Source organism: Doryrhamphus excisus, linkage group LG14, assembly GCF_037039965.1.
Source record: "Doryrhamphus excisus strain RoL-2023G ecotype Guam linkage group LG14, RoL_Dexc_Guam_v1.1, whole genome shotgun sequence".
NCBI lineage: Eukaryota > Metazoa > Chordata > Actinopteri > Syngnathiformes > Syngnathidae > Doryrhamphus > Doryrhamphus excisus.
In genome coordinates this window covers 9,995,356-10,139,534 of record NC_136370.1, presented here as the reverse complement: position 1 = coordinate 10,139,534, position 144,179 = coordinate 9,995,356, and the positions used below count along the sequence as shown (strand labels likewise).

The 144,179-nt window shown below is 40.9% G+C and overlaps 8 protein-coding genes across 21 annotated transcripts in view; 2 read left to right on the top strand and 6 right to left on the bottom strand.

Annotated features, from left to right (window-relative positions):
* Nucleotides 1-15,965, bottom strand: part of evla (Enah/Vasp-like a) — a 34,142-nt gene extending 18,177 nt beyond the window's left edge. The window contains exon 1 of one of the 4 annotated variants that reach the window (XM_058090383.2): nt 15,524-15,965. In XM_058090383.2, the coding sequence (XP_057946366.2) occupies nt 15,524-15,528 (5 nt within the window). In that variant the 5' untranslated portion in view covers nt 15,529-15,965. Of the gene's footprint in view, nt 1-5,134; nt 5,453-9,760; nt 10,045-15,523 lie in introns of those variants that run through there. The other 3 variants (XM_058090382.2, XM_058090381.2, XM_058090384.2) reach the window with 3 other exon arrangements.
* Nucleotides 15,966-17,535: 1,570 nt separating this feature from the next.
* Nucleotides 17,536-51,854, bottom strand: eml1 (EMAP like 1). 8 transcript variants are annotated; one of them, XM_058090194.2, is made up of 25 exons: nt 51,723-51,854; nt 33,127-33,309; nt 32,944-32,997; nt 31,376-31,514; nt 30,348-30,395; nt 29,109-29,237; nt 28,952-28,980; nt 27,616-27,642; nt 25,096-25,225; nt 24,333-24,482; nt 23,742-23,811; nt 23,547-23,654; nt 23,370-23,465; nt 22,668-22,802; nt 22,497-22,596; nt 21,531-21,682; nt 20,691-20,816; nt 20,477-20,608; nt 20,222-20,289; nt 20,035-20,123; nt 19,765-19,862; nt 19,567-19,654; nt 19,176-19,271; nt 18,970-19,100; nt 17,536-18,877 (listed from the first exon to the last, which is right to left on the bottom strand). In XM_058090194.2, the coding sequence occupies exons 1-25, from the start codon at nt 51,748-51,750 to the stop codon at nt 18,752-18,754; spliced, it is 2,532 nt and encodes an 843-aa protein (XP_057946177.2). In that variant the 5' UTR covers nt 51,751-51,854; the 3' UTR covers nt 17,536-18,751. The 8 variants fall into 8 exon arrangements, with proteins under 8 accessions (XP_057946177.2, XP_057946180.2, XP_057946175.2 ...); XM_058090197.2 differs by lacking the exon at nt 51,723-51,854 and adding an exon at nt 50,440-50,559; XM_058090192.2 differs by lacking the exon at nt 51,723-51,854 and adding an exon at nt 44,945-45,902.
* Nucleotides 51,855-62,795: 10,941 nt separating this feature from the next.
* pkdccb (protein kinase domain containing, cytoplasmic b) lies at nt 62,796-75,920 on the bottom strand. Its single transcript, XM_058090318.2, has 7 exons — nt 75,304-75,920; nt 73,335-73,448; nt 70,431-70,702; nt 70,084-70,163; nt 68,765-68,872; nt 66,045-66,221; nt 62,796-65,694 (listed from the first exon to the last, which is right to left on the bottom strand). The coding sequence occupies exons 1-7, from the start codon at nt 75,862-75,864 to the stop codon at nt 65,588-65,590; spliced, it is 1,419 nt and encodes a 472-aa protein (XP_057946301.2). The 5' UTR covers nt 75,865-75,920; the 3' UTR covers nt 62,796-65,587.
* A 3,026-nt stretch (nt 75,921-78,946) lies between these two features.
* disp2 (dispatched RND transporter family member 2) lies at nt 78,947-94,944 on the top strand. 2 transcript variants are annotated; one of them, XM_058090315.2, is made up of 10 exons: nt 78,947-79,219; nt 81,775-81,925; nt 82,550-82,806; nt 82,880-82,909; nt 83,007-83,130; nt 84,649-84,764; nt 87,345-87,445; nt 89,315-89,412; nt 89,574-89,732; nt 89,861-94,944. In XM_058090315.2, exons 1-10 carry the CDS (start codon nt 79,125-79,127, stop codon nt 93,113-93,115), a joined length of 4,386 nt encoding a protein of 1,461 aa, XP_057946298.2. In that variant the 5' UTR covers nt 78,947-79,124; the 3' UTR covers nt 93,116-94,944. The 2 variants fall into 2 exon arrangements, with proteins under 2 accessions (XP_057946298.2, XP_057946297.2); XM_058090314.2 differs by having other exon boundaries at nt 87,342-87,445.
* Nucleotides 94,270-98,100, bottom strand: rpusd2 (RNA pseudouridine synthase domain containing 2). The gene is made up of 3 exons (XM_078796405.1): nt 97,355-98,100; nt 96,643-96,939; nt 94,270-96,531 (listed from the first exon to the last, which is right to left on the bottom strand). Exons 1-3 carry the CDS (start codon nt 98,075-98,077, stop codon nt 95,764-95,766), a joined length of 1,788 nt encoding a protein of 595 aa, XP_078652531.1. The 5' UTR covers nt 98,078-98,100; the 3' UTR covers nt 94,270-95,763.
* Nucleotides 98,101-98,426: 326 nt separating this feature from the next.
* Nucleotides 98,427-101,036, bottom strand: pcmtl (l-isoaspartyl protein carboxyl methyltransferase, like). 2 transcript variants are annotated; one of them, XM_058090239.2, is made up of 9 exons: nt 100,975-101,036; nt 100,652-100,806; nt 100,453-100,557; nt 100,347-100,378; nt 100,168-100,272; nt 99,981-100,101; nt 99,803-99,888; nt 99,211-99,380; nt 98,427-99,109 (listed from the first exon to the last, which is right to left on the bottom strand). In XM_058090239.2, the coding sequence occupies exons 2-9, from the start codon at nt 100,767-100,769 to the stop codon at nt 99,097-99,099; spliced, it is 750 nt and encodes a 249-aa protein (XP_057946222.2). In that variant the 5' UTR covers nt 100,770-100,806; nt 100,975-101,036; the 3' UTR covers nt 98,427-99,096. The 2 variants fall into 2 exon arrangements, with proteins under 2 accessions (XP_057946222.2, XP_057946221.2); XM_058090238.2 differs by lacking the exon at nt 100,975-101,036 and having other exon boundaries at nt 100,652-100,901.
* A 91-nt stretch (nt 101,037-101,127) lies between these two features.
* ccdc32 (coiled-coil domain containing 32) lies at nt 101,128-102,724 on the top strand. Its single transcript, XM_058090241.2, has 4 exons — nt 101,128-101,253; nt 101,442-101,702; nt 101,784-101,937; nt 102,152-102,724. Exons 2-4 carry the CDS (start codon nt 101,453-101,455, stop codon nt 102,342-102,344), a joined length of 597 nt encoding a protein of 198 aa, XP_057946224.2. The 5' UTR covers nt 101,128-101,253; nt 101,442-101,452; the 3' UTR covers nt 102,345-102,724.
* An 829-nt stretch (nt 102,725-103,553) lies between these two features.
* Nucleotides 103,554-143,792, bottom strand: bahd1 (bromo adjacent homology domain containing 1). 2 transcript variants are annotated; one of them, XM_058090235.2, is made up of 7 exons: nt 143,440-143,792; nt 113,734-115,421; nt 110,308-110,726; nt 109,909-110,068; nt 108,612-108,691; nt 108,387-108,478; nt 103,554-107,489 (listed from the first exon to the last, which is right to left on the bottom strand). In XM_058090235.2, exons 2-7 carry the CDS (start codon nt 115,316-115,318, stop codon nt 107,297-107,299), a joined length of 2,529 nt encoding a protein of 842 aa, XP_057946218.2. In that variant the 5' UTR covers nt 115,319-115,421; nt 143,440-143,792; the 3' UTR covers nt 103,554-107,296. The 2 variants fall into 2 exon arrangements, with proteins under 2 accessions (XP_057946218.2, XP_057946219.2); XM_058090236.2 differs by lacking the exon at nt 143,440-143,792 and adding an exon at nt 124,907-125,405.
* Between the last annotated feature and the right edge of the window lie 387 nt (nt 143,793-144,179).

The window sequence follows — 144,179 nt, the reverse complement described above, 5'->3', positions numbered from 1 at the left end:
TACAAAAAGCATTCATCTGTTTTGAGGGTTTTTTTTGCTGATATTTTGGGTGGTTGTGGGCCGTGAGGTGTCGGAGCGTACACGTGCAACCATCATGGATGACAGTGCGTCACATCAAAAAGGTCATCTGTTGCTGAAATCCCAGTCAGTGACATTAAAATAATATGATGAATCAACAGACGGGTCACAACATTAAGTACACTTACTCCATCTAATGAAATGTCATACAAGAGCTGCATCAAACTATACACTACCGAAACGCATTTTCTCTGATAGTGACTTCAGATTCAATAGACGCTGTGCCTGAATTAACGGTTGCACGCGTTAAAATTTCCTTTCAATACGTAACCTCCTTGACACAACACAAGGAGATGCGTTTTTACGTGTATTTCAATTGGACAGATGCACGCCGAGATTTTATAAAATGCACTTCTGCCACCTTGAGGTCCTTTTTTTGGCCTAAAACTGCATCAAACATCCATCCATTTTCTATGCCGCTTATCCAGTTAGGCTCACAAGGTTATGCTGGAGCCAATCCCAGCTGACTTTGCGCGAGAGGCGGGGGTACTTGTTAATTTGATTCATGGGGAAAATGTATTCGGTTAGAGTACGTTTTGGTTTGAGCCGAACCTTCTGGACGCTAACCAGATTCTACTATATTATTCTCGCAACTTTATGTGTGTATGTTTTGTAGGCCATGGTTACGTTCAATCTAGAATCACCGGAGAAATACAAAACGATATTTATTGCACCACATTGTAAATGTGATGAGCAAAACAATGTCTTCTTTCTCTTGTTGAGATAAATAGATTACATGAGTGAGGTTGAAGACGTGAGGAGCGACGTGAACATGAAAAAGACATGAGAAAGACATGAGAAAGACTGAGATCAAAAGTGAAAGAAATGTCAGGGAGGAGGGAGAAAGAACAAACAAAGCACCAACACGATGCCTTCTGCCACACTGAGTGCTTCCTTGTGTCAAATAGGCCTCGGGTGGGGAAAAGGAGGCCACATTTATATGCAGGCTTTTGAATAAAGCAAAGAACTTCCCGCACACATGGTTAGGCATATGTCAGCGCTCCACGCTAACTTAAAAAACTTAAAAAAAAACGCCCCTAACTTAGAAATTTGGGAGTGCAAGTAGAAAATTTAAGGGCGCCCACCGAAATGGACTTGCAAAGTAAACATTCACATTTCCTCTCATTTTCAGTGTATTACTGATAAAAAACAATTAAGTGCCATACAGCACTCAGTCCACCTTCTTTGGGTTTTGTGTCCTTTCTTCCTCCTCAGGAGTTAATGTACGTCGGCAAACTACCTCATTTGCACATTTCTGTCAACTACTGGGCTGAAGTGTGGAGTACAAGTTCATCATTTCATCATATTCAATAATAATAATAAAAATAAAATGGGCAAATTAACTGGTAGGATTCCCATCTTGGCCCCTGCTTCTTGGCCGAAGTCAGCTGGGATAGGCTCCGGCATATCCCCATGACCCTGGTGAGGATAAGCGGCGTAAAAAAATGAAGAAGGAATATATATATATATATATATTTAGTGTATTGAATACAGTAAGTGAACAAATTCCTTTGTTATATGAAAAGGGGTTAGCATTGAATAAGCTCAGCTTCCTCCTACTCTTCTTCCTTTGTTGAATTGTGGAACTGTGAATATACTCCAATGTAACCTTGTATGCATGTTTGAAATAAACCAGACTAACTGACAGGGAACTAATATTGAATTAATCCCGTGAATCACTTAATTCTTCATTCAAATTAACCATCCTCAATAAATCATAACCTCTTGTACAATAGTCAGCCAGCTGGGTGCAATGACAGCACCCGGGGAGACTTCCTGAGTGGCGTGGGAGGTAATTACAGTTTAATACATCCCCGGTTACTCCTGAAGCTAATAGAGACGTACAGTCAGCGTTAGTGAGATGTAAACAATGTCGCTGTCAATGTAAAAAATATATACACCAAACAATACGTTATATTATATATAATAATATATGAATAATAATATTATATATTTTAAAAAGTCATTTAAGTGTCACCATGGGAATTATAGCCTCCAGGGTTCACTGGGCATTTTGGGGGCCACCGCCTATGTGTGGCATGGGTGGGGGAGTGTACAGTTACAGTATGGACGACCATATTTCTGAGTGTGTGTATGTGTGTGTGTGTATAGAGGGTGGGGTGGAGTAGGGGTCTATCTAACAGAAGGGAGGAGGTCTGTCTGACAGGCGGGATTAGAGACAGAGCCCGGCAGGCCGATCATTACCTCACTGCAGTCTTAAATCTAAATTAACCAGCACTTAACTCTCATACAAGACCTCTAATCTGCTCAATAGGGAAAGTAGTGCTTCAGGACGCCTGTGGGAGCTAAAAACAGCACAAGCCAACATTATTTCTCAGAAATCAGCCTAAAGCCTTTGTAAGACAACAAAGTGTTTGCTTGTCTGAAAGAAACAGCGAGTAATGTGGTGGTGTTGGCACATTTTAGGCTGTTGTAGCGATGATGATGTGTGATGGGAGGCAGAACCCTTTTTAAAAGTAACCGATGGTCATCAAGTATATATAAATTCAAGGAATATAAGGAACTCATTGATGCCTTTTCTTTTTCTGTGGCCAGACAATAGCCATAGACCTTTGCTGGTCAAATAGTGTGGTGGACCCTAGTGGGGGGTTGACGGGGAACGTGACAGACATGGAGGACTTTCAATATTATCGCAGACCTGCCAACATGTGTGAATTTGTCATTCCCAGCATGTAATTTTGACTCTTGGATACTCTTGTATGCTTCACTGCTCTACAGATAAAGTACAGATAAATACTATATAGATTTCATTCATTCATGTTCTACCGCTTATCATCACGAGAGTCGCGGGGGTGCTGGAGCCTATCCCAGCTGTCTTCAGGTGAGAGGGAGGATACACCCTGGACAGCCAATCACAGGGCACATATAGACAAACAACCATTCACACTCACATTCATACCTATGGATAATTAGGAGTCGCCAATTAACCTAGCATGTTTTTGGAATGTGGGAGGAAGGCGGAGTCCCCCGGAGATAACCCACGCATGCACGGGAAGAACAAGCAAACTCCACACAGAGATGTTCCACGAGGTTTGGAATTGAACTTGGGTCTCCTACCTGTGTTCCCTGCCACGCTAACCACTCAAGTGCCGTGCAGCCCTAAATAGATACCAGTTTCTTAATAATATTTAAAATCAGGGGGATGCGAAAACATTTCTCTCTCACGGGGGGGACAAGACAGAAAATAACTGTCCAGTTAACAGTCCATGCGCACGTCAAAATGTGTACTCAGACCGTCTTATATTAAATATCTGCTGTAGGAATAAACACTCTGAGGCTATGTCCACACAAAAAACGATTTTTAAAAGCAGGGGTATTTTTCCATTAGTTTGGCCTGTCTACACGCAAATGTAGATTTCTGTCCTTAAAAATGAGCTTTTTGAAAACTCCGGCCAAGGTGAAGATTTTGGAAAACTCCTGCTTCAGCGTGTGCGTGGTGATGGTGAAGACAGAACTTCTGGCTTCTACTTTTGATTCTACTAATGCAGTGGTTCCCAAACTTTTTTTTGTAGTGGGCCCCTTTTGGAGATGAAATGATCAATATCCCACTGTAAATGATGATGCCCATGTTTGCGTGAGAGATGAGGAAGATTGTGACAAGTGGATCAGACATCTTGAATCGAATCATCCTTGTATGGTGGAGGCAGGGTTCTGACAATTTCCAAGCCTGGTGACATCATAATGCAAATTAGATGAGTAAAGTCATTAGTCCCATCACAAACTTTGGGTCATACTGAGGATTTTTCTCATTTACAGTATACATCTATCTGTAACCATTTTCAAGCTACAACCATTTGAAATAGTAATATCAAAAGTGAATATTTCATGAACAAAAACTCTGGCGCCTAAGAGGTTAATAATGAAACACGTTCACGGGAACCCCTGTCATAAAGTCGCCTTCCTCCAGGGGGCGCTTCCCCCAGTTTGAAAACCACTGTACTAATGCTTCCTCTAAAAGTACATTACATCCACTGATACAGAGGAGTTTAGCATCCCATAATCTACATATACTGTTGCCAAAGCCTCTGTGTCCCCCACGATGACCAGATTGTGACCACTGAGCTACACTGTTGTGTGTTTATCTAACGGCTGATACATTAAGTGCAGTGTAACCCTGCGGAATGGGCTAAGCAGTGTGTGTGTGTGTGTGTGTGTGTGTGTGTGTGTGTGTGTGTGTGTGTGTGTGTGTGTATAAAGTACAGAGCGAGGCCTTAATGGCATTAATGCCAACATTAATGTGCTTATGTTCTTAGCTAAATGTCCTGTTGTGTCGTTTGTGTGTAAAAAAGCTCAGCCATGATGCATCGGTTTGCAACGCTTCCACATTTGCACAGTTATAAAAACGCAGTTACAATATGTGACCTACATACTGTTTTCCCTGCCGACGTGATTTGCATATATTACAACTCTTGATGTTGGCTCTGCATATTGTGGTGAAGAAGAAGATGAAGGTAAAACACAGACATGACTTCCTCTTCCCAAAAGCTCTGCAAAGACGTACTTGGCCCAAAATGTAGCCAAACTAGCCGGAAAAGCCATGCAGTATTTGATTTGTGTGGTTAAAACACGTATGAAGTCACATATGAAGTCTTCCCGCTATTAAGAGATGCTCTTGTGTTCTCCAATCTCGTTGTACATCTTGTATAATGACAATAAAGGCCATTACATTCCATAAATAAGATGCTTCCTGGTGTGGCTCCATTACTGGGATAGCATCTTACAGAAAGGATGCAACTGGACAGTAACAACAAAAATACAAGTTTGCAAGAAAAATATCTGCAGACACAATAGCTAATCCGAAATAACCTCAATTCTTTGGCAGATTAGGACTATAGATTAGTATTTCAGATCTGATTAAATTCAACAGGGAAAGATTTACTGTGCAATACTTGCCTTTGCACACAATCGTAGTCTACAACATTTCTGGCTCAAAACCACCGTACATAATCTGACTGGTACCAAAGCGTCCAAACATGTCCCTTTGACTTGGACATCAATCATTAGTCGCAAACACGCAAACAAAGTTGGCACCAACCTGCCGGAGATGTGGTTGTAAAACAGCCCTGAGTCACTGACGCTCTGAGGGAGGCCGTAACGCAGCACTCGCACTCGCTGGATGTCCATTTTGGTCAACGTGTCAACAGCGAAACCTGACACAAAAGCTTGTCTTCTACTTCATTAAAAAACTCATTAAAGTCATGTTAATCCTCCGGTGGAAAAAGCCTCTGATGGAAATAATCCAGTTGCAAACACAAAGAAAATGTTTCAGTGAGGTAGCCACAACAAGAGTGACGAACGTCCATCCAGCAACAAAGAGATGGCACAGATGAAGTCATTGACCAGCCTGATGCCGCGCAAGAACAGATGACTGTGTGTGTGTGTGTGTGTGTGTGTTTCACTTTTCAAATTGTTAACCCAAGGGAGATTACCTCATATCCATCTCAATCAGCTTTTAACCCACCATGCTCACTAAGGATTGGATTACATCTGCTTTATTGGCTATGGGGAAAATTCACAACTGACAATTGACGATATTTACGCAACATTGGAGGATCATGTTATTTTCGCAACTACATGCACATTCAGCTGTGAAAATACTTTCCTGTCCAACAAAAAGCAGATTGTCCAGTTAAAGTTTTTTCCACTTTTCTGACCTATAAATGTAGTTAGAATGTTCTATTCTCGTATAATGAGGTTTACCCATTTGCAAGTGAGCCCTGAGAGACTTTTTGGATGGTTCTGCACCTTTGTTTTTTTTCTAACACAGAGTTCTCTTGAACTCAATGCAATCTGAAGTCCTCGGGAGCGCTTGGGAGTGTAACCAATCACAGCGGTGTGGGCGTACCTACAGGAGGGCCGTGGGTGGAGTATATTAAACAAATAATTTGGGTCGGAAGCAAGAAGTCCATGGAAACTTCTTGAAAGAGGTGCAGATTCTGGAAGATCTGGAAAGCTTTCTGTGCAGGTTATCGTGTGTACTGGAATCCACAGCTCAATACAATGACTAATATAAAATAACTCATACTTTGTTCCTCTTGGAACAGTCCATGGAAACACTGCAGAAAGAGGTGCAGATTCTGGAAGATCTGGAAAGCTTTCTGTGCAGGTTATAGTGTGTATTGGAATCCACAGCTCAATACAATGACTAATATAAAATAACTCATAACATGTTCCTCTTCCTCTGAAAAAAAAATCGAATCTTAACATTCTGGTCAAAGAACAACAACTGTATTGTCGTAACGTTATTACGATGTCAGTGCAAAAATCAGTTAAAGCAGAATCAACAGTGCCTCTACTAGTCGCAAACAATTTGTGAACTCCTTTTGAATTCTTCACAGGTATTGGTTACACCCATCCACTATCACGTATTCAGTCATGTCCTAAAAGTGAGAGCCAAATCCTCCACTTGACTTGAGCCAGTGTTGCCAAAGCCACCCTCTATTACCCACATTCCAAATGAGCTGCTATTGAATGTGATGCCCTAGACCTCTGAGGACAAAGAGGGTGCGTACTAACTGTCCATTAACATGCAGTGATAATTGATTACCTCTCAGGGTCAATTAGAGTTTCTTACACTTGGGAAATTTTAGGGCAGACTCATGATTGGCTGATTAAAACACAGAAGCAGGACATGTTTAACATGTTTTTTTTAGGTCACGGTTCAGACAGCGTCAAGCTACCATTGGGCTCATCAGGCACCCGAAGAGGTTCCAACTAGCCTGGGGAACTTTTTGTGTGACAGGTGCGGTAAATGTTTACAAGCTCTGTCCATGGCTGACGAGGCTGAGCCACGAGGAAAGACACAGGCACAGAGTGCTAACTAACATTTAAAGAATAATCACAGCTAAACTGCTTCAGGGAGCGTTGAGTCACACTGACTGTTAAATATGGGATGACATATTGTTGTTTTAATTATATACAGTATGCTAGAGAAATACTGCATGGGCATACAGTATATAGCCCATGTTTAGTCCAATTTCCGTACTTCACAATTCAATAATGAAGGGACGAATAGATATGACAATATTCCCGATACATGTAATTGATCTTGGCCACACCTTAAATTTTTTTTGGTTTTTAACGCAAAAACAATGTTAAGTAATATATTGTATGAATAGGTACTGTCACTAGCACATCAGCTGCAAAGTAAGAAGCTAGTCTCCAGTTATGAGTGTCCAAATTTCTCCACATACAGTAAATAACTTGAAATATATATATTGATATCTGAAAAAAATAATGTGTCCAAATCATCATGACTGTTATATTTCAGTGAGTGCAAGTTTTATTTACCCCTATATTTCATGAACTTAACATTGTATATATATCTTTTTATATGATTTTTATAATGTAGTGGAGTTTTGAGTGACAGTTTCGAGTGAACCTGAGCTTTAGTTTTTTCTCTGCAGGTACAAGGAAAGTGTCACATACATTGATGATGTACTGTAAATAATATTCCAATCTATTGGAATTTGTGTTTCAGCCTTCAAGAAACAAAAAAAAAAATGCCAAGATGCCCAGTGTAAGATATTTATGAACTAGCGTCCTCACACTCGTGGATTTTGTGCCCCAATTAACTGCCGGCTGCTCTGTCAAAAAAACGCCATACCTCAAATAGACTGCTCTTTTCCCCCAAGGAACAAAATAACAGGTGGCTGTAACTACATTTAATGTGACAGATGACTACCACTATGTGTCAAGCTACAGCTGACATGGCATCTGTAAAGCTGATGTTTTTGACCGTATGAAAGCATGCCACAAGGGAAGGGAGAAAGAATGTTATGGAGGAGTTGGAAAGCTTTTACCGTGGGTTTAGTCCATGTGGGATTAACACAAGGAGTGTCCTGAAAAATGATATTCCTCCCCCTGCAACTCGGATAAATGAATGGATGGATAAAAGAGTATTTGTAGAAACTGAGACGTCGACCCCTAATAAATGCCGATGGTCTTAGTGTTTGTACAAGCAGCCAACCCAGCTGTGAACGCTAACACATGGCAACCATAGAAATACTGACCAAAATATCAAAAAAAATCTGAAAAAGACTGGTCGTCTTCAAATCTACAGATTTATACATGCAAAACAACAGGTAGTGCCATACGACTTTAACGCCAAGCATGTTAGAGCTTTTCTTCCTGTCACACTCGTGACCTGGAGAGATGCAGCCAAAGACAAAGAGAACCACTGGGAAGAAAGTGTCTCAAAGGTTGTTAGCAAACAGAGGAGTTCCAGAGGATGGACATTCCATTCTTTTTTTACTGTATGATTAAGGATGTTGGGTGTGAACATTTTTCTCACATACTTTTTATGTTATCTACCATTGTTATTCTTGTTCTGTACTTATCATTGACTAACAAAATACACACATAATTTTTTGACTATTCAAATGGGACTACAAAACTGAAGTTTACTGATTGGTACAACTCTAAATAGAACATTGTGACACTTAGGACAGGTAGGTTTTTATTATATCCATAATGCTTTGTTGATGTTGAATTTCCACAAAGTAGGATTCCTTATTTATAAATCAAATATTTCCATAGAGCATAGAAAACCAGTTTTCGACCTTCCAAATTCATTATTACAGCCCTCTAGACATGAATTCAAACCACAAAGTGGCGAGGGACGACTGTACCTAAAAATATTGGCTTATGTCATCTTCCATATGTTTAATTTGTCTTCTAGTGAACGTAAACAGTCCCCATCCCTCTAGCTTCATCTTCTTCGCTTGTGAATTTAATGTTAAAAGCGGCGCAGAGACTGGCGCATGCGTAGAAGGCTGATGATCAATCAAAATCAGATTTCTAAAAAGTCAACCACAATCATATTAAGGTTAAGCCAAATCATGCAATATATTTTTTAAAATGCATATAAACGCACTGACTGATGCCTATTGGCTCAATGTTATGGACACATACTATAGAGACACTAGCATCCCTCCCCCTCCTCCTCCAATGGCACACTAATCCTGATCCTTAAAGGGATATGCCGGCAATAAAAGCCTTCCCGGGTAATGTCCTTTTGAAATGTTAATGAAGTAACAGTTTACATTTCACAATTACAAAAGTATATGACCTGTTGTTTAAAATAAGATATTGCTGATGACACCATCATCTGTGTGTGTGTGTGTGTGTGTGTGTGCACTGTTAGGTTTGACAGTGGATTACTAGAGTGCACGCAGCCAAGCACAAAGTCAGGATGTCATCACTTCTTACACATGTGTGTTTCAGCACCAATCCAATCAGCCCGCCCCGCCGCAATCTGCCAATGTCCCGCTATCATTCTGTCATCTGGCTCCTGATAGTCCCACTCATTCCGCCACCGGGCGATTAGCGTGCTCTATTCCGTATTTCCTGTTGGACTTTCTCACACTCACATGCAAACTCAGATGGGAGCAATCCACTGAGGCTCTTTCAGAACAGCTGACGGAGGTAACTCATTCCTTCTACTCAGGAAAAGACTGAAGCAATAAAAAAATAAAAAAAAACGTTGGCTGGAGAAAAAAAACACATTCGAGCAAGCTTGGAAGAAAAGGGAGGAAAAACAAGACGGATTTTCCAGTTGCATCCAAGGGACATTTTGTGGTCATGCAGCTTAAATAAAGAGAAGCCAACATAAGCATTCCAAAGCCATCTTCTATCACACTCACAAAAAAGAAAGACCTACCCGAAATCATCCAAAGAATACATCGCTGACCGCCCAGTCCTTCAAGCAACGTATCAACTGAGGTGTGAAGGAGGAGATTATGGAGCAGAGGCTGAGACGCTAATCTGAGAGAAGAGAGCAACACGCATTGCTGATCAACACGGCTGCTATCAACTCAAACCTTCCTTTTCTTCACATCTTCCAAAAAAGCAGAGCCCGAGACGCTGCAAGCAAGCAAGACGGGGAGGAGGATGAGGGCGCTTGCAACAAGAGTAACGGAACGCCAGCCACAGTAACAGAGAGAGGGGGTAGAGATAGAGAGAACATGTGACCGGCATAGACCAGTCACCTCACTCTGTTTCTTTGAGAGGAGTACCGTCTTCCAGCCTCCAGGGAATCATTTCCACCGGATACACATAACCTCTACAGAGCTTGTATGCATCTCACACACACACACACACACTTTTCTATAGCATATAAATAGGTTAACCAGATTCTACACTCGTCACATGCAGCACAGCTTCCTTTGACAGCAGACTATCACTGTGGGATGTTTATGCTGGTGTCGTCAATTTTTCCACTCACTGAATAATCTATAAACATAGAGATATAAAGATTAACGGCAATCATATGGCAGCTGTGCTCCATAGATTTTCCCCTGCATATTATATTATTATTTCTGCCTGTTTTTCACAAAAAAGTAACGAAGGAAACTGCTTGTATTTACTCAGCATGTAAGCAAATTAGAGGAATTTTATCCAAGAGGAGACACAAGAGGTGGCGGCATGGCGGGCGAGTGGTTAGCGCGCAGACCTCCCAGCTAGGAGACCAGGGTTCAATTCCACCCTCGGCCATCTCTGTGTGGAGTTTGCATGTTCTCCCCGTGCACGCGTGGGTTTTCTCCGGGTACTCCGGTTTCCTCCCACATTCCAAAAACATGCTAGGTTAATTGGTGACTCCAAATTGTCCATAGGTATGAATGTGAGTGTGAATGGTTGTTTGTTTATATGTGCCCTGTAATTGGCTGGCGACCAGTCCAGGGTGTACCCTGCCTCTCGCCCGAAGACAGCTGGGATAGGCTCCAGCACCCCCGCGACCCTTCTGAGGAAAAGCGGTAGAAAATGAATGAATGAATGAATGAGACACAAGAGGGCAGCAAGAAAAAGGCCCACTGTGGAAATGTGGACTGTGGAGTTCAATACTGAAGCATCCAGAGATAAGGCACAGCATGAAGGTAAGCTGTGTGTTTAGTTTTTGTCATTTCTAGCTATGCATTCTCAAAGAATAATACGTTTATCCAAGAGGAGACAATTAAAACGGACCGCTGCAGCAAAAGTGGAGGCTGTGGAGTATAATACTGAAGCATTCAGAGGTAAGGCACAACAACAGGGTTAGCTTGTCATTTCTAGCAGTCATATCGCTCATTTGGTATCCGCTTGTATCAGGTAATAGAAAAAGTACCTCATATTGCCTGGTTTTGCAAAAACGACTGTCAAGAAGCGCTGTGGTGAAACGAGTGGGTACAGTGCCACAAGTTGCTGTAATGCAACATTTAGAGTTTAGTAGCTTTATCAGGTGTCAGCAGGGGTCCATCTGTCTGAGGCGAACTTAAACAACTAAGCTTCTTTGCTGGTGAGCTGAAGAGTGTATACAAACAATGGAGTTCACTACGGGATTATGAGAATTTAGATCATTGAACATATTTTGGAAATCTTTACACAAGTGGAGTTGGTGACAATGCATTTCATATTTAACAGAGCAGTTCTGAAATTAATGTGTATGCATAACCTGCTGTTTTTGGAGCGAGCCTAATTTACTTGGCGTACTGTATGTCTGCTCATGAGCCCCTACTTTGGCATTAAATCAGCTGGGTGAGCAACACTGACATGCCAAATTCTGCATCGTCCACACCAACATGTGTGTGCCCTATAACTCATTTGCTACCAATGACGTATTTATACGTTTTTTTTTTTTCAACCCGGCCGCTCGCCAAACATATATTTGTACATTTTTGACATTTTTTTGCACAATAGACACAATGAGGTGGTGATGCAACTCCACAATAAAAGAGAGCATGTTTGGTGCTGTTTTAAGCTGAAAATAATGCAAATAAAAATGCTGATTACTAAAAAACAAAAAAAGGTAGGGACACATGAAAGATGAGAATCTAATCTTTCTTTTGGTATCTACCATGTCTATATAGTCCAACAACATAATATTTTTTGTGTCTTGAAAAAACTGTCAAAATCATCACAACTGGAAGGTACCAAGAGGGAAGGCTTTAGAAAAATGGCTGGGATTGAATGAGTCAACACTTCTGCACACACACCGAGAAATGACCACATGACCATGGCCTCCACATCTTTACGGACAGCGACCTAAACCTGTCTCCCCGTCTCGTGCAGCTGGGGTGGGACCAGATCAAAAGAATTTGTGTTAATCGCATCTGCTACAGAGCGAAATGTCCATTTTAGACAATACTGTACACATAAATGCATTGACAATCATTTTGAAATTCATATTACTTGCAATGGAATGACAATGTTCTGAACTCCTGTTTCCACACTAGAGTCACATTGACTAATGTTGCATGGATTTCGTGGAGGTATGTCTTGATTAGAGCCAAACAACTTCCCATAGCTGACATCATGTGAGCCTTCTTTTAAGCAGAAACTGAATCAACAGTACCTCTTCTGGTTGTAGCTAGGTAACATTACTTCTTAGTTGAAGTTACTTCAAGTTACTTCTACATGCAAATAATCATCAATTCAACCATATCCATCAATTCTTTGTCATTTCATAGTTAAATGGGCTTAAATGAATTAGAACACTTTCTATTTCAGAATTACTTAAGTCACATTCACGTTTAAAATGCATTCCTTTCCTTTTGAAATTCAGAACGACTAATGAATCTGTCAATGAAAGTGTGGTGGGTGGGGTGGTTGTGTTTATGTACAGCATCCTGCAGTGAGGTGCACGAGTCAGCATTTTACCTCCCACTGGCTTCATTGGCTGCTCCTACCTTTCCTACTGTGAGTCACCGCAGCGGTCATCCTGCATTAATAGAACAGGACGGACGCCTCGCTTTTGTAGCCTTCTTGCACCGTTTTACTCACACACACACACACACACACACACACACACACTCACTCACACTCATGTACGTATCCAAGCGAATGAAAGCGGCCAGTCTGACAAGAACAGAGAATCACCACAGCACAATAAAAGCACTCTCATCAGCAGACTAAAAATAACACTTGCACCGATGCTACAAAGGAGGCGGTCATGTCGAACAAATGATCTCACTGACTCAAATTGTTCGTGTGGAGACTCACTTACTCTACCTTTACTTTTTTCGAGGCAAAGGTGAAAGCAAATAGGAATATGAATGTTTTGGGGGCCTTTTCAACTCGAGAGCTACTGGTTGTGACATGAAGGAGGTTGTAGGATGAGCGTGTGTCATCTAGGTCAGAATATGTAATACAGCGACAACCTCAGAGGTCAGTCTGGGACGCTATTCAATTAGTTTAGGTTTAAAAATTGCTCCCTCACTTTGTCACATTTTTTTCGAATTAAGTAATTAATGTTGGCTGTTTCTTGGTTGACTATGGCCTATTATTAGCAATAATAATTAGCAATAATAATAATGGCCTATTATTAGCAAACAATATTGAAAGACAAGTCATATATGGTATTATGGTCACCAAATGTCTGTAATGTTACATTGATTAAAAAAAATAATGTCACATTGATGAGACAAAGATTACATCACCTTAACGCTCTGCATGGAGTCAGCAATGAGCCCCATTCAGTGTGGAAGTGGTACTTTTTTGACTTCTTAACTTGTCCTTCTTCCCCACATTGTTTGAAACACTTTCTTACATTTAGAACAAATAAATTAACTACTTAACTTGGTACCGTGCTATATGCTATGCTATGAGCAGAAGCCGTTCTTCTGTCCTTGGAGTGATCCCGTAGCCTGCACGAGTGTTGCACAATACATGTGTACACAAAGAATAGAAGTCTAAAGCCGACTATAGGGGTGTTATTTCAAATTTACAGCGCTCTAGTAGTGGTAAAAACTGTATTTAGACAGGCAGAAACTGGTTTTCTATTATATATCTAAGAAACTATTCTGTTTATTAATTTATTAGAATTTTATTCTACTTTTTTTAATTTTTGAATTCTACTTTGCGGAAATTCACTTAGCAAATTTGTCTTAGTGCCAACTTTGCTGGGAGTGCCAATTACAAGAAGTTACTAATGTCTGAAGTTACGAGCAGAAAGGCAAGTCAGGCATGTTGTTTTCTCCGGGTACTCCGGTTTCCTCCCACATGCTAGGTTAATTGGCGACTCCAAATTGTCCATAGGTATGAATGTGAGTGTGAATGGTTGTTTGTCTATATGTGCCCTGTGATTGGCTGGCGACCAGTCCAGGGTATACACCGCGTCTTGCCCCATCTCAGCTGGGATAGGCTCCAGCATACGACTGCGACCCTCATGAGGATAAGCGGCATATATTTTATTGTTTGCTTTCCTTATACTGGGTTAAGATAATTAGAGATTTTGAGTGACTGGGTGTCTTGAGTGACTAATTTGCACAAGAGAGCAAGCTAACTTCACATTCTTGAACAAAAACCTGTAAGGCAAATGGCTAAGGTAAAAACAACCACAATGGGGTCTGATTACTGTACATCAAAAACTGAAAATAGCCTTATTATCATTACTAAGTGGTACTAAGCAGTCAGGAAAGATAGTTTATTGCCATTTTACCACTACACCGTCACAATAAATTCTATTTCCTGTTCTATGGTCATCATCACATTGGTACCATTCTGTGGTGTCATCCCAAAAACAAGCAAATATATGGCAAACCACAGTTTTACTTCAAGTTATTTTGCAAACATTTTGGTCAGCTTCCAAATTGGATGACCTTTGGTGTTCACCGTCCACACTTCAGTATCCCCTTGAAGCGTCACCAATACAAACCCAGACACACACACACACACACACACTGCAATCTACAATAAAAGCACTACATCTAAGCTGTCAGAACGAATCTGAAGCCATATAAGCGTGAAGTACAAGCTGCATGTACGGCGACACAGAGGGGTCAAACTGCTAGGCGGGAGGGAAATATAAATAGACGCACTGGAGCTTTGGGGGGCGGCTTCACTGCCATACCAACATAAGCAAGAAGAGCTCATATGCACAAATATAGAATGCGGATTTATGGGGGGCAGACATATTGTGTCAACTAGAAGATGAGCTTAGGTATGAGAGTGTGTCATAGGAAAGGAAAAGCAAAGTGGGGGGGCTACCTAACCTGCCTGGCAACCACCAGAATAAACACACTCCTCCTTCTCTGCTTGCATTGCATGCCTCTCCTGTTTCTTCTCCCTCCACTTCCTGCCGCCACCACCACCGTACCACCTGGTGCATCGTCAGTGCAGAAAGAAATGATGCTGTCGTTTCCATGACAACCCGAGTCTGGCTATAAACCTGCATCAGCCACAATGGGCGGGGTCCGGCTTTAGAACACAATAGAACGCTGCTTTAAAAAAAAGAATAATCTGTACATCCATAGACGTTATTAGACGTATTGGTGTCGTACGGATAGGCCTCCTGGGTAGGTGCACCCCAACCCCAAAACCCGGTGGACACCCTACAGATGTTGATACTTAAATTTATTGTTATTGTGATACATGCATCAGGATACAGCTGATGTAAATGAAGATATACGATATCATGACGCGTCAAATAGGGCGCCTGGGATTAGCTTACCTCATGTTGCCGTCTTTTCTTCACACGACGACGCTGCTAAGGAGGCTAATCGACGTGACTCCGCTGTTTATTCTGAAAAAAATGTAAATTCAAAAAGTCAAACAGGCGGGATCCGGCTAGCCTTGTGGATGTATGAGACGTCTTTTTTCACAAGGATTGTCTATCAGGCTGGAAGATGATGAGGCGTGCGGCAAGCTAGGCTTTCTCTCCCATCCGCTTTGTGCTCCGGCGTCTCGGCTCTAAACGTGCGCCGCTGCGTGTCCTAACATCCATGTTTTTATCTTGCTTTTCACACAGGATAGAAGAAGGGGAACGAAGGGGAACGGTGGTAGTCAGCGGCCGCCTCCTTCACGCCATATTTTTCTTCCCATTCCGAGTGTTGTTGGTGGAGCGAGGCGGAGAGATTGGACAACGTTCTATTGCGGCGCGCGGAGGAGGTGGCTCGATGCTGCCAACCTGTGGCGAAAAGCCGTACCTTCACAACCTACAGTGTTGCCTGTGTTCTTTTAATGACAAATACACCACACGGTGGCGCCGTCAATAAACCCCATGAGTAAAATTGACTTGAATCTTTTCATACAGTCCCACAAAAAGACCCATTGTAACTTTAAGGTGTTTAGCTAAATCAGCATGAAATTTGGCACACACCTTTAAAGCACTTGGGTATAAAATGTGAGCAGGCGTGTTTGGAAAATATGGCCTAATTCAAGCAAAATGTCTGTTCATAGACATGGACAGGACTTAGCAAATTGGCAATGGTGGGGACTCGAGTGACAATTTTGATGACTTAAGCGTTGATTGGACAATATTAAATACTTGGCTTGAACTTTGACATTAATGACTAGGGACTTGACTCAGACTTTTGTCTGATGACTTGAAAATACTTGAGATTTACATTGAACGTGTTAAGTATAATGTGGTCAACTAACATGATTGTTATATCATTGGCAGCAAGGCAACATATTTTCCCGATTAACATCCATGTGTGGAATGTGTGGATTACATAAATCCTGAGTGCCCTGTTCACTCTTGTTCTGTCACACTAGTCTTATTTTACTTTAAAAAAAAAACACTTCAAATGCATTCATTTGTCAAATTCAATAGATTGTTAAATTGTTAAAATACATTTTATTTGGGAGACACTAAACACTGCATATGACTTTTAAGGATTTTGGATTTGATCTGTCTGGGCATGAGACTTTACTGCAGATTTGAGATTAAATACTAGAGACTTGCAAAACACCATCACCCACCTCTGCTAATTGGTTATAAACCATTGACCATTCGTCTGATGATTCATTTTTAGATGAAATATTATTTGCAGTGCCATATTTTTTTCACTGAGTTGCAAATGGTCAAATGTGTGGAGATACACCAATCAATTTATCAAAACACAACTTCTGGAATTGCTTTGAATCTCAGATTACGGTGGTATATACCAAGTGTATATACAGTTAAGCCCAACATTATTCACACCCTAACCATAATTTAGTTAATCGTGCTTTTTTTAAATGGCTGACTTGATATAATTATTCAGCATCTTCATACATGACAGATTTTGGAGATGACTTTCTCAAATCCGCTATCAATCTAAATGTATGATTTTGGTCACTTTAGCATTATCTCAACTTGTGGTTTTGAAAGTATGAGGTGAAGAGAACTTGTGCTTGTGAGAAATAAAGAAAAACCCGTCGAAGCGAACTTCAGTCATGTCATAATCAACTGAATATTACCTTGTATGATGGGAGAGAAAACAAGTTCTGGGGTAACTGTATTCGATTCTCTACAAGAAGGTTTAGTAACTCCTGATCAAGATTATTCTATAGACAACTTAAACATTTGATATGTTCACCAAATAAGAAAAACACTTATGACGACTGTTGTGTTTAACTGTACATGTGCAAATTTATATATTACACAAATAAATGAGAGTGAATGTCAAACCATCCCGATAGTGTTCATCCTATTTCAGTACCGAGTAAGATCTCAACAAAACATGAGCCAAAAGAGGGTTGACAATTTTGACGCAGAATCTTAGGAGTTTTATTTGGTTTTACTGCCAGACAAATGTTAAATGTTCATTGGTAATTGTAAGCAAAGACAAATTCCAGTTCACAGCATTAGCCTCACAATCTTTACTCCAATCAGACAAACTCATGTGTGAAATGTTACCTTGCAGTAGATGATTAGCAGATCGGAGGGTTGAATGGAAACATTAGCGATTCGCGAAAAGCTCAATGGAGTACCGCCCTTCCTAAATAGATCCAATGTGTACTTATCATGACAGTTATTTGTATTGTTAAATAATAAAAAAAAAAAAGTCAAAGATGAATTAAATCTCTTGCCTTGACTGATGGTGCACATCAGACATTACAGTGATACGGTCTCATCCTTGAACTTTATGGCTGCAATAGAAAGATAATATTCATTGAGGAACTCAACAAAACAAGCCCAATATGACAAAAACCTCTCAAACCAAACAGTGGGAATAATTTAACAATGTTTCCCTTGAATTAGTTTAAAGCCTCTCTACCACTCTCTGCATTTTGTTTAACAATAAAGGGTTTTATTCATGACATAAAGTGTTTTTTTTGTATTTTTTTTTAAGAAACGCAACCAACCATGCAATTAATTCATCATAATTGCCTGTTGTACAAGGTTGGGTTGTAATTGCCAATATATTATGTGCATTTCAGTAAGAGGTTTTATGGGAATGTGTCATATTTGTGTCATGATTTCATGGTAAAGGGGGAATCGTACTATTCCAGAGGTTTCCTGAGTGTTTAGTAACTATTACTTCACATTCCAATACAGTACCGCTCTTCTGGCTTGATTATCATCAGTCCAAGAAACCTTCAATCCCTAAGCTGTGTCACAAAGAACTGTACAATTTCTGCCAAAAGAGTAAGCCTTTGGCTCTTTTTTGTTACATTTGTTCCACTTATAGTGTGAATGGGCTACAGTGTAGGTCAGGGTTTGTTTTGGTGTTTTTTTATCTGTAGTGTGATTGAATGAAGAAAAAAAGGAGAAACACTAAAACACTTCACCAGTTCACCTCATCAAGGGACCTGAAAGCAGACCTGCTAAAGAAAACATCTTTAAATTCACCTCAGTCCAGAGCCATATTTTAGGCATTTCATTTGAAGTTTGGTTCAGTCCTCTTGTAGTGCAGCTTCAGCTGAAAGTCAGCGTCAGAGGGAAGTTTTTCCAACCTTCGCGTCTTGTCACTCAGACTATCCTCCATTGCATCACACTCATGTCCTTCCCTCCCGTTGACACCAGGCAGCTGTCGTTACACAGGAAGGTCACATTGGTCACGTGACTGCTATGGCATCCGTAAACATGGCTGGGAGCCTGAAACGAACAAATAAATGTATTATTTACATAAGCCACCTTTGAAATTAACTGGTACTGACACTGTAACACAGAAGAGGACAGAGCATTACCTTGAACTGAGAACAAGGATATGAGAAGAGATGGACCTTCCCAAAGTCATCCCCCGTAGCGAGAAGGCTCTTATTATTGGACCTGCTGGCAGCATTGATGTCAGTGCCGTCCGAACCATCAGACCACATACCTGAAGGAAGAGCATTTGTGTGGGCTCGTGACTGACAGGAAAAAATAAAAAAAAGGACTGCAAGAAGCCACGTACCGAAAACCTGAAAACCAAGAGTGCAGGTGTGTGTGGCCCATTCAATATCTCTGATGGTCTCCATGCTGACCACCTGTTTACACACGGATGGGATCCCTGGGAAAACACACAACATCCATATTTGACTCGAACTGCAGCTCCCCAGTGCCGACAGCACTTATGTAGACCCATAACATGACGCTACTATTACCATGGTTTACTGCAGCACAAGGTGTGTCCACATATTTAATCATATACTTTAGGATCAAAATTAAACAGTATAATATTCAATAATCATCTTAAAAAAAGGAGTAACTGTTTTGTTCGTGTTAGCCCCCTTCATTGCATGTGCATGATTCGTTTTGAGTGAACACTAGCATGTTTATGGTCAACTGTATGATAATGCACTTACAGTACAGTATCTCATAGTCTCCTGAGTTTGACACCAGGTACTGGGAGTCCACTGACCAGTCTAGGTGGGTGATGAAACTTGAGTGACCCTGAAACAAGATTTTACAAAAAAAAAACAATATGAACTTGATATTTGATATGATATCGTAATACAAAGTAGAAACATGGAATAACTAATTGTATAGTAAACACCACTGACCGAGCACTTCCCCACTCTGCTGTACTTCCTGCCATTTTCTGCCACAGCATAGATGTAAATGTAGTTGTCATGAGAGCCGATGGCTAGGAAGTTACCATCTAAAACATGAAGAAATATCAGCAATAAATACCAAGTATAGCTGTCGGAAATGTAAAACTTTAAAAACTGGACTAGTTTCCCAGGGAGCTAAAGCCTAGTATTTGTCGCATTCTTGAGACAGTACATGCATCACATTTAATTTTCTATTACAACATGGCAAAAAGTGCAAACCTGGCCCAAAGCTCATAACAGAAATTTGTTCATTCCCATCTGTGTGCACAGTGACTAAATCCTTTGAGTCAGTGTCCAGTACCAGCCACCTAAAGGGTCAACCATACAAAAAAATCCTCATCAATTCATTTAAGGGTGACACATATTAAACATGGTGTCTCTTTCAAGTAGGGCTTCCCCTACCTACCTGCCAGTCTGGGTTCCTACGGCAACCACAGCTCCAGATGGATGGAAGTCTGCTGACTGGGCAGAGTCCTGTTACAGTTAGGAAACACGTTAAAACAATTAAACAACAGAAACAACAATGTAATCATACAGACTTTACACACACATGCTGTACATTTCAAATACATTAGAAAAGGTCCAACTAGAAGATGAAGTAGCCTTAATTAAGATGTGATTCTTGCAAAGATCGCCAGGGGGCAGTGTCGACTCTACTTACTTCCATGTTTTTACTCCAGATGAGCTGATGTGAACTGGAGTCCCACAGACAAACTTGCCTGTCATACCCACAGGTGATAAAGTGAGGCTTGCAGGGGTGAACGGCCAAACCCCACAATTCATCAGTATGACCCTAAAAAGGAAAAGGCAGGAAGAAACAAGATAATTAAAACAGTTTTACAGAAAGGTTAAATGAGTTAGTTACCCTGCATTACCTGTGTAATAGGCAGAAACTCTCCATCTAGGGTGCCTTGTAACACAAAATTCTTTGTGGTTCCGAGGAGAACAGTCTCTCCTCTGCCCTCTGCTACAGTCCGGATGGGACCAAAAAATTCAGGCACCTGCAGCCACAAGTAAAATATGAATGAATTTAAACTTTAGTGATTTAATGCACAGCTTCCTTTACAAAGCAGGGCTGTCAAACAGCCATCCATTTTCTTATCCCAACTATCCTAACTATAAAAGAGCATCAGATTCAGTGTGAATGTGTGTAAACTATGCTTCCATCTGCTGTCATAACAGAGAGGTGGGGCTTGACATGGTGCACATGCATTTATTATGCGATTATGGCAATGACGGGTGAGTTACACCATCATATGTTAATGTATTGTGGATGCTTGGGTATCTGGTTTAACTATTGTTCGAGCTTTGGCGAAGTGACAACGAGACTGACTCCGACAATGACAAGAGGGAACCCGGAGTTTGATTGACAACTGTTCAATTCGGATATAGAAGATGAGGACTTTGATTGATTGCCTTTTTTTTGTAGAACACATGTTTTAGCATGCGCCTTATGTATGTGTTAAGTACAGAAGTAGACCCCGTAATTGGGACTGCGTCTTATGGTGCGGAAAACACAGTACATATATACAGACTGCAAACTCTGCTGCAGGCAGAAGGGTAGCTTCTTGCTACACAACAAAGTGTAAATGTTGGTAATCAAAGCATGCTGATTGGGCCAAGAATATGATGAGCTGCTCAGAAGTCATTTGCACACACTCATACAGTAAATGCTTATATGTAGACACTGAATGATCAAGCAGTTGATATCGCACCTCCAATGTTTGGATCTGCTGGTAGCTGCTGTCCCAAGAGATGAGCCGGCAGTCTTTACCTCCGGACACCAGCATCCCGTTCCTCAGCATGCACAGGGCAAAGATGCTGCCCTCGTGAGCCCCTTGGATGACATGACTGATGCGATTAGTGCCTGCGTGACAGAGATGAGATAAGACGCAATGAGACGTTTTCAGCCCAGAGAAAGTCTGACTGCTGGAGGCTGGGTGGGATAATGGCCGAAAGACAGGCAGGTGGATCAATAAGACTGGATCAGTGAGAGATTATGTTGGAAGGAGAGGGACGCAGAGAAGTGTGTCTTTTCCTCTAAATGTACTCAGGATGACTCTGTTCTGTTAGCTGTGGAGCTAATAATGAGTTCGTAGCAGGGGTGTCACCAGATCTTGTCTCACAAGATCTCGCAAGATTAAAATGTGACAAGATTTCTCTCATAAAAATAATGAATTAATTATTCACACAATAAATGAAAATGAACTTGATAATTTTGCCAGTCTCCATATATTGCCATGTGATTGCATGTCTCTCGCCTCCAAACAGGCAGGAAGGGCATTCACTCTATGCATTGGTTGGCATTCCTAGATGCTTGCTTCATAGAACAACAGAGTGAGACCTCTTGTCAGTCATACAGTTGCTTCATATATGGGGGGGGGGGGGGTACGCTAGCATACACACACACAAAGAGTGCAGCACAGGAGCAATACAAGGTAACTAAGAGGGAAAAAAATGATTGCAAAGCCAAATGTCACAGCCCATGGATGAGAATATTAACAATGAGTATCAACAGGAACGAGCCAGTATGCTGAATGTGTTCAAATTAAGGTTAAAATCTTGTCTCGTCCTTGTGGAACAAGCTTGTGAATTGTCTCGTGAGTTGCGTCATCAGTTGCGACACTTCTAGTTGATAGGCACATTGATCATCTACCTGAAAGTCTGAAACTGTTATTTACCTTTACCCCACACCAAGATGTTACCACTAGAGTCTCCTGTGATGGTGTCTCCATTTTCTGCAAATGTCACACATAAAACAAACTTGGGCTTCTCCTGTTTCTGTAAAACACAGACAAGCACACGCCGGTTGAAAGTGAAGTATGACACAGCTATAAGACGGGATGTTTTACCTCAAAAAGTCCTTGTTTTTTGACCAGGATGCCTTTCTCCAAACTCCAAAAATGGAGATGGGACTTGCCGCAGGTCACCAGGATGTTGCTGTCAGTCGGGTGAAAATCCGCAGCAAAGACTGTCTCGTTGGAACTCTGAACACACGAGACAATTTTAGTTTTAATGGACTGCTGAAAAAATACATGATATAGTAACATTATGTGTGGTGTAGTGGTTAGTGTTCTGGACTATGGAGTGGACCCCCTAAAGCCAAATCACAATGCGGATCAACAAAGATCGGCTATGGCGACTCCGTAATCAGGAAACAATGTGTTTGTTTTATTGGAAATTATACATCCGTTGCAACATTTTGAAGAGGATGAACGATTGTGGGTTGTAGTTAGATACATACAGGAAAGTGCAGGCTGGAGTTGCAAGAAATAAATGTAACAGAAATAAATGTAAATGACAATGTAAGTGACATAAAGCATGGCATGCTTTAAACATCACTAAAGTTAGCAGATTTGGGGGAAAATGGTTCTTTTGTATTTTTCTCAACCGACTGGGCATCCCAGCAAAGAAGTAAGGCTTCCTCCATTCCAGTTTTTCAGCAAATTATGACACATTTTAGATCAAAATCAAGAAAACAATACTAATACTAATTTCAAAATAAAGGTAAACCTGACGACAGAGAGAGAGAGTAGCAAACACAGCAAACTCACCTTAACCTCAGCCAGTCTGTCTTCTCGCTGCCAGTCCCAAACAGATAACACGTGGTCACTCGAGTCATCTACAACGCACAGCGTGTTTCCTCCATTCTAGAATGTAAACGATACACAGTATAAGCCGACTTTTAGACAAGAATATCAAATGCTGCCATGTTTGTAAGGTTTCCTCACCGACTTGGAAAAAGCCAGGCAAACAAGGGCTCGCTCAAAGTAAGCTGCCCCCAGAACATGGAGGGTGTTGAGGCTGACAGAGTCCCATACACGAATATGTGGAGCCAACTGACGGGGGAGGAAAAAAAATCATCTATCATGACAAAGTAAAACATATGCAAACATAAAACATTACAAAAGCGAGACTCAACTTACTTTACCCTCTGAGGAGGTGCCAGCCACCTGTCCGGTTGCTATGGTGATTTTATCTGGGTGGACTGCCAAACTGATGAAGGTGTGAAAACAGATATGAAAACAGTGAGGAAGCTTGTCTGCATCAATTCATCAACAGAAATGCTTGTAAAAAAATGAAAAAAACAAAAGATGAAAGCGGCATGAATAAGTGTGTGGACAAAATGTAACATGATTAATTCAGTTTGGGGGGGGGGTGATTGGAGCAACTTCAAAGACTGCTCCTCTTCATTGAACTCTAGTTACCCCTGGAGTGTAATGATAACAAAATCATGGTTGAGCGTTCATTATACAATGTGAATTAGGCCAAAGACAGCTTGATTCAGTCATTCTGCATGAGGAAATAGGGATAAGAAAGGGCTATCAAGCTACTTTCTGTGATTAGAATACTTTAGGGTATAGAATTCTCACTAAGAACCTGTAAATTGGGGACAAAAGTCACATGTCTTGGCTGGATATCTCAGAAATGACTGTGAGAAAGGGTAATGCCACCATAATGTGTGTACGTTTAAGCCACCAAGTACTTTACAATGAGGTACTGTGTATTGTGTGCACCATTTGATGTCGTCTGTGTGTCCAGTGTAGTGTCTCTGCAGCCGCTCATCCACATTGAACAAGACCACCACTGAGGCTATGAAATACACAGTTTCGCCAGTCGGCAACAAGTAAAGATTTGAGCGGCAGTCTCGACCGCGATAACCGTATCTGGATAAGGGTCAAGGGGAAAAAAACAACAATATTGTCTATAAAATAATATCCACAAGCAGTGTGCGGCATGTCCATCCATCCATTTTCTATGCCACTTATCCTCACTAGGGTATGCTGCAGCATATCACACTCACATTCATATCTATGGACAATTTAGAGTCTCCAACTAATGTAACATGCATGTTTTTGGAAAGTGGGAGGAAACTGGACTACCCAGAAAAAAAACTACACACACACATGGGGAGAACATGCAAACTCCACACAGAAATTGTAGTGTGGGGTAAAGATTAATTTTAATCACATTACACACAACTCACAAAAAGCTAGAAATATTAAGCTTTCAGGTAAAATTTCAGGGTGAACCTAAAAGATGAATAAAATGCATTTTTATAAACCCTTCAAGCAATTGTCGTCCCATTAACTATTTGTTGACTTTACCCGCCCCTTGGGATTTTCCCCAGTTGAACAACACACAGCTTTATCTCTTTATCATAAATAACACAAAATGACAATCACCAGCTGTGTCCCTTTAGATGACAACATTGGGTGCAACCACATAATTTTCTTTTCCCTCTTGCTTACAGAGAAAAAAGCTGTTAAAAAAGGATACACCCAGTCCAGTTTAAGCTTGTTGAGTGGAAGGTCAGCTCTCGCCTCCAGACAGTAGCCTTCCACTTGGTCCTTGGGCATGAACATGGTGATGGGGCGGCCCTTTAAATACATTTTCACATAACCTTCCTCTGGAAAAAGAAACAAGAGAGGATCAGTTAGATGAAAAAAACAACATCAGGTGGTACAGTATTATTTTAATGATTGATGGTTTGGTTATTGTCATGTAGTATGAAAATGAGTGATGGTGATGAATTATGAGGAAAGGGTTTTCCTAACTATTGTTATATGTCTTTATCTAAGGGAATGACTGACAAATGATCTTTTAAAATGACTTTATTAGTCACTTCAAACACTCTTGGAACAACAAAAAACACACATTTGGCTCACAGCACAGGTTAAACAACATAAAATGCAAAAAATAAAATAAAACTGAAAAAAGCAACGCATGCATTACACAGCAGAGCAAAACTGTAAACAACAAGGACAAACTATTATAAAACTATTGGCCATCTTCTTTAAGAGCAGTTGGTAATTGGTATATTATGTACATACATATCTGCTATAATTGTGTGTATCACAACTGTATTTCAGAGCTATTTCAGTAACATATCTGGAAGTACTGGCTGGAAGACTTTAAGGGCCTGCGGTAACTTGGTGTATTGAGGGCCGAGTGCATTGACTGACTTTCAGTGTTTCTCAACTGGAACCTAACACTTGGAGTCTTTCTGACTGATGACACCTTGGCAGCACTTCTCTTTCTGGCCACACTGGCCTTGGTGCTGTCTGGGGTTTGGCGTGGGGTTGTTCCTGCACGTGTCATTATGGCAGAATCTGCAGGACCGCCACTCCTGGTCCTCGGAATGGCAGAGCGGCTGAGGTATATCTGTACTGTGACTAGTGGATGGTGGAGGAGATCATGGAGAGGGGTGTGTGAAGGTTGCCATGGGCCAAACAGGGACCAAGAGGGGTTGGAGGAAGTCAGTAAAATAAGTTAGAAACTTTCTGTCATCGTGGGGCTAAATAAAGCATTGTGAAACGTCTAAATACAATAGGAAAGTTGAGGAAGGAGCTACAATAAACACATACACTTTTAATCGCCACTATCCAATAATGGGGCACAGATAGAGAAAGACACTCTCAGAAACTGAACAATAACAGCTTGTACAGTTGTATAAATTTACTAATAATTGAAAATAACTCAGCACGCCCATTATTGTCCAAATAGTTGGCAACACAAATGAGTACCAAGACAATTGTGGCTTGCCTACGGTCAAGCATGATGAGGGTTTTAGGGTTGCATGAGTGCTGCAGGCCCTGGGCAGCTGTAGTTCCTCTGTGGTTCTAGTGAATATACAATCAATGTCTGACTTTTTTTTTTTAATTGATGTTTTTGGAATGTGGGAGGAAACGTTAGTACCCGGAGAAAACCCGCAGGTACAACATGAAGAAAACTCCACACAGCAGTCCAAGTGGAGATTCCCCAGGTTTCCCCATGTGTTGACAATATGCTAACCACTTGGATGTGGCGATGTGGATAACACTGCGACCCGTGTTATATGGCACAATAAATTATATTTAATTTTAATTTATATCACGTTGCCCCTCCTTTCCTTAATAAAGTCCCTTAATACAGTCCTCTAACATGCATATTGGACATTTAAATATGAGTATTAATATGTACAAATATGGCATAAGCAAAAAACATAATGCTTGGTGGGTTCCAATGAATGACCACTGGAAAATGTGGGCCCCGGGTTGAGAGTATTTGAGAATCTACAGTATACTGCTATATAGATTGTACACCGACTACTCTAAGGTAAAATCAAGTTTCATTTGCTGTCCCTTGTAAAGATACAAGATTAAGATCTCACAAAGATGTGAGAGGTGCAATCACTTGTGTGAGTTACTGTATCTGTAATGAAATGCATTTGGTTTTAGAATGCATTTAAAATAACACATTCATCATTGTGAGTACTTAACTGCAGGGACCTTCAAATAAAAATACTTCAAAAAACACAAGCCAAAAAATGAGCTTGTTTGCAATGCAAATAACTAGGGCAGTGGGAGATCTAAAATCTTCAAACTGCAGCGTGATCACAAAGCTCAAAACCACAGCGAGGGAGCGCGTGCGTGTGGAATATTTGTGTCATTACTATGGCAACGAAGGGATGGCAAGGAAGGCAGACACTCTGACGGAATATCGTCTGAAGTGGAGCTGAAGTGAGGCTCACGTGTGAAGTATAGTCACAGTGGGAGTGTCGGTGAGCTAGCTTGTCTGCATGTGGATAAGTGTCTGTTAATATACTCCCAAAACAATAAAGCAAACACACTGACAGCTTAGTAAGCCACTCCTGCTCCTGTCTTCACAGTTCTCTGATCATTAAAGGACATGATTTTGGATGCAGTGGAGCATCTATCCTGATTGAAATAAAATGATCAGCCGTGTCCAAAGAGCTATGAAGCCTGGGAGATGGAGTGATGGGAAGGCAAAAGGGGGTGTAATCGGGCAGGGGCATACCTTTGCAGTGGGTCACACGTCGCATCCCTTTGTACAGAGAGAGACACAAGCACCAGGTGAGGGGTCTGAAGGTTCCCTCACTTCCTGACTTGTCACATGTGAGTGCATGTTCTGACTCCATGTGGTAATCAAAACATGTTTCCTTAATGTTACTAACGTCATGTGTATGGATCACTTCTCATTTTATGGCGCATGAACATAGTCTATGCTGTGTCAAAGCCAATACAATTCATGATACCAATACATACATGAACTCACTGCAAACTATATAAGTCAGTGTGCATAACGGCACAGCAGGCACACACTTAGTACATGTTCATCAGCAAGACAGGGTATAAATAAAAACCAAACAACACTAAATTGGTAAAATTGTTAATAATTGCAATTTTGCCTGTGATAACCCAAAGACAAATGTAATCAACCTAAAGTAGAACTTTGCTACAAATCTGCTGGAGCATTATCAACTTCCCACCCATCAGCTACAGACATGGGAGCTGTCAGTTTGATCTTTTTTTTTTTTTTTAGCCACTGGGCTAATCGAGTATTATGATGTTCAAATGCGATTGCAATAAGCACTGCAGCTCACATTGCTAAACACTATGTAATGAGATTCAACACTGTATCATACATGATAACAGAATTGGATGTGTTGGTATGCCTAATGCTGTGGCCAAGTACCCTTGTCCCTTCTGGAAATATAACTAATATACAATAACACTAGAGTCCTCCTTGAAGCTACACAAATAATGTCATTTAAAAATATTGTGCAATTCGATTATCTATTTTAATGATAGTATAGCATTGCAATTTTGGAGTCGATGGATGCATTGCAAAAAGGTACCGCCTCATCTGGAGCTATGTTCACCAAAATTAAATTAGCAGTTCAATTTACACAAAAATCAATAGCACACTGGCATTGGAAGTGCAATCAATGCTCTTCTTATTTGGTATTCAGGACCATTTGTCTGGTTTTCCGGTATTGTTTAAAGGTTATTACAGCATATGAGATTTTGCTGTTATTCTCATAATGAGAATAGCTACTATGAGAGGCCAAACCTGCACAACATCAAGTCTTTGAAAACAAAAAAACATTTTTTTCCACATCAGAATGTTTAATTAAACAATGTAAAAAATAAATGTGTCCAAAATACAACATGAATGAAAATGATGAAAGTGATGAATGAAGTTAACTTAAAAGAGAATGAATGACGGAAGAAGAAATTCCACAATCATAAGATTTTTCATTTAAAACTACACTGACATGCGACTAACAGGCCTACATTAAATTTGATTGTGGTGCTATAAAATAGCACAGCCACGAGGCTTCAGCTCTTACCTGTATTGAACACTGGGTCCCTCTGCTTGCTGTAAAGTAAATGAGCAAACCGTCAATCAGCACATCCCCCATGCACATCTCCAGCATAGACATTTTTGTTCGATTTGGTGGGCATTCATTAAAAAGAGCTTGCTCATCTGTCACAGACATTTGTTACCTGTCACTTCTTTTGCCACTGGAATTGCTTCCAGTGGATCCAGCGCGAGTTCTGTTGCCCTTGGAGTCGCCAGAATCTTTCCGTGTGAGGGAACCCACATGTTCATTGGAGTTGGCTCTCCTCACGGTGCTGAGGGGAGACAGCAGATAGACAGTGAATGGTTGGATACTGGAGATCAGGTTTGATGGCGAAATTGACACAATGACAGTGGTGCTACTACATCACAAGGACAGACTCCGGCAATGATGAGAGAGAACCGGCTTGTTGGATGGCGAATCTGACGTGAACATGGCGGAAAGCATGGGAGCTAGAGCTGAGGTACAGTACCTGCTTTAATTGTATTGTATTGTTATATAGTAGAACAAAGTTCAACTAAACTCACAAAAACTCATGGTTTTGCTTCAGTTGCCTTTTTTTGTAGAGCGTGTAGTGCTATTCAAGTTGAGGGTGTTGGCACCCGAACAATTCAGGCAGTGGGCAGAACCATTTTGTTGTGGCTTTTGGCCTCTCCTTTTGCTGCAGTTAAGAGTGTGAGTTCATGTTGAACAAGAAAATAAAGTTTGTTTGCTGCATTCTTCACTCCACCTCAGTCATTCTTCGGCACTTCAACCGTATGTATGTTTTAGCATGCGTCTTATAACACGGTGCACCTTATGTATGTGTTAAGTAAAGAAATAGACCCCGTAATTGAGACTATAGGCCTTATAACGCAAAAATACGGTACACTGTTTTGAATACTACATAGTAAAATATTGCTCTAAAGCCAGAATATAATAAGGTTAATTATGTTTTCCCCTCTTTATGCACCTGTAAACCTGATCAAGTTTGCATGTTGGGCTACTTGACAGCCGTCCTATTTATCACAATGAAAGGTCTCCATCAGCAATCCACTTGCCTGTCGACTCATTCAGTCACATAATCCCCTCTGTGAAAGAGAGAACTATTCATATTCTAAAATGGTTAGTTGGCTGCAGTCCCTTCAGGAGTTGCTTGCTACCAAACAGAACTAAAAATAGATGGAAAGAAACTGTTGTTTACCGAGTTAGTCCTGGAGGTATGATACAAACTAGACTGCAAGCATAGTGATGAGTATGCATTTTAAGTACAATCTTGACACTGATGAAACAGTGAGTGAAAAGCAACGTATTAAAAGCCTGTAATTATCATGACTGATGACCGTATTAGGTTACAGCAGCTAGTAATGTTAGATTAGGACATGGAACATTGTGACATTCTCACCTGAGCAGTGGAGAAAGAATTCTGGTTGGTAGAGACAAAGGAGACAAACTGCACATCTCATTATAAGCTGACAAGATGTACAAGGGCTTTATCAGATGTATGGGAAAAGATTGGAATAAAGGGAATGTACAGCTAATAATAAATACTAATATTTCATACATCTGTTAATACAAAATTAAGCTCCTGTCTTGTAAGTCCGATTCCCTCAAGAGAAACAAACTTCCTCCAAAGCACATTTTAGACATTCCCAAAGCCTACATAGGTTTTATACACAGAAATATAAATAATTACATTTTTTTAAATCCCAGAGGGGTTTGCATTGACGAAAGCTCCCAGTGAAGTAGTTTTCGCATAATCCTGCAAACTTGTAAACAACGAAACAGTTTTTTGGGTGGAAATGAAAAGCAATTCAGTGCCAATTAACCTAATATGCATGTTTTTTGGAATGTGGGAGGACCAGCGGCCAACAGGCTAACATTTTATTTTATTTTCTTGCAAATACAGTTTTTATTCATTTCCTGTAATTTTTTAGACCTTGAAGTAAGTTCAGCACAACTCAGTTATCCCCTACTTAACTCAGCCACAGAAATGATAGGTCCACAGATAAAAACAATAGGAAAGCATTTTAGGCCTGGTAGGGATGAGTCATTGCATTGCGCTGGGATTCATCTCATTATGGAAATGTCATCCAGGGACAGGAGGTGGTTATTGTTCCCCTGATAACATTTGCACCCCAGTTATGCATGAACAGAAAAGCAGGTTGTTTATGAGTCTGGATACAGGTCAGTGGCTACTGGTGACAAAGCAATAGATGTGAAGATTTATGGTAGAAATTATCAGACATCACGGTGGTGTGACAAGACCTATAAATGTCTGGAGACAAATAAAATGTCTGGAGGGTGTAAAAATACTGTACATGACCTTATGTCCTGGCAAAGGGGCATGTGTAAGTGGCCGATAAAATTCAGCATTACAATTCCCTGGTGAATTTGATTAATTTCCTGAATGGTTTCGTTTAATCTGCTTACCTTCTGCTGGATGCGGTGCTGGTGTCCTTTCTGGATCCAGATCCAGATGGGGAGGGCAGAGTGCCGCCGCCTTTCTTTGGTAGAATGGTGCCGTTGTTCACTGAGGGTCGTAACGGCAACGTGGCAATCATTGGCCGGGCTGGCAAAAATATGACAATAAAAAGGAACATTAGAACATATTTCTAGTTTTTACTCAAGTACTGATATCTTACTCCAATAAGACAGAAAAAGGCGTTAAATGCTTCCTTTGTTTGTTATCGAATAAGATCATAAAACAGACAGATCCTTCATCATTTCTTAACAGTGTTCAGTTTTAATCAATTGCAATATATGATCCATGCAAGAAGCATGGGTCATTAACACTAACAGAGCATGCACACACAAATACATGTGCCAGAAGCCAAGGCAAGCATATAAAACACAAAGATGCAGGTTCTTTCTGTGGTGATAAATATTTAATAGACAGTTTCATTGGGCAGACAGGCACCACTCACAACACTGTTGTCTTTCATGTAATAATTACGCAGCAGAGGGTAAACGGGTTGTAATTGTGCAGTCTGTTAAAGTAACTGTGTCTTTGTCTTTTAGGAGGATTCCGGGCTGTGTTCCGGGCAGCCTGCTGTCTTGCTGCACCAGTCATAGTAAAAAAAAAAAAAAAAATCCAGAGTCATCCAACAGCTCTCAACACAAATGTCGGAGGGCAAAATCTAACTCTTAATCGCAGTGCTATTTTTTTTTTGTAACAAAGACTGCCGGACTGCTTCTTTCACAAGTTGACATAATAATATAACTCAGCAACAATCAATGCTCTGGAGCTTGTTCCTATTTAGCTCTGAGCCTCACCTTTTTTTCCTATAGTGTGAGCTTGGGAGGTAATGTTTTATTGTTCAACTGTTAGAATTCCAGTATTGACCAGGATATAAACGGCACTTTACTATATATTGTAGGTTGTAGACATGTTTACATGCAAACCAATAAGTGGTGATGAGCACCTTAGTGATTGACAGTTTTTCTTCCTGTTTTGTGACTTGGGAGAGATGACCGGCTTGGAGAAAGTCACTCAAAAATTGCACAATAGAGATGTTCCAAATTTTTTGGCTTCCAGGCTGATCCAATCGTTTTTTTTAATAACAAGCTATTGTTAAAAAATACATTTGTGGAATTAAGTATGGTTATGAAAATAGCATTAAAGTATCAAAGCATTAAACAACAATGCAACCAAAGTATATTGCTGTATTTACCTTTTTATTACACAGCATGACCAACAATATTGACCAACCATTTTTGGGTAGGGCAACTCATTAGACATTGATATAGATCAATTTGTGTTGTGACAAACTAGTCTCTTCAACACAATAGTAATTTATTGACCGTCCTTATTATGAACCAGCAGTTAAAGCATGACAGATGGGCATGACAGAACTAAGTCAGGTGTGCTAACGACAGTGTGATAACAAAAGTGACTGTGTATCATAGTGAAGACAATGTGACACAACTGCAGGCAGTGACAGAAATGTGCTCGCTCACACAAACGTCACCAGGCCTCGTGGGTGCGGACATCAGCCTACCTGACCTCCCAACATGGCTGTCTGCTGAAGGAGACTTTCTCATCAAAGTAGGCTCTACGCACATGACGTACAATACATACAACAACAAAACCCAGTCCAGAAGAAGGAGATCAACCTTCCAGCTAACAGGCAAATTTACAGCAAAAGTCAAGCGGTGTCTGTTCAGCCTGTGCCACTATTCACCTTTAGTGGGCCCTCGGCGTGAGCTCATGGCTTGCTGCTCCTCAGATAGGTTGAGCCTACGGACCACGTCGGCCAGAGCAGACTTCAGCAACTGGATCTCATCTTCCTGCATCTGGACCCTCTGCTCCAGGGAGGCGATGCGGTCGGTGACCTCCATGTTGCTGGATGCAGATGCACTATCATCTGAGGAAACACAGTCAGATGAGTCTGCACAGTAATGTAATAAAATATTTGCATGTTACATTTACTTTCTGAAGATAAAAACAAGAACTCATACACTACACACACACTTCATGAAGACTGCCACAGTCACTTGATAAAATATAAATGTAAATCGCTGCTGTGTTTTTTTCCAGTAGACTTGCAATAACAATCAGATGAATTATGCATTAGATGGCAAACATCTGGTGATTAAGCAGATCTTTTGTGTGTGCTCCCACTGAAGAGTGAAGTGCCTTTAAACCAGACTGCCTGCCAAGATTATGGAAATACGGTGGGGGAAGCGTTTGACTTGCCTATATAATACTGTTAACAGTTAAGTATAACAGTGGTTTACTACAGACAAGATGGTGAAAATGACAACAAACAAATGTTTTTCATCAGACGCCCATTTGAATACATCAATTTGAAGGACCAACATCAAATTGATTTCAATTGTAAATTATTTTTGTAAGGATAGAGGGCAAGTTGGTGCATTTCCAGCTTATGGAGGCCACAAATTGGGAACTGGCCAGATAAAATGTAAAAATTATGCAAATTAAGGTGTGGAAAAACCCTTTTTAGATCTGCTGGATTTTTTTTTGACTGACCCTCAAAAGTATAAACTCCATATGTAGACTGAACCAATCAACATTATGACGCTGCTTCTTTAGTGCTTCCAATCACCGTCTTTATTCAATTGCCTTTATTCATGCTTTACAAAAGCAAATAACTCCAGGGTCTCTACTTAGCACCAAAAAACATCTGTGGCGTTATGCAACCTCAAATTTGTATTAACTCCACCAGATGTCAGTACCTGTATCTGAAGTATCATGAGTGGTTAGCATCCAGCATCTTTATCTACCTCTGCATGCACTGTATACTGTTAGTTGTGTTACTCAGTTATTAGTGTGAAACTAATTTGTCACTGTTGTTTACAATTAACTAATCAGTCGCAAACTACAATAACAATAGACACATTGTTACATTAATACCTCTCCGCCAAAACTGTGAATAAAATTTTTTACAGGGTTAACTTTCAAGTTGTCTAAAAATATCTGCTCACCTGAGGTGCATTGTTTGAAGCAGTGCTTCTTCATGTTGACTATCCCAAGCTAAAGCTACTACGACAGTATCTAATCAGCATCTGTCCCTCATCTGCTTTCAGGCAAAACACAATGGCTGCATAACAGTATCGCTGGTCTGAGGGGTACAAAGATGGATTGTTATTGGCCCATTCATTACACAGCTCTGTGCGAGCATCAATGCTTAGCACCTAAAACATTTGAAGGAAGTCTACATTTTTCACAGTAATGTGACAGAAGTGAATGTAAAGCTCATCAGGTCAGATGTTCGCCAAAAGTCACTATCAGTGAGGTGTTGCTACATTCAACAAATAAGCCATTAGCATGCATACCATGGGACAACAGTCTCTGTGGTTCAAAACAATAAAAGTACACTATTAAACCAAATGATCCAAAATGTTTAATGTATTACCTATACCATTATTATATTCATAATTCACCAAATACTGCATTATAAGGTGTCTCATGGATCCAGTAATGGATGAAAATGAGGATGAGCATTTCCCATCTCTGAAGAACAGAGAGGCACTTTTCTGAGTCATGCACAATCACTGACATCAATAATTTACTGTAGAGAGTGCATACATGTTCAGATCCATTTTCCCTTTAAGTTCTCTCATGCACAACAGTTATCAACATATTAAAGGATGTCAAATACGTAGCCGAGTGGGTGATGATTGTGACTGCATAGGGGAAATCATTTCACATCTTGGTCTATGCTATTATTTTACCCGTATTATAGACAAAGCCTGACTAAAAGATTTTAGAAGAGGTTTGAGGTCCTTTTTGTTTCTTCAGCCAAAAGAGTGAGATTTTTGGTGGGGTTGTGGTCAGGGTTCTTCACGTTCTTCCACTTGAAGCTCATCCACGCATTACCCTGCTTTATGCGCTTGGGCACGGTCATGCTGGAAAAAATAGCCTTTTTCAAACAATCCCCATAAGTTAGAAGCTTGTAATTGTCAAAAATGTCTCATTAAGGCCATGGGAAACAGCCGGTCACAAAACCATGACAGTAGGGAACCAATATCCAACTGCTGGCTCGTTTATCTCGTTGCAGAAGGTTTTAATTCCACACTAGCTCAGCAGATGCTTTGTATAATGCAACCAGGAAAAACATTTCTCCCAAGATCAATGACTCATTAGTCAAATAACATTACGCAAGCTTCACTAATGGAAATCTGGACTCCATTAAATACAAGTGGTGTACAAATGTTACAGTTTTCATAAGAAAGCAACCCAGAGAAGATGGAGTTGGAGGATTGAATGTCATTGTTGGTCAAGTTTCAACCCACTGATTTAATCAAACCACATGCATGGCTCATCAGAACACTGAACTGAAAAACAAAAAAACCTGAATTTAAGGATGTTAGAGTGCCATCAATCACAGACAAGTGTATTAAATCAACCTGCCGAGATTAGGCTGACAGACGGTTGGTTTGCAAGTCGCCTGACGGCTCCTGCTGGACAGAGGCTTAAAGAGCTATGAATAGGCTCGAGGTGGCAGAAAGGAAGGGGAGCCATCCAACGTGACCACCTCAGTTGATATTAAAGAGTAAGACAACAGCATAATGGCTTGGATCTTGGTCTCGTGTCAAAAACAGACTCTGAGATATGAAGAGAAGTGGATGGAGAGGTCATAAAGAGATGGAGCAAGATGGGAGGCCAAATGACTCTCATGTGGGATGCTATACGGAGCTTCTATGAGCCTGTTTCACCCGCCCTTCCTCCCACAGGCTACATCCTTCCTGAGGTCACACGGAGGTCAAACTGAACACAACTCCCCCACTTTGCAGCTGCCAGAAACACTTTCTGCAAGCATACACTCAGTGGACTAAAATATTGGGACACTTTGACATTGATGCTAAGACAAGATGGAATGCATACAACTGTAAATTCAATGGTCACCCCTGACCCTTTATCCATATAATGTAGTCTGTTGGAAGCCACTTAAGGACCATTTGTACATATTTGAAAGATGAAGAGGAGGTTCATTTAATGCATCTAATGCTATAATGTTCATCTTTGTTGTTCTTTCTTGGATCTTTTAAAATTGAGAGAACTTAAAGTGAATTTTGATGTTATCTTAAGATAGTGCAAACAAGACCATATTGACAAGTACTTCCTGTGTGGATTCCTTTAAGACCATAGTTAACATACTAGCAAGCTACATAACCTTTCAATTTACAGCTTGTTGACATAACTGAAACAGCACTCAGAAGCACAGCTTTCTGCCAAGGTTGAAATGTTAACAAAATTCCCACAATCCTTGAGAATCCTTGAGCAACATATTTGTATTCTTTTATCTGTGAGTACTATATGTTCATAGGCCATTGCCTGGTTTACATTGCTGTAAGACGATGGAGGCAAAAATAGATAAATTCCTTAAAGAGATTAAAGAAAATTGAAAGGCTAATTCCTGGTGCATTCTCGGGCCAGGCGGACAGTTTCATAATCACTCAAAGACAAATGTCTCCTTTTTTTGTACCTACCTTTTAATTGGTAAACCTTCAGTTTAAATGATACAGACTTAACTTAAAACGACAGCTTATATTACAATGTAGCCAATTCAGAGTGACAAAGTAGCAATAAGAATAGACACTTACTGTGTTTACCTACACTCTTACTGCTGCATGATTTTAACAGCAGAACAAGACCACAGAGGCACCAAGGCAAGCTTGGCAGCGGCCGCAGGCACCAACACAAACGTCTCTGTCAATCTCAACCTTTCCTGACATGAAACAAGCCTTTGTCCCTCAGTAACAAACAACCAGCAAGAAAGACAGGGATGAGACATTTGTTCCAGCCAGTGAGCGTGTGTTGTTCCGTCCACTTTACGCTGTTGTTATGGGAACCCGTGTTTGCAAGTGCCAGACACTGTCAGCAAACTGAACAACATTAGCCAACAGTAGCACCACCATCTGGAGGGTCGACACTATACAGCTGTGATTCTGGATGGAGATGGCATTGTTACACAACAGAACTGTCAGTTTTGCGCTCATCTGGGAATATACTGTTCTCATTGACTGTTGGCTTGTCGGAAAATGAGGAAAAGACTGGTTACGTTTGACCAAAGTTTGATCCCAGTCAATTAAAGTTAGTTATTTGTTTCATCCAACGCAGGCATAATTCCCTTGTGTTCTGCTGCGATTACCAGAGGAGGTTCAAATCTCAGAAAATGTATCATTGGAAGTAGGGACAATGAAGACTGATTGTGTTGTGAATGATATAAAATGTTACAGATGTTGCAGCCGTATTGCAATCATCATCCAGTGATGCTACAGAGATGCTAGCTCCACATTCACATATTTGCCTTGACATTTGCATAGATGTCAAATTAGTTAAAAAGTAAATAAAATTGGCCACACAGACGTTTTGCAAAAAAACAGTTTTTGCTTTCAAAATTGTATCCCCTCACATGTCCCTCACATCCCTGCACCTGTTTTCTTGATTAATCTATATTTAATGAACTTTCTAATGGAACCATTCCATTTGCCCCCCACTCCATATGTTACTGACAGGCTGAACACATGCAATCAGACACGCACTTGGGCCGGATGTTTCTCTCGATTCTCCCATTAAAAGGCAGATGTAAGAGACCAATTAGGGTGCTGGAGCAGCCTCTGGGAACTGCACCATGGGCACAGGGAGGTTAATTGTATCTGTTTGCATTACAACTGATCTGCTGGCTAGAACCTGGAGAAGGTGCAGCAAGCAAATCAATGAGCCACGTCTTTAACCTCAACAGACATAATATGCTGATGAGAAGGATTAGCATAAATTGAATTAAGCTAACTCTTGCTGGGTCATTGTGACTGTATCTTTCATTTCTCTTAAATGGTTTGGTGAATAACTTAAGGATTAACATTTTATAGCCAATTCAACAGAAGAATTAATGCAGAAGTAATGTTTTTACATACAAGTGCATGAAGTGCTCATCTTAGAAAGTCCTATTCAAAACAAGTTTTTTCAATACCCGGTAAGGTATGTATTGTTTTAGTATTTTCCATTTGCATGGGTTTACCCTATACCCTATTGAGTTTGTATGCAAACCAATGGCCAAAACAACGAAATCAGTACCCATTCTAAAAGGTATAAAACAGCCCTTAAGAGACCAATATAGATGTAATAATTCAGCCATGTGAATGAAAAGTGTATGATAAAAATAATTCCATTACTATTTCAAAGTGCTGGAATTGATTTATTCACATTTATAGCGCTATAATTTTACCCCTGTTTTGTATGGACAGCACTGATGACACTGTGCGCAGTGACTAAAAATAATGGGTTTTTGTCAAGTGGTATGATTTATGACTAGTAGCCCTCCCCCACAGGTAAAAGTCGACATTGTGGTGAGCACATCTTGCGTTTCCATGTAGAGTGGAAACATCCTGCTTTCTGTTTCTGGCTATTTTGTGGTATTTTTATACACGCTCAAGGACTAGTGAGCTTGCTGACCTACACGCGCTCGCACACACACACACACACACACACACACACACACACACACACACACAGAAGTTGAAGCTGGACACTATGACAAGCTTGGTTACCCACACACACACACATTCACAGTTGGTACATTTAAAACGCAGGAGCTTGCACATTCCCTACTTTGCATGCATGATTGTTTTAGTGGGTCAGAGGATGAGGCTGCACGGATGTGTGCCAGTGCAGGAAAAGATCAGAGAAAGAGGGAAAGCTCTTCTGCTAAGCTTCTGTTCACAGGGAAATGCTTTTCAATGACAATGTGGACACCATTTTGCCAATTAACAGCTAGTTGCATCAAGATGGTAGAGATGGTAGCATGAAGGGGGGTCAAGTGTTAGTACAGTCATGTCATAAAAACGCTGGACAGCTTCCACCTGACCTCGGACATGCATAGTGTTACTGTAATGCACCACAAGCTGTATCATGTGCACATTTAATGGTCACACTTTGTCTAAGCGTTAACAGCTTGACACCCTAACATGAATGACAAAGCAAAAGGTAAACTCTTAGCCAAAAAAAAATACAGTAAGATAAGAGGAGACAGGAGCAAGCATCACTAGTCAACTTCTTCATCTTTAGATTTCTGAAGGTATTAAAAATAAAGTACTCTAAAGTAGAGCATTCTCACAAGATCAAACAGTCCAGAGGAGATGAGAAGGAGGGAAAAATAGCTGGGAGCTAAAACAAATGAAGGGCTGATAAGAAAAAAATTGTGAAAAATTAACAGAAGCATGGGAAATTGTGAGAGTGGGGGTAGCTGCAGAGAGACAAAACCAAACGGAGAGCGCATAGATAGAGCACTCACTGATTCTGAACTGCAGGAAATCGATCTCAGACGTTAAATGAATCAGCATTAGTAGAGGAGATACCCAGGTTCAAGTCAATATGTTTATCAGACGGCTGCTCTGGTACCTGTTGCAGATGAATAATGTCAGAGGCACTTGTCCGTTTCCATTTGATCACCTTTATTTGAGTGGCGACCTTGGGATGCATGAGCATGGTGCATGAGTCAGTTCGTCAGTTCAATTTATAAATAAAAGAAATGTGTAGAATGGCATGACCCTTTGGATGCAAATTCAGGGCGTGAAGTAAAAAAAAAATGCTGATCCTGAACTTTTTTCCCGTGGAAAAAAAAACAAAATTGTGAAAGATAATCGTCTTCAGCGATGAAAGAGCCACCCAGAAGTGCATACGATTCTACACACGTTCCCAAGCCTTACTTACTTAACCATTTAAAGCCAACGTGAACGTTACACTGTCAACAGCCTTAACGTTAGCAAGCTAATGCTAACTGGGACAACAGGAGAACACAGAAGTAAATAGCAACTAAATGCAGCGCAACAGAATAATCTCCCGGTCAAATGCCGCTATTACTGAAAACAGCATATGACACTTAGTTGAGGTGAAAGGTAGTATGTTTACAAAGCAAAATACGGCTGCAACTAAGTTCAGCCTCCTTTTCCGCCGGGGCGCTGGCAGTCTCCACCCCCGACTGCTGAACACCAGTCACTCATTGGCTGATCCGGGCATGCACTGCGGTCTCACGAAGAAACACAGCTTTCTGATATGTTTTAATTGTTCCCGAATACAAACATTTTAAAAGTATTTGTTCAAATTAATTATTTGTAAAAAGAAAAAAAGCCATTATTCGTGCCATTCCGAATACCGTATTCAGCACAGTACACAAAAACATATACCTTTCCCCGAGTTGTCTTGAACGAAATAGCGGTTTGGGGGGCACGGGCTTGGCAATAGCTGCATTCAGAGCCTTACCATGGCTACAATGAGTTTGTGTTTGTCTGGGTCCGGCAGATTATTATTATAATGTTATTTTCGTTGGTCCTATTGAAACACCAGCGATCTGTCATGATGCTGGAGTACTTTAAACCCTGCAAATTGTGGAAATTATAAGCGAATGGGATGCTCAACTTGGCCGTTCTATTCTGTGCTGGAACAATATCCAGTCCGCTTCCTCCTCCTCCCTTCTACACTCAATTGGCTACCGTGTGTGGGGGATTTAATCCTAATCCATGTACACGTGCCATCATCAGACATGCTCGTTGGACAGAAGCCTAAGAAGGGGTGCGAGATGGAGTTGTGTCACCCCCAACCACAGTGTGTCAAACCATCTCTGTGGTGCTAGAGTATAATTTGGGAGAGGGAGCGGGGGTTGTGCCACTGGGGGCTGTGCCAGTGTGCTTGCGGGTGAACTACATGGAGGGCAGAGATAAAAGGATGTCTGATCCACATTTGGGAGAGATTATGAGCTGAAAAGGTGAATGGATGAATGCGGATGCATGAGTGTCATCTAGATAAGCATGAGTGTATGTGAGCATCGGTTTAAGAGGTGCTTTAAATCAATTCAACTCAATGAAATTAAATTCAATTCATTTACACAGCGCCAAAATCACAGTTATCTCATGGAACCAACTGAAACCCCACATGAGCAAGCACCTGGTGATGGAGGCAAGGAAAAACTTTCTCCCCTCTGGGGAACAAACCATGAACAGAAACAAGGCTCTGTGGGGCGGCTGTCTGTCTCAATCGGTTGGGTTGAGATAGAAAAATAGAGTAGAGGGATAGCTGACAGATCAGAAAAGAGTCTTCATCTTAGTCAAAGAGGGGTATTTCATAGAAGGGTATCTCTGATACATATCAGTTTATCAGGGGCCAGCTCTAACTACTACATGCTTTAGCAAAAAGGTGGGTTTGGAGATTATTTTTAAATAGAGAGCGGGTGTCTGCCCGCCCACATTGAGTCTGGGAGATGGTTCCATAACAGAGGAGCCTGATAACTAAAGGCTCTGCCTTCCATTCTACTTCTAAAATTTGTAGGAGTAGCAAGTAAGTGTAAATTCTGGGAGCGCAGTGGTCTACTAGGTTCATAGGGTAATAGGAGCTCTTTAAGATATACTGGTGCCTAACCGTGTAGTGCTTTGTATATATGTAAATACTTCTTACAGTATTGTATTGTGTTAATGTTACTGTATTCTCTTAAGATATTTAGTACCTCAGGAGTATACAATCAGGGAGTACATTTGTCTCCAACAGGATACCAAATGTACATTGAGCAGATTACACTGGAACTACAAAGGAGAGTTGTAACACAGGTCAACAAGCTTGATGAATATGTGTGCTCAATATGGGACAATTAGAGAAGTATGAAGGAATTCATGATTCAAAATAATCTCTTATGAAATTTTTGAATGTTTTATTTATTATCATAGACATGCTACCGGGACTTTAGAAGGCACCGGTTATCTTCATATTGATTGATTTATTCTAAACCTAAGGAACCAAAAAGATACCACTACCACACAGAATGGGAGGACAACTTTTTTTTTTTAATAGTTTTAAGGTAATGTAATGTCTCAATGTTTTGTGTGATTACTTCCACCTAGAGTGACTGGAATATTACATATCACTTGTATTCCAATATGTTTTGACTAATAATAGACTAATTATTGTTATCTACTAATTGTGATAATTTTGTCATTAATTTCAGAAAAACGGTAAATATAGCAAACGACAATCAAGAGACAACTGTACTGCTGATCCAACAGGGGAAAAGTGGTAAATTCTATAAAAGACCAGTTAAGCATATCCTTACAACCGGGTGTTCCACATAGCCTAATTCAAGACAATACTCTCTCTTGAGTAGCACATCTAAAAAAAGACAATCCTTAAATGACTAACTATGTTCACTGGATGAAATCAGTGTGTGTGCCTGAGTGTGTAATGAGGCTAATTTTCCCTTAGCGTGAGTTAGCCAGCTAGCTCTGATCTCCTGAGGACAAAACGTGCAGCCTGCGTGTGTTCCTGCAGTTTAGCTGACCTAGTCTCTGAACATTAGTCTGGTTGGATGCTCCACAACACATGGAGCCTGAGAGGGGAGTGGATGACATCATTGCATTTTGGCCGGGCCCAACTGGACGGCGGCATGATGTCACTTTTGCTTGGAGGCCCGGCACTGACAGACACACACTGACTCAAACAAATCTGCAATAAATTAAGTAGGGCCACAACTACGGTTATTTTTAATAACTGATGAATTGGTCGATTAATCGATTAATCAGATTTTTAAGAAACACGTGTTTAATTTCCATCTCTTTATTCCGAAATGGAAGATTTGAACTAACAGAGCAAATAAGTGCACAAACACCAAGTTGCAGCTTGAATATTCTGTTAAAATAATGTTAAATTAGTAGTTGGGTCCGCAAAATATCAGAAAAGAGGAAAAAAAAAGTTAAAGCTGACACTGTATGTGTGAATATCTTGGTTTAGCTTTAACTAAGATAATAGGTCTGCTTTCATGGATGACTAAGAAAATTTAAAATATTCACAATTTGAGAGGTTGAAATCTGAGTATATATACACACATTTAAATTAAAAACAACTAATGGATTAGTGGGCTGCATGGAGGTCCAGTGGTTAGTGTGCAGGCCTCACAGCTAGGAGACCTGGCTTCAATTCCACCCTCGGCCATCTCTGTGTGGAGTTTGCATGTTCTCCCCGTGCATGTGTGGGTTTTCTCCAGGGACTCAGACTTCCTCCCACATTCCAAAAACATTCTAGGTTAATTGGCGACTCCAAATTGTCCATAGGTATGAATGTTAGTGTGAATGGTTGTTTGTCTATATGTGCCCTGTGATTGGCTGGCCACCAGTCCAGGGTGTACCCCGCCTCTAGCCCGAAGATAGCTGGGATAGGCTCCAGCACCCCCGCGACCCTCGTGAGGATAAGCGGTAGAAATGAATGAATGGATTACCAAAATAGTTGTCGATTAAACATTGATTTATTGATAATATTTAGCACAAAGCAGTAGAAAATGAATGAATGAATGAATATATATGTATTAGCAGGAAGGTTAAATGTCAGCCATTTCCTTACAGCTAGACGTAAAACTATACTAGCTCAGCATGGGAGTGCTACACCTGTTTTGCAGGTCAACCAAAAGGCTTTAGATGCTGTTCAGTGCTGATCAGTTCAAAGTTTGGACACCCTTTCACATTCAATAGCATGCGCCAGACTTTTGACTTGTAGTGTAAATATCATGAACAGAAGATGAACATAGACATGTCTGAGTTGCTTCGGTTAACTGTTCAATAAATACTATGAAAAAAAAACCACTTTATGGGCACACGAGACAAATCAAATGGGGTCCGCTTATGTTAAGACCTTTCCTTAAAGCTGAATACGGTGTTGGATACCATTAGATTGTGCAGGACGATGATCTTATTGTTGTGGCCAGTGAGGATTACTACCCCTTCTCTTCAGTGCAGGAGCTTAGTACTGTGTAGTAAACATTACTGATGTTTACATTATTCAGAAATGCCAATTGCATTACCCCAGACGGATTGTGTACACTCATACAAATGCTGCTGCGGCGTGATATGACATTACCATAACAACCATTCATAGTATTAATTTAAATGTCGTAGGAGGGACAGTGACATGTAGTAGCAGGTGGACCTTCAGTAATTAGCAACTATGAAATCTGCTACTCTAAAGGAAAAAAGTGGGGGCTCCACATACAAAGGATGAAGATATAAGAAGAAGAATGAGTCATCATCAACACAAGAGCAGGTTTCAGTCTGTTACAAAAGTCACTCAGTTTGTTGGAGTTTGATCTCTTTGTGCAGCATTCCAAAAACTACTTGACTGTGTCAGTCGTATTTTGAAGCCACATTTAAAGCTCAACTTTTTAGAACTTGCAGCTTGCTGGGAAAGAAATCATTTGGAGGAATGATGTCATACTGATGTGTCATGCTGCTTAGTCACCCAGCAAACTGAAATATTGTTGCTCTCCCTGCCAGTAAATGGAGTACTGCGGCACAAATGGACACATCATTGCCATTCCAACACACCCATCATCACATCAATCAAGGCGAGTTTGTTGACAACACACTGTTGACATGATTGCGGCCTTCAGAAAAGTCTCTCATAGAAGTCAAGTTCATCTATGTATACGCACCCTAGCTATGACACGCCAAGCTCAGAGAAACAACATGCAGCTGCGGGAGGTACAAAAAGAGGGAGATGTTTACCATTGCAGAACTGAAGCAGCGACGAGGTGTCATACAAGCTGCTGTAGCTGGAAAAGCCGTCCTCCATTCTGAGACTCCACGTTCCACTTATTTTGCTTTGCCTGGCCCCTCTTCGGTGACTCCCTTTTGATTAGTTTATCGTGTCACTTGGTGTCCAGGGTTCTCCCTCCATTCACTCTGCACAGGTCAGGCTCCCTGGGTGTGTAACCATGGCAACCCATTCACTCCCAAGTATGTTGCTTGAACTCCAGATCGGTCTTCTATCTTCTTCTTTGTCGTCGTTATCCACCTTGTGTCACATAGAAAAAGAAACTAAGAGAACGTTCCCTCACTGGACGCAAATGGACTGCTGGAGTCACAGACCCAGAAGTTCAAGAGGCATTTGGTGTTTTTCCTCTTTTCCTCCTCCTCCTCCTCTTCTCCCGTCCCTCTGTTCCTCTTGTCTGTCCTCAGCAGAGGCAGCTGTTCTTCTCGCTGATCTCCAGCAGAAAAACTGCTTTAGGAGGGTTTGAGTAGGCAGAGGCGTTGCTGCGTGGTTGTGTGCTTAGGTGTGTGTGTGATAGGCTGCGTGTGTGTGTGTGTGTGTGTGTGTGTGTGCGTGTGTTCAGATAGTGCTGGGGAGAGCCCAACCTTCCGACTGTCACACAGCAGAGGCGAGTCAGAGCTCAGAGGGCGGGGCCTGTGGGATGGCTCCTCCTCTGCTTGGTGGTTAAGGACAAGGTAGGAAGGAAAGAAAGGGAGATGAGAGGATACATTAGATTAGAAGAGGAGAATTGAAGCTAGATGATGGGATGCTACAGGGAGGATGAGAGACAATGTGAAACATACACACTAAAAGGGATTGGGAGGCACATGAGGACACCACAACAAGCCTACGTCACGTCACATCCATTTGGCAGCTAAACGTTCAAGCGGAACATTTCCGGGGTCGCAGCTCAGTCTCAACACGATTATCATTCTGTTCTCCGTCTGTCTTATCAGCTGCTGCAGAAGCCTCAAACACTGAGGAATCCTTAAAACAAGGACAAGAGGTGGGTGGGTTGGGAGAGGGATATGTTGAGCAAAGGATAGAAGAAATAAATAAATAAATGGGATAGGAGGGGGAGGGTAGTGCGGAGCAGGAATACAGAAAGAGTGCTTGAGGGGGGAGCAGGGTAGGGGGAAGACACAAATTAAGAAGTAAGCAGAGAGTGAGTTTATTGAGAGGAAAAGGGGGGCAAAGAAAAAAGATTGCTTCTTAATTTTGATTGGAGGTTTGTATGTGTAAGTGAGCGGCGGCTCTGCATTATTTATAATCAAGCTAGAAAGGAAAAATAATAAATTAGACACGGTCTTTGCCCTACATTCTGCTCCATCTAGGGCCCAAGGAAATCTGTTTTTTTTCTGTTTACATTTTTTTTTACTTTTCACGCTTATTTTGTCACCATATAATGCATGTTTGACAAATAAATGCAAAAATCTTTACATTTATTGATGCAATACACCAAATGACAATTTTGCCCAGAAGCGAAAACAAATTTTTGATTGCTACAAAATCCTCAACAAATAATCATATCAGTGTTTATGGCTAAAGAACACATACTTTACGTGCAGATACAATTGTAATAGCTTTATTAATGCAAGCTATAAATATGATGCAGGATGTGCGGCACTCTTATTTTAAAGTGTGATGTGTGTTGAAAATGTGTTTTGACAATGGCGGAGTGCAACAGTGACTGAGGTGCCTCTTGAAGCCGTGGCGGTCGTCCCTATTTCAGAGAAAACTTGCACGAAGTCAGTGGGTAACCTAAAATGCTAAAGTACTGAAGTACTAACGCTAAAGTACTAAAGCACAGCTCATACAGTCTGTGTGGTGCATACACCAAGCCGCTAACCCTGCTAGCTTACACTGGCTATTGCTGTAGAGAAGCTCATGATCACGCTCAGTGACTAGTACGAGCATCAATCTTTTGTTTTTTTCCTTGACTTAGTCGAGGTTTTCCGATTGCATCCTTGACATGTTTAGTTCAGGAGGGGCTGGTTAGTGTCTGTGAGGACATGTTGCTATAAATGCGCATGCAATGGGTGGAATAAATATTTCCCCACACTAATGTTCCTTCCTGCACAGTTACATTTCATTCACACGGTCAATTTTTGCGAGATTCTGCATTTGATAGTAGATTAAATTATGATTGGCGATTATTCTGTCCGCAATTCCATTATCAAAGGGCCTTAGCTCCCTCTCAAGATCCGACTGATTGATGAGAAGAGATGCTCTAATGACAGCAAAGAGTGACAGCGTCTCACTTGTCTATGTCGCTTTTCCTCATTAGGGTCGTGGGGGTATGCAGGAGCCTATCCCAGCTGAGAAAAATCCCAGCGGAGAAAACCCACGCACACACCCGGAAAACATGATAACTCCACACAAAATGCCCAAGCAAAGATTCAAACCCAGATCTTCTCAATCTCTCGACTGTGTGAGTGACTGCTGCGTCTGCAATTTTGACAAATTATTTTTAAGACTTATTAACTTATAACAGAACATGATCCGAGAACATTGCAAAACTGTTACTTTAATGGCAAAATTGCTGGGAGCACTTAAAGTGAGAGTTTAAAATAGAGTCACCTTTTGTCACCTGACCTATTTAGTCCATTTATGCAGGCAACCAGACAATGTGGTTATACTTTGCAGTGGTGTCTAACTGCACTGCATCAAATATTTTTATTTCCTCATTAGCTACATGTTGACATGTTAAACACCGCTAACAAAAGGTAGGCAGCAATCACAGTTGATCATTATTATACTTAGAAAGGCATTTCTTTTTAGAATAAATGTTGCTCAAACTTCCGGGTTTGACTGGTAGCCAGTCAGTGTATTATCATACAATCTCATCCAGACATGCACCAGCAGATCTATTCAGCTGTGCAATAGAGAAGATTATGACAAACAAGGTATCCTTTGTGACCAATGTTGTATTTGGTTGTGGGAATTCAGAATTCAGAGTGTTGCATTTGGAAACCCACTTGAAGCAGTATTAAATCATCATCTTTGGACAATGCTCCTTTTAGGCAACAATGGCCAAATGTAGAAATGTAAAAATACTTAACATTTGCTTTCAAGCTTCTAAAAAAGGCCATAGAAAGATATGCCTTTATTAGTCCAACAAGGAGACATTTCAGATTTCCTTTTCATCCGTCTATACAAATACAACATTGCGACAAGGGGGAGACAAGACAGGATGATTGGGGCGATGAAATAGGGGAAAGAAGGGGAACAAGAAGAGGAGAGAAGAGGGGAAACAAATACAAATTCCAAACTAAACTCCTTATAGAGGAGCAGAGTGTGGGACTGTTAAAAAAAAAAACCTCAGCATACATTTGCAGAATATAGCGACTGGCATATAGTATTGTGATTCATATATAGCAGACACAGAACAATGCTTATATCGCCACAGTTCAAAACACAGCAATGCAAACATCCTATTGTGTTTTGTTCTCAGCAATGTAGGTGTTATGTCTAAAGAAGCTCAGATTATTGTAAATCTCATTCTGGAGCACATTTGGGATCAGGGTAAGCATCTGATGTTTGTGTGTGTGTGTGTGTGTGTGTGTGTGTGTGTGTACACATAAGTGCAGACCTCACTGCGTCCTCCCAACCACCACCACACGGCGGGTCCCCCAAACTGCACTAACAACACAATGGGTGGCAGCTGGTACTACTGCTACAGGCCCTCCTCTTCAAAGGCCTCCCTCCTTGTTCACACGCGCACACACCATTAGAAAATAAACAGTGTGCATGATGAGATCTCACTTATAATGGAAGCACCTTATCCATATGTGTAATAAACACAAACAACCTATAAGACCAAGAGGGCAAGAACAATCAAATCAATTCATTTCTAATCACTAATGACTCAAGATTCATTTGACGAATTAGTACACAGTATGATTTCTTACAATCCAATTTAAAATTATTCTGTACACCGAATATAGGTATAGGAGGTTGTTCAGTACTTCAACAAGCACTATCAATGTTTCATTTAGAGACATTTTATATTATTCAAGGAAAAAACACCATAAAGTTATTACTAACTTAGTTCCTTCCTTTCCAAAAAGGAAAAAATGCTTTAGTTCCAAGTATCCCCAGATGATCAGTCAGTCTGCCAGTGGGTTGGGATTAAACACAATCACATCCAGAACGAAGGCGCAAACAGGGTCAATCCTTTGGATGATCCAGCCACCATCTGTGTGCTGTCCTGGTTATTGGGCTGGTTTACTCTTTACACCATGAATTAATCTAACCTGTGGCCTCAATGATTGATATAAATACTGAATTTAGACAAAGCATGAGGGCTGAGGACAGACTTTGTGATTAAACGATAATAAAAAGGCAAAGTAAAAAATGAACAAAGTACCAGAAAAAATTATAAACAATAACCCAAATGATGTCATTTATTTATAGTCTGATATGTCACAACAGGAGTTGCAAACATTCACTTTCAAATAGGATAGAGACATGCGGTAATCAACCAATCATATAGCAAGGGCTTAAAAAGAGAAGACATAGAGATGTGATACAGCCAGAGAAATTGATTAAAATTGGAGCGATGAGTAAATAAAAAGGAGATGAAAAGCACAGGAAAGTGAGGCCAAACAAGAAGCCTGATGTATTATTCTGCGGAAATAAATCACATTTCTACCACCATCTTTAAACCATAATAAAGTACTACACAAGCCATCATTGTGTTAGACCACACTGTCAACCTTTAATACCTTTCAACCTGACACAAATAAGGTATACAAACTACATTAGGGCTCTGTGTGTAATCTATATGTTAATGAGCTACAACATGGACATTGGAAATTGCATACATTGTAGACTATATGCACACAAACTACATGGCAAGAATAGACATTGTGTTCTGTGAACTGCATAGAGTGGACACACACACACATGTATATGCTAGAGTGTACACGACTGTGTTCTCTGAAGCAGTGACAACATTAATCACATCTGACTTGGCTGCTGAAACATCCATGCTCACCCTCCACCCGCCACCCTGCTTCCTGAACAGCAACGCCATTTTCTGTCCCTGCAAACGCTGAAACAGGCATCTGTACAAATCTGCAATCTGTACAGTCCTCACAACACTCACAAATAGGCATTGCTTGTTTTTCTTTCTGCACCCTGCCTTGTTTATCCTTCTTTCAAAGTCACAGCAATCCAACCGGTGACACAATAAAGTCAAAAATAAATTGCAAGTGTGCACACATTTCTATTTGTTGAGAGGGGAATTGTTCTCATATGCAGGGTATAGAATAGCAAAGGCATCCCATCACATAATCTGCCTCAGTCAATAACATCTGTTTAACACAGTATCATGTGGATGTTAATGACTGTCACTGGTGCTTTTATATGTGGATATATATTTCATGACAAACTTTAGCCAATGCTGCTTTGAGCCAAAGTTGCACGCTCTTCATCAGATTAGCCCGCAAACGTGATATATCCTTACCCATTTTCCTCCTCTTATGTACGCCAAAGGGTCCATCATCTATTTGTGTCGTCTTTTAAATATGGCTGCTCAATCTTCCGTCGCGCTGCAGTCTCCTGAAGTTCCCGCTCTTCTTGAACCCTTCCTCGCTGGGCGTATTTACACACAAGATGAGGTTACACTGCCACCCGCAGGAGAACTCATAAACTGCAGCCGAAACTTCGATTCAACTATGAAATGTTGGCTACAATGGGTACAAAATCTGAAGTAGAGATTAATAAAATCGCCAACAAGGGGTGTATTTTTTTCAGAATGATATATTCTGGGGGGCAAATAACAGTGATAAATGGAGATGGATGGGGAAATAAAGGAAAGTAGTAATAGAAGGATACATGAGTCCGAGAGAGGTTGAGAAAGGGAAACTATTCCCACAAGATTGTTCCTGCTAATCTGTCAATTGGGGGCGTACAGAGATTTAGCTCTCCTTGCAACTTGGCTACTAATATCGAGATTTATCCTTTTGTTATGGTTGACTGAAAAACACACAGGGAATCACATATATGCAAGTACAAGTCGTCTTTCTCACATCTAGACTGACAGTATGCAATGAACCCTTCTGTAAATGTTTACTTTCTTCCCCTCACCCATCCATGCATCTATTTTAGCTCTAGTGCATGGGTCTGGTTTAAAGTGGGATTCCCACAAAGTTCCCATATAAGGGCCTAAACCAAACCAGCACCATTTTGAATTGGGGTGGACGATACTGCAAATTGTTGTATCAATACGATACAAAGTAGATACTTGGTCAGTGTTACCAATGCCAATATATATTTTTGTTGATCATATTATAATCACAAAAAAGTACAGGGAAATGATTTTCAGCAAACACATTTTTTTTGCATTTATCACAATTTTTTTAGCAAAACAAAATCAACAGTGCAAACCAATTAAACAGAAATCAATAATCTATTCCCTGTGTTTTAAACAATATAACAACAGAAAAAAGTACATACAGACACAAACTTAACATTTTCAATCTCATGTTAGTATCAATCCGGTACTAATATCCCAGTTGGTATCGATTGTATCCATACTTGTATCGATCCGCACACCCCTATTTTGAATACTTACTAGGTGACAGATGCGTAAAAAAGAACGGGTCCACTACAAGCCCCTCCCCTTCCACTCAAACACGTACTCACAATAGCTGAAAACTTGCAGAAGTGTCAGCAGTAAACACATGCACAGATACACACGTCATATGTGTTAAATGGCCTTGTATGTACACTTCCTTAAAGACTTACCCAGTGGAAGCCCCTCATAGTCGGACATGGTCACAAGCAGGAGAAGACCAACAGAGGCCTTTGATTAGTATAATATATCCAGTTGACTGTTATAATATGTCCCAACACTGTTTGGTGTAACTTTACTTTCAGTTCTCCCCCTCCTTCTGTTTTGCTTCCTGTACAGTGTCCACATTGGTCTGTGGACATGCCAGTCAAATATCCCACTCTATCCTATTGGACGGTAAATGTGTAACCAACAGCCCCCTCCCTTGGATACTGTTTCCCTTAAGATATGATAGGCCTTTCATGTGATTTCACAGCACCAATAAGATCAAATTTAAACACATTTGCATTGCAATCTCTCCGTAGAATACTTATTCAAGATGTTTTGCAAGGAATACATTAGACATAAACTGTCCCAAACCTTGAATAGTGCTATAAAATTCTAAGTGTAATAACATACATGTCCTGTAAGCGGCGCCAGAATCTCAGAAACAAGTGACTCCAGCCAGTTCATTGGAGTGGCCTACATACCAGCAACTACCAATGCCAAGAGACATTTGGACCAATACTCCCAATGGTGTTGTTAGTTTATAATAAATAAACCAAAGTTCATATGTGGCATTCAGATTCCAGGCTCAGGCAAGGCTCAGAAACACCGATGATTAAACTACATCTATCATCTAGTAAAGGAGTTTGACACAAAGGAGAAAGGCAATTGCAGGACACGTCATGATTATCTGCAGATTACTGCCCCACTCCAGTACACAAAAGTTCCATAGAACATGCTTATGCGATGCAGCTTTCACTAAACTCCATTCACTCTTGAGGGACTTTTCAGCATACTCAGCTGACCCTTTGTCACTTGACTGAGAGGATTATGGCGAGAGAAAGGTCCAGCATGTGACTGAAGAGGGGTCATAAGGTAAACATGTCCGAGCACTAACGCCGTGTCGCAGGGGTTAGGTTAAGCACGCTAATCTGGAGCCCGAAAGTAGAAAGAGACCACAGAGAATAAGATGTGTAGGTGGAGGGCTATTATCTGTGCACCAGACCGGTCCCCACCTCCCCCCCGGCCTGGATGTAACACAGCACCCCAGCCTTCACACCGGGACAGGCTTTGGATGTTTGATCTCCAGCTCTTGTTTGCAGAGGAGCTGGAGGGTGTTTGCAAACGTGACCCGAACCTTCACCCTGTCAAAACCTTTCAAACCCCTCTCAAACAGATACTACTCCGAGTATGTTCTCTATTAAATGCATTATTTAAGATGAAGGGGTGCCCACATTGTTTTAGGTCAGGGATGGGCAACTTCTGTGATGGAGGGGGGCAATCAAATTTCACTGTCCCTATTCAAGGACCATGCACCCCTTACATCCAAAAAAAAAACACTGAATGGACTAATTTTGTGTATTAACTGATTGTTTAATGAGACCTAATTGATATTCTTCCTGGAACACCACAAAAAAATCACTTTATGAATCATTCATTTATCTTCTACCGCTTATCATCACAAGAGTTGCGGGCGTACCCAGCGAAAACCCACGTATCCTTCACTTTGTGAACACTTGACACAATGTCTGTTTTTTATTAATTTCAGACAAGACCAATAAGTACCTTTCCCCAACTTTCACACAGGAAAACATGCCTTTCGATGACATATATACCGTAATTTCCGGTGTATAACCGGCTAATTTTTCTTAAACTTTGAACCCTGTGGCTTATACAGCGCTATGGCTAATTTATGACAATGTTGTAATCTTGTGGCATCTCCTTTACTTCAGAACTACTACTAATAATTTAAGTACTGTGCCACTCTCAAGTCAGTGAGGAAAAGCTCTTTCTTTGGGAGGTGCCAACCACGAGCTATAAGTCACCTCCCGACGAGCTTGGCCACCCATTGGAAATAGCAAGAGGTCATCACACAGTCTGACTGAACTGAACGGTGTCGTCTTACAAAGAACGCTAAACTCATCACACAGCAGCTTAACGCTCAACGGTAGCTCTGAAATAAATATACAAGTACCAATACGAGTTGAAAATGAAAAAAACAATAGCTATTATATTATTCTTCAAGTAAAAATGATCTGGTCATCTGAAAATTATTTAAAAATGTGTCAGTGAAACTGCCAGTGTCAATGAATAACAATTACGAAAACAAGATGAATTGGCGCATCTGCAAGGTGACATCTGTTAAGACTGCTAAAAGTGTGTTTTTACTTTTCCCTTCAACAGTGATTAACTTCTTTTTAAGGTTCCTATTATAGTTCTGTAGTGGAGTTATGATACAGATCTTCAAGTTCATGTGAAAGTAGGTCAGTTTAAGGCAACAGGCGCAAAATTGAGTGGAAAACTAACCGTAAAAATGAGGTTGTGACAAAGTGGCAGAAATTAGCTTCCTCTCTTTGTTGCTCCCTAGTGACGATAGAATGGTGCTTTGTTGTTCTGCAAAAAAAAAAACAACAACATAAAGAAGCTTTAATGGTTATTGCTAACTAACCAGGTCCTCTATATAAGACTGTTAATCTGTTTCTGAGCTCCGTGTCAATGTTTAAACCTGCAGTCTGTGTTAAGTGGACATCAAATAACTCTTGTGGTAGTACATGTAAAAGCTGAAATGTGCGCGTATAAAATAAAACATAATCCCCATCGACTTTTACAGATGATAGCCAAAGGGGACTCAATTCATGTGAGTGAAAGTCGATGGTTTAATGGCTCTATGTTAATGACCTTCCCATGGCAGCAGCACTAGTGAATGCAGGTACTAATGAACTCTTAATAGTGTTAAATCTAACAGCCTCTGAATGAATCCACTAACTGTTTTATGACGGTGTGGGCAGAACCCTAATTGGGGACTTGTGGCAAAGAGCTAAATTGCAGCGTTCCACATGTTTAACAACCTGAACGGGGTGACTGTTGTTGCTGCACTGCATTGTTCCAAACAGTGCATACAAACAATTGTAGCGAGCCATTAAGTTCATTTCTAGCACTTAGTCGTTCAGGAAATTCAACCATTTGCTTGCAGCAGAAAACAAGGCCATGTTAAGGTACAACTATGCAAGTAGAGTGCATGTAATTACTCTTTTTATGGAGCTTAGCTTTAAATAAACAGGAGTGCTTTGAGCGAGTTTTAGTATGTAGGATGAAATGAGCAAACAATAATACATATACTCAAATAAATATGCCCAAATTAAGCAAATCACACCTACACAATTATTATTGGAGTAGATTAAACAACATTTGATATCTTGTTCAATATTCGTATTGGTATTATTCAATGTTGTCATCATGAAACATATCCCATCCCGGCTTTTTGTTGGGGTTATGATCCGCAACCACCAGCGAAAAAAATATATATATAAAAATGGCTATTTTGTCTCCCTCCAAACCCTCCTACCAGCTCAACCTGAAGTTCCATTACATTTCTGATGAACATTTGCAACAAAAGTGACTGTAAATGTAATTATTAGATTGGATTCAGCTCTCAAATCCATCCCTTCTCTCTTCAATTGCCATTGCTTGTTCAAGACACTATCCAGGTTTAAGCCCATATTTAGCAGTTACAGTTACAGTGGTGCGTTACTATGGTGTGTTCAGGGACAGCCAAATAAAGTGCAAAATACTTGACAAAAAAACATAATCAGTGAAGCATAAAGAGATAAACATATAAAAATTGCAGATTTTCTTACACTGGTACAATACCGGTATTATATTGACTAGCTAGTGTGATGATAATGCTAGTGCTGCTCGCTCTTCAGCTATGGTCACATTGACATAAGCCCCCAAATACCTGTCCTCGCCCATGCCTGCCATTAACTGGGAGATAATAGCAAATTTTAGCTTGCAGTTCAATGCAAAAATCAGCTGAGAGACGGTTGACGCGTAAAAAAACAAAACAAAAAAACACTTCTTAGCTGGGACACTCGTATGCCAAGATATCTCTGTATAAATCACAATAAAAAAAAACGGTAGTGCTTTAGTAACTTTTCCCAATTTTTATGTCTACTACTCTACTGTCTGATTATCGCTCCCCCACTGCATAGCAGCAGTTTGGCTTGACTCTATTTTCCAGTTCATAGCGTGGGAAACTGTGAAAACCACACCGCATTGAATGCATCAGTTGGAACAAGACACGCCGCAAATAAACAAACATGGATGAGAATGTCTTCTATTTTTACACCGTAAGATATGGTAAGGAGGAAAGTTCATCCAAGAGGAGAGTGATGTGAGCAAGAAAGCAGTGGAGACTGTGGAGCAAAAATATTGTCCTGAGTGAAGGCACAGCTCCAAAGTAAGCTAACGTTAGAGTATACGTATTTCTATTGGATTCTCAAATGTTGCAATGACCATTTTGCTTGACCGATGAGCAACCCACTATGAACAGTGATGTAGAATCAATGTAGAATAAAAAAATATTAATAATTACTTATATCATGTAGTGCAAAGTTTGTTTATTTTGAAATTGAAAACGACCACAACTTAAATCAAACCTCATTTTGTGTGTAATTCCGTAACTCCAAGGGGGTGACAGGATGTATTTCTAGTAGATTAACTGTGGAGGAGGAAGTCCCCCTCTGGCTGGGGGCAAGAGTCCCACCCCCCAACCCCCCTCTGAGGAACGGCCGAGGTGTGACGGAGGGGATTCCAGAGCACGCAACAAAAGGCACTTTGATTTGAACAGCAGTGGTAGGGCTCTCTCTCTCTCTCTCTCACACACACACACACACACACTGCATATTCTTGATCCTCAACAGGCCCTGCCCTCAGGTCCCAGCCAGTTGAAAGAGGGGGGAAACTCCAGATGCTCCACAGAAGTTGTGGGTTGTTGCGAGAAGAAGAAAAAAAAAATTGTGGATGAGAGAACAGCAGCAGAGTGAGGACACTGGTGGAAGGGTGAAATTATGTATGAAATGGAAACATTTAACAGCAGTGGTGAAGGCTTAAATTAATAGTAAGGCTATTGAGGCTTTGGCCTGCAGGGGAGGACAGTGGCAGGGAACAGAGGAGCGTGGGCGGGGTGAACAGACAATCCTGGGTATGATGGATGGGCTGCTGAGCAACGGGGCTTCAAAAGAAACCAAAAAAAGCTGTGATGGAGTGAGGGAATGCAAGGCAGAAAATCACATATGGGAATCTCATAACCAGAAATGTTTTGCTCTAACACCACAGTGAGGCTGCAAGTCCAATTCAAATAAACAAAGTCACAGAGCAGAGACTAAACACATAAGTGGACTATTTTTAGGCTTTTTTTTTAAAGTCAAACTTACAAACCTTCAGCCTGAAGCATCTGGGTAAACATTCTTCTAAATACACTCTAAAAAGTAATTCAGAGTATCTGTTGACACCACTTGATTTAATACATAAATGCAATGTAAAAAAATGTAATTAATTGATTTAGATCAACTTTCTAAGTTGCTAACTTTATTTTTTAAGTTATGTTCAAATAATAATGTTGGCTATTACATGAACTTAATTTAGCATGTCATTTACACTCAAATTTTATTGTTGGTAAGCTTACAACAAAATTCAAGTTGCCATGACATAATAAAATTAGCTTGGTAACATAATATACACACACACACACACATATATATATATATTAAGTTACTGCTACTTAAAAAGCTGTGTGCATTGTTATTATAATTAAGTAGACAACAAATTAAACTACTTTGAATAAAATGATTAAGTCAGTTGACTTAACATTTTTTTTTGAGTTACAAACTTAAAAACGTGTCCCTATGACAACAATTATTCAGTAAGCATTACTTAAAATAAGCTTTGAATGAAGAGGAAAAGCTAATTTGTGCAATGCAATATTGTTTGTTGGTTCAAAGCAATTTCAAATTAAGTTGTCATAACTAAGAAAGACTAATGGAAACTGTTGCGTTGATTTTTTTTGTTGAGGCTAAACGTTTATTTTTTGAGTGTAGAGCAGGAGCTCTGATATTGTAAAAAAAAAATGCTTTTGAAGTTGCACAAAACCCGAATTGTGGTTCTTCGTTAATTCCATAATGATCACCGTCATTAATGACATAAATGCTTATTTAATCTGTTGTTGTGCCAGAGTTTCCACCTTGCAGTAGCGCTCTGCTTTCGTTTTGCCCTCCATCCATTTTCTGTACCGCTTGTCCTCACAACAAGATTCATTCATTCATTCATTTTCTACCACTATTCCTCACGAGGGTCGCGGGGAGTGCTGGACTGAGTGCTACACCCTGGACTGGTCGCCAGCCAATCACAGGGCACATATAGACAAACAACCATTCACACTCACATTCATACCTATGGACAATTTGGAGTCGCCAATTAACCTAGCATCCTGCAAATTTTACTGTATTTGGTAAAGTGATCCGTTGGTAACTGTTGATGCAGCAGTTTCATGGCATTGTCATCGGATACGCCACTGTGCTCTTACACCTTTGAAAATGTCTCTGTGGCTTTAGTGGTAGGCATAAACCTTTTCCACTGGGGTTAACTTGGGGGCTTTTAAAACATGATCCAACCACCAAGCACAACCCAGCCTCCTCACTCTCACCCTCCATGTAGACAAAGCTCTCGTCACACACTACTTGCTCCCCTCCTTCAGGGCCTGCTAAAGCCATTATGGCTTTAAAGGAGATTGTATGGGCTCCAGGCAGACTGACAAATAGTTAGTTAGATATACAGACATTGACCTGCATGTGCACTAAGAGGGCGTCTGTGCTCGTGGACACAGCAAGCGGCTAAATGTCTCGCTGCTCTTCAGAACCTCTCAGGTGTGACCGGGCCGACCTCCCGTGTGAGGCAGACAGGCGAGGAATTGTTCCGTAAGCCCGGAGTTGAGTGAATATCTGCTCTATCTGTGCGCTCACAAGGCAGCAAGCCCCCCCCCTCCAAACACAAGCCAGATCTGCTTTCCTCACTGAACTGAACCAGCTTTCACTGCATATTTTTAGCCTGAGCCAAGGTTCAAGCGTTTGCCAAAGACCTGCCTGACACATCATTTCTCCTTGCATCTCCTCTTCCAAACCTTTCATGACTAACTTTGCATTGGAATCAAATAATTTAGTTAGGAAACGATGCTTACGAAGAGGATGCTATGCTTATTAGCTTATTTGTCAAATGTATATCTGTATAGACAGTGAAACCTCCGAAAAACAACATTTTCTGTAAAAATATGGTGACAATTAAGAATGCAAGCACATCTGTGATGCAAAATACAGTGGCACATTTTGTTTTGTTTAAGCTCAATCAAATTTTTGGGAAAGTATTGTCAAGCACAGTTGATCTGAGTGAACATTTTTGCTTTTACTATGAGATTCTTTGGCTGTTGTTGTGATGCCACCACAGCAGGGTGGCAAAAAGTGAACGTGTGATGATAACCATAGAACAGGAAGTGCAACTTTGCAAAGTATTGCTGCCTCTCAGGGCTTAAAGGGAAGGTAATGGCTAGTCAATGTTTTGTGTCATTATAATATGCTTTGACTAATAATAGACCATAGTCTAGCATGAAGCTCACTTATTAGATCACTTAGATCCCTTATTAATTTCTGGAAAAAACGCAATATAGCAATAGTGATAATCATTCTGTGATATTGCGAGGAAGCACTGTATATATGAAGGACGATAACTGAATGTTTAAGGTTACTTTTACCTTCATTAAAGAGATGTTGTTGGTAAGGACACAATGGGAGTGCAAGATCAACACACACACCACCTAAGTTATTTCTTGAACTTAGTTGTGTTTCTCACATTCTCTTATCAAAATGCTGGCACTTGAAGCTTTCTTTGGCTCCACTTTGGATTATTTACTCTTATTCGACAACTATTGACTGTGTATTCAATTGGAAATTGTGCTAAATATAGGCAGCTTAGACTTATTCATTTGTCTCAGACATTGAGACATATACTAAGACATAAGAAAATTTCAATTGTGTTGTGAACAACTGCCAAGGAGTTTGGAGGTTTGCCCATGTCATTTTGAGAAGGTCATTTGTGTTTCAAGAAATGAGCCAAACCAATGGAAAAAAAAAATATTTTGCTTAAGCTTATTTTGCACTGAACAGGAATTTGGATTCAGCTTCAGCTAGTTGACCCCTTTGGACCTCAAATTTTATGTTGACAAAAAAGGTCGATAGTGAATGTAGACGTAAAAATAATCGTCATAAAAAGAACACAGTGGACGGGGTTGTTGTAAACAAGACCGACTTAAGCTGTAAAGGTTTTATGACGGCAACAGTTTTGACTACGGAAGGGATGAATTCAATTATAGAAAAAATAGCTTTGAAGGAGTGCTCAGGTTTGGAGGTTCTACTATCCTAACAATGTTACATTGGTGGCTCCTGAGAGGAGGCCCTAATGTCCCATTTCTGCGCACACACATGCCGCTCTTCCCTAAAATTGCTGATGGCTTGTTTTCATGAACATATATTATTTCCAGATGGAGGTCATGAATAAAACCCGACGGAAAGAAGTCGGCTGAAACTGGAAACCTAAAAAAAACAGAAACGTAGAGCGATGGTGCTGAGTGAAAGACTTTCTCCTCCCCCCTGCTCAAGTTGTCAGTTCCATGGTTAGAAAAAGAGAGGAACCCTGTGGCACAGAAACATGTTCAGTTGAAAGCTTTCAGCAGCGTGTAAAAATGAAAACTTCCCTCTGTACAAGAGTGACATTCATATCAAAACAGAGAAGGGTTTAGAGCAGCTGAAGCGTAAAAAGAAGTCTACATTTACAACTAAATAAACATGGTCGGCACAGGGGGTAAAAAGGCGCACTTTCAGCTTCTTTGGAACCGCTATGAAGTACTACTAATACATCTATGGTAAAAAGCTGTTTTGAGGTTCCAGCATATGAGAACAAGATGAAACAAACACAGAACATCCATGAACTCTGTCCAAAGCAAACCAGACGCCAGACTTTTTTTCTTCTCTCTGCTGATGTGGAGGAGGATGAACCACAGCTGTATGCTTCAATAAATCACCACTTATTAGTGCAAGAAGAAATATTAGCAAGACGTTAAAAGGAATGGAGAACATGAACACTTGCCCATCGAGACAAAAGCTCCTCCGTTAGCTTTAAGTGTACACATCTAGTACCAATTAACTCTGCTAATATGTACACATTAAACTTTAAAACTTTTTTAAACTTTAAACATTTACTGTATTTTTGGAGAAACTCCTGTTCCTTGTTTTATTGCTACGTTAACTAGCTGTTGGCTGTAACCTCATAATGCAACTAACTGGTGAATATACAGTGCATAGCTTCATATGCTACATTAAGCTAACTAGCTGTTTTATTGCTGTCAACCCTCCCGTTTAAAAAAAAAAAAAAAAAACATATTGTGCCCTCTTTTCAGGTGCCCTTCTGTTTTAGTTCCTTTTACTTTAGCTGTGATAGGCTCCAGCATACCCCGGTCGCCTTACTGAGGATAAGCGGCATCGAAGATGGATGGATGTTGTGAGCTTCATTTCTTGGACTATGCTAATTAGCTAGAACTAGCCATAGGTTCATAAGCTAACTAGCAAACTACCTTTTGGCTACAGCTTCATTTGTTATAGCTAATGCTAGTGCCAGCTTTAGCTTCATTTAATGCTATATCAAGCTAACTAACTGTTGGCTGAAGCTTCATTTGTTTGACTAAGCTAAGTAGCTAGTACTAGCGTCATATCATGCTACATGAAGCTAACTAGTTAGCTATTTGGTTAGCACTACATTCTAGTTACTAGTTGCTTGCTGTAGCTTAAATGTTAACTATTGTTTCATGTACACTGGCATAACAAACCACTGAAGCTTTATTTGCTAAAATTAGCTCATATTTGTAACTTCATAATTATGTTACATTAAGGTAATTGTCATTATTACATCAACTACACCACTATGTTAATAACCTACTGTCTGTACCTTCATATGGTACATTGCGCTAACAAGCTGTTAAGTCAATTAGCTCCTGGCTGTAGATTCCTTATGCTACATTAAGGTAACTAACTGTTGGTCACACTTGAATTTACGATGTTGTGTTAATTAACTACTGTGTTTAGCTTTCTACGGTACATTAAGCTATCTATCTGGTGGCTGTTGAGTCATTATCTTATGCTAAGCTAAATTAACATAGAGCTAATGGCTAAAGCATGGTATGCTAACTATGCTAGTAGTTATACTGTAAGTTCATGTTTAAACTTTTAAATAGATAAAATACCTTTCATTTCATGTTTTTCATTCTAAATTCACAAAAAGACTGGTTTCAAATCCTTGTTTAGAATAACAATGAGGGGGGAAAACCACCAATCTTGTTAATCTCTTTCTCCCATTTAACCAGTCCTTCTAGTCCATTTTATCTAATCAAATGTCTTTATCTTAGTAATGTGATTGTAATCATCTGTCTTTGTCCAGACAACAAGGGGCCAACATGAGGCCAAGAAGACCCCAAGGCCTTCCAACCATAAAAGTGTAATTTGTGGACTGGACAAGTCACTTCTAAAGATATTTTCTATCTCAATGTGTCCTTATTGCAGTGTTTTGTTTTTAAATTGTGTCCAGAGGACCATAAGTAATTATTTTTGAAATTGCAATTATTTTTGTATGTCTTTGCTACTCCAGAAGAAGATGAGACTTCCCAAATCCCACCGCCTGCCACCCTGAGGTCCTGCCCTTATCTCATTCTCAGCGGGTCCGTCCTAGCAGGCCCAGATGGCAAGCCCTTTCTTGTGCAAAGATTGTCCAGATAGCTGCTTCCGCCTTACTGCCTTACTCATCTTCTCACCATGAGAAAGAGCCAGCAGGTATGCTTATTTACATGTATTAATTAAGCCTTATAATGAGCTCAGCATGACGTGGCATTTGAATGCATTCCTGATGTATTGTGAAAACTCGGTGGAGCTCCGTAGCTTGGTGGCCCGACCCATTCAAATGGCCCACATGCGGATAAAGGACTTAAACACACAAAATCAACTCAGTATAGATATGCGATCTTCCCCATCCCCCGTGGACACACACACAGGTGCTAATGAGGAATAAAACAGTTACAGTTACTTATTGTTAAAGCTCATACAATAAAAATGCAAATGAGAACAAGAGTCAGTGATGAAAAAATGATACATTTATAAAATAAGACTGCAGATACAATTGGCATAGTGTAAAAAAAACATTTTTTCATTGAAAAATATTGCTTTCACCCACAAGGTGCACTTAAGAACAATTACATTTGATCATGATACCAATTAAATTCATTTACAAAAGGTACACGAAACAAACTGGAATGGTTTTAGTTATGTTTGACCTTTTTAAGGTGTAGTTTTAGACTGCTTATTTGTATGACAGGAGTAATTTATTTAGGCCCCCTGGGTTCTGGCTAGTAAGTCAACTTTGTCATTTCCTGTTGCCACTGGGTGGCGTTGTGACTAATTCAGGAAGTGACCAATGCATAAATTCAGGGTGTTATCTTCATCAAGCACACGAATTATGTGAAGATCTGACCTTGTGGATTTCAGTTATTGATGTGGTGAAAATTTGTCACCATGCCATCCCTTTCCCATGTTCTAGGACGTTGGCAAAAATGCTTAAGAATTTGTCATCATCCATCTGTCGAGTACACATGATTTTAATTTGGGCTCATTTAGCAAAAGTTCCGAGGAAGAGTTTGTCAAAATATAAAAATATAAAAATGTCCATCTTCCTGTTTGCTTGCGAAAACTGGTTCTTGAGGGTTCTGGCCGCATCGTGTCATGACGGATGTCGCCAACTAGTGGTACGAGATAATTTTTACACAATTAATAGGGGGCGCTAAATGAGTGTTTGAAAACCTGACGTGCTTGCATACTAGCGAGGAAAGTAGCACAATAGGAATAAATATAGACAGATCCACTTCACACACATCCGAACAGAAGTCTCAAAGTAGACGTTTTACAAAATGATTGCCTTGCATGTTCCGATCTTAACGCAAAAAAACACGCTCATCATGGTAAATGGAGTCAAAACATAGTCACAGTCAAAACAACAATGTCGGAATGTTGTGGAATTATATAGCGCTTGTCCAGCAAAGTGTACATTCATTGCACCGCTAAATATGCATTACTGAGCATTCACATTCACATTCTTCATTCACGTATTATATAAAAGACAAAATAAAGATGATTTTTTTAAGGATAAGCAAAAACCCCAAAGTACACTTTTTGCTAGGAGACCATGAAACGACAACACAGAACCCCATTTGTAAAAAGCTGCAAAAAATGCAGTAATATGCATGCCAGGCCACTAGTTGGCAGTGTCACTTGTAAAAAAACACAAGAACATCAGGTTCTTGCAGGAGAGTTTGGGGTTATTACCTGAGCTTTGTGTAAATAGTTTTTTTTTACCATTACTAGAAGATGAAATAACACCCATATCGTCCCCTTTGCACGTGTTATTCTTTGTTTACTAGAGGGACTTAAGAGACGACCGCCGCTCTTAGCATACAGCAAGAAAAACCGTGATCGAGTGAGGGAGTTTGAATTGTGATGTAAGCGAAGCGCGACTGTAACTGTTAAAATAATGAATTTTGACAATATCATTCCAAATATGAGGCACCCACAGATGGATGAATTTACAGCATTTTAAATACAATTAGCATTTACAGTCAAACCTCAGTTTCGGTCCTAGTTTTCATCTGACTCAGTTTTTGGTGTAATTTGGCGTTTTCCTACAGCCAAACATTGTGTAGTTCATTTTCCGGCATATAATTTCACGGAATGGAGTGCTTTAACAGAGCACCACATTGCCAAATAACCCACCATGTGGCCAAAGACAGTTGCAAGTGCATACATTTAGGTTTTCATCAGACTTTTTGGAACAAAACCCGCAGTTCCACTTTATAATGGTTTAGAATTGGGTATATTGATGCATTTAAGTAATAGAACTCCTTAGATAAATGTGCACTTCGTTGGAGAAGCATTATAAGGACATTTGTGGACACGCTACCATTTCAACAATTATAATATTTGAAAACTACAACTCAGACCACATACTGTACTGGACACACACGCGGATATTTACAAAATTGCATATTTTTGGAAAGCTTGTTAGCGTCATACATGGGATTTTGTGCAAAAAACTGATGCAAGTGCAATTATGGCACACATGAATGATAATATTCATGCATGTTGCTGTATAAAAGAACATTGATTTGAAACATAATCTACTACATCCAATACAGAGGCATGGCTATTCACAACCAAGTCAGCTGATGTATGATTGAGCAAAATGTGCTTTCCTGTGGACAAAAATTCTTTAGGTAGGAAAATATAAGTTTTCAAAAACATCCGTGGATATGTGGTCGTCATCCATTGTCTTTGAAACAAATGGTTGTTATTATCAGTTAATAACCGCCCTGTAAAGGTATTTTAGCTCAGAACATCAACATGAGCGTGTATTTTTGGAAGAGCTTGTTTTCTTTCCCTGTCCTAAGGCATCAAACACTAAGCTGCTGCGGCTCTACTTATTACCTCCTCGCCTTGAAAAAAAATCCTACCACAGGGGAGCTGGCTTCACAACAATAAGCAGCAAATAAAATCAAGGTAGAAACACTTTAAAAAGTGAAATAAAAGCTCAAGGTTCTCCCTCCTTAATTGTACCTGAAGGGAAATCCCTTTAAATAGCAGTTGGCAGAGGCAGTTAGCTGGCAGAGACATCAAACAGTCAGTGAGCAGAAGCTCTATAAATACATCACATTCACTTGCCTCACTGCTCAGAGGAGCCTCGACTTTCCTCCCGCTAAGCCTGGCGCCGTTCAACATGGAGCGCAGGACGCCGCAGGACTCTTTTTAAGCGCAACACGTTGCTTTGCTTCACATCGCCGGGAGGTTTTTATCTCTCAAAACCCTAAAATTATAAGTCCCAACCTTAACTGGAGGGCAGTTTGGTTTGTGCCTTATGTTTATAAGGCAGGAGTTTCAAGGGCTCTGCTTTTCTTCACATACACCTCAGATGTTTGCTCAGGTACCAGCTGACTGAAGCTGCTCCTGAAAGAGGCCAGGAGGTGACCTAGACCAGGGGAGTAAGAAAAAACATGGCGGCTACATCAGCAGTCTCTCTCAACAAAGGGACCAAATAATCTCCAAATTATGTAAAAACAATATGACTGCAATCTACTGTAACAATACACATTGGACTTCATTGGCAAAAGTTTTTGCCACATTTTTTTCACGTTGGGCCCAAAAGTATGCAACATGTATGTTGCAGAAATAGGCAACCATTAAGTCTCTCATAGATCACCTGGAGATCCTAATTTGACAAACACTGAGTAAATATTACACTACATTAACTACACCTACAGCTGTAGGAAATCCTTTGAAGAAGTATAAAGACTTGTCCAATTGTGTACTTTGACTAACCTGTCCATGTCTTTTGTCCACTCAGAGTGAAGCTGCTGCATTGTGAGTGGGAGTTACAGATGTACGCTGCCTCTCGTGCACTGTGTACAGACAGCACACAGCCATGTTGACTGTAGGACGGCCAGCAGCGATACTCCGCGTTCCCTGACGTCGTCATGTTTGACATCACGCTGTAATCTGAACACAAAAGAAGGTCATGTCATGTAAGTACACAATATCATGAAGGATGTGTATGCGCTAGTATGTCACCATGGCCTTCTTATTTTTTAACAAAACATTTTCTTTGAAAACAAACAAATTGTGGTCTATAAGTAAAAGATGGAGTTTGCATGTTCTCCCTGTGTGTGCGTGGGTTTTCTCCGAGTACTCCGGTTTCCTCCCGCATTTCAAAACATGCATGTTAGGTTAATCAGCGACTCCAAATTGTCGTATGAATCTGAGTGTGAATGATTTGTTTATATGTGCCCTGCGATTGGCTGGGGATTGGCCGGCTCTACTCTGAGCCCCTCCAGGATGACTGAGGTCCTCACCCTATCGCTTAAGGTGAGTCCAGCTACACTGCGGAGGAAACTCATTTCAGCTGAGGAGTGTGATCCCCCTATAGTGGGAACACACCCTCCGGCCACCCTTCTTGAAAAGGGGGACCACCACTGCAGTCTGCCAATCCAAAAGGTACTGCTGTATTTGTTTGTGAAATGAAAAACATTCATTTCAATGGGGAAAAACAACTAGGAGGTTTCCCACTGCAATTTATTTAGTTAGCATGTAGGAAACTACAATCCAAATAGTAGCTAGTGTTCTGTCCTTTTTAGTGGCCATTTTTCAATTCCTTTACTCAACATATTGTTAGCCGACCACAAGTTTGTAATTGCACGATGGTTTTCCAAAACATCTTGAGCTCCTCTCTCGGCATGCTGCGCCACACTAAACGCATCACCCCTCCGCGACCCAAACATTTGCCTTACATTAATCATTATAATTCTTCCAGTCAGGCGTCCTGTCTTAAATCATCTGCTCCACATTAGCCATGAGAAAGAAGCACATACACATACACACACACACAAAAGGCTAGTTCATCGAGAGGAGGGCGCTCCGTTACAAACTGTTAACCTTCTTAAATGGTGTGAGCTGGTTTGTACGTGTACGTGTGTGGAGGGGTTTGTATTGCTGAAAAAAAGGCACGAGGATCTGCCTTGTGGGGATGAAGAGACAAGAAGAACAGGGAGTGTTCTAGAGGATCTTTCGCCTTGCGGGAAAGTGAGGCCTGGTGTGGAGCGAAAGGGTAGCCGACCTCAGCTGTTTGGGGACATATGCATGAAAGCTCTCTTTGTATTTCACATGTGGGCGGGAAATAGTTAAACATTTTGTCAAATTCCTACTTCAACTGAAATGAATCATCTCCGAAAAAATAATAATCCGGCTTCCCTCTGTCACTGATCTCAACTGTGGAGAATGTACACCAAAAGAATTGACATCTGTGAGCCATTTCAAAATAAGACTTATTACCTGTTGAGTCTTTCTGACACACACTATTACACTGACATCATCATGGCCTCTTTTCTGCTGAGTTGCGTCTTTACTCGCAACAGTTGGGCATGATTAACTGAGTTGGGCATTATTAACTTCATCATTACTTGAAGCACTTGAGGCAAAATTAAGTGCACTACGTGGTGGCAACCAGCAGAGGTGCTCTTACACTTCTGCTTGCCATCCACTCTAAGTAATTTGTGGACAGCCTAAAAGGAAAAAAGGCAATAAGATGCAAAATAGACAGGAAATCACAATTAGCTCCTATAGGGTGTTTTTTTTTTCCAAAGTAGATTTTAAACAAGCAGCAGCAACAAAAGAGAAGATAACATTAGTGTTAAGTCAGAGTGACCAACTGGGGGCTCAGACAGCAGTCAGTCATTTGACTGCTTGTGACCTTCTCACCTTACCCATGGAAACAACCCACTCCACACATTCTCCCGACTTGCTTGTTATTTGACGTGAAATAAAACCTGAACTAAGCCCACATATTAAGCCAGACCCTACGCATTTTCAGCTGCTCTTATCTCACGCACCATCAGCCATGCAGAGGCTTGACTTTTGTGGCACCTCCTTGCGAAGCTGAAACATTCCCTGCTGGTGTTAGCTTCGGCGCCCATGGACTCTTTCCCCTCAATCTGTGATTAAATTCACAAAGAGCTGCTATATAAACAGTCCGGCATCTGGGGGACGGAAAAATCTCTCGCCACAGGAACGTGGCTGAGTCTTTCTGTTATTAATATTTCATACGAGTGCAGGCGGACGGCGAGAAGGAGGGAGTGAGGCGGGGTCACGGAACAGTCAATACTTTTTTTGTATAGTGAAAGAATACAGCTTTGCACTTTATGTGGCAAAAGAATGTCAGGCTGTAGAGTAGTTCTTTTTTATAAGGAAAAAAAATCTTTCCTTGTATCCAATATTTTCTTTGAAAACATAGACTTTCTGAGCCGGAGACATGCAGGATTAATCCCACTCTGTTGGTTTTGTCCTTTCATTCCAGCTGCCTAATAACCTGTCAAAACAGCTCGAGCAAGAGACCCCCCAACCCCCGTCTCTCTCCACACACACACACAAACTCCCAGACCTCATTTTTTTAAAGAAAGAAAATGAAGTGTAGCCTGTCCTCCATTAGCCAGAGAGAAGGCTAAGCATTGTGTCAGTGGAAGGTCACAAGAGGGCCCTGTGTTCATTACCTGCCAGTAAAGATGGAGGCATGTTGTCCAGGTGCAGGCCAGACTGGTAGAGGTGCAGGATATGTTCAAAAGTCTCCAGAGTCTCATTCATGTTGGCTTTCAGTTCACCTGGACACAACACGCATGCAATGTATTCAGCATACAGTGAGAGAAAATATCACCATGTCTACGTGCACTATATGGAAGCTGATCAGGAAGTGAACCTGGAAGAAAGAAAGTTCCACTCTCCTGGGAAGACATTCAACAAGAATCTGGAGTGTGTCTGTGTGGAATTTTTGGCTCCATTCATCCAGAAAAGCATTTGTGAGGTCAGAGGTCACAGACAGACGAGGGGGGGCCTGCTGGTCTTTGGGAGCATTTGGAAGTTGGAAGCATTGGATAGTCCAAAATGTCTCGGGGAATTAAGGCATCTATGTCAGCTCCTTATTGACTAACTGGAAAAAAGCATCCTTGTAGATGACTACAGTGCATTCCACCAGGCATTCCTCAACTGATCAAGGTATTGGATATTACCGGTGTCTTAGAATATTTAACTATTTGAATCGGAGGAGTCTCATTCGACTATCAATCTCGCCATTGACTCATGTGAAAATGTTATGTGATCAAGATTGTACCATTCTGACTACATCGGGGGTTCCCACGGCCACGGGTGAGCATGCATTTTTACATGGAATGCTTTTGTTTTTGTTATACAATAGCAAAGAAAACCTATGCTTATGCAAAATAGAGGCATGTTTTTTTTTGTATTTTGTAGTTCATTCATTCATTTTCTACCGCTTATCCTCACAGGGGTCACGGTAGTGCTGGAGCCTATCCCAGCTGTCTTTGGGCGATAAGCGGGGTACACCCTGGATTATATCCTGCCTCTTCCTGCTTGTAAGCTACACCGACACAGCACACACACGCACTAGTTCTGTTTGTTGTCATCTAATTATCGCAATTTGGCAAAGCTTACCTATATTAGCTATTATTGAACATAAACACAAAATGAAACAGTTAAGTGTCTTAAATCCCACAGCTTCATCAAAATTAAAAAAAGAGATATCATTTTCATATCAAAATCTGAACATGATCCAAATAAGACGAGCAAAAAACCCAAATCCACTATGAATCCAATATAGCCCCCAATAGAATCCTAGTAATGAATTGAGGTGTGTTTAGTTCATATGGTGTATTCATGACAAGTTGGATTCATTATCTTGTCAGCGTATTAAATGAAGCATTTAAAGACGGGGCAAGTCATCACAAGACGACGATAACACAATGATTGACTTCACTCTGGTGTTCACAAGTCATGTCGAGACGCCGCTCTTCCTCACCTGTGGCATTCATGATGTGGTCCACCAGGTGTGTGAGGCCGGGTGGGGCCTGGTGAGGCAGCAAGTAGGTGAAAAAATACCTGAAGCCGTACAGGGAAACAGAAAGATGGATCATTGAACATGACTTGTGTGACGGAGCTGTTACAAGCAGCACATAAAACTGTCAACAATCCGAAGAAGGTTCAAAAGCGACAAGACTCGCTTTTAGCCTCAAACTACCCATTTATGAATCACACCTCTCCTGTTAAAATCGCAAATCCCCAGCTCCTGTACGCTTTGACTGACAACATTTTGTCAACATGGCGTCTGTTTAAACACATGCATCCATCTTCATCCATCGTCTTTACCTGTAGGCATTGTAAATGTTCATCTTCTCATTCAAGCCCTCACACACGCCGCGAGACGAGCAGCTCAGGGTGAAATTTCGGTGTGGAAACTGGAGGGAGCAGTCGCCATCGGACCAGCAGGTGGTTTCGGCTGCGCTGGCGTCATCGAGATCGGTGAGTTTTAGCTCGCCTGACACCATGACGAACTGGCGGGGTTGAAAGTCCAGCAGAGCCACAGAACCCAGAGGAGATTGAGACAGGAAGTGAAGGAGGCGGACCAGGTCCAGACACACCTGGAGGGACACAGGACAATTGTTAAAGGGCGCCTATTATGCTAATTTCTGGCCCTTTGTATTGAGTTGTGGACTCCGATAGAGCAGCTATATGCAATAACCTGCACGGAAAGCTTTCTAGATCTTCCAGAATCTGCACCTATTCCAGCTGTATATCTTTGGATTTCCAAAACGCACTGTTTTAATTTATTCCACTCCCACTCCGCTATGACAGGTCACACACAGCAGGTACAGTGAGCTGCTTGTACACGGGCACGCCATTATAAGGAAGTCGTGAGGAAGGTATTGGAAAAAACTCTGAAATCGATTGTTCAGAGCCATCCCAAAATTCTTTCAGAGCTTACTTCCAAATGCGCAAACCTCATTATCTGAAATTTTGGCATTATTAAACATGCAAACACAACATTTATAGGTCAGAAAAGTGGAAAAAGCATAATATTGTATATGAATAGAAAACTTGTTCAAAATTTACTGCAACAATTTTTGCCTGGAAATCCAAAAAAAGCCTAAAAATTCAGGCTAGTAAATTATACAACAAACTCCTGATTATTTTCACCAGTGCGTTAGCCAAGCTACTCGGGTTTTATACACTCAAACATCATTAGCATCAACATAAAACTCCTCTTTCTTTTAAAGACATCCACATTTCCAAGCCATTTCCTCATGCTATAGAAACAGGAAGAAAGAAGGCATCAGCTGCACACTGACAGAGTATATAATGTGTGTGTGACAGTACAGAACAAGCATACTGCAGTTAGTGTTGGGTAAAACTTTTTGGACGTCACTGGCACAGTAAAAACAGCAGTCCATGAAACCAGACACCCCTGGATTACTGTAGCCCTCACAGATGTACTGTAGCGAGGCTCGAGCAAGGCTGAGCACGACAACAGTCTGATTTTTTTTTTCGAGCAGCTATTTAGCTGAGACACCACTTTATGTTTTGGGGGATCACGTAGGCTACAGATATAAGTATCTATTAGACCTTTAAACACCTGAAAATACTGTCGTACGTGTACCAGGCCTGTCACTTAGTAATCACGCAAAACCTTATTTATTACTAGTTTGCAGTTGTGATGCTGGTTTTACATCTTTTAATACTGTATGTATTTTATGTAAGGTGAAAATATTTTGATGAACAGGACACTCGGTCGAACATTTTTAACCAAATTTTGCCTCTGTTTTTGTACGCAGTTTTGGTTTTCATACAATATTGCCGGAAAACAAACTTTGCCCTGTACTGTATCTGCCAAATGGGGTGCCCAAAGAAAGCAACCTATGCGTTGATGACTCACTGTCCGGGCATTTTTTTAGCGAGTGTGAATGCTAATAACCCACGATGCGGCTGAAGAACATTCAGCAAAGACTATTGAATTTGATTTTGCCAGGATGTACAGGAAGTCCGCATCAACGTCCGCCAATGATGTCCATTTGTAATTATTTGACAGTTTTCTGCATGTAACATAATTATTCATTCATTCATTTTCTACCGCTTTTCCTCACGAGGGTTGCGGGGGTGCTGGAGCCTATCCCAGCCGTCTTCGGGCGAGAGGCGGGGTACATCCTGGACTAGTCGCCAGCCAATCACAGGGCACATATAGACAAACAACCATTCACACTCACATTCATACCTATGGACAATTTGGAGTCACTAATTAACCTAACATGTTTTTGGAATGTGGGAGGAAACCGGAGAAAACCCACGCAAGCACGGGGAGAACATGCAAACTCCACACACAGAGATGGCCGAGGGCTGAATTGAACCCTCGTCCTCCTAGCTGTGAGGTCTGCGCGCTAACCACTCGACCACCGTGCCGCCCCGTAACATAATTATACTCCATAAAATTTATTTTTATTCATATTGCGGGGTGTGACAGTTCTGCTATAAGTTCTGCTATAACCAAATATAAATCAAGAACGTTTAAAAACTGTTTCTAGATCCGGATCGGATGTTAAATTTTGGAATGGACCCAAAATTTGGGGGGAAAAAACGTGCTCTCTAAAGTCGTAAAAACTTAAGAATCCGAATCGCCGAATTGCCTGAAGTCCTCGATTTCACAAGAGGATTAACTCATGTGTTTTGCTTATTCTTTGGCAATACTGATTCAATAAACCACCCACATGGCAACCTCTCAGGGATTACATCACATGCAGCATAACACCGCTCACTTTAATGTTCCAATGAAAAACAATAAAAACAAGCACATTTTCACCATCTTCTTAAAAAAAAAAAAAAATCAGGACAGACAGGAAAGGATGTGTCCAGAGAAAACAGGATGTTTTATGCAGCGTATGTGCTCTTCACTCTTTCACTCTCTCCTATTATTTCAAAGCACAGCAAGCCACGCTCGGATCCCTGCAGTGTCAGCTGGGCTTCTGTTGACTCCCACACTGTGAGTATACCTGCCATGGGGGGTTGAGCTAAAGCTATGTGTGTGTGTGTGTGTGTGTGTATGCTGAAATGACATTCCTAGCCTGCAGTGGATTAACTCTTGGTCCCATCTCCATTCCAACCGGGGCCTGATCAAATACACTGAGGGGCAGATGTCAGACCTCCTAAAGTTTCACGGTTCCATCTCTCATCCCACATGCCTTACCATGCAAAAACAGGTATGGAACCACATCAAGATCTTACCCTGAAGCGGTCCTCCCAGGGGCTCTGCAGCAGCTGGATCATCTGGAGAGGGTTCCCTTGTTCCAGAATGACAGTAACTCTTCCCGCTGCTTCTCCCACGCAGTGACCTTTGAACTGAGTGACAGCACAGCAAGGCAGCATGAGACTTTGGGAAGGTGTGAAGACATGAAATGATGCGGCACACGGTCACACGGCCGCCGGATGTGAGAAAGCTGTCAGTTTGGCGGTGATAGCTGCACCATGTGGTTTCAGACGGATAGTAAAAGGAGACACGTTGTCTGCTCCGGAAAAAGTGCCCCCAAAAGGTCAGGAGGGGGTCAACAGATTTAATGTAATTAGAAGGGAAGGTGCAGGATTTGCAGCGAGTGTGAGACAAAGGGAACATGTGACAAAAAAATCGAACACAATATGGAGTTCATATTGTGAAAAATATGTGAGGATGGTTTTTCTACACCAAACTCATCCAAGAATACCTTTATGAGTATCATACTGTTCCGACAAAGTCCCCAAATGATGACCAATTAAGATTTAAGGGCAAAAAAAACGAGGTTTGAGCTTTGAGCTTTGAAAAGGAACAATTATGGTCAAAAAAACAATCAAATTCTCTCATCCTAACAGCAAAGTAAAATATTAAGTAAATAAAAATTCCAGTCTTGGGTGTATAAGTGTATATTGTCTACTCAGCGTTTCTTTAAAGATATCTGTTAATATTTGGCATTTTATCTTAATATTTATTCTCATAGCATCGTACTGATGTCAAAAATGTCTTCCTTGAAAGACATTTATCTACAAAATAGATCTTTTTACAAATATTTTAGCCGTGTAAAAGTGAAGGATGATGTCTAAGTCATTTCTCATTCTAAAGTAATGGTTTTATTTCATTTGAACATGCATCAGATTACAATTGAATGCGTCACATAATCAGTTCACAGTTCCAACTGTCCAAAAGGAGTAGGAAGAAGCAAAGCTTATTAAATCCTACCCCTCCATCTGGTACTTTTACAATCAGTAACTTACATTTGTTCACTTCCTGCTTTCCTAATATATTTTTTAAAAATGTAATAGAAAAAAACATTTAAACTTAGTTCTTCCCTTTGATCATATTTCTCCTCTCTTGTAGAGAAGTATTGGATGACATTTTTAGGTAATTTTTAGCAGTGGCACTTTTTCTACGTTTTTGGTATTTGTATTACATTTCTCTTCATAATTAAGTCACTTGGTAACTGTAAAAGTGCTATATAAGTAAATTGTGAAAAGTTTCATATTTATATGCTTTCACATAATTTGGGGCCACTTTAAGGGGAGAAGGTGGTCTCACTTTCCATTCTATCAAAAGGTCACACAAAAATCTGGTCCTGCCAACTATACAGTTTTTTGTATTTATATATATATATATATATGAATACATTCCAGTCAAGTACTTCATAACTGAATTTATGCCATATAACCATACATGTTTGTAAGAAGCAATATGTGGTACCTAAAGCATGCATTTCTTCACAGCCTTTAAATTGAATCCTCATTTTAATCATTACATTTGGGCAAAATATGATGAATATTGTCCTGCATTGACTCTTTTATGCATTTCATTATTTTTGATACAAGTGTCTATATTGTACAGGACATTGAGACCACAGTCTGTGAAAGAAACAACATACATAACCATGTTAGCTATTTACCGACAGCATTTCACCAATATTTGTGTTTATTTCATGCATGTTTTTGCATAATTCAGGGTAATTTAAGGCGAGGGTTGTTTTTTTAAAGCTACAAAAGATACAAAATTCCAATGTTATCTGGGGTTTATTGTAGTTTTCCTATGTTTTATCCATTATTTTGCAGAGTGTGTGATGTTTTGAATTTTACTTTTGGAAAAAGTTTCCTTTCAAGACTTTTCCCTAAGGGCTCTTAAAGGGAAAGGATGCTGTCTAAGACACTTGTCATGTATTCAAGCAGCAACAAATGATACCTTGATGACGTTTGGATGCTGCAGTCTGTGCAAGAGGGCAACTTCCTTGCTGAGCTTGTAGGAGACCAGCTGTCGGCAGCCATGAGGGTCTTTAAAGTCCTCCACGCACTTGCCCATGTCAATGCCTTGCTCGTTGACCATCTTGAGGGCCACGTCCTCTCCTCCCGCCAGCGTCACTTTCACCACCAGCTTGGTGTATCCAGAACCCAGCACCTCCACCGCCTGCATGTCCTGCAGAGCTCCACAGCCCATTGGGTCCCCGGAACCACGCGTGATCTCCCTCCACATGTTCAAATCCCAGCTAGATCCATGTGCTGGGAAAATGCTCTTTTTGTCTTCTGGTCGAAAAATCAAAGGGATGATTTCTTGGCGTCTTTGCATGAGTTGGTAGTTCAACGCCAGCTCTTCGTCATACTCATCACCTTCACCGCAGCTGGAAGGTTTGGACATGTTGGCTCCAAAGTGGTGCACGCTGCTAATGAGGAGCGACACCAGAATGGACAACACCACGAAAGACAGCAGGGCAGCCGCGCGTAAAGACTTGCCCACGGTGGAGGACATTGTCCACGCTCACGTACAAAAGCTCCACTGTGGACGGTAGTGGAGGAGTGTGAAGAAGAAGAAGAAGAAGCACTGCTGCTGACTTTCAGCAGATCCTTGCTGGGAGGGAACTCCCTCTGGAGGTGTGTCCTGCCCACATGTAACTTTACACCCAGCTAGCAGAGCCTGCAGGAGGCCTCACGTCATCATCTGCCTTTTCAAATGGAAAATATGTTCAATCACTTAGCAACATGGAAACACACACGTGCTCTCACAATAAAGTACTGTTAATAACAAACAAAAAGTTTTTTAAAAAATTATTTTTAAACTACTATTCCGATTAAATCTTCTGGAATTCGGATTAAAATCGAAGCCGAGCAGCCACTTGTTAGCAAAACTTTGTCGGAATTAAAAAATTGCTACATTTTTCAATTCGGCCAACAGAGGGCGACAGAGCTCGTCTTGTCCTCAAAAGTATGGTCACAACATTAGGTACACGTACACACGAATGCAGGGGTGTTAAAACTTATAAACTAAATAAATAATTTCATACATTTTGTCTTTATTTTTCTCAATCTTTCTCGAGTCTTCTGCTTCCTCACAGGGTTAAGCTTGCCTCAACCTTGGAGAACAGTATTATGTGTTTATTATTATTTGTATTCAGGGTGGCACGGTGGTCGAGTGGTTAGTGCGCTGACCTCACAGTTAGGAGACCAGGGTTCAATTCCACCCTCGGCCATCTCTGTGTGGAGTTTGCATGTTCTCCCCGTGCATGCGTGGGCTTTCTCTGGGTACTCCGGTTTCCTCCCACATTCCAAAAACATGCTAGGTTAATTGGCGACTCCAAATTGTCCATAGGTATGAATGTGAGTGTGAATGGTTGTTTGTCTATATGTGCCCTGTGATTGGCCGGCGACCAGTCCAGGGTGTACCCCGCCTCTCGCCCAAAGACAGCTGGGATAGGCTCCAGCACCCCTGTGACCCTTGTGAGGAAAAAGCTGTAGAAAATGAATGAATGAATTATTTGTATCCATGGTGTTGCCAGCACATTATTATTCATTTTTAGTATTATTTCCCTAACGACATCTTCTCACTACTAATTCATTCTAATGTAATTTATTAATGGCCGCATTGTTCCCATTTGTTTTCACAGCTCATCACACTGTTTGTTTTAGTGCCACATGCAAATGACCACAGTGTGTGTGTGTGGTGATAAGTTAATGAGTGTCTGAGGTCAACAAGACATTAGCCATGTTTCAGGAACAAACAACACTAACTTTATTAAGGTGAGTAGAATATGGTCTCCAAGCGTCAGTATATGTAGATTGTCCAAAAAAAAAACATTAAGAGGATTGTGCAAAACGATGCACTAATATTTAGAAATGAGGCCAATAAGAGAACCTATAAGAGAACCCCTGTTTTGTTCTAATGAGACTTTGATCTCTGCTTCCTTTACTGTTCCCACTCTTGTTAGTGGTTGTGACGGCCCAGTGCCATGATTCATATTTAGAACCAGACCAACATCCTGCCAGCCGCCTCATTAGCGCCCGCTTGCATGCATCAGAGGGCTCTGTTGCTGTCTCACACTTTTCTTTTAAAGCCGCATGCCACCCAAAAACATTCATTCATTCATTTTCTACCGCTTATCCTCACAAGGGTCACGAGTATGCATGAGCCTATCCCAGCTGTATTTGGGCGAGAGGCGGGGTACACCCTGGACTGGTCGCCAGCCAATCACAGGGCACATATAGACAAACAACCATTCACACTCACATTCATACCAAACCATATAAAGATACAATAATCATAAACAGCAAAACAAAAACAGAAGGACACAGGAGCCACTTTGATGTACAGTACAAGAAATTTAGTGTAATATCTATTTCATTCATTTTATTTTTACGATTTGCCAAAAGTGAATAAAAAAAAACACCTGCAGCCTGAAAACACTTTTACTTTTACAATATGAATGCTAGAAAATATACATATGACACATTCTCACGGCGCGTCGAGTGGTGAGCGCGCAGACCTCACAGCTAGGAGATCCGAGTTCAATTCCACCCTTGGTCATCTCTGTGTGGAGTTTGCTCAGTATGTTCTCCCCGTGCATGCGTGGGTTTTCTCCGGGTACTCCGGTTTCCTCCCACATTCCAAAAACATGCTAGGTTAATTGGCGACTCCAAATTGTCCATAGGTATGAATGTGAGTGTGAATGGTTGTTTGTCTATATGTGCCCTGTGATTGGCTGGCGACCAGTCCAGGGTGTACCCCGCCTCTCGCCCGAAGACAGCTGGAATAGGCTCCAGCACCCCCGCGACCCTCGTGAGGATAAGCGGTAGAAAATGAAAATGAATGATTAGACCCCACATGGTAGCCCCGCGTCCCCACTGTCATAACGCCGGGGTCCCACTAGAAGGCGTACCCCCCAGTTTGAAAACCACTAATTTAATGTTTCATTAAAAACTGCCTAACTTTAAAACAGAAGGCGCTCAAAACGTTTTCCAGCAATTAACACGAAAAGCAACAATTATTATTCCCAAAATGACCCAAAATGATGTGTGCGTATTTTGAAAAATCACAAAAATTAGCATACCTCTCTGACAGTCACAAAGTGGATAGTAATGCATTTCCTTTTAGGGGTGTCACAATGCTTGTCACATGATCTCGCGAGATTAAAACGTGACAAGCGTTCTCACTGAGAGGAAAAACTCTCGTGGGCACGAGGCCAGGGAAGATAATCAATAAATGAATTCATGTTTTGCAGGCCTCAGTACGTTGCCATGCGCATGCGTCTGTTTTCTACTGTAAATATGTTAAGGCTTTTTACAAAATAAAATACATAAAAAAATCAAAGTGTTCCACGCATCATTTTGATTTTTCAGAGAAAGTTTGGACAACCATCACAATATGTTTCGTATTGAGCAACTGTACCCAATATTATGTCCAGTGACGTCATCATCAATTAGGTTATTATGTTACTGTAGCATCCTCCATCAACGCGGAAGCTGCGTATTATTTTCTCCGATTCCTCTCGGACCGATGTGTTGCATTGTGTCCGCCATGGGCGCGCCAGTACCGGCGTACTGATGGACGGAACCAGCATCATCGAGTCTCCGCCAATCAGCGGCCAGCTCCGGGCAGATTAACCCGCAGAGCCCCGGTGATGCTCCGTATAGTAGAGCCACAAACAAGCCTGTCTGGCACAGCAGCAAAACGGGGACCTTTTGATCAAAGCGTGGTTTTTTTTACTGCATCGGTAACTGGATGTAAAGGAGCAGGAGATGGAGGCTGACTCGACTAAAGGAGACATCACGGATGCGATAGTGATGGATGATGGCTGTGCAGAAGAAAGGAGCATCCATGATACCTATCGCAGGTGGGTTTTCTATCGACGAGCATGTGTTCAAAATAAGGAGTGTCACGGTGCTGCTGCTGCTTATTCCCAACCATATCATCATTATCATCATCACTAGGATTACTGCACAGGACACTTCATTAGGAACACTCCACTATTACAAACACATGGTTTCACAATACTCTTGGTGGAAGTTTGTAGTATTTTACCTCTCTCCTATTAAAACTATACCTTATACACTTTATGTATATGTAGTATTCTCTTTCAGTCAGTTTCACTTTCTTATTTTCACTACATTGTATGGCATAGTTTCGTGTTTGTTTGTCTTCTAAATCACCATAAACATACTTAGAATTTATGTAGCCAAGGGGTGTCCAATGTGTGGCCCGGGAGGTCATTTACAGCCCATTGCTGGGGTTTTTTTGGCCCTACGAAATTCTAAAAATACAATAAAAACTGCAAAAATGGGACAATGAGCAGTTATTTTAATATTAACAGAAAAAATAGCGTAAAGTTGAAATATTAATTACTGAAAAGGAGTAATATTATGGAAAAATAATGAAATTGCAATTCTAACAAAATATGGTGGGGTAAAAGTTATAATTACATTAATAAAGTGAAAATATTATGAGATTAAAGACAATTAAAAAAAGGGTACAGGGGAAAGTTGAAATGTTTCTAAAAACATTGTTAAAAAAGCAAAAAAGTAATGTGAGGAGAAAAAGTTCCTAGAAAAAAACAAATAAATCCAATAAATCTCAGATAACACAAAGCTGAAATGCACTGTTTTTTCTTTATATATATTCAATTGTATTTTAAAATCTAGATGGGTTGGTTTACTGCATTTAAAGCTGACCCCTGCATCCTCTGATTTTCCAGCATGTGGCCCTCAGTGAAGAAAGTTTGGATATCTCTCATTAATACCTCTTATTAACTCAAAAAGAAAACATTAGGGACATCTGGACAATATAATTAGGTCTATCTACCCTGATAGGGGAAACATCACACTTAAAGGGGACCTATTATGCATTTCCCACTTTTTTAACCAATAAATGTAGTTAGAATGTTCTATTCTCATGTTAAACTACGCCAATATTTCATGTAATGAGGTTTGCGCATTTGGAAGTGATCAGTGAAAAAGGTTTGGGATGGGTCAAAACACTCAGTTTCAGAAGGTGTGGTAAAACTGCCCGTTTATGATGTCACAGAGGGACGGACTACTTTATATGGGCATAGCTGTAAGCCAGATAAGCTCTCTGTCCTCCCTCAAGCTCTACTCTGTTTACTTTACGATAAAGCCACAACAGATGGGGACCACAAAATCCAAAGAAGTACAGCTGAATAGGTGCAGATTCTGAAGAACTATAAAGCTTTGTGTGCTAGTTATTGTGTGTAGCCGCTCTATTGGAGTCCACAACTCAATACAAAGGGTAAAAAAATTAGCATAATAGGTCCCCTTTCAAGCCAAAATAAGAGTATTAAATAGCAAAACATTCAATAATTATAAAAATGTCCCATTCTTAACTAAATAAAAACAAATGCTAGCTATGTAAATATGTACCATGTCCCATTCTTAGCTAAATAAAAACAAATGCTAGCTATGTAAATATGCACCATCTGGGAGTGATGTACCCAATCATTTGGTTAGCATTCAATTTCACTACAACTTTAGTTTTATTGTGTTCTTGCATATTTTTCAAGTAAAATTGTTCCCAGGGCGGTTCCCCAGATGACAAAGAACAATAATTTAGTCATGGTGCAGGGCCAAGCTTGCCGACACCTCCCTTGGGTTATTTTTGTATTCACACAGTGAAATATTGATGTGATGCGCCAGTTGCCCCGCTGTGTCTGTTCCTATCAGCCAGCTCTTGGTACAATAGCTACATTAATAAATCTGCCTTTAGCATGTACTGTAAAATATGAAGCCAAATCCTTTGACTATTTGTTGGCTAACATTAAATTTAGTTTATCAATCCAAAGCACCGCCATCGCTTCTGCTACTGTGCACCGCTGACAACATCCATCACTGTGCCTGATGCACATAAAAAAAAACCCTGTAAGGTCATATTGCCTGTGTTGACTTACTGCGTTGCCATGGTGACAATGACAGGAAGTGCGGTCGCATCCAGTGGCACTGTGGAAAAACAAGCATGTGTTACACAGACTGCGCACTCTCTCCCTCTACTTGAGTCACCACACCATCTCGTTACAGAATCCTGGAAATAAGAGCAATGTTTCCTCGTTCAAAAAAAACATTGATTGCCGGAGGAAAACAACACTTAAATCCGACACAACCGACACTAAATGTTTTATTTTGATTAACATTCTTAAAGGAAAACTGCACTTATTTTTTTTTCCCGTCATCCACTATCCTTATTAGCATGTTTTTTCTCTTTTCTGTGCAAATGTATTAAAAACACAAAACTAGGGCTGTCAATCATTATGATGTGCTTCTGTCTGCCGTCATAACAGGGAGGCGTGCTTGCTCCGCTGCGCATGTGTTAATTACACACACAAAAAAATGTAAAGTAATGAATAAATGTGGAAATGTTCTTCCTCTCATCCGTCCTCCACAGTGGAATCCCGGCTGTGTCGCTATGCCCACCCGATACACCCAGCGTGTATCCTGGCCAAGCCCATTCGAGCGCCATCCAAGCTGAGCGAGAGTTATGTGATAGCTGCAGCAGCCTCGATGGACCCTCTTCCTCCACTCAGCTTTATCACAAAGTATGTGTGAGTGATGGTGGCATTGGGTGTCATGACATACAGTCCACAGACCATACACTTTTCAAGTCAACCAAACTTGGGAGTGTTAGCTTTCATTCATTCATTCATTCATTTTCTACCGCTGGACTGGTCACCAGCCAATCACAGGGCACATATAGACAAACAACCATTCACACTCACATTCATACCTATGGACAATTTGGAGTCGCCAATTAACCTAGCATGTTTTTGGAATGTGGGAGGAAACCGGAGTACCCGGAGAAAACCCACGCATGCACGGAGAGAACATGCAAACTCCACACAGAGATGACCGAGGGTGGAATTGAACCCTGGTCGCCTAGCTGTGAGATCTGCGCGCTAACCACTCGATCGCCGTGCCGCCCAGTGTTAGCTTTCCAAAAACATGCTAGGTTAATTGGCCACTCCAAATTATCCATAGGTATGAATGTGAGTGTGAATGGTTGTTTGTCTATATGTGCCCTGTGATTGGCTGGCAACCAGTCCAGGGTGTACCCCGCCTGACAGCTCTTGCATTGAGTGTTAATATTGTACATGTGTATCTAATACTGTATTATGCCAAGTGACTGCATAACGACTATGATTCCCCCCCCCCCCCAACCTCAGCTCCCCAGGGGTTCAGCACAACTCCAAAAATGTCCCCACTGCAGTCCTTACAATGCTCTCAATCCAAACAAATGCGGAGACCCAAACAACACGGTTGGCTCAAATGCAGAGGGGGGTGAGCTGGTGAAAGTGGGACACAGCTGTGGTTCAGCCCATCAGGCGTCTCGCCAGGATGAAGCGGCGAGATGTCACTGGCTGCATGGGTCAAGAGGAGGCGATGCGCAGAAACGGACGCAGAGACACGTGGTGACAGCCGGGTGGGTTTCCTGACATGCACGTGTATCAATAACTACTATATTATGTAATATATGTATTTGTTGTTATCGACAGAGACGGAGGACTCCACTGCTTTGTGAGAAGGTAAGAACAGACTTTGAAAGTGTCAATCAAAAATACACTTACTGTGTCTTTGACAGCTTCTCCTTTTGTGGTCTTCCTTTCTCCTTCCACTTGACAGTTACTCCCAGGTGCTGGTGGACTACCCACTGGAGATTCTTGTGGGGTGTGGCTTACTGCTTCTTGGATGCTCTCTGGCTGGCCTCTTCATCGGTCCACTGCCAGACTTCTCTGAGCCTCTGCTGGTTAGTTTGCATGTGAAGTACTACTGCCGTTCATGTTTGTTAACATGGACTGCAATGCAAGTGTAAAAAGAAGTTAGTAGTGAATTGTAAAAACTATAAAATGTGTACTTAACTGAGCTTCAGAGACAGCGTAGGACCATTCTGCCAAACCTTTTACAGCACACATTATGTTATTGTTTTATTACTGCCATGTTGTACTGAGCAGCCAGGATAGCAACCCAAACAAAAGCAAAAATATTCAAATCTAAGCTCAATGAGCCGGAGTCTTGCAGTTGATGCCTAGATCTCATTTGAACATTTACGTGACTTTAGAGCAGGGGTCTCAAACTCAATTTACCTGGGGGCCACTGGAGCTAGGGTCTGGGCAAGGCTGGGCCGCATCAGGTTTTCAAAAAAAAAAAAAGCATTTATTAAAAATAGAAAAATATACAAACTTTGGTTCCGATTTTCTACAATAAAAGCTCTGATAAAACATTCCACTGTTCTCAAATATCGTACTTTTTATTTTTCTGCACAAAATAAGATGAAAAATAAATAAACAAATCAAGAATAAAGAAAATCAATCAGTAATAAATAAATATTATAATAACGAAACGGCAAATAATAAAAACTTAAACCACATATAGTTGGTGGGTAGACAAATTATTTTTTTCAGATTAAAATTAACAAAGCATTATTAGAGCCCTGTAGACATGACAACACACGACTATAGTCACATTTATACTTTTTTTTATTTACAACATATTGCGCAACTGCAGGGTCTTGAGACACATGCTAACTCGCAAACTAGAGAGCTAGCGACCTAAACGGTAGCCTTCAAGTTATTTCCTTTAAACTTAAATAGCCAAAAACTTACCACTTCCACACGGATAGGGAGGATAACTATTAACAGTTATTTAACCTTTAACATGAACATTATCAAACGTACAAACAAACAAACATTAAACAAACATTAAACCTTCATATCAAGGCGGGGGCCTCAAACTAGTGTCCTGCGGGCCACATTTGGCCCGCGGGCCGTGTGTTTGAGACCCCTGCTTTAGAGGCATATTTGTATGAATTGTACCACATCAGGAACAATGGACACCGGACCCACAGATTGTAAGTTGTGCCTATAAGAAACTTGAAGCCTTTCATAAACATTTTAAATGATTACAAAAATAATACACACATAATATTTGTGAAAATTTAACTCTGCTTTGGTGGAACACATACGGCGGGAACCGGTTTGGAATTAAAAATAGAACGCTACACCCAGTGTTAATTAACATTCCCATAATGAATTCAACCACATCATAAACTGCACTGAATTAGATCAGATTATACTCACCGTTATCTTGATTCATTTCATTATTTATTGAAAAATTCCTACAGGAGGCTAATTAATCATCCCAGTATGTACGAGTAGGATTTTTGGAGACAAACCATAGTTGGACTGCTTTTCATGTCTTAATATAAAAGGCACTAGCATCCACACAGTCTTTTAGATTTTTGTCTCGGTGCATGTGGTCTCCTCAGGGCTTTGAGCCACGAGGGACAAACATCGGGATTCGCCAGTCCAGCTTGTCCAAGCTGCAGGAGAACACCGGCCCAGGGAAAGCCTTGTCTCTGTTGCCGCAGCAGCTCACTAAAAGGTCAGTGGAGAGTTTGGGTGGAAGGCATGCTTTTGACATCAGTACTGTACAAAAGTCTTAGTGGTAATGGTTTAATTTCATTTGAACATGCATCAGATTACAATTGAATGCATCACATAATCAGTTCACAGTTCCACATGTCCAAAAGGAGTAGGAAGAAGCAAAGCTTATTAAATCCTACCCATCCATCTGGTACTTTTACAATCAGTAACTGTTCACTTTGTTCACTTCCTGCTTTCCTACTTTCCTAATATAGTTTAAGTGTTTTTATTTTAGTCCCGTACCAAAGTACGAGGTGATATGACCATCCAATGCCATAATGGGTACCATAGTAAGTGTCAATATAGTGATATACAGTGAAGAAAATAAGTATTTGAACACCCTGCTATTTTGCTATTTCTCCCACTTAGAAATCATGGAGGGGTCTGAAATTTTCATCGTAGGTGCATGTCCACTGTGAGAGAGATAAACTAAAAAGAAAAATCCAGAAATCACAATGCATGATTTTTTAACAATTTATTTGTGTGATACAGCTGCAAATAAGTATTTGAACACCTGTGTATCATCTAGAATTCTGACCCTGAAAGACCTGTTAGTCTGCCCATTAGAAGTCCACCTGCACTCCATGTATCATCCTGAATCAGATGCACCTGTTTGAGGTCGTTAGCTGCATAAAGACACCTGTCCACCCCATACAATCAGTAAGACTTTAACTTGTAACATGGCGAAGACCAAAGAGCTGTCCAAAGACACCAGAGACAAAATTGTACACCTCCACAAGGCTGGAAAGGGCTACGGAGCAATTACCAAGCAGCTTGGTGAAAAAAGGTCCACTGTTGGAGCTATCATTAGAAAATGGAAGAAGCTAAACATGACGGTCAATCTCAATCGGAGTGGAGCCCCATGCAAGATATCACCTCGTGGGGTCTCAATGATTCTAAGAAAGGTGAGGAATCAGCCCAGAACTACACGACAGGACTTGGTCAATGACCTGAAAAGAGCTGGGACCACCGTTTCCAAGGTTACTGTAGGTAATACACTAAGACGTCATGATGTGAAATCATGCATGGCACGAAAGGTTCCCCTGCTTAAACCAGCACATGTCAAGGCCCGTCTTAAGTTTGCATATGACCATTTGGATGATACAGAGGAGTCATGGGAGAAAGTTTTATGGTCAGATGAGACCAAAATAGAACTTTTTGGTCATAATTCCAATAAGCGTGTTTGGAGGAAGAAGAATGAAGAGTACAATCCGAAGAACACCATCCCTACTGTGAAGCATGGGGGTGGTAGCATCATGCTTTGGGGGTGTTTTTCTGCACATGGGACAGGACGAGTGCACTGCATTAAAGAGAGGATGACTGGGGCCGTGTATTGTGAGATTTTGGGGAACAACCTCCTTCCCTCTGTCAGAGCATTGAAGATGGGTCGTGGCTGGGTCTTCCAACACGACAACGACCCGAAGCACACAGCCAGGAAAACCAAGGAGTGGCTCCGTAAGAAGCATATCAAGGTTCTAGCATGGCACAGCCAGTCTCCAGACCTGAACCCAATCGAAAATCTTTGGAGGGAGCTCAAACTCCGTGTTTCTCAGCGACAGCCCAGAAACCTGACTGATCTAGAGAAGATCTGTGTGGAGGAGTGGGCCAAGATCCCTCCTGCAGTGTGTGCAAACCTGGTGAAAAACTACAGGAAACGTTTGACCTCTGTAATAGCAAACAAAGGCTACTGTACCAAATATTAACATTCATTTTCTCAGGTGTTCAAATACTTATTAGCAGCTGTATCACACAAATAAATTGTTAAAAAATCATGCATTGTGATTTCTGGATTTTTCTTTTTAGTTTATCTCTCTCACAGTGGACATGCACCTACGATGAAAATTTCAGACCCCTCCATGATTTCTAAGTGGGAGAAATAGCAAAATAGCAGGGTGTTCAAATACTTATTTTCTTCACTGTATATAGCACATCATGACTGGTTCAAGACTCTTCATCCTTGTATTTAGCAAACATCAACTGCTTGTATTGTTTCTTGAATTGGATCATCGTTGTGCATTGTTTGAGGGTCTTACTCAATCCATTCCATAGTTTGATTCAACATACTGAAATGCTATGGCTTTTTAACGTAGTCCTAGCATAGAAGTGTTTCAAATTTAGTTCTTCCCTGAGATCATATTTCTCCTCTCTTGTAGAGAAATATTGGATGACATTTTTAGCTAATTGGTTATTTTTAGCCTTATGCATTATTTTAGCTGTTTGAAGATTAACTATATCAGTATTTGTGATTTTAGAAATAAAGAGTTAGTATGTTCTCTGTAGGCGGCATTATGAATTATCCTTACTGACCTTTTTTGCAGTACATTTAGTGAGTGAAGATTGCTTTTATAGTTATTACCCCATATTTCCACACAATAAGTAAGATATGGTAGAACCAGAGAGCAATAGTATTGCTTTGTTCAATATTGAAATATTTCTGGCCACCGTATGTTGTATATTTGTAATATGAGGTTTAAATAACCTTTTTTTCACATCATTTTGACACTATCACCAATACGGTTTTATCTGTTACTTGCAGCAGTGCTCCTAACGAAGACGGCATCCACAACACCTCAGGACTACGATTAAAGAGGATGTTAGCCAGAGACTCCACCTCAGAGTCATTCCTATGCGATGCCCCAGGTAAATCAGTCTTGATTAGTCCATCACATTGACTATGGCCAAAATTAACAAAGTTTAAGGATTAAACAATACACTATATTAGGATTCAGAAGTTACTTATAGTCATCTTTTTCAAAATGTTCTGAATTGTTGTTTCAAAGGCAGTAAAATCATGGTTGACGTTACAGTGAAGAAAATAAGTATTTGAACACCCTGCTATTTTGCTATTTCTCCCACTTAGAAATCATGGAGGGGTCTGAAATTTTCATCGTAGGTGCATGTCCACTGTGAGAGAGATAAACTAAAAAGAAAAATCCAGAAATCACAATGCATGATTTTTTAACAATTTATTTGTGTGATACAGCTGCAAATAAGTATTTGAACACCTGTGTATCATCTAGAATTCTGACCCTGAAAGACCTGTTAGTCTGCCCATTAGAAGTCCACCTGCACTCCATGTATCATCCTGAATCAGATGCACCTGTTTGAGGTCGTTAGCTGCATAAAGACACCTGTCCGCCCCATACAATCAGTAAGACTTTAACTTGTAACATGGCGAAGACCAAAGAGCTGTCCAAAGACACCAGAGACAAAATTGTACACCTCCACAAGGCTGGAAAGGGCTACGGAGCAATTATCAAGCAGCTTGGTGAAAAAAGGTCCACTGTTGGAGCTATCATTAGAAAATGGAAGAAGCTAAACATGACGGTCAATCTCAATCGGAGTGGAGCCCCATGCAAGATATCACCTCGTGGGGTCTCAATGATTCTAAGAAAGGTGAGGAATCAGCCCAGAACTACACGACAGGACTTGGTCAATGACCTGAAAAGAACTGGGACCACCGTTTCCAAGGTTACTGTAGGTAATACACTAAGACGTCATGATGTGAAATCATGCATGGCACGAAAGGTTCCCCTGCTTAAACCAGCACATGTCAAGGCCCGTCTTAAGTTTGCATATGACCATTTGGATGATACAGAGGAGTCATGGGAGAAAGTTTTATGGTCAGATGAGACCAAAATAGAACTTTTTGGTCATAATTCCAATAAGCGTGTTTGGAGGAAGAAGAATGAAGAGTACAATCCGAAGAACACCATCCCTACTGTGAAGCATGGGGGTGGTAGCATCATGCTTTGGGGGTGTTTTTCTGCACATGGGACAGGACGAGTGCACTGCATTAAAGAGAGGATGACTGGGGCCGTGTATTGTGAGATTTTGGGGAACAACCTCCTTCCCTCTGTCAGAGCATTGAAGATGGGTCGTGGCTGGGTCTTCCAACACGACAACGACCCGAAGCACACAGCCAGGAAAACCAAGGAGTGGCTCCGTAAGAAGCATATCAAGGTTCTAGCATGGCCCAGCCAGTCTCCAGACCTGAACCCAATCGAAAATCTTTGGAGGGAGCTCAAACTCCGTGTTTCTCAGCGACAGCCCAGAAACCTGACTGATCTAGAGAAGATCTGTGTGGAGGAGTGGGCCAAGATCCCTCCTGCAGTGTGTGCAAACCTGGTGAAAAACTACAGGAAACGTTTGACCTCTGTAATAGCAAACAAAGGCTACTGTACCAAATATTAACATTCATTTTCTCAGGTGTTCAAATACTTATTTGCAGCTGTATCACACAAATAAATTGTTAAAAAATCATGCATTGTGATTTCTGGATTTTTCTTTTTAGTTTATCTCTCTCACAGTGGACATGCACCTACGATGAAAATTTCAGACCCCTCCATGATTTCTAAGTGGGAGAAATAGCAAAATAGCAGGGTGTTCAAATACTTATTTTCTTCACTGTATGTTCAAATACGTTATGAGTTGTTTTACATGCTAGAAGAAAGGATGATTCACAGGTGGCCTTATTGTGTGCTGAGTCCATCTGTCTCCTCTGCACAGGCCAGCATTTAGCCCAGCTGGTGTTTCGCTCAGAAAACTCAGCCAGCCTCTGGAGCCTGAAGGCCATCCACGCCATGTGCGAGATGGAACAATCTAGAGTACGCTCTGATCTATACTCATGCTTTCATGTCACCTTTTAGTCCTCGCCCATCTGCTCGCTTCTTCAGCTCCTTCGTGTTGAAACGTTGGCCTCCGATGCAGCGTAATTGGGTAATTTGTTTGGGAATGTGTTGAAAAACATTTCCCTTGTCTGTCGCAGATACGCTCCCAGGCTCAGTTCCAGGATGTGTGCCAGCAGCATGTGAGAGCTGAGGCTGAAGCGGTGTCCAGAAGTGGCTGCTGTCCAAGCTGGTCTATAGGAAATTACTTAGCGGTCCTGACTAATGCCTCCTGCTGCCTAAGCCTAACCTCACACCAGGTAGCTTTTACATAAAAAACACACAGACCGGCATCAAGGAATCTTGAGTTCCCCATTCCCGACAATACTTTTCAAAGTTTAAAAGCTATTTTTACCATTTCCTTTATGGTTATTTTTCTTCACCTCAGGTCTCCGAGGCTCTTAATCTTCTCCGGAGGTGTGCTCCTTACTACCATGAAAGACACCTAGTGGACGCCTGTTTTCAGAGACACAAATATGGCAGCTGTTCTTCTGTCCCATCTCACTGCAAGCAATCTCGTATAGTTTTCCAAATTCTGCACTTCCTGGTTGATAAAGACTTCCTCAGCCCACAGACAGCGGAGTATCAGATCCCAACCCTCAAGTACAGTCTTCTATTTCTACCGGTCGATAAAGGGGAACGCATGATGGAGATCTACATGAGGAGCCTGAAGGGAAGAGATCTAACATACAAGAATACAACGGTCACCGGCATGGATCTTGGAATCAAGCAAGCACTGTTCAAGTACTATCTGGCAAGAGACTCGGTATTCCCGGTCCTTGCAGTCATTTCCCTTCTCTTCACAATGGCGCTCTATCTCCACTCTCTCTTCGTGGTGGCGTTATCTATGCTAGCAATCGCAGGCTCCCTCCTCACTTCCTATTTCCTCTACAAAGTAGCATTTCGCTTGACTTTCTTCCCTTTGGTTAACCTCTCGGCAGCGCTTATTCTCCTGGGAAGTTGCTCCAATCAAGTTTTTATCTTTGCCGACTTCTGGAATCTGCAGTTGTCCCAGAAGCCCTCGACCTCCCTGGAGAAGAGAGTGCACAGGGTTTTGCAGGAAATGGGCTATTTGATTCTAGCATCAGGATTGACTTCCAGTGCGGCTTTTTTCTCCGGTTATCTCAGCAGCATCACAGCTATCAGATGTTTCGCCGTTTATCTCGGCACCGCCTCCTTGGTCAGCTCTCTTTTGGCGCTGGTGTGGCTGCCGTGCGCTTTCATCCTGCGTGAGCGCTATATAGCATCCTCTGCATCCGTACCGCTGCAGGAGTGGAAGCCCTGTTGCAGTAAAAACCCCCTCGGATTCTGGGATGCGAGCTCACGCAAGAGATGCCTCTTCACATTTGGGCAGAAGCTGAGAGAACTGAAACGAGGTCTTGCCGACACGTCGAATTTAGTGTTCCTCAAAATCCTGCCTTGTGGAGTGGTGAAGTTCCGCTACATCTGGGTGTGCTGGTTCGCAGTGCTAGCTGCAGGTGGTACGTACATGTCCTGCTTTGACCCAGGAATGAAGCTCCCCACCCTTGACAGCACGGTCACGCAGCTTTTCCGCTCCAGTCACCCATTTGAGAGATACGATGCCGAATATCGTCACATGTTTATGTTTGAACGACAAACAAACGGAGAAGATAGGCCAGTGACATTGACGCTTGTTTGGGGAGTCAAACCGACTGACAACGGAAATCACTTTAACCCAAAAAGCAATGGTTCTTTGGTTCTAGATCCTGACTTTACAATGAGCCAACGTGATGCTCAGGTCTGGTTGAGGGACCTGTGCGGACGAGTGCAAAACCAAAGTTTTTACTCCGCCCCATCCCCTATGGACAAAGAGTCGATGATAGATAATGTCTGTCTTGTGGACCAGCTTATCCATTGGGTATCTCTTAGAAGATGCTCACAAAGCCATGATGCACTTCGTCTTTGCTGCAACGACATCACTTTCCCGTTCCCCCCTAGCGTCTTTGAGAGCTGCCTGAGCATGATGCTGGCAGAGAGGTCCAACGAAGGCCATATGACCAAAGTGGGCGGGCCTTATTTCCATCCAGATGGCCGCATCGCTGCCCTGGTGTTGGCATTCAAAACCACATACAGCTACAGCTTCAACTTCAGCCAAACCGGCGTTTTCTACAGAGAAACCCTGGCGTGGTTCAACAAGGAAATATCGGGAGCACCAAAAGGGTTGGAGAAAGGTTGGTTCGTCAGCCAGCTGTCTCTTTTTGACCTACAACAAGCCTTGAGCTCAGAGACATTAGCAGTAGCTGGCACCTCCGTGTCGCTTACATTTATTTTGCTTCTCATAACCACCTGGAATATTCCATTAAGTCTTTACGGGACCGTAGCTGTGGGCGGTAGTGTCTTTGTCACCGTTGGACTACTGGTCCTCCTCGAGTGGCAGCTTAGTGGCATTGAGGCTTTGTTCATCTCATCCGCAGCGGGGCTATGTGTTGATTTTGTGGCCAACTACTGTATTTCTTACTGCTTTGCTCCTCATTCAGATAAAATAGGAAAAGTAGCACACGCGACAAAGAGGATGGGATGTCCTGTAGCAATCATTTCTGGGGCTTTTTTCTGCACTGGGCTCATCATGGCGCCTTCGACTGTGTTGCTCTTCAGGAAATTGGGGATTTTCTTATTTTTGGTTAAATGTGTAGCATGTGGATTTGCGACTTTCTTTTTCCAGTCCCTGTGCTGCTTCTTTGGGCCTCAGAGGAACTGTGGCAGGATTCCACTCCCCTGTATGTCAGATCCGTCTGGTGGGACGATGTCTTCTTGCTCAGGGCCAGAAGAAGGCGCCTTGTCCAATAACGGTGCTTTTGACAGAGCCAGATTGAGAAGGACTTATGACAAAGAAGCAGGTGGTTACCTCTACTCCAATCAGCAGAGGGGGAGACAGTTGGGAACAGGAGGCGGGGCTAGAGGGCCGGAACAGTACGAGCTGCAACCATTGGCCTATCGACTGAGTGACAGCTTTGAGAACAGCACCTGCACCAGTAAACTGTCCAACAGGCCTTCTGTGCTGTCTGATGAGATCGAGTACTGCGGGAGCGATGCGGCCTCGGCGGGGGAAGGTGGGCAGATGTGCCAAGCACCTGTAGCTCTGCAGACTTCTTCTCCATACAAAGAGAACCCGAGACGATCTGTAGATCTGGCAAAGGATGACATGACTCTCGGCAAGAAGTTGTGTAAATCTTGTCAGGATCCTTCCAGCACGCTGCAACACTGGACCAATAAAACGTTCTCCTCGTCTTCTAGCATGGATGAGACCATAATAAGCCACACCCTTGAGACCACTGACCAGACGTGTCTGTGCACAGATGAGCAAACCACAGAGGAGAGACTACTTCAGGCCTCCTCTCGGTCCATTAGCTCCTGTGAGTTCCTGGATGATTCCAATGAAACGTGTTTGAGCGACATTGAAGCAGGGCCTTCAAACACCCAGAGTGATGGAGAAGCTCAGTTACAACCGGGACACCTGAATGGAAAAAGAGACACATTGCGTCTCTCACTCCGGGAGACCGTTTATGAAACGTGTGGGAAAGGTCGCAGCAGTCAGACTGGGGACATTGTCATTTTACCCAACAGCAAGCCGGACTTACCAGACATTTGGATTAAAAGAGATGGACGAGAAGACACGCTATAAGCAGTTTTATCTTAATATCTTTCACATGGACATTAGCCCAACATATTTGCATTGACTTCGATAGGACAGTTTTCTGTCCTAACGACATTGCACATAAACAAATGTGCAACCACAGCCTTTGTTTACACTTAATATCAAGATTATGCAATAGTTTTACTTTAAAGTTAATTAATTTAATAGCTGCTTCTTTATTTTCCACTAATCTCTGAAACACAGCGAAAAGGATTTTTTAAAGTGTGAGGTGCCAGAAAAATAATTATTTTTAAAGCTAACTTCTGTTATATTAATTCAAAATGAACCCATTTTACTTCTCACACTGAGACTCAATAAGACTACTGAAGTTCAGTTTTTTGGAAAGTTTCATTTTTGAGTAATTACTGTTACATTTTTTTACCTTATAATCAAACTAAAGGCTGAGGTCCAGTGGCACCCACCCCTTTTGCAAAACTTGCATGTGTTCATCCACATCACGTGGTGGACGTTTGGTCATGTTTGGGGGCGTGAGTATCACGCCTGTAGATGGCGCCCGATTTGGCGAGCCTTGAGAATTAGTAAATACATTTTTTCCTTTCCCCCTCCCCGGCACCCCCTGGAGAATGTCACCCTGGGAAATTGCACATATGGCCCATAGCGAGAACCGCAACTGCCACTTGCAACCTTTAATGGACTACTCTGACCTCAATTTGACTTCTTGGTTCAAACTAAATACAAAGAAGTGAATCAATGAAAGGGAAATGTAAGACCAGAAATCCACTGTTATTCAACAACATACATTTTATGTGCTAAATATTGTATTGTAAATGTCAGCTATGAGGATGGTTGGTATGGCAAATGTGTGACACACAAGGTTGCTTACACTTTGTCAGCAGAGGACGCAGTTGGCCAACAAACATTCAGATTTCAAGAAAAGGGGCCCTCCGAAATACACAAGTACAAATACAACGCATCCACTAAATTTTGTCCTATTCGTTTTATGTAGCCATTAAGGAAGCCAGAAGCCAGTTAACTGTGTATCATAACTTGTGAAAACTGAATGCAGTTTATTCTCGTGTCCGTGACCAAATTATTACATTGGCTGTAAAGGCAAATGAGTGTAAAGCAAATTAAGTATGTGTGTGTGTCTGTGTATTCTGTGTAGATCAAAGTGTGCTTATCCTTTTTTCTAATGAAACGAGTAATTGTTTACTTTGTTGAAAAACAGAAAACTATCTTTTTTGAACAGAAAGCTTTTATCTAGACTGAATCTCAGTGTCTCGTCATTGCCATGTAACACAATCTTGAACAAAAATGTGCCAAATGTCTATTGACTGCAGAAACACCTGTTTTGTGTGTCGTGTGTTTGTGTGCTAAAAAGGTGACATAGAAATGTTCATCTCGCTTATGAAGTGTACCTTTTCTCATTATACAGAAGCAACAAGGCTCCACAATAAATGGATAGTCTGCCTTAGAAAGGAGTCATTTATTCCAGACTTCCCAGAAGAAAAATGAGGGAACTTCCAAGGTTATTTCCAAACTGCTGATAATGAAATATTTTCTTGCATAATGGGAATTATTGGCTTTTTACAAAGGGACTCAACACATATGAAACTAAAACCATATACAGTAGAAAACAAATGACTAGATACCGCCACTGTGGATGATAACCTCTATGATTCTCTGTGTTGCAGGCACTCTTGTTAACTAATGGAAACATGATTTACAAAACCATGGTTTTAATGTGTTTTAAGACAAAGAAGGATTCTCAACACGAGATAACCAAGTGGACCTTCAATAATGAGCAAATGATTTCATTAAAGGGACAGTATATTCCCACACCCAAATCCGACTGGTGTATGCTGTTCAAATCATGCTATTCCTAATGTCAAATAAAAATGTAAGTATCCATTCATTATAGGAACAAATTATACCATTAAACACGTGTTCCTGCCAAACATTGGCCTCAGACAGCAATGATATGTTCTTGTAAAAAGTGACTGTACCACAGCATCATAGCAGAGTCCACCTTAGAGCCAGAATGGAGAGTGATTTTGAGAGCACCATCAAGTAGGGACGTAATGATCCATTCGTCAGGATCAGGATTGGTTGCTGATCAGCTGTATTTTTAAAGTCGGATAACATCGGTTTTTGCTATGAGATCGGGTCGATTCGGTTGCTGTATCACATTTCTAACACTAACACGCGCAAGAAGAAGAAAACACAACACCACCATGTGGACATGTCCGCGGTGGACAGTGGTGAAGTTAGTTTCAAGGTGGATATTCGGCTCCGTAGCTGTAGCAGTCGTTCCCCCTCACTGTGCCCGGACTGCTGTGTCATGGTGCGGAGAGTTTGCACGGAAAGTGCTGCTGTGACCACTGGTTGTTTATACTAAGGGCCGTCAATTCATTATCAAATTGCGTTGAAGGGAGTTTAAAACAAAAAAAGTCTTATATTCTAAATCACACCACAAATTGATCTATACTCATGTCAAGTGATTAGTCCTACTACTAGTCCTACTTGGTTATGCCCGGTAATAAAAAAGTAAATTCAGCAATACTTTGGTTCAATTCCACTAATTTGTTTGTAGTCTATATCAAAAAAATCAGATTGGATTCCAAAAAATGTGGATCAGGACATCCTGAACGGCAAATGGGGGCAGGGGGTTGGCATCAGTCCACATACACCCAGTCCTCTTGGGCCCAGTCAGGTAACTGTGTTGAATATTCAAAGTCTGGTCCTTTGTAGCGTAAAGCGTGCAGGTACATGATGAGTTCCTTCTCTGTGGGGTCGGCTCGCAGTAGTTTGCACTCACTACAAAGGTGGTCTCTGGTGGTCGTTTGTTTTCCATTCAATTGGTCTTGAGCAATTGGTCTTGAGCTTCTTGGATTGAAGTTACCGCTAACAGTGCTCTGTTTTACCTCCGTTGACATGGACTGCGGCGTCACTTCCCCACAATGCTGAGTTTCTCCACTTCTCTCAGTTTCACATGACCCATCATTCAATTTCTTGTCAGTCTGTCTCTCTTTTGAAAAAATGTTCCCGTTGTCAGATAAATCCAGCAGATGCATGCTTTCCTGACCCTGATGTTCCTCGACAAGAGCCTTCAGAATCTCCTCGTCACTCTTTCCCACAAGCCCACCTTTCCCTCTGTGAGGACCCCAGGCTGATGAACCATAGATGGGATCATTGAGGATAGGGAAACCCAGGTACTGGAGGTGCACCCGAATCTGATGGGTACGGCCTGTAAGTGGTAAACAGCGCACTACACTGGTCTTCCCGTTGAAGCTAAGCCTTTGGAACACTGTCCGACATTCCTTTCCCTTAGGGTCAACGCGGCAGAGTCCGATTTTAAAGGACACAACCAGGATGGGCTCCTCGCAGATCAGTTCACCTTGTGGAAACTCCCCTTCCACTCGGCAAACATACTCCTTTTCAAGCTGTTAGAAGGACATATGCTCTATTTACAATAAAATTCAGAATCCTCTCTCATGCGCGAGCAACGGAAAACAGGCAATAGCCCCCCCGGGAGCCTTAAAGAAAGAACTTACCTTCCTGTCTCTCACCAGCTGGTCCAGTTTCTTTGACGTCTCCAGTGTCCTGGCAAAGAGCAGCACTCCTGAGGTGAGTCGGTCCAGTCTGTGAACCGTGTGCAGCTCAGAGATGCCCCGCTCTTTTCCCAAGATGAAAATCACTGTGTTGTGTCGGAAGCGGCCGCAGGGATGGACGGGGATGGAAGCGGGCTTGTCAACTACGAGGACTTCACCGTCGTCCACCAGAACCTCCAGGGGCTTGCCAACCACAGGGGGCTCGTGACGGTGGACGGTATTCCTCATGTGGTCATTGTTCTGTCACAGGGACAAAGGAGAAGATTAAACATATGTGCGTTTTACATCAAATAAATGCACTTTTTTTACTTGCAATTTTACTTACGGAATTGATTAAGGCTTGTAATGTCAATTCTAAGCAAGAAAATTATAAGTGATATAGAAAATGAATGGATATTTTTTTTGCTAAATTGTGCTAGATTTTCCCAACCAGCTAAGTGAGCTACATTTGATTATATCAGTGCGGAAATAAACAGATTTTTATTTCCTACATTATGCTGTTTTGGGTGGATGACAGGCTCTCTAACGGGAGTTCCACACTTTGAAAAAACCCCAGCTTTAAACGTGACATTTCATATTTATTTTTGTTATTTTATTATTGTTATTTACACAACACAAACTTAAGACACATGAAGTATTTTATGACGTCACTGACCTTGAGGACCACAGAGAGATCCTCCACAGGAGTTTCATTCAGGCGAATGCGACCCTCTCGAGCAGCCCTTTGGTAATATTCAATGGACTCAGCTCGGAACTCACTCTCGAACACTTCCAAAAGGCTCTTCCCTACCCAACGACCTTTGCAGTAGGTCTTGAAGTCAAAGAAATACGGGTGTACTTTACGAAGACCGCCTTCAAAGTAGTACGAAGTCTCGTCGAAATGTGCCTGACTGAAACTGACACCCGGGTTACGCTTCTGCGGAGGAGGCACGTATCTCTCACCCGGCCGGAGGTTCTTACCCCCGGCTCCTCTTCGCCTCTTTCCCCGGCCACTCGCTTCAGACAGCTCGTCGCTTTTCCGTTTGCCGGTTAAGTTGGCCTTGTCCACCGTGGTTCCCTCCGTCTGCACAGTCTTGCTTTCTTCCACCAGCTCCATGGAAACCGTCACGTTATAAGGTGTAAAAATACAGAAAATACACAAATCTACTTTAGAACCCAGCCGTGTCTTCTGTTGGGAGTCACCGAGTAACAACTCCAACTTGTCGCCTGAATGGTTATTACGACACAAAAAAGCGCTGTTGTGGAAGTTATATTTGACAGAATTGTGAAGAACACCTAAAATATTGTTTACCGACTGCCTTGTAGATTCGAAACGAGTTAAAGATGACACATATGAGGTTATCTGGCCAACATTTCTGACAGACAAACCAGCGCGCATCGTCGAGGTCCTTCTGATACAGTGGTCGCACACATGACGTCACTTTGTAGTCTTAACATGAATGTCTTTGACTCTATTTGCGCTTCCTATATTATATCTGTGTATACATGTATTGTTGTGTATTTACTATTCAGGTGTTGCTATTTTATTTTATATCCTTCATAAATTTCCACAGGAAAACCATGTCTTACAATAAAATATTGTATAAAATATATATTTTACTGTTGCCTTTTAAAAAGCCTATTTAATTTAATGTCATTAAAAATCATTTTTCTTCACGGATTAAAAAACATTAGTAAAAATAAATATTTTACAACACAAAATACAAACAAAAAGCCACAAGGACCATTTACAGAATTAATATTTAATAATAAAATTAAACATGTTGACTAAAACACTCATTTGTAAGGTAGGTAACATATATCAATCGTCATATTTATGGAGTAGTAACCTTAACGGTCACAATATCGTCCCTTTATAGTGTGAATGAGGTGTAAGATATTTGAATTTTGTTTTAGATTTGTAAATATGTAACATATTCAGTATCAAGAGTTTTTTTTTCACCAGTCTGATAAAGACAACATTCCTCTCATGAACTAAACATGTTTGGCACAAACAGCATATTTCACATAGTAATATGTCATATGAAATAACACTTGCTAGCAGAATATAATTTAATTCAAGCTGCTGTAGTTTTAATTCTTGTCTTGTCTTTGTGCTTGTCCTTACTTATGGCTGGATTTAAAACCAAACTCTACCAACTTGCTTGTGTGCAAAGTGTACATTTCCAGGTCAACATCACAAGCTTTTTCCCATAAATCCTACTAACAACATTCCCAGATGTGCACGCATTCAACCATGCACTGTTATTGCGCTCAGTTAGGCAAAGAGCCAGATCCTACTTGTGGAAGTTGCTAGGTGACAAATGGGCAGGGAAGCCTTGGAAACCAACAAGGGAGCAATAGGGCTGAAGGCATGCAGCACCAGTGCCACCTCCTGCAGGGGCAGCCACACTGCAGTCAGAGCTCGCCTCTGGAGAGAGACAATAACAGTGTCTGTGTAGTTCCGCTCATACTTATTGTTACAACTACATCTCATCAAGGTGATTATAGGTAATTAGTGTTGTAATATACCCAGGCCACTGTCGTCTCTTGTCTGTCAAGGGAACGTAAACCACTCCCATCAAAGCTCTTTTGAGAAAGGTCCCATCGGTCTGACGATCGTACTGTTCTAGGACCTGACTGCCGCCATCAGGGCCCACTGGGAGCACCAACCGCCCGCCAGGCTTCAGCTGCTCCAAGAGCTTTGCAACGGAAGAACAGGAAACAAACATGTTCTCTGCTTTAAATGGTAAATAGTGAGGTATTTGACTTAAATAGAAAGTGGTTTGATGGCGCTATCTGCAGGGAGAAAAAGACTGCTGCAGCTTTCCCACAAGTAAATTCACCAAAACATTTTCCAGTAGGAAGATGCTTTGACAAAATGCATTGTTGTGTAGGTAAAATGCCATATGTCTGTAATTGTTTATTTATGTATACAATTAACTTTAACATCCACAAATAGTAAGATTAAGTTATGCCTTTATTCGTCCCTCAGTGGGGAAATTTGTAAAGATCTACTAAGTAGCCAACTGGAAAAAAAATATATAAATATAAATAAATAAGTTAGCGGTTGAGCAGTTTCCTGAAATGGATATTGTGTATTTCATTTAAAATGCATACATACAGCTTTCGGAACAATAGCTGCAGCTGCACCAACGTGAATGGCATCATATGGAGCTCCCTCTGGGTATCCAAGCCTACCATCTCCCACTGTGGATACATACACACACATATTGCATGCATTGTTATTAATATTAAGACATTATTATGCATAATTTCAATACACAGGAGTGCTAACTTACCAACAAGTCGAACGCGTCCAGAGGAAATAAGTTCTGGGTCATCAGCTTGGACGTTTTTTATTGAACTTTGTACCAGTTCATCAATGTGTTCAACACCCACCACTCTGCCAGTCTTACCTGTCTGCACACAATAAAGGAAGGCAGCCAGTGAGTGACAGTCAGGACACTATGTGGCAATGTCACTTACCATCCGTGCAAAGCAGGCAGTGAGGTATCCGCTCCCTGAGCCCACATCCATAGCTGATGCCCCTTCAGTAAGTTTGTCACTCAACAACTCCAAAGCGTGGGCGTGCTGTCAGAACGAGATGAATAATGAGAAGACATTGAAAGAAATGTGCACTTAAACAACTTATCACAACTGCTTACCATGTGTGGTGCACTGATGGTGGCTCGAAAGCCTGCGATAGGAAACAAACTTTCACTTTCACAAGTATACAGTAAAGTGTTTGTAAAGAAAATCTAATTGTCAGACCTATGGACTGTGGAGAGTCTGCGTATGGATAATCTCTGGAATAGATTCCTCTGTCTGTGGCCAGCATGGCATCAAACACTCTGTCACTGTGAATCACGCCGTGATCTGAAGTAGCAAACAGATGATTTGACTATTGACATTTGATGGTGGTGTATTTGATAACTAAGATTAATGACAAAAACACTAACAAATGCATTACCCCTCAGTCTGGTTATGAGCTCTTGATGCGTTTTGCCACTGGACATCCAGGCCATGGTCCGGGACAGCAGCACCCCCATTGGGACCGCCACTACTACCAGACGCAACACAGCTCGCATCTCCTACACAGGATCTCCCAGCAGTGACATGACACACCTGGGGAACGGACACCCAAGGTACTGTAACTTCACACAAAAAGTCTGTTTCTATCTCTGAGAAAATCTCTTTTCAATCATCTCAAACAACAACAGATAAATCAACAGTAATCCTATTTTTTTCAAACTACGCATTATTAATTTAAATAACCCTGGAGCGTTTGTTTACCTGAGCTGCGACGGACAAGGGACAATTTACTTCCGGATTGGTAAGTCGTTAGCCAATCTGCTGCAGAGCTCTTAACCGGAAGTCACAATGAGCCAATCATTGACAAACATATTTGACCGACATATTAAATATCCAATCATTAGTCACATAACACGGAAGTGCGCTGTTTACTGAAGCAAGTAGATCATGGAGAACGTAAGCAAGTGAGGCTGATGCTGTTTTAGTAAAACATAATATAAGCAGAGAAAAGCAGTCGACCTATTCAGTGTTCCCAAACAGGTAAGTCCCTTATTAGTTATCAGTGGTCGAGTTCAAATGCTTGGGTTGATGTAATACTGTATCTAATGTTCCATCTGCAAATGGCGATACATTAATACAGTTTAGCTGAGCCATTTGTCTTGTTTTATATTTCTATATTTATATTACAAAATAAAGATAGCTGATACTGACGTATGTTCACGTCCCAGTTTGCAACAGAATGATTGACGACTTCGAGAAACAGGAAGTTCGCACCAGCGGGGAGCTGTGGTCCCAAATATGTGGTCCCAGTCAGCCGGAGATCCAGACTGAGACCTTCTCAGACCACAACACTGAATTTCAAGACTCCTTCCAGCCAGAAGAACCAGTACGAGCACAGGTTAATGGCCAGTCTAATGGAACCAGCCACACCAATACCAGTACTAAATGGGAGCCCATGGAAGACTCTGAGACTTACATTGCCAGTTTAGGTTTGCACGTTTTATGACCAAATGCCATTTTGTCACATATTTTTAAGAGATGTCATTACAATGATTTGTTTTTTACTTCAGAGAACCGACTAAAGAAGCTTAAGGGTCAGTCCAGTGACGTCACCTCCAGGGACATGCTACGCTCCTTGTCTCAAGCCAAGAAGGAATGCTGGGATAGATTCCTGCACGATGCACAGACCTCTGAGCTCTTCCAAAGCAGTGACATGGATGAGAGGTATGATGGAATAATATTGTTGTAGTACCCTGGACTGATTGGGTGAAAATCAAAAGTTAATAAATCAATAAACAGCTAATTTAATAGTGAAGAAGCCACAAAAGCCAAAGAAAAAGCATATTCACAGATTGAATTATCTCCCTTTTTGCATCCCATTCGTGATTTTCAAAACATGTAATGTGACAAACCTTTATTTTTTGTTCTTCCGTCGCAGCGCCCTTGAACACTTCAAGAGGTGGTTGGTTCCAGACAAGGTGGCCATCAGTGCAGAGGAGCTGGAGTTTCTACTGAGACCGTCTCAGACGAAGGAGCACGGCCAAGTGGACCAGCAGCAACAACAAGAGGAGCAGGAGAAGGGGGAGGAGCATCACCATGATGAAGATGACCCTCAGAGCCCTGAGAAATAAGACTGAAATGCAACACTAACAAAACAAACAATATGGTGTTATGTTACTTTTCATGTCTGTGCTATTCAACCTTTTTTTTAACACCATAGGAGTTGTTGCTGTATAACATCACATTTCCACTACCATGCCGTCAATCATCTCCCTGTAAGTCACGTTGTAAAAAAAAAAAAAAAAAAAAAAAAAGATTCAAAGGAGCATCAGCGTTGTGTCATGTGACAAACGCTTTAGCACTTTCTGCGGCAGCTGTGACATTTGATGCATGTTGCACTTGTATGCCAAAGCCGCGGTGGGCTTAAATGTCAGCGGCAGTCAAACACCGTTGGCGACGCATGTAAAATGATGGGGAAAATATGCTCTACAGTACAGTGAATAAAATTGGATTCATTTGTGTCTGCTATTTGTGACTGGATCATGTTTGATGTGTTTCTGCTTCATCCAAGAGAGGAGAAACACTTTTAAATGACAAAACTGTAATTTGGGCTGACTTTTTACAAACCTGTAGGCTTCTTGGGCTAAAGCTGTGTGGACAAAAGCTGATCGGTCAACTTTAGCTAAGTTAACTAAACAAATTTTGATACTTTATATCATATACTTTATCATTAATTAGCACAATATAAACAGTGATTAAGCTATATTAATGTTTTTTGTGGTAATTCTCAGCTAAATTATTGGCCTTACTGAAAATTGACAACACAATTAAGTTATAGGGTAAACAAAAGAGGGTGATACAGTATGTGTACTTTTTGGCTACAGGGCCCCCTTGTGGACAAGTGTGTACACTCACCACAAACATTAATTTTGTTATATATTATATGTGAAATTAAATTCAATGATTTGACAGAAAACTATCAGTAAATGTAATATATCTGTTATAGTTTTCTTAATAGTGAGATGCTAGAATGAAGACCTTTTGACTAGGGAGCCCCTTGTGGACAACAACAGATTTTATACCTGGCAACCTCTCTTGAGCATAAAACCATAAAAATTCAATTTACTTCAATCACACAGGCTTGATTGCACTTGGTGGCCCAACCAGTCATTAGGTTTAGGTGGGCAATCTTTTTTTTTGCTCTCTTAATAATAAAAAGTTTTGTGTTCGACTAATCTTTAAAACTGTTTGTTGACCTGAAACGCTGAAGTGTGACAAACGTGCAATAAATAAATAAATAATAATTATACTCAGGACTCACACACACACACACACACATCAAACTCATATATTATTTATTACAATTAAATATTTTTCTTATATTACAGAGGTCCATTGGAATCAATACAAATAAACTGTCCTGTGATTAATATTTCCAAGATACTTCCGAAATGCCATGCAGAGAATATGAACATAAGCTCACACCAGAAAAACCAACATTTAGGTATAACATTCTTCTACACCTATACAGGAATGATATTCAGTTCATGTTTCCATACCTTTTTTTTGGTGCAATTCAACATCAGACCAGTGTCATCTGACTCAAATGAAAGAAAGGCATTTGGAAGTAAAAAATAAAAAATAAACAACTCACATTTCTCATCCTGGAAAAACACTTGGAATATGCTTTTTTTTTTTCTTCTTTTTTTTAAAATATGGGCTTACAGGAACAGGCACAGAGGACCGATTAAGACATCTAGTATCACATGTTGATTAATGAGAGGAGCTGAGTGACTTCTAAGGCCATACTGCACATATTGTACTGTACTGTAAGAACACCCAGTGGGACTTTTCATTGATTGTTGAGCAGTTGAACCTCTGAACTGCTGTTCATGGGGATTTACATCATCATCTACCAGTGTGCATTCATATCAATCAGTCAGAGCGGACCACAAAGCAAAGTGTTCTCACTAGAATTTAGTACTATTTTTCCTGCTAAAGTAGTGTCCAAATGTGCAAAAAAAAAGCAAATCAATGCACTCAATAATAAAATAAGTGGATATGGTGCAAACATTTTGTGCACAGGATGCTATATTTTGCTACAAAAACACAAATTTTCGGTCATTTCATATTGTTTAACAATTACAAATATTGTTTTACTAAACAAATGCAGGTTAATGATATGATTTTTAAAGATAACCTCTGCCAATTACCACCCAAAACTTAGTTTAGTATGAAAGAACATTTCCCTTATCGTGCAATAATAATAATAATAAACATGTTTGTTCTTCTCTATTAAATTCTAAAAAAACAAAGTTTAAAACCATAAATACTTTTTAAAAGTAAAATAAATAACATCTGTTTTATATTGATACTATCCAATAAAGCGCATCTCCCATCAAATTTTTGCTACAACCCAAGAAAAGCCAAACCAATATTTCTACAAGACACCTTGGACACGTTTGCTTTGCAGTTCGACTAAATTCTTGTGAGAACTGGCTTAAGCCTTACTAATTTTGCAGCTGTCCAATACAGAACATATTTCTCCACTTTTTTCTATTTCTTTCTGTTAATCCTACAACAACAACAAAATATTTATAGAAATAAATAACATCTGCTTAGCAATTATATATTTGAGGGGAATTTGTGCTCACTTTTATGTCGATGTTTGTTTTGTGTCCACTAGGGAAGATTTAAAAGAAACTCTCATTCTTTTGTAATTTGAATAATAAAAAGGTGCACCAAGCCAACCAATAGGCTAATATTTCTGCAGAAAAACAAAAATATTTTTATAGCCATGTGTCATTTCTTAATTGCATGTTAAATGTGTTTAATTCTCAAGCTCTTCTTTGTCCAGTCAATGAATGTGCATGTTTTAGATGTTAACATGTTAAGTTCAGGCCTTCAAACATCACATGAAGGAGACGTGTGTGTGTATGTGAAATCTAAAGCATCATCTAAAGCCTCATAAAGCCAACACATTTCCATATAAATGTCTGGGAATGTTCTCTAAGGCAGCAAGCTGAAGGGCACAAATCATTGTCTGTAGTATAAAGTGAGGAGGCAAAGCTGAGAAGAAGGAGAGTGAAGAACTGGCCAAACTAGTTCAAACTGCATCTTGCCCAAAAGCAAATATGTGATGAAACCTGCTGGGAGGACTCACCACACCGTCTACTAAGCTCTTACCAGTCACACAAATACTAATATTGCAAATGTAACGCATCGCACAGTGCAGCTACAACGGGAGACGACTCTCTCTAGTCTAAAAATCTTTCTCTTGAAAATAAATTATAGATTTTCTCCATACAGAAATAAATACATGATCTTCTCTTCAAAGATAGAGGAATGAATCATTATCATCATCATCATCTACAGGCTACCACCGAATACATTATCGATTCACTCACAGCGTGCCAGCGGTTAAGGAAACAAGAATATGGCCGACTAACTAACGCCATCTGCAGTCCACGGAAATACAACGCAAATATACAGTCGGCCATGACATCGCTACAGGATACAATATAGTCCCCATTTTCAGTAACGCCGCTTCTTTTTCACATTGCAAACTAACTCAATTGGACTTTTGAGTGCGTGAACGGTGGGAAAATCTCCTCTAAGGTCACGTTAAAATGTGACATTTTTCACCGTTCACAAACAAACAATGAAGCTACTATCACGTGACAATGTAGGAAAATTACCGTACTGCCTCCAATAGAGGACCATCCCCTTTTGCGATACATACTTCAGAAAACAATATTTATTATTTTAAATACATGTGAAATCTCATGTCATTTATCATATTAGCATCATAGCATCTGTGCCACAGCAGGAGTCTACTGTAGTTGCATCTCATCAGGTCACTGGGATGTGTGTGTGTGTGTGTGTGTGTGCGAGAGTGACAGGAAGAAAAGCTCTGATTCGCTACCACCTATAGATTTGTATGTATAAATCTCTCTCATACAGTAAACCCTTGTTTATTACGATCGATTGAGTGAATTTCTGCGAAGTAGGATTCCTTATTTAGAAATGAAATATTTTTGTAGTTAGAGCATAGAAAACCTGTTCACAAAAATACCTTCATATTTTAACATTAGAGCCCTCTACACATTAAATAACACCCCCTGTCGTCGCCTTTACCCCTGTATGACCCGATCTAATGAGACATGAAAAGAGTTAATAAGCCAAGCGGGTGTACAGGAAGTGATGTTGGGGATTCAGAGTTCAGTATCCTGTGTTTTTATTGGGGATTGGTGTGCCTGTGAGATAATTCACACCTGCAATAAAAGCCTGTTGTTCTGGTGATCAAGTCCGGTGTTTATGTGTCTCACTGATTACAGTAACATTACCGACACATAGATACCAGTGTCTCTAAATGCCACATTTTTATATTATATTTAATTTTGCCATTTTTTTGCTTGAAAATGCGCAGTTTAGGCAAAAAATATGCACAAATTACTTCAATATGCATATTTCTTGGTTAAACATCATGGTTAATTGAAAATCGAACCATGAAGTGCAGAGGGACAACTGTATAAGATGAAAATACAGTCTAATATTGATGATTTTTATTGCATCTGATTTAATTACATTTATTTTAACTTATTTCAATATAATTTAATATGATGAGGTCATTTATTGAAATATGTATCTCTGCTTGGTTGACAGATGTGTCCATCAAACAAGTCTTGCTAAAAATATAAATTGACATTTTGTGGCACTTATATTGTGTTTTTTTTTGTAACTATTCAAGCTATTTTGCTTGTTGACGCTTGGGTCGACATATCGTTCCATGTGTCTAAGACCTGTAGGAGAATGTTCAACGACGACGATGCTCAGTGGCAACAACGGAAAGTCATGTAGGATTCAACTCAGGTAAATGTGTCAGACTTTTTACGCTTACTTCATAAGTGTGTGTCAGTGTGAAAACAACACAATCTCGCAATCCTTCATTCCAAAACATCCCGTCTCTCCTTCAGCAGGATCGGCGCTAATTAAAGCCGAGGCGGATGAATCAGGCGTAACCTTATCTAACGTCTCTGGTACTAGCTCGCTGGATGTGTTGTTCTGTCGTCATCCTCGGACGCTACTGCAGGTTCTTGAGGAGGCGTCCATAGCGGAAGTCGTAGACATGTCGACAGAAAAACACCAGCTCTGGATCGACATCGTCGGGAACGCAGCGGTGGCTGGGTGTAGCGTGACCAACAATGGGCGGCACCAGAAGAGAGGCAGCGCTGTCGGGTACGCCCTCCCCTCGGCGTTTTACCAAGGCACAAAATCTGAAATAGTCGCATTGTTTTTGTTTTTTTTTCCCCACAATGTTGCCCTCCTAACCCTAAACGCACAGGTATACATTTGGAATGTATGTATGTAAATAGAGAGGCATTTAGCTGCATTTACATTGTGTGTGAATGGAAAGAAATATGGTAACATGTCAGTGAATGGATGTACAGTTTACTTTGGTTAACATCCATTAACGGTAGCCATGTCATTCGGTTAACATAAAATTTTGCCTTGGCTTGCGCTGTTGCAGTTTCACATTTTCTATATTAAATCTTTATTGGTTCTATAATGTTTAGTTTGATATATTTTTGACATGTTGCAGTTGCAATTGTGGTTGCAGCAGAATAATGTGTTTCTTTTGTGTTGTTTTTTAAAAGTGATGTTAAATGTTCAGTCTATTCGTTTGTCATTTGTAATAATTGCTGAATCATATTCTGCATGTAAAACTACAATTAGTATCTATAAAATGTGTTTTGCTGCAACATTTTTGGGTGTCTGGAATGGATTCATTGGATTTAGTACATTATTTTCAATGAAAAATTTCTTTGGTTAAGAGTCTGTTTTGGTTTGAGTCGGACTTCTGGTATGGAATTATGACATTAACCAAGGCACCGCTGTATATGGTTACATTATGCATGTTAATGAACAGATGTAAATGTACATGTACGGATGTGAATGGACAGACGTTTACATTAGGTGAATGTGAATATACAAACATGGATAAATTAAGTGTGTGAAAGACATATTTTACAGTGTGCGTGTGAATGAATATAATGTGAAAAACGAATAAGTCATATCAGGATGACCACTTGTCTATACAGTACATAGAGTAGCTGTAGTTGGGACAAGTCATGACTAACACCAAATATATGAGAAAATGATCCATTTCTTACCGACAATACTGTGCCAGTGTTAGGACATAGCATTTGTCTTCAATACAGGCCACACTGTTCACATCCTGGTGACGAGATGCAAAGATCTCATTCTAGAAATAAAGGAAAAGATTGATCAGTGTAATGACAATACTGAGGTTTGTAGATTGTGTACTTATGTTCATCCTTTCACTGGAACAACAGTAAATGTGTAGAAATGAACTGAAAGTAAAAATGGCTTCTCACCTGACAATGCACATTAAGACTGCGTCCCCCCTGTGTGTGTTCTGGACGGTAGTACCAAAACAAACTCATCATCAACTCTCCTGAAATGAAAAAAAAGTACATTAACTCATTCGCTTCCCCAATATTTATATACGTAAGTTTTTTTTCAACCCAAAAGCCCGATCCCATAGACGTATTTATATACAGTAAAGTCTCGTTATATCGATATTCTCGGGAGTCGGAAAAAATACCGATATAACCGGACTATCCATATATCCGATCCTGCGCCAAACTGCATTAAAAGTGGGCAATAATGCACTCGACATTGTTCTATAGTATAGAATAGTATAGAACAATGTCGAGCAGCTTAAATCAATCTTTGCTTAAGGATTTCAATACCAAAAAAGAACACGGCGAACGGCTGCTTCCAGTCAACTTTATTTTTCACACTTCCACCACCAGAGCACAGCACACACACCGATTCCCGCACTTCCTGGTTCACAGGTCATGCTCAACCCGCCCCACATAGCTGGCCAAACACATGCCTGCAACAGAAGAACCAACTGCGTTCGTGGTTTCTCTCGTGTGTATAGATTCTATACAGGCCGTGTTCTTTTTTGGTATTGAAATCCTTAAGCAAAGATTGATTTAAGCTGCTTTTGTATCGATATAAGCAGACCAAATTGGCTGGCAGGAGATGAAAAGGGCATCGTAGTAACCGGATTATCATAATAACCGGGTATCGTACTAACGGAACTAATTATATCATAAAAGACTAGAAATTTGCCGGGAAATGAAAATAGTATCGTAATAAGTAGTAATTCGTTATAACCGATATCGATATAACGAGACTTTACTGTATGTTGTTTTGAGTTTTTTGCGCGAGAGGCAAAAAAGGTGATGACTAAAATGCACAATAGAAGAGATAATGTTTAGTGCAGTTTTAAGAAAAAAAAAAAGGCCACAAGTTGTTGCGGTTTTTTTGTAGCAGAAGATCATTTTACAGAGCACTCCACAGCAAGCAGGAAGTAAAAAAGCATGTTGTTGTGTAGCGTGTACAAGGTTATGCATTGAAGAGAAATTTTAATGCATGCGTGTGCATGCACACCCACACTTTAATTCCATATGTGAAAAGTGTAAATAGTTCTTTGTGTGTTCTTTTTGTAGTTCTTCTCATGTGTGCCTTGAAAAATCAGTCAATATTGTCAAAAATGACCAGCACTGTGAGGGATGTTTTTTGAAAAATGGCTGTGATTGAATGAGTTAAACACAAAATATTCCTGAGATACGTATATGTGAAATGTATTTTGTCTCCTACCTGTCTCAGGCTCCTCCCAAAGAGCTGAGATCTTAGCCACATAAGGCAGTGACTTTTTCCTCGGTCCAGATTTCAGCAGGACAGTGTCCCTGACCCGAATCAGCTCGCCATCCCTCTGGACTCCCTGGAAGCACTTCCTCGGCACCAGAGTTTCCTCTCCCTGGGGGACACATGCGTCAGGAAATGGCTGAGTCGACTTGCAACAACAGACTGATAGACTGGCCAGTAAAAAGCTGCATGCTTTAATAGAGTGGCCCCACAGAAGGCAAATTGTTCAGCAGTCATAATTTGTTTATCAACCAAAATTGTAAAGAAAAATTTGGTTAAGAACCTGGACAAAAAACGTTTAGATGACACAGTGGTGCTTCACAAGCCAGCAGCATGACTTTGTCTACGCACCAGACAGAAAACCTCTTTTTCAAAGGGGATGCCGACGGGTCGCCAGCCGTTGGTACTCTTTTGGCGGCCGTTCTTCTGCTGCTTGGCAACCGCTTGGCCCCTGGCGCCGGCAGAACCGAGCTTCTGTTTCTTTTCCTTTTTGAGAGGGAACACAACCGAGCTGATGCCGCCGCCGCCGCTGCTGCGTGCGCCAGACCTAGACCCGCTGGGCGGCTTGGCACTCTGTGGACACTCCTTGGCCACCTGCAGGGGTGGTTGCTGCGGTTGGCTGGGGTCGGACAGCGGCGTCTGAACTGGGGGCACTGATTGGCCGGCTGGAGGCACAGCGGGAATGGGGCAGCCAGTGAGGATTCTTGGGCTGGGACAGATGGGGATGGAGGACGGGCTGTGATGGTCATTGAGGGTTGATGAGTAGTCGTCTGTGGAAGTAACAGAGAAGCCACTGAGACAGTCAAGTGTTGAGTGGACTCTTTGTTCGGTACGTCTGCATAATGAAATGAGATCCGACACACAAACTGACTGGAAAATCGTAGACATCTTCGTTTTGTGGAAAAAAACCACAAACCAAATGATACTGTATATTATAAAGTACTACATAACAATGTCATGCAACTGCTAAGCTTGTTTTCACCACAACTCTATCTACTGTGGGTCACGGCATTGCTTGGCCCCAATTAGGGCTCGGTGATTCTCGCAAACATCAACCTTGATTTCGGTTAATGTACGATAATTTATTCTGTAAATATCTGTGTCATTTTGAAACAAGTGAAATGAATATGCACAGATGAACATTTTATTTATTTGTGGAAATACTGCAACTGAAAAGGCACAACTAGAATGAAAATCTTTTGTGAAAAGAAATTCACATTTAATTTTCCTACAAAAGGAGAATAAAATTAAAAAACGTAATTCTTCATATCAGAGGGGTAACGAGCGTTAAGTACAAGGACACAACCGGCACGTCTGTGAATAATGGACACACACATAAAAAAGCCATACATTTGCCTATTTTTGATACTCCACAAGGGAGGCCCTGGCTGTTAAAATATAAAAACAAGAAAAAAACAGCAGCAGAAATGTTCAAATCATCAGTAATTTTTAAAAGAATAAAGTAAAAATTTTAGCATTTTAGAATAAAAAATATATGTATTATGAAAAATGTAATTTTGTAGAATAGTTTAAATATTAAATATAAGAAATATATATATATTTTTTAAAGTAGTACTTAGTGCTGAGCGATATATTGAGAGTTTTGAGAGTTGACAGCACCATGTAACCCCTTTCTATTCAAGTTAACATAACAGAAAATAAATCTGCAAAGACTGAATGTGGAACCGTGAATAGACGGGGTTCAACTATAAAGTATGATGTATAAAATTAGATATATAGAAATATTGAGCTATAAATACAGTACACTGTGCGACAATAGAATAGTAAAACGATACACATGTTGCTACGGTTGTTGCATTATATTGCTTAGCAGTTGGCCCAAATGTGATGACTCTTGATTGCATGCATCACTGCGGGCCAAACAATTAGACATCCCCATAAATCCGAAGCACACTTCGTCCTACTGATAGCTGACAGCATGGTCCAGTCATTCATTGGAAATCAATGTCCTTGCACGCTGAGCCACAAAGCTTTCAAGATGAGGGCCTGTTTTTTCCTTTTTTTTTTATTTTTTTAAAACCTTTTTAAACCTTGGCAGCTACATTTATTTGGCACAATTTGGTGTAAAGTACATTCAATAGTCCAGTTCACCACCTTTTTATGTGAGAACGTGCAGCTGAAATGTTTGCTATTGAGATAAGTCTGAGGTAAAGAAGTGCTGTCATGACACTTATACAGTACAAGCAGGTCTCAGTGTGCGTACTGCACATAGCAAGTGTGTTTTAATGTATAACTTGGGTTGTATTCATGCACACATATAAGTAGTTCACATATCAGAAGAGTAAACCGATGACACTAGTTCACTAGACACAGAAGCGTCTACTTAAATGCAGACTTGTTCTTCTGCCGCCTTTAACTGAAGTGATATAGTGCTGCTTTGGCATTTGGATTAGAGAGAAGCTGCCTAATAACTACACTGTGCTTGTTAAAACGTGCTTAACTAAACTGTGGCGGTAATCCTCTTGTCTTAATTACGCACTTAGTTTCTGCACAGTGCATATTTGCACAAAGCAAACAACATTATTTTTCTCCAGTGGTTATTACAGATTTTTTTTTGCTGATTGTTATATGCAAACTCCCAAACATTCAGCAATAGAGACACAATGTGGACAAAAGCAGTCCGGATAAGAAGCACAGCCAGAGAATAACTGGAGAAGCTGTATTTGCAGAGCTGTTAGACATTTCATTAGCGGTGTTTTTCGACAATAATTTCAAATTGTCTTAATGGCACAACAAGACGTAATCTGAAATGTGTAATAAATAATACGGCCATGTAGCATTTTTCATGGTACAGTCTGTAAAGATTATAAAATTCAATAGCTGGGGTTACATTATTGTTACTTTAAAAATACATAGCAGTGCAGTTCCTTGAAAAGTGGCCAACACAACTCCTATGTCACCTCTGTTGACCATGGCAGTAGTTTGGAACTTGTTGATTTGCACTGTTGAAGGATGTTTACAGCTTTCAGACTCACATGGTGTTATTCTCATGCCTGCTTGGCGGAGTCGTCACCTTTGTTGATGTATTTAATTGCAGACACAAGCATCACTATTATGCATACCATTACTCACTTAATATTCTGTGTATGAAGTGTGTTTCCTCTCACGATACAGCTCTTCTCCAAGGGAGAAATCTCATCACATTTTAATATTGCGAGTAGGGATCGACCGATATGGATTTTTTTTGGGGCCGATGCTGATACCAATTTACCCTTAGCCGATGGCCGATTTTGCTTGGACCGATATTTGTGGCCGATACTGCTTTTGATCCCTCAATTTGACCATGATAACAAATATTACAGGTCTCATGTTTAAACAAATATTAAACACAGTAGGATTCAGCTTTCTTAAACACACATTTAAACAGCATTATCAACTTTAAAAGGAATAAATATTCAACCATGTGCAAAACATTTCTGTCCTAGTTTAAATTTATATAGCATCGATGTGATGACTGCTTCTCCGCAGCGTGACGCGCTGCCTGACTGTAAATCATGCGGTGGAAAAATACATTGGCGAACTCACGTGCGTATCGGCCGATACCGATACAAGGAAAAACGTAAATATCGGCCGGCTGATGTATCGGTCAATCCTTAATTGCGAGATCTTACCACCATGTTAATATTTTGGGTGTCTTGAATGGTTTAATTACATTTACATTATTTCTCATGTGAAAAAATAATTCAGCTTTTTACGTTTTGGTTTTTGTCTGACCTTTTGGAATGGATTAATGACAAAAACTGTGTGTGCACTGACCTCTGTTAACGCTGTGGCTGCATTTGCTGCAACCTCCTCTGGCAATGGCAGGAATGACACTGCCGTAGGCGGAATAGCTGTTGATCCTGCAGGGCTCTCCATAGCACGCTTCCACGGAGGTGCAGCAGTAGACTGGGTGAGAAATCCCTGAGGGCTGTGTGCTAGAGCTGGGTAGCAGTTTGGGTCTCTTGCTGCTCTTTGGACATAAAGCGAGGGGTGTCATGGAGGAAGGCGAGGCATCAGGGTGGCTGAAGTGAACGCAGTAGCTGGGGAAACAGGTGTACGTGTGCGGCGTGATGGTTATGGCTGTCGGGTGGCTGGTCTGGAGGTGGTGGTGGTGGTGATGATGATGGTGGTGGTGATGGTGGTGGTGGTGAAAGACTTCAGAGAGCGAGACTTCATCGTCAGGCTCCTTGAGGGCCTTGTCCTTAAGGAAGAGGGCGAGTCTGTGACAGTACTCGACACACCTCTCTTGTGTACAGCAATAGCAGGTTGACACTTCAGTCTCTTCCTGCTCCTCTTTGATTGTTTTTAAGGAGAATCCTAGTGTGGAGCCGCAGTGGAGTGCTTTTAAACACTCCTGTCCACCTGACTTCCACTCTGAGTCCAAAGCCTCCGTCTTACAAAGACTACAACATCCCTGGACAGGAGAGCCCGGTTGGGAATGAGCTGGAATCTCTTTACCCTGTTTAATGTGCTTTAGCTGCTCATTGTGTTTTGGATTTGTTCTTCTTTTGGTCTGCAGTGTTGCTCCACTTAAAGGCTTACCGCTAATCTCAACCTCAATTGAATCCTTAGCTTTACTTTCGCTTGCAGGCTTGGACTCCTGCTTCTTTTGCCGTTTGTTTCCATAGAGGGAACTGGTGAGTTTGAGCAGTGTCGCAGCAGTGAGGCCTGCCTGACGCCGAGGGGTCGGGGCAAACAAACTCAACCAGTCGACTGGCGGAGTCTTCCCCGTGGATCGCTTCGTTTTTTTATGACTTTCCTTGAGGTCTGTTTTCCCTCCTGGGAGAACCTTTTTGGCTTTATGAAGTCTCCTTGCACCTTTAGGCAGAGCGTCATTTGAAGGCTGCTCTTTCTTCGTCAGATTGGATGCGAGGGAATCGGCTCTATAGAGCAGCAAACTGTTGACAGCCTCTGCATTGAGAGAGGCCATTCTCCTCCTGCGAGGCTCAGGAGAAAGCGGGGGCCGCACGAGTAAGGCGTCAGATTTGCCACTTTTTGGTTCCAGTGCTTGTTGAGAAGCTGATTTCTTTAACTTGTGACATGTGGTTCTGCTTCCAGAGGTGTCTTGCTTCTTTCTGACATGCACTCTTGGTTCTTTGTAAGTTTTCCGCATGTCCTTATCTAAAGCTCCCTTCTCGTCCAAACGTGTGAGCAGGACACAACAATCCAGTGCATCTCTCACACTGTCAGCAAAGACCTTCTTCTTAAATCGGTGTGACTCTGTCATCTCCTGCATCTTTCCTTTCTGTTCCTTCATTCTCTCTCTGCCTTTTCTCATTCCATTTCCCTTTTCTTTGCCTCCCTTCTCCCTGTGGGACTTCCCACCTTTCGGTTGCTGACTTCGCTGAACTTTCACCATGGTCTCCTCCTGGAGCAGATACTCCGTCTACAACAGTGGTAGGAGCTCAGAGCGGCCCGTCAGCAGGAATCATCATGGATCATCAACTGTGGCCATCCACTCTCTGGGGAGAGACACAAGTAGTATCTTACAGATTATTCCACTCTTTGGAATCTTTCCCTGACATTAATGTAACAGACATTCATCATTTAGCAACAAGTTTGACGTAATTTGCGGCCAATTTCCAGGTCCCAAAGGATACGACCACTTGCCTTGGAATGTAAATGCACTGCATACAAGATAAAGTTATTGCATTAGGGTAGAGTTTAACGCCTGAGGCCATATGCCCCTTTTTTCCACTGCTGTAGTAGTTAATGTGACATTTATTCACATGATACACGATCTCTAAACCAAAACTCGTTAATCTTTTTTGCTTTTTTAATCTAATTTGTCGTGAAAAATATTTTTATGTGTGCTGGAATATTGACACATAAAACAATAACCGGTCACAGGGCTGTACGCTTAGCTTTTTCACTAGGAACACAGGTGCTCCGAAATGACAAAATGTAGGAGTACAGAAAAAAAATACAAGATATGTGAAATTTCAGAAATAACTCAAAGCAAAGTACACATGTGCACTCATCATAAGGCCTAAATGTCCCTGGCCCATGTATCACAGGGTAGCATACTACATCCGGTACACACATGTACTAAGCTACACATTCAGTCACATACCATGACTGACATCATATCACATTCAATTACATTACTAATGGGTTTTTTTCTGTACAAGCAGCAAGTGTCTTTCCTACATTTCGCTGGTGTCAGATTTGGGCAAAATGTACATTTTTGGAACTCCTATGTGTCCGCACTTTGTTTTGTCTTGTTCCATTTTGTTTTTTGTTGTATTTTTTTGTTGTATATTATTTTACATTATGTTTCTACAATGTACTGTTGATAGGACCATAAAAAAATATGGTCCGCAAATGGCCGTGGGCCGTACTTTGGACATACCTAGTTTACATATTTGACAAGGAGCGAGAAATGTTAACAAATGAGTGTGTCGATGCTGTGTTTTGGTGGCACACACCGGGCGGGTGGAAGCATGCTCCAGCCTCTCGTGACTGCCTGATGAGTAAATGCATGACAAAAGAAACACCTCCTCGCTTTATTTTTTAATGTGCGCTGCACAGGAATTTGAAGCAGAATTATAATGCAAACAAACAAAAAAAAAACATGTATTTCCTGTAACGCTCCAGTATCAATCTGATAACATAGCTACATAGTTACCTCTCCGTCAGCGAATGCAGCTGAATTCATGAATTCATTTTCTACCGCTTATCCCCACAAGGGCGTGCTGGAGCCTATCCCAGCAGTCTTCGGTACACCCTGGTCAGGTCAAACAAAGACCAGACAAACAACCATTCACACTCACATTCATACTGATGGACAATTTGGAGTCACCAATTAACCTAGCATGTTTTTGGAACCAGGAGGAAACCGGAGTACCCAGAGAAAACCCATGCAAACTCCACACAGTGATGCTCGAGGATGGAATCGAACTCAGGTCTCCTAGCTGTGTGGCCCGCGGGCTAACCACTCACTACCGTGCAGCCTTGAGTGGAATACAGTGTTTTCATATTGCTGAGGTGCATTTTTTGCTCATTTTCTGTTTCTTGTCTGCTCGTTGCGTGACAGGCTTTTCCTCGAACACTTGAGGAGTAAGCCTATTCACATTTCCAAAAGATGACATTCTTACAGTACAGTTGTTTTGATAAAGTGCCTCAGGTAAAGGAAAGTTTAATGAGACTGTGTGCCAAATTTCAAGGCTAGCTTAACAGGGACCGGTGTCAATAGACTTGTATCCTGCAGTCTCTACATAGATCTGTCACTGTCAACGATTGGCAGTCAAACAACAACCCTGTTGTGGCCCATTTTCTCTATGTGTGTTATATCAAATGTTCAATGAACTGCCGTGTCAACAAGCAAGGCAGCCAAAAATGATGTACTGCAAGCCAACAGTTCTTATTCTGTAAATGTTGAAAAACTTATACCGGGTTCACACTCACTACGATGCAGCTCTGGTCCTGATGCAGTCCGGCTTGCCACTGACACTGACTCCGGATACAGAAATCACACTCGTGAGATTTTCATGCAATAATTAGATTTGTATACAGGAAGTTCTCCCTTACAAAATGCTGTGGGTTTTCCACTTCCAAGATAAGCCTTTCGTCGTGATGGGATGGCCTGCCACACACTGATAATGATATCATGTTTACATTTCCGACGTAACTCAAATCACAACATCCAATATATTTACATTCTATTTTCATAGTGAAAAAATACAAGTGGCTCAGGAAGGTCACATCATAAATATAAAAAAAACTTGTAATGTAATGAAACTTGAAAATGACTATGTCTTCTGTGTACAGTTTGTACAGCAGTATAGATGCAGTATAGATATACTGTCCTTTGAAAAGAAGTCAACATAAAGGCACAGGTTAGCGCGCAGACCTCACAGCTAGGAGACCAGCGTTCAATTCCACCCTCGGCCATCTCTGTGTGGAGTTTGCATGTTCTCCCTGTGCATGTGTGGGTTTTCTCCGGGTACTCCGGTTTCCTCCCACATTCCAAAAACATGCTAGGTTAATTGGCGACTCCAAATTGTCCATAGGTATGAATGTGAGTGTGAATGGTTGTGCCCTGTGATTGGCTGGCGACCAGTCCAGGGTGTACCCCGCCTCTCGCCTGAAGACAGCTGGGATAGGCTCCAGCATCCCCCGCGACCCTCGTGAGGAAAAGCGGTAGAGAATGAATGAATGAATGAATAAAGCCACAGGAAAAGTCCAAATTGTGTCCAATGTTTCAGTGTTTGGTGTGAGCACCATTTTTATCTAGCGCTGCCTTAACCCTCTTGGGTATGCAATTCACCAGAGCTGCACAGGTTGTTCCTGAAATCTTTGTCCACTCCTCCATGATACGCTCCTCTGCCCTGCTTCCCCTTGATGATGCCCCACAGATGCTCAATTCAAGGTCTGGAGGAGACAAACTTGGTCACTCCATCACCTCACCTTCCACATCAAAGCACCAGTCATCTTGGAGGTGTGTTTGGGTTTGTTATTATGTTGAAAAACTGCCCTGTGGCCCAATTTCCCAAGGGAGGGGAATCATGCTCTGCTCTCACAACATCCCTGTAGATGTTGAAATTCATGTTTTCCTCAGTGAACCGCAACTCTCCAGTGCCAGCAACACTCAAGCAGCTTCAGACTAGGACACAACCACCACCGTGCTTGACTGTAGGACAGACAATTATTTTGCTATATACATTTTAGCCAGTGAGACAATGCCTGTGTGCTAAGTAATTTTCAGGGTAAATGCATTCTGCTGTACACTGACTACTCTAAAGTATATCAACGTTTAATTTTTAGTATTGTCCCTTGTGAAGACTTAAATCATCCTGAAGGATGACACCCACATTTTGTGTAGTGCTGACAAAAACCTTTTTATCCTTATTTTTATCACACATCAGCTGATACAAATAGCACTCTATGAACATCGCTCAAGGTTATAAAACAGTCATCAAATTATACCAAGATACTGTCAGTGATTTATTATGTGTTAAGTACGACGTTCATCATGCTTCTCAGAGTCTGAATCATTGCTTCAATGCCACACTGATTTAACTGACGTCACATCAACAGCCTGCAGCTGAAGCTCATTTCATGTAAGTAGCTTCTCAAAGAGTGGCTCCTGAGTTCAATTATAAAAAGACGGCATTGAACTTGAAGGGCTAAGGGGTCCATGTATCAAAATTGTACATATTCAAATCAGTTAGGCCATGTTGTCATATGAGATAAAAGATTTGTCCTGCGTCCATCAAAGCAAATCCAGAATCACAGCAGTAAGAACTAACTCAGAAGATGCACAATTCTGAAATCAATCAAAATTTTCTAGAAAATACGCCTCTAAAGTCCCAGGAGTTTGAACGGCCGTCATGCATGATATCACACAAAGCATAAGCATGCCATGCAAGTCCTCAGCCAATAATTACCTTTTCCCACAACTTATTTCAACAGAAAAAAACAAGGAGAAAGAACAATGTAAGAAGCAATAAAGACTATACGGTAAAACCTTGTCTGTGGCAGTTCATTGGTTCCAGACCCGAACCTAATAAGCGAATTTCCGTAAATTTGGATTAAATTAAATATATTGTTAGTTATGGCATACAAAACCAGTTCCTGATCACATAAATTCAGTTTTTCAGTCTGGACATGAAGTAAAACACCCATACGTAAAGTCACCTTTACATTTGTATTCAGACAATTGACTTCCTCATCCATGGTTTCCTAATGTTTACAGCGTTAAAATGTCACTTAATTGTCTATTCAGTTAATAAACGTTTTATGACGAGGACAGTCGGCCCTTGCAACGGACCACTGCAATTTTCTTTATTTTTCTCTGGACTGTGTTTCAGATATAGACACTAGTTTTTTTAGGACAGGCTAATTTACCATCCAAATGATTTTGAAGCTCATGGAAAACACGCTGTGGTTTGTTAGAGACCTTTATGTAACACCACTTTTGAGTAAAAGATGCTGCTGCCCTGAAACACAATTATGTCATCTTGTGGGTCTTTTTTTATATGACAGTTGTTGGTCTTTTTTTAATATGACAGGAGTCACTAAACCATTGATCTTAACTTAAAAAAATATACTACTCCTGGTGACAATCAGATTGAATCGCCACTTTAGGCTGCATGAGGTGTACACCGTTATGATTTCATTGCTTCCAGACATAATTAATCAACAATTATACAAAAATGACAGTTCTTAACCATGAATGAGTCACTTAATCAATTGTTACAGAAATCTGTAGTAACAACAATAAGTAATTTTCCTGCCATTATTTAACAGGGTGGCATCCATTTCTGTTGTAATCAGCAGCAGCCTTTCGCGTCTTTAACCACGATTGTTGGAATTGCCAAAGTTGATAAAGTATTGAAAGAAACATTGACTCGGGAGTGGCCAGAAGCGTCCGATTCGACTGTTTTGCAACCATGTAATGGCTCAAATTGCTCTTATTGTCGAACGACTCAGTGAACCGTGAAATGCAATTCATCAGTAAGAAATTTAATTTGAAGATAAGAAAAAAGGGGACAGAAGGAGCCACACATTGGGTTTCTGTCTGTGGATATCAAATCAAGACGCTTCGTTTGAATGAGACAGACATGCACAATGCAAGGACAGGAGCTCATTGACAAGTATCGTTTATCTCCTGAAGGGGAGAGGTCTACACCACAGGGAGCACGAGCAATAAACATGATAGTTGGACAGTCACTGGATATTAAGGTCAACACATCCCTGTTTCATGCTAATGCAAAACCACCTGTACAATTCATCGGCAGAACAGTATAGGCGGAGAGACATTTTTTTTTTTCTTCAATAACGTGGTGTCACATCTGCCCACCTTCAAACTAATACTTTCTGGAAGCACATATGGATTTAATGACACTGTCTTTTAGTGGGGGAGTACACCTACTAGTCTATCATTGTCTAACCTTTTAATGCAAAAAAGTGCTGGACATCTATCAGACGGTGAGGTGCAACTGGATTTAGGTCTGACTGGTTGAAAAGAGTATTTGCTCAATAGTAAATTAGAATATAACAGAAGTCATACAATTATCCTCTACCTTTTTAGCTGAGTTTGTTCCATCACCTAACAAAAAGTGGTTTTATCGAATGTTAATATGGTGGCTAAAAAAGTCTACACAAACCTGTTAAAATGCCAGATTAATGTAGTGGAAAATAATATGAGTCAGTCCAGACCTTTTAACGTGAAGTATAATGTGAAGAATTCCATTGAAAGGAAAATTATGCGGCCCTCTGCAGAGACTACTGTGTGAATATTTATACATTAATGACTTTATTCTCTTATTATGAGCTTGTTAAATTAAAGAGATCGTTTGGATGTTTTGACATGAAGTCCATCCACAGCGACTCACTCCCCACTTCGTGTCCTGAGCCAAGTTCTGGTCGGATTTTGGCGTGGAGGAAAGCAGTTCTATCTAGTTGCTGGGGACTGTTAAGTAATGAGTTTGGTTTCTCAAAACAATATGCGTTCAAAAGCATAACACATTTTGCATCACAAAAATGTCTAATCTAAAAAAATCCGTCTCCATCCAACCGGTGACTTCGACACAGCGGCAGCAGTCCACCGCCACAGCTTCCAAAAAATCCTCAGGGAAACCCTCTCTAGGCTCAGCAACTGCTGATTTGCAGTTGCTAGTTTGGTGTTCCGTGTTGAGCCTTGCCTTGCCATTCTTGTCTACATTAGACAGTTGGACTCTAGTAAGTTTAGTGCATTAGCTAGCCTTTTGCTACTGTTCTCTTTTTGTTTGTTTTTCGGGTTTCTTGTGACTTTGCTCAGCCCAGCTGCATACTCTTGAGTTGTTTTTCCTTCAGGCTTTTGACCTTCCTGTGCCCTGTGGGCTTTTTGTTGGTTAAATAAAGTATTGCTATCTCGACCATCACATCTTCTCTGCATTCTGAGTCCACCCTTCAAACTGAACATGGCAGTTTCCCTGCTAAAAACGAAAATTGCTCAAGCTTCTTCAGCGTTCTTGCAGACACCTGATAGTTTGAAGCAAAAATTTCATGCAGTAGATCCCTGCTTTTTGCGGCGGTTAGGTGACCACCAATGAATGGGATCAACATTTGCAGTACGGGTGATACTAGATTACATTCAGCTCCAAAAATCTCCCTCATTGCTCTTCAATTAACCTGACTGCTTCTCACAGGACATTCGTATGGGAATCGAGAACGCTAAAACCACTCGGACAAAAGTCTGGACTGTCAGCCGATCGTTCAGTGCAGCTATCAAGGCAGACGTTTACCAACGTACACTTGCTCAGCCTAGCTGGCATACGTTTACAGTCGTATCTGTATTATCACATATTTAGACATTACTACCGATTTAAGGTGAATGAGCTGTGTTTTCTGCTGAAGAAAAACAGCCTATTTTCTGAGGGGAAAAAAATGCACATTTGTAAGGTCGTGAATGCTGAATCCCAAGTGTGTGGGAGATCCACTGCACTATAAACCCTGAGTGTGACAGTTCCACCACCAAATATACACCATGGGCCTATACACCTTTGTCACTGCCACTTTTGTGGATCTTTGTCGGGATCAGGTGTGTGATGTGGGCTCTATGAGCACACTACAACACGTCAACCTTAGCGAGCTGCGACTATATTTGTGCCTTCATTTTTGAGGTAGCAAAGCAGATTTTGAGACATTAACTTGCGTTCTGTCACTCTCTTTTTCTTTCGATTGTCCCTGAAGGTTGCCATTTGGGGGGGGGGGGCGAAGCGAGCAGGTGTGTGCGCACTGTTATCTCCGGTCGAGTTTTGGGAATGGCTCCCGGCTGGAGCTTGCGGGTTGCGTGCCTGGAGGGCGACGAGGCGTACGGGCATGTTCAGTGGTCAAAATGCGTTAGTTGCTCTCCAGGAGGGGAGAGCACTGATATCATACTACATTTTCCCCTTAATATTCTCTGCATCGACCGACAAAATCCCAAAGATGGACTAATAATAGGCCACAATCGACGGGTTGGTGACCCCTGCACTACAGGCTTATTGGTGACTTTCTGGAGTATGTTTTGGAAAGATGTTTCCCCCCCTCCCAAGTCTACCATCTTAGCTCATGGTCAGCCATATGGTGCATAGAAGGGATTGTTATCACATGCAGCACACAACTAGTACTTGCCAGAAATTCCGACAGTTCCTTTTATGTTGCTGGAGGCATGTTGGCATCCCTGCGACCTGTTTTTTTGGAGGGATGTCCAATTCTCTCTAGTGTCACTGTTGCTGCCATATTTTTTCACACATTGGAAAAAAGTTCCTCATAGAAGAATGAAATATAGATACATATAATTCATTGAATGTAATCCCTATTGCAACAGTGCCCATTTTATGAGTTCTTAAAAAGTGAGCTACTGCCAATTTTTCACATAAATGCGAAGAAAATGATTTATCTTAGTCTCATCAGACATCACACATCATTGTCATACATCACAAAACCCTGATACTTTTTAGCCCTGCAGTCATCTTTGGGTCATGTTTAGTTTTTTCCCTTCAAGAAAACATTTGCTTCTTGATGCCTACAATTCCAGTTGTGGATTTTTGTAATGCCACCATAAAAAGTGTACAGGTAATGGCAACGAGGGGAAATGTAATGATAACCATAAAACAATAATTTACTGTTACATAGGAAAGCAAAAAAGACAACACTGTCCTGGCTGCTCAGTAAAATATAATAGCTAAGTTGCCAATAAGAGAACACATTTTACACTTGCATGACAGTTAATGTGAAATAATCCTGCTCTTCCGTGTATGCTATGTATCATGGATCGTGTATCGTGGAGTGGTTTAGCATTGTGTGGTTAACTTCTTTTTACACTTATGTGACGATTAAGCATTAAAACACATCATGCATGGTGGGTGACTTGCTTCCACTTCCTTCTTTTCCCAAACAATCCATATCATTAATCATCATCATCATCTTTATACAATATGCTTCTAGGACAGGTAAATGTTACCTAAATCATATACTGTACAGTTATTTAAGGTTTTGTGATGGCAACATTTTCATTTTGAAGAGGAGTTCTCAAATTGTCATTATTTGCGATGGACAAAAATATCCTAAATGGGAAGTTGCTAAGCAGCGTTGTCCAAAGTGCAGCTCAACATTAAATGATTATTAATGAGAAATAGTATTAGGTATTACAATAAATTGCATTGTCACCTTAATAAAGCTATGTTAAGAAAGCTTAGCATATATCGGATTGCTATTAGCATCTGTAATACACAAAATGTATCAAAGTGGCCCCCTGCATCCACCAGTTTTACTGTATAGGCCCTCACTGGAAAATCAAATCATTTTTGTATTTGCTATGCATACACATACCACTTCAGGGTGAATTTAAAAGCAATTTCACTGTTAAATTACTATGTTCAGATGTAAGGGGGAATGCAAAGTATGTGAGGTTACTTGTGAGAAAGTTTATGTCAGCTGCATTGAAAGATGGGGAAGTGGAAGAAAAATATTGCCCCTTTAAATTGGAACACCTGTCAGAAGAACCCCTGCAGGGGGTCTCAGATTACTTTAAGTGTTGGCAAAAAAAATTAAAGGCTAAAAGGATGCCAGGACTGACATAAAACCTTATTAGAAGTAAACCTGTCATACTGTATATGTGTCCCCTCCTGGTGAGGCGATTGCCACTAAGGAGGAGGAAGAGCAGGAGGTTGCAGTGTGGAGCTGCTGTCATTATGAGGAGGAGAGAAAAAAAAAACCCACGGAGCTGTGGGCATCGCAGCTGGTGTGCAGCTAAGATCCACTTTTCCTGGAGCCATCCATTGCATTGGCTCTCCACCATTATCCCCATCATCACCCACCCTCACCTCCATGTAGGTCGATGCAAAAGCAAAGAACACACATCCACTCTTCTATGCGAATGATATTATTAAAAGCAAATAGAATGGGAGGGGGAAAAAAGAGCATGCGTGTATACTGTATTGTCATCTGTGTGTGGAAAAAAGACTCGCCTACTTACTTGGCCGCGGTCAGTGTGACAGCATGCCGGGGCAGGAGCGCCGAGATCCGAAGTGAAAAAAAGAAAAAAACGACTCCAAAACACCCGGTGATCGATCAATCCATCGCGGAGGTTCGGAGCAGTCCGCGCAAGAGCTTCGAATCATGGGCGAGTTGAAGAGAAGCTTCGAAGCGGAGACGGAGCGATCATCTCCGCCTGGAACCACCGCCGCGGTTCATCGTGTAGCTTCCGTGTCCCGTCGGGATTTTAAACTAGACCACACACACATACATACACAACAACCCCCCTTTTTTTAAAATCGCTGCTGGTTAGTTTCGTTTCAGTCGGACTGCTTGTGTCGAGTCGTGGAGCGATCGGCGAGCAGTCGCCGAAGACATGGTGAACAAATCGGCGAGCGGTGACCTACTTCCGAAGTGGCACACTGGAGATGATATTCATGCGCTCAGTGGCTGCGTGCATGCGCCGGGACATCTCGGTCTTTCCAACGCCTAATCACTCATACACCACAACGACATCAACACTACACACACACACACACACACACACACACAACCACTAACTGTGCTCATGCTGAGAGTGCACGAAAGGTGTTATGTGAACACTGTGAAGCAAGTATACACTAGTGACAGTGTGCATCACAGATATGTGAATATCTGTCATTTAAGCTTTTGGACTTTTTTTTCATTCCGAAATACGACATGAATGCAGATCATGACTGACAACAGTGTCAGTAATGCATATTCATACTGAGAGCCCAGCACTAAAACAAATAAGTGGACTCAAACATTCACATTTAAGCTTGCGTATAAACATATGAATCAAATATATTATGTGAATAATGAGAGTCAAGTATTCATACTAATTACCCATTACACAGTCGTCGCTTATTCATCTTGGTTTATTAGTTCCAGACTCGACTGTGACAAATTCATTTCCGCGAAGTAGGATTCAATATTACTAAATTGAATATTCATGTACTTATGGCATAGAAAAACAGTTTACAATCTTCTAAATACGCATTTTCAACATTATTGAGCCCTCTAGACAACACCCATGTAGTCATTCTTTTCATTTTATTACCCAATATAGTAGATATCATCATTAAAACAAGACAACAGAATGTTTATTTTACTGCTAATCACTGAATCATAAACGTGAAAGCTGAGAGTCAATCATACAAAATTATGATAGCATGCATCAATTACAGCCAATCACAGGGCACATATAGACAAACAACCATTCACACTCACATTAATACCTATGGACAATTTGGAGTCACCAATTAGCCTAGCATGTTTTTTGGAATGTGTGAGGAAACCGGAGTACCCGGAGAAAGCGGTTTTACGGTATATCTATCAATTATATATGTTGTAGTAGTTATTATGTGAATGCTACAATTCAAACATTTGTACTCATCGGACAATGCACAATCGAATATGTGGATTCTTTAGTTACATTAAAAAAAATGTCACTGCAGAATGCTGAGTTCAACATTCCAACCGGTGATACTGCACACCAAAAATATGTCAAGGTTGAGGGAGTCAAGCATTCACACTACTGAAACAATACAATTCTCACCAGAGCTGCATATAACTAAAATAAACAACTGACCCCAAAAAATAGTTTGCATAATGACAATAAGTAATGACAACATGTACTGAAATTCTGTTCAATGAAGTTTCTGTATGGCTCACAAAAGCAACCACATTTACAACCAAATTTAGTTCAATCTAAATCAATATAATGTAGTATAATAAGTAATAAGTATATAGTATAGTACAGTATATAGTATAATATAACATAGAATATTTCTCTTGAAACAATGTTTTTAACGAAGTGGTGATATTACTGTGATGCTTTGCTTTTGTTGTTTTGTTGTATTTACATTTAGGTTAGAATCCTGCTCCACTCCAACCGGGTGGAGACATACCTGGCCCCCCCCAATCACCTTCACTTTCAGCTTCCCAACAGAAAAGCGTTTGCCATTCGGACAAGTTTACAAAGGAAGGGGATCATTCTCGGCTTCAGAATCTCACATTAAATTTTGGAATTCGTGTTTACCTCAATGAACCGCAGTGCTTAGCAGCACTCATGTAGCCCATACCTTGACACAGCCACCACACCACCATGCTTGACAGCAGGCAAGACCCACTTATCTTGAACTGTCAGATATTTAGACAACAATGACTGTGTTGAGTCATCTATCTAAGTTTTATTTCTCTCGCATTGTCCTTTGAAAAGATATAAAATGGTTGCTGAAATGTGAGTGGTATACTCACTTTTATGAGCTACTGTAATTTTTAATAGGCGACTTCTAAAACAGGGTTATGCTTTTATTATTTTCACCTGCACACATGATGGAAGAGATGATGCAAACACTGCAATGTGACATGGAAAAAAAAAGCTTTGTCATGCAGGAAAAATAAAATTGGTTTTCCCCTTAAAAGATACCCACTTTAAAGACTCTGTATTTGATCAAGCCCATAATGACACGAATCAAAATGAGGTTCAAGCAAGGTGACAACTCACAGTAACCTGAGCCTTATTTTTTCATCTACATACGTAATTTAAATAATGTAGGATTTAATCTTTCACGCTTAACAACAATTAAACATTTTTATTTTGTTGCATTACATATATTAAAACATCACAGCCTCCAAACAAGCTATCAGTACGAAAAAAGGGATCAACCGAGACACTACAATAATCAATAACGTCAATAATACCTCCAGGCCACGACTAACACAACACAATAAAAATTGTGATTACGTAACACATCATCAACAATAAGGCCCCTCTGATAATATCATAAAATATGAGACCGCTGCCCGCAATCTCTTAATTAACAACTACACAGCGATTGTCAGCTGGATGACAGCCCATAATAAACAAACACAACCGTGTTTATTGGCCTCATTGACTTTATATCCTTTTAATGACACAGAGTATCTTATAATAAGTGACATATCAAACTTGTACAAGCACGTGCACGCACTCCACAGTGATACTTATGAGCTGTAGAGTCAAAAATCAAGCTTCATTGACATGAAAGTGGAGCAACCTCATCAATGTCAGCTTTACAGTGCACAATGAGCAGCTGTAACAGAGCTGAGTGTGTAGGGTTAATGAGGCGTGGACACGGGGGTGAAGGGCGACTGCTGAGTGCTGACCTCAACTGTAAGAACTAATAGACACCAACCAGGACAATTACCAAGAGCCTAACTGGAAGGTCTTCAGGTGAAATGTGATTTAACAGTACAGTGGAAAGTCTGAGGTCAAACACAAACCATTCTAGGATGCTGGTTGCCCTGTGATTTGGTCATATTTTCAAAACAAATTGTCATGTAGGAAATAGTGAAAATAAAATTATTCTGCCATTATAAGATTAGAACATTTTAAAAATTTTAATAAGTGTCTTGTGTCTTGAAGCAACTGCCCAAAAACAGAGCGTACTATCTGGTTGCTACCAGCAGAGACACTGTTGTTGACACAGTTTTCTGCCTGTCTCGAAAGTGGTAGCTCCCACTTTGCGGTGAGAATTTCACAGCTTTACTTTCATTCATTTTCAACCGCTTATCCTCACGAGGGGCGCTGGAGCCTATCCCAGCTGTCTTCGGGCGAGAGGCGGGGTACACCCTGGACCGGTCGCCAGCCAATCACAGGGCACATATAGACAAACAACCATTCACACTCACATTCATACCTATGGACAATTTGGAGTCGCCAATTAACCTAGCATGTTTTTGGAATGTGGGAGGAAACCGGAGTACCCGGAGAAAGCCCACGCATGCGCGGGGAGAACATGCAAACTCCACACAGAGATGGCCGAGGGTGGAATTGAACCCTGGTCTCCTAGCTGTGAGGTCTGCGCACTAACCACTCGACCGCCGTGCCGCCACAGCTTTACTTTACACAATTAAAAAATAAATTAATCAATAAATCATACCAGTCCAGGGTGTACCCCGCCTCTCGCCCAAAGACAGCTGGGATAGGCTCCAGCACCCCCGCAACCCTCATGAGGAAAAGCGGTAGAAAATGAATGAATGAATCATGCTGTTCTGTTTTCTTTGTTGAATGCTGTTTATTGTTAAACAAATATGCATGCTGAAAAAAATACATATTTTTGGCCTAAATGAACAATTTTCCAACATAAAAATGGCAAAATGAACTAAAATAGAACAATATGGCATTCACAAAATGCATTCAAAGATGCAGTGAATTATATGTAGTATTCTCGGCTGGTCAATAGGTGTCAGTAATGGTCATTAGTGAGCCTGTAACAATATATCGAATTATTGAACGATAAAAAAATAAAAAAACAGATCAGTAATTAGTCTCTCTGTGCTACACCGCCTGGATGACAAGATGGTTTCGCCAAGATGCATTGGCGAAATATGAAATGAACACAGAAGAGAGTGATCATCATCTCAGTTAATAATATGTCATATCCATTATTTTACACAGCTAAATTTTTTACCCCTACGATTGAGTTGAGTTCAAAATAGTCTTGATTGTGTGATGAAATACCAGATTTGAGTCTGTGAACTGCTGGAATGGCATACAAGCTGTCCAATATTTTGGAGTTATTGTGTGGTTTTTAGGCTGTACAGTAGTCGCTAAACCTAGCCACATCGCTCTTATTAGCCGACAACAAAGATAGCTACTGCTTGTGTGTGTAATGGCTAACGTAATCAAATATAATGCTATTGGTACGTTCAAATGTTGCGCTGGAAACAGTCCAGTTAATTATGATTATGCACAATAAACAGCAATGTGCATCAAATCTTGTTAATGTATTGTTCAGTTATCCATGTTGTACTGAGCAGCCTGCACAAAGCTGTGTGTACTTACTTTTGTAATAACTGTGGCAGGCAGACTCATTTCCTTTCTTAACTGCTGGTTCGGTGTTGGGTGCCGGGTGTGTCACTAAGGCTGACATCTTGAGAGGTGTTGTGTGATGTGGTTTGAAGTTTAGTGGCGCTTTTTTTTTTTTCTACAAATCTGAACTCCAAATTGTTCAACCTCAAGGGGGATTCGACTTTTGAGGTTGCACATACAAACAATTATTTGTTTTGTGCGTTTATGTCAAGACTGCAGAGTGAGATTCCCTTTCATATTTATTTTAGACTTACATGAGCCACAGAGAAGCTGCTGGCATTCATTTTTAATGCCAGTCATGTCTGGATCTCCTTGTTTCCTCTGCACTGCTTTCTCATGCATGCTCACCAGCTAACCTCCAATGTGTTGTGGCCGCGTGGGATTTTAGGGCTTTATTTGTTTCAAATGGTTGCAAACTGATTGAAAACATTGAGGTATGATGATGTCAGTCAGTAAAGTACAGACCTCCACTCCAACAGCAAAAAAAAAAAGATATTTGCGTTTTTTGGTATTTTGTTTGTCAGTGGCTTCCTGTTTTCTGGAGATGTTACAAATGGACAAATTGTCTCAACTATGTACGCCACATTTTAATACAAAACCACACCAAAAACTGAAATGCTCAGCTTTGCTGTTGCACTACCCATTTACAGTGTCATCAGAATAAATGTTTGCTCAGGGTTTTTGTGTATTTCTGCCAATAAAGTACATATTGCTGTAATGTTTGCTGTAATTTCGTAGACCAGGCACAGTCAACCAATGGGTTGTGGCCAGCGCACTTTGCAATTTACGTGAGCAGCGCCGTCTGGTGCAGCGTGGCGCACGAATGCCGCCGCTCCTCCAAAAGAGGGAGGAGAGTGTAATCTTAACCAATTAAATTAACGCCTCAACAATTCACATCATGCACCATATACGCTACTTTTGTGTGTTTATTTGTTATTAATTATTAGTTGTCCAATGGGTCACTTTGTTTCCACATAGTCTGTGCTACGTGTTGGCTCATTTGTATACAAACAGTGATTGGATGGTTACTGAGGGGAGGGGAGGGAGGGGTGATCTGGGCTATGAAAAAGCATTCAGCACAGCCACAGATATGAGCAATGAGGGGATCTGCTCTTGTTGGGGGGCAGGGGCGGGGGCGGCCATTTATTTAGGGAGACTTTGATAACAATAACAATAAGACCTCGTATTTATAAATACTATGAATTTATAAACGAAAGCCATGGAATGTCATTCTGCTATGAGTGTAAGTAGGCAATGTTCATTTTGAAGCCACCTTATCTCCACCTCAGAAATCATCACCTGTCTATCCTTTGACGCTGGTTTGTCTCGTCGCATCATGCAACTAGTTACGTGACAGAGACAGCTGTTTTTGCAGGTTATTTTTTTGGAGCAAAATGTGAATGAAAGAGATGAAATCCATACTCGCACGGGTGCTCCCTTTTTATTTTTCATACTCATGCAATCTATTTTTAGGTGCATGTGAGTGAAGTGTTCGCACTGTACAGCCTTGATTTGTTGACTAATAATAGGCCATAGTCAACCACGAAACAGAGAATTAAAAGTAATTAAGTAATTAAGTGAGTGTAGCTGTGTAATTCATAAAGTTCTGTGGTTTGTGTTTGGTTAACTTGTTGCTCTTGTATTTTTTACAATGACTCATGTTGCTTATATTTACTTCCACCATTTTGTGTTCAAAATAACTCAAAAAGCTCTGAATGGATTTGGATGAAATTTTCAAGAATTGTCGGAAATGGGATATGGAAGAACTGATTCAATTTTGGAGATCAATATTTTTGAAGGGCTGCACAGAGTACGAGTGGTTAGCGCGCAGGCCTCGCAGCTAGGAGACCTGAGTTTAATTCCACCCTGGGCCATCTCTGTGCGGAGTTTGCATGTTCTCCCTGTGCATGCGTGGGTTTTTCTCTGGGAATTCTGGCTTCCTCCCACATTCCAAAAACATGCTAGGTTAATTGGCGACTCCAAATTGTCCATAGGTATGAATGTGAGTGTGAATGGTTGTTTGTCTATATGTGCCCTGTGATTGGCTGGCGACCCTCATGAGGATAAGCGGTAGAAAATAAATGATTTTTTTGGAAATCAGAGGCACTCTGTGCACTCTCTAAGGGCTTTTTCTCGTTTTGTATATTTCTTATTGGAAAAATTCATTCATACTAATAAAACCTTCTTTATAATGAATGAGTGGCACTCCAACCACCTGTCAATGAGATCTATTGAACCAGTCAGAGCTTAGCAGAGAACAGCTGGTCATCATCATCATCATAACTGAAAATGGACTGGCATCCCTAATGAACGCGAGCATGGCTGTTTAATGTCAGTATCACCAAACAGTGGGAGAGGAAGTGATGTGTGCACCGTGACATTAAACACACGCACAATTTCAGCGCTATGATTCAGTCATTACTCAGCATATTGAAAGGAGTTGAGTCACTCGCCGGCATTTATCTCTCTTTAACATTTTAGTAACCTGCCTAATTGCCACTTCTCAAACTGTAAGCGCTCATAGAAATGTGATCCGTTTTGTTTGTGCGTGCTTACTCACACGCGAGATGAATGGAAACTAATCAAATGTGATGCATTTAGTTGGAGTCAGCAATTAAATCATGCAAATACATCCTCACAGTCCATCGGCGAGTTGTTTCACAAGTGCACAGAGACAAGAATTCTGTGGCATCAATCCCTTCATGTCCTCACCCTGGAGGAATGAACACTTGGTATAGTAATAAGATATAAATAATATACGAGATATTACACTGCCAGCTTGCTATGGCAGATATCTCCTTCTGTGCCTTGGAGTTACATGTATTTCCAAGTGTAACATTTTTTGTCAATATCCTGAAATGTTGACTTTGCTGCAGGTTAATGCTATGTTTTTGGTAAACTTTGTATAATTCCAACCAGGTCCAGGGCTCGTGGGGATTTTGCAGAACCACACAGATGCACTACTTTTAGACAAACAGTGTTGTATGTGACAGTAACTCAATATTGGAAAAACCTTCTTGGATTCAACCTTGAAAACAAAATTCGAAAAGTGGATGAAACAAAAAGTCTGTGACCACCTGTAGCCTGTCTCTTTTCAGTGTTTGCTGGCTTTTAATGTCTTTATTTGTGCCTTCATTTCTCTACCTGTCTGGAGGCCAATAGTCAGAAATGAGCAATTTTCACATACTCTTCATTTTTTTTTTTTTTTTTTTTGCAGCGTATGAATATGTACTGTGTTCTGTGTCCTGAATGGCTAAGGGACAACCCACACATTGTTTCCTGTGTCCTGATTGGCAAAGAGACTGTAGACAATTGTCAAATCAATCTCCACACTCACATTCATACCTATGGACCATTTACTGTAGAGTCACCAATTAACCTAACATGGATACTTTTGGAATGTGGAAGGGAACTGGAGTACCCGGAGAAAACCCACACACAGCGAGAACATGCAATCTCCACATAAAGATACCCAAACAGAGATTCGAACCCAGGAATTCTCAATCTCCAGACAGTGTGGCCAACATGCAAACCACTGTCTGTCTGTCTGTCTGTCTGTCTGTTTGAAATCAGTTATATAAAAAAACATGACAGAATGGGCGTTCTCAGTTCTCAGGTTTTAGACAGGTGTGACACTACAGTGTGGATACTACAGTGTGTACATCTGATGCAAACGTACAGAGGTCAAATGAATGCTCTGGTTGTTTATCTGTGTATGCTCAGATACTTGAAAAATGAGGGGTAACATTGACTGTAAGTTATCGTAATAACATACAACAAGCATGAATCCATGAAAGAATGAAGAACGTCTTATTAGATAATTGAAACAAGTGCAGCAAGACAAGCTCAATATCGGCAAAAAAAAAAAAAAAGAACATAGAGCGTGTGGTGGGGAGGAACATGAGGCTTTCTGTCCGGGTTGACATCCAGAGAGGGGAAATGAAGGGGTGGACTAGTACAAGAGGAACCTTGCGGTGCAAATCAATAAAAGCTAAATTCGACTCCCCCCAACACTGACACTCTCTCTTCAGGACGGGACAGAGGACACTGTTCTTCCAAAAGAAATCTCGATTCTTCTGCTAGTTTAGATACAGATTCTAAAAATACACAACATTGTGGACTTTACAGTAGATTGAACATCAGCTGTAGAAAGTGCACATAGTATCTTATCAGCCTTTGGAACAAATTCAGCACATTGGCTCGTTAGATGTAGTAGATGTAGATGTAGATGGGCTCACTTTGCTCATATTCCCACACGGGGGCTGGGGCATCCGACCTTGCAGAGTTAGCTCAGAGGCTACTCTGCTTTTCCGTATATATGAGAATTTATTTTAATATATATTGTGTCTACATATATCGTATATCGATTCAACCTAAATACTGTATCTTGGTATTGGAGTTTTAGTTAATTTAGTCCTTGCATTTAATCTTTGTATTACTGTATTTTATATGGTCTAAATTTGTTCAGTGTACAGTGTGAGTGATAATTGAGGTACAAGTTCCAACTTACAACACTACTATAGGAACTTAAATCATACTGTATGTAGACACATTGCCTCCTGTACTTCCTTGTGTACTTCCAGTGTATTCGTTTCTTGAACAGTCCTGTTGACGAACAAAGTGCGGACCTCTGCAACCAATCTTGATTTGGATAAGCACCTTCAACCGAATCGTCACCAACAAGTAATGTGATTCTTCTTATGCACGTATCACCGTCTATAATGCTCTCTGTGAACTGAATAGTCCTGCAATAAGAATATACTGTATATACAGATGAAGATGTAATATACTTGGCAGAGGTAATAAAATCTGAGGCAATATAGAGTTGGAATGAGAAGGGCCAAGTCAGAGTGATTCTAAAAGCCTGGATGGGATGATGAGGTGCTCACGGCAAGGATGTAAGTACTTGAAATGATCATTTACTCAACTTCAAGAGAGAAACAGAGATAGAATGACACATAAAGCTGTGCTGCTGCTCCTCCTTAGCTTCAGCATGTAACCCGCAGACGTAGACACGATCTTCTCAGAGAGGCCTCACAACATCCTAGGCAGCCTGACCGGCAATGGAGGGGAGATATAGATGAAGACTACATTCAGACAGCAGAGCGCCAGGGAAGAGCGGAGAGGGAATCACACATCTCATTCGGGAGGAGGGGAAAAAAGCAAGGGAAGGCTCATTGTGAATCAGGGGGGCCATTTCTCACGTTCAGCCTCCTGGTTTTCTTTGCTTGACAGCCCCTCTGAGATACACGTAGACATCGGGAGCGAAGGCAAGCGTAGAACAAGGGTGGAAGAAAAATTAGGAGAATGTGCGGGGAGCTGCTGGAGGAAAGGACAAGAGTGATGGATTGAGATAGCACCGCAAGTGGAGACAGCGAGAGATTGTCATCATCATGGTGAACAATGAGTCCCTGATAGAAGAGGCCTGTCGCCGTGTTTTCCAATCCAGCTGAGTGAGAAGCGAGGAGTCAGGGGGGCCATCGGCCGCCCGTCCGCTCCGTCCGCCCACCTGCCAGGGTCTCAGTCATGCTTTTAGCATCTGCCAAACTGAAGGACGCTTAGTGCCATGTGCTTTTTTCACTGTGACGTTTGTCAGTCACAGAGAGAGCTTCTGTTCCATTCCTCCAGCCAAACAGGGTTTAATGCCCCCCAACACCCCCCCACACACACTCCTGTAAACAATCCCAGTGTGTGTGATAAGTGAGCGACACCCTGGCTCCGTAAGCCCCCCACATCCACTGCAGCTGTGGGTCGGCTGACAGCTGACGCCGAGCTGTGGATGTGAGCGAGCCCCCCGTTCTTATTTCCTTCCCCGCCGGGCCAGCCTTGCCTTCTTCTGGGTTTCCAAGAAGCAGACCTGTAATTTTCACAGCTGTGTCTTAGGCGTGGTGCCAGGGCAGGCCAGGCAAAGGAAGGCTGAGCAGAGCAAGAGTGGTAATAGCTAATGGCCTTGAGAGACTCCAGCACAGCTTTCGAACCACTCAAGGTACACCACTCACTCAAGCTGCACCAGTCATTCAAATCAAGAAACCGATCAGTAAAATGTGGTGGTTAAGCCACAGACTCGGTTTGGTTAGCCTCTGTGTCAACAGTGCTACCTTTTGATAATCCAAACCAAGGAAGCACAGTTTGATCAGGCCCTGGTTATGCAACATTCTGAGGTAAAAATGTAAACATTTTGTTTCTTTGAATAGCGTTTCAGTGCTTAAAAACAGATTAAAACTCCAATCGACTCCAGAGTGGCAAGATTTGAAAACACCGGCTTCAGTAATTATATAACACATTCAAGTACCCTTGCCTTTTGCTTTGTGGATTCAGTTTCCTTTCTGTGGATTTCTATTATGAAAGGTGGAGGTTTATGTACAGCTGGTAACGGGGATCGCATTAATCATTCTGAGTCTGCTACACTGTACGTCTTCATGTGTGTCAATGTTCATCAGTCACAAATGACTGTTATCTGCTTTAGGAAATATTGTTTTCATTGATATTTGAATACAGTGGAAACTTGGTAGGCATGCGCTCCTGCTCCCTAGTTAGTGTTTTCTTGGGTTTATAATATGTTGTGTGTGATTGGACTCATGCTGATTGCACCATCACCAGTTGACTCTGTAGTTATTTGGCAACTCATACAGTTATGCCACAAGTCTGCAAAGCTGAAAGAAGTTGCAAGTCCCAGCATTTTGCTGAAGATGACGACCATCACCATCAAACACCACTTGAACTTCAGAAATAACTCAATGAAGATGTCATACAGGTGGATCGCTCTTCTGCTTCTCCCTTGCTGCACGTCATCAGCGTCTTTGTCAACAAAAGTTCGATCCAGGTAACAGATGAATTGGATCTGCATTATTTTTATGAAAAAAAATCATTCAGCTAACATAGATTTTGGACATTCTGGGATGGATTGACGCTGACCCAGGTTCCACTGTAAATTGCTAATTGCTTCATGATATATATACTTATATATTGCATCTTGCTATTTTTGTTATCACTGATATAAAATCTGTGGTTTTAATGTATATAATAGTATATAATATAGTTTTAGTTACTCAAGTAAACAAGGAAGAGGAATGTATGACAACACAGGTGGTCCTTGGTTTACGAATTTTCACGTTCCCCGTTTCTGAACGTGCTCCCATAAATTAATTAACCACTTTGGTCGTAAACACAAGACTTGCTTGAGAACTAGTTAGAGCAAGAATGACAAGAATGCACTGTGTGTCTTGAGCGCTTGGGGCAGGAATACAGTGTGTGCCTGCACAGCTACACATTACATTGACATAGATTATTAGTTTACTTTTTGCACTCCGTTATGTCTCCCAAGCCACGGTTTGCCAAAGCCGTCGCCATTGAAGTGTAAATGAACCTCATAAAAAGAGACAGAAAAAACACCCGTCAACAATGGTCGCTGTTATGGTCTTAACTGCTCGATTGCCGTGACCATCATTAAGGATAAAGATTATTGAATTAAGGGTAATCCATATGGAAACATTTTGAGATTAAAAAGGACAAGTATTTTATAATTTCAGCCCAATATCCACTCATAAACAAGCATTCTGAGTACCCTGGAACAGTATTTTTTAAAAACGGCCTCTAGAATGGGATAATCTAAAAACGCCGGCTTTTTGTTTACATATAGCCGCGCAGTGGGCTGATTTTTTAAAAATGATGTCAGCGACCAGTCGTCATCACATGAAGTGAGCTTTTTGCAGGTGTCATGACTCACTGCAGTTGACATTCTCCCGTGTTTACATTTCTACAATATGTTTAGAAGATGGGACAACCACAGGAATAAAAATAGGGAGTTTCATTGAATTAATCTTCATGAATTAATCGATTAATGCTTTTATCACTGTATTTTTTTTATGTTCTTCATGCGTTCTGTGTACAGTGTAAGTGGCTTAGGAGTTCATTTAACAATAATTTAGGTACAAGTTCCTACTTACACTCAAACTCGACTGACATTATCATCTAGGAAAACAACTCATTAGGAACCTGAAGTCCACCTATTTTCAGGCTCTATGATTTCCGCATTAAACGGAGTCGCAGAATTGGCCGATAAAAAAAAAAAACTGAGCCAAGCTACGTCCCTTTCTGAAATACTGAGCAAAATTGTTTTGATGTATTGCATCAATAAATGAATACTGTCAGCAAAGTACACATTATATGCTGGTAAAATAAATATAAAAAGTAAAAAACTTAATTATAGAAAACGGAAAAAAACTAAAAAATAAAATTTCATAGGGTTCTACACATTATTGGTTCTTTACTGTAATCCATTGTATTATCTTTTGTGTTTGTTTCCATTCTAACAGAGAAATGATGGTTATTCTTCATCCGTTGGGCTGATTATTTAACTTTTATCACAGGAAATATTTCAAATAATCAGTTGCATACCATACTGACTTTGGTTGAAATGAGGCTAAAACTCGCTGGCATTAAAATGAGAACAAAGTCTTGGCAGTCACAAAGGATAATCCCACTATATTACGGCCGAGTCCATATTTGTATGATTCCTGAAACCTTTAAGGCTCACGACTGTTATGTCAGCTCAAGTTATAGAAGAGGGTGTATTTATTCTCCTAAGTATATGTTGAGGTCAGGGGGATGTGTTGACATCACGGACGGCAGGCGTTAATTAGTGAGCAAACGGGTTATAAAGATGTCATCTTATGTAATATTACTTCATGGATCATAAAACTATAGAAGGCACAGGGCATGTTGGAACTGTGAGTGGTGCAAAATGTTCAAATGGATATGACTGATTTGAGGCAGTTTGGAACCACCTGGACTCAGTCTTATGCAAGGGTACTAATGACGTTACAGAGATGATATTGTTTCTTTGTGCTTTTTTTGTGAAATCTCACATGCTTCATTGATGACAATGTAGCTATTTTTTTTGTTACAAGATTCATTGTTTTTGTATACGCTCAGTGTGAGAACAGAGTTGCATGCAGCCAATAACGCCAGGCTCACACGGACTACATTGCAGCTCCTGTCCTGATCTAGCCCAGATTGCCAAAGTGCAACTCACATTGACTCCGGTAGACGCAGAACCCACAGCTTGACCATAGAGTGCTCCGCCGTCTAAAGAAATAGTCAGACCCCAAACTGATTCTTTCTGTTGTGCCGTGCGGTCGTCAGAGACGGAGCTGTACCGTATGGAGCTAGTTTGAGCCTACAACTGGGTTTTCAATCTTGTGGAATAATTTCGGCGGCCGCAAACGGAGCAACAACGGATTCATTCATAAGCCTGGGGTAAAGGGTGCATTGGTAAATCAGGAGGATATATTAGATGCCCGTAAGCCGTGTTGTATTGGTTAGTGTTCTGGACTTTGGAGTGGATGCCCCGGGTTAGAATCTCCACTAGTAAGCACCATCGGTATTCGTCAGGCAGGGTATCTGGAATATAAAGGGCTCAAGCTGAAAATCAGTATGCGGATCAAGGTCCACTGTGGCAACTCCATAATCAGGAAAAAGCCGAAAAACAAACAAGTCCAGAGTTGTACTTACTTAGCAAATTATTGTGTTTTGTTTTTAAAAATAACGAGGTACATTTTCCCCTTAATGCCACTAGTACCAAATTATTTTATATTTTATTTATTGTTTTTATTCTCATTTATACAGTGGTACCTTTGCATATAGTGTCCCAACTAAGGTTTTTGTTTTTTTTTTTAGATACGAGCCAACTCTCTGATGATTTTTTGCTTTGAACTGCAAGCTAAAATTTGGGTTGCGAGCTGGTAGTTAACGGCAGGCATAGGCAAAGGCAGCTATATGGAGCTCACTTCTAGTCTTGTGTCACCTTAGTATGAACAAAAGAGGAAGTGAGCGAGCACACATTGAATGCTCAATTAAATACAGCTGAAATAGGTGGAGATTCTGGAAGCTCTAGAAGGCCTTCTGTGGAGGTCATGTGTAGCTACTCTAAAGGAGTCCACCACTTAATACAAAGGGTGTAAAATGAGCATAAAAAGTCCCTGTTAATGCGAGCTGCGCAGGAATTCGGAGCGGACTTCCGTATACAAACAAAAAAAAAAAAGTATTTTTAGCACATCAGTGGGACAGCACTTGTCACAGAGCAGTCATATTTCCTGTAACGCTCCAGCATCCATCTGATAACAACTAGTTAGTTCTACGTCAGCGAGTGCAGCTGCACTCTCTCAGCTGCATAAGTTAGCTTGTATGAACGTCTGGGACGTCATCAAGTATCAACGTGAGAGTTGCTGATGAAAAGTTATAGGAGACTTAGATTTGTATACAGATGCACTCTAATTCACTTTATAGGGACTTATTTCAGGAACAAAATGTGAATGAAAGGGTTGAAAATTGTTGAAAAGGGTTGATTGCCCCCTTTTTATTTTTTCTACTCGCATAGTCGAATTTATAGGTGCATATAGGAGAGAAAAACACTGCACTGTACAGCCCTGCCCTATGGTATACATGATGGTAATCATTGTGGTTTCCATAAGTGTTTGCTTATATGACTTCCTCTTCCCGCTGCCCTTAATAAGCAATTCAAAACATCCTAGTTGACTATGAATGGTAGATGCCTGTATTTTTATTGGGCTTTTGGGTACCAATGAGTCTGCCTAGTAACAAAAAATAAGAGGGAAAAATGAAAAGAAAAAAGATGAAGGGAAATGAGTGTTGCCTCTGTGAGAGACTATTTCATTTTTATATTAAAGTAAAATTCAGGAAACTGTTAAAATGGGAGGCGCAAACAATATAAACCAATTTGAAAAAACAAGGGTTTGAACACTCCGTTTGCACCAGAATAAAACCAAAAAAAGGGGGGGGGGTGCCAGTTTGTTTTTTATGGCACTTGATAAACAAAAGGTCATTGATGCATGGTGGCATGTTGTTTTCACTTTCTGAATGCCAACTGTTTGTTTGCCATTCAGGCGAGACAACAATGGCACACCGATGTTTTAACTGCTCTCTGGTGTGCATGCATCATCTGGTTTACATTCTCTATTATTCTACTGTCTTCCATCACATTTGGTGTGTGTGTGTGTGTGTGTGTGTGTGTGTGTGTGTGTGTGTGTGTGAAAGCAGGAAGTGCGTGTGTGCGTGTGTCCCACCGGGACAGCAAGGAGGATGGTGTGTTTAGGGTGACAGGAGGCACCTAAAAGCCCTCCCTTCAACCATCCCTCCCCTGTTTAATGGCCACAACAGGACGCTTCTTGGGAAATAATGGGATTACGAGCAGGATTGATCTCCAGCTTTATAGCTCACATGTGGCCACTGCCTGTCGGAACAACACGCCATGACAGGCCTGTCAAGAATGGACCAGAGCGACACAAAGCTCTATTGTCAGCCACATACAGCTTTACACACAACATTTATACACAGGAACAGGACAGGCAGCTTACGCACGTGTGTGTGTGTGTGTGTGTGTGTGTGTGTGTGTGTGTGAGTAAAGCCACACTTTGCATCATCAACATTTCATCTATGAGGAACTCACAACATCAATCAATGTGATGATCATAGCCTCCTGATTTATATCAAAGTCAACGCTCTAATTTGCCTTCTATAAGAGAAATTTACTTTTCTTTCATAGTTTTTCTGTAAAATCACAACCTGTAATGCCCGCACCTCCGCAAGCCTGGCGTGTGTGCACCGCTTTGGAAGCCTGTCGCCAGCCTCTGCCTGATCGTGCCACAAAAACACAACATGGACACACTCATTCGTTAACCCTGTGGAATATGTAAACCAGGGATGTCCAAAGTGCAGCCGATGGCTCATTTGTGAAACACATTTTATTATGGGCCCGTGAACGTCACATTGTTGAAACAAAATATAAATATAAACTATAACTGGGAAAAAAAATCCTAAACAACCACAACCATTCAACTGCAACATGTACACTGTACAACCTCCAGGATTACCACTATGTTAAGCAACAATTACTTACATCTAATGACGTATAATACTTTTTTTTTTTTTGTGTGGCAGTCGTTAGCAGCAGTGAATGCTCCAAAAATATTCCCAGGGACACAAACGTCCAAAAATATGTAATATATTACAATAACACTGACATATGGAGGGATACTTCACAAAGTTGGCAAATTTAACCAAAATTTTCAGGTAAAAATGCCTCAAAAAGTAATATCCAGGATGTCCATCACGTAGATTGCAGGCAGTATCTCACCACAGTAGTGGTGTATCACAGTATCATAAACATTTAGAGATCTTATATTTTAATGACTAATTATCACCAAAAACATGTCACATTTAGTGTTTTTTTTATAAGTAAACACCAGTCATGTAAGTAAACCACATGACTCCCAACCACTTTCATTTTATCAAACCAGATCTCATCCTGTAAAAAGTTGCAGAGCCCCGTTTATGCAGTGTTTTATTGTTTCTACTGTCATCTATAATAGAGTAATGATTAACCTCATTTTACACTTGTATGAGAGTTTAGAATGCTACTTAAAACACTGCCTGTACAGTTACTACAGGTTTGATGACGGTGACAGCTTGACACTGGAACAGATGAATTCAATTTGCACTACTTTTTCTATGGGAATGTTTTGCAAACACAAAGTTGATGTCAAGCAATAAAAAGCCATAGACACTTAAAGTAGCTTTACTGTAAAACTGTCAAAAGACTAAGAATATGTTGACTGTTGTGGTTGTTGGTTTACCATACTGCCATAGTATTTGGGTGGCCCGAGTCCATTTACACATAATATGACATAATGTATGTATTGTAGTTTTTAGAAACTCTTTGTGCTTTTTTTGAGGTGCTCAAACAAACAAAAAAAATCAAAGAATAGTTTTCACTTTGATGTAAACGTTATTAAGAACAATTTGTGTTATTTAACCGGTCCATTTTTTTCTCCTTACATTGCCTTTTTTTGGGAATGTTACATTTTTCCTATCAGGTAAAAGCATCAAAAGACCTTTTGTCAAGAACACTATCAACACAATCTTCTTATTTGTCTAAACTCAATGACATTTTCCACAATTGTAGATTTCAACATGCATGAGTAGTTGGTTAATTAATCTGATTAAGTAATTCCGACCCAGAATAATGGTACGTCTCAGCACTGACAATCAGAAGTCGGTCATCATCCTTCATGTTCTATGTTGTGATACTTCTGTTTGAACATGTTGAACTTGAGCTTTCTTTGTCCTCTCATGATCGTAATGATTTAAGTCTTTGTATATAAGCATCTGGTACTAGTCGTAAGTATAAAAATGCATACAAGAGGGGAAAAAACAGGACACATGCACACACGTTGACAGGAACTCTTTGCCTTTTTTGCTGGTTTTCATTTAATTTTAATATCTACAAATCTATGCTTCTAATCCTCACTAGGAAATCTGCAGAGGGCCAAAAAACTACGAAGCCCAGACCACAAACTGCCCCAGGGCTACACTTTGGTCACCACTGGAAAGCAGCTTGAGTTAGCTCAACTGCAAAAGCCGTAAAACTAAGCCGACTCGATGGTGCACATATTAAACATCTCTATGAAAATTCTTGGTGAAAGAGAAAGAAGCAAGAAAACACAAGTGTGTGTTTAAAAAAAAAAAAAAAAGTTGCTAGCTACAAGCATCGCTACATCGGCGTGTAGCTGCCACACGACCCCGGGCTTGCACTCACCGTGCCCGGACACTTTGAGCTTGACGGCTCGGTGTCTTACCGTTTGGACGGGCGATGAAATCGGTGCGGAGGGGAATCACTTCCACACGGTAGGAGAGGGATGTGTCAGGTGTACACTTCCCGCAAGTGAAGCAGGAAAAGAGCGTGTACGGCGACTCATGCTCACTTGAAGAAGAAGAAGAAGAAGAAGAAAAAAGTCCAAACTGCCAAAGCGGCGAGTCGTTTCTCTTCCAAAGTAGACACACGATGGAAGAGACAGTCGAGGGATAAATGTCCGTCCAATGTGCAGGACATGAAAGACAACAAGTACGGCTCACTTGTGCGTGTTTTTACATAACAGCATCATCCGCTTTTTATGTTGACGCATCACGAAGAGAAAACATGGAGTTTCTTAAAGGGCCCACACTTTGACAACACACTTTACGACACCTTGCCCGGACACGGACTACATCATGGTGCATTTACGTGTACACATCCTTCACGTTATTTTAATAACTCATTTTCTTCTTCTATGTGGGCTTCTGTTCAAGAGGGGTGGGCGATACTGCAAATTGTGGTATCGATCCGATACCAATTAATATGGGATCAATACGTCGATATGTTTAAATGTTTTTTTAAGATCCTTGCAAAATTTGTCGTTAACTTGTCAATCGTCATAATCAGATGAAACACAGACAATTTAACAATGTAATATGTCAACAAATATAACTATAAAGTATTAAACATGTTAGACATGGTATCCAAAATTAGAGAAACTCCAATTAATTTGACCTGTAAAGG

What these genes read in the sequence shown, in the direction of transcription:
- eml1 (XM_058090192.2), bottom strand. Translation starts at nt 45,011, where the DNA reads ATGGAGGACGGCTTTTCCAGCTACAGCAGCTTGTATGACACCTCGTCG. An exon ending in CACACAGACGACATCAAATG is followed by an intron (nt 23,812 to 24,332) that starts GTGCACACAATA and finishes CACCTTCATCAG; the next exon opens with TTTGGCAGTCCACCCAGATA. An exon ending in AAAAACAAGGACTTTTTGAG is followed by an intron (nt 22,597 to 22,667) that starts GTAAAACATCCC and finishes TGTGTTTTACAG; the next exon opens with AAACAGGAGAAGCCCAAGTT.
- pkdccb (XM_058090318.2), bottom strand. Translation starts at nt 75,864, where the DNA reads ATGTCCTCCACCGTGGGCAAGTCTTTACGCGCGGCTGCCCTGCTGTCT. An exon ending in CCTGGGAGGACCGCTTCAGG is followed by an intron (nt 70,703 to 73,334) that starts GTAAGATCTTGA and finishes GTGTCCCTCCAG; the next exon opens with GTGTGTCTGGACCTGGTCCG. An exon ending in GCCTCCATCTTTACTGGCAG is followed by an intron (nt 66,222 to 68,764) that starts GTAATGAACACA and finishes TTTTGTGTTCAG; the next exon opens with ATTACAGCGTGATGTCAAAC.
- disp2 (XM_058090314.2), top strand. Translation starts at nt 79,125, where the DNA reads ATGGAGGCTGACTCGACTAAAGGAGACATCACGGATGCGATAGTGATG. An exon ending in CTCCACTGCTTTGTGAGAAG is followed by an intron (nt 82,910 to 83,006) that starts GTAAGAACAGAC and finishes TCCACTTGACAG; the next exon opens with TTACTCCCAGGTGCTGGTGG. An exon ending in CCGCAGCAGCTCACTAAAAG is followed by an intron (nt 84,765 to 87,341) that starts GTCAGTGGAGAG and finishes TGTTACTTGCAG; the next exon opens with CAGTGCTCCTAACGAAGACG.
- rpusd2 (XM_078796405.1), bottom strand. Translation starts at nt 98,077, where the DNA reads ATGCGCGCTGGTTTGTCTGTCAGAAATGTTGGCCAGATAACCTCATAT. An exon ending in ATCTCTCTGTGGTCCTCAAG is followed by an intron (nt 96,940 to 97,354) that starts GTCAGTGACGTC and finishes TCCCTGTGACAG; the next exon opens with AACAATGACCACATGAGGAA. An exon ending in AGCTGGTGAGAGACAGGAAG is followed by an intron (nt 96,532 to 96,642) that starts GTAAGTTCTTTC and finishes TCCTTCTAACAG; the next exon opens with CTTGAAAAGGAGTATGTTTG.
- pcmtl (XM_058090239.2), bottom strand. Translation starts at nt 100,769, where the DNA reads ATGCGAGCTGTGTTGCGTCTGGTAGTAGTGGCGGTCCCAATGGGGGTG. An exon ending in CTGCCTGCTTTGCACGGATG is followed by an intron (nt 100,102 to 100,167) that starts GTAAGTGACATT and finishes TATTGTGTGCAG; the next exon opens with ACAGGTAAGACTGGCAGAGT. An exon ending in CAGCTATTGTTCCGAAAGCT is followed by an intron (nt 99,381 to 99,802) that starts GTATGTATGCAT and finishes TCCGTTGCAAAG; the next exon opens with CTCTTGGAGCAGCTGAAGCC.
- ccdc32 (XM_058090241.2), top strand. Translation starts at nt 101,453, where the DNA reads ATGATTGACGACTTCGAGAAACAGGAAGTTCGCACCAGCGGGGAGCTG. An exon ending in GACTTACATTGCCAGTTTAG is followed by an intron (nt 101,703 to 101,783) that starts GTTTGCACGTTT and finishes TTTTTACTTCAG; the next exon opens with AGAACCGACTAAAGAAGCTT. An exon ending in AGCAGTGACATGGATGAGAG is followed by an intron (nt 101,938 to 102,151) that starts GTATGATGGAAT and finishes CTTCCGTCGCAG; the next exon opens with CGCCCTTGAACACTTCAAGA.
- bahd1 (XM_058090235.2), bottom strand. Translation starts at nt 115,318, where the DNA reads ATGGTGAAAGTTCAGCGAAGTCAGCAACCGAAAGGTGGGAAGTCCCAC. An exon ending in CAGCCACAGCGTTAACAGAG is followed by an intron (nt 110,727 to 113,733) that starts GTCAGTGCACAC and finishes TTACTTCCACAG; the next exon opens with ACGACTACTCATCAACCCTC. An exon ending in GTCTTAATGTGCATTGTCAG is followed by an intron (nt 108,479 to 108,611) that starts GTGAGAAGCCAT and finishes CTTTATTTCTAG; the next exon opens with AATGAGATCTTTGCATCTCG.